General features: G+C 39.5%; 2 protein-coding genes, 1 long non-coding RNA gene and 2 pseudogenes across 5 annotated transcripts; 4 read left to right on the forward strand and 1 right to left on the reverse strand.

The window, feature by feature from the left end:
* The first annotated feature begins 3102 nt into the window (after window positions 1-3102).
* LOC117658471 (acetylserotonin O-methyltransferase-like) lies at window positions 3103-18636 on the forward strand. Of its 2 annotated transcripts, XM_034406600.3 has the most exons (9): window positions 3103-3208; window positions 4231-4375; window positions 5632-5806; window positions 6528-6657; window positions 7646-7714; window positions 13821-13939; window positions 15259-15399; window positions 15984-16106; window positions 18356-18636. In XM_034406600.3, exons 2-9 carry the CDS (start codon window positions 4268-4270, stop codon window positions 18562-18564), a joined length of 1074 nt encoding a protein of 357 aa, XP_034262491.2. In that variant the 5' UTR covers window positions 3103-3208; window positions 4231-4267; the 3' UTR covers window positions 18565-18636. The 2 variants fall into 2 exon arrangements, with proteins under 2 accessions (XP_034262491.2, XP_034262492.2); XM_034406601.3 differs by lacking the exon at window positions 7646-7714.
* Window positions 18637-27959: 9323 nt separating this feature from the next.
* LOC148113531 (acetylserotonin O-methyltransferase-like) lies at window positions 27960-51871 on the forward strand (annotated as a pseudogene).
* A 5704-nt stretch (window positions 51872-57575) lies between these two features.
* Window positions 57576-88471, forward strand: LOC117656671 (acetylserotonin O-methyltransferase-like). Of its 2 annotated transcripts, none has more exons than XM_060686625.2 (9): window positions 57576-58046; window positions 63208-63293; window positions 66139-66313; window positions 67789-67918; window positions 69560-69628; window positions 80440-80528; window positions 82187-82327; window positions 82468-82590; window positions 87779-88471. In XM_060686625.2, the coding sequence occupies exons 2-9, from the start codon at window positions 63222-63224 to the stop codon at window positions 87985-87987; spliced, it is 1008 nt and encodes a 335-aa protein (XP_060542608.1). In that variant the 5' UTR covers window positions 57576-58046; window positions 63208-63221; the 3' UTR covers window positions 87988-88471. The 2 variants fall into 2 exon arrangements, with proteins under 2 accessions (XP_060542608.1, XP_060542607.1); XM_060686624.2 differs by having other exon boundaries at window positions 57578-58046; window positions 80410-80528.
* A 14960-nt stretch (window positions 88472-103431) lies between these two features.
* Window positions 103432-126964, forward strand: LOC132710386 (acetylserotonin O-methyltransferase-like; annotated as a pseudogene).
* Window positions 126965-132910: 5946 nt separating this feature from the next.
* On the reverse strand, window positions 132911-140834 carry LOC148113532 (uncharacterized). Its single transcript, XR_015734536.1, has 6 exons — window positions 140725-140834; window positions 140402-140487; window positions 138544-138612; window positions 134977-135095; window positions 133170-133310; window positions 132911-133029 (listed from the first exon to the last, which is right to left on the reverse strand). It is a non-coding gene; the product is annotated as an uncharacterized LOC148113532 (long non-coding RNA).
* Window positions 140835-142022: the final 1188 nt, after the last annotated feature.

Raw genomic sequence — 142022 nt, forward strand, 5'->3', positions numbered from 1 at the left:
TTTAACAGCAAAAAAGGGCATACGATATACTTTGTCCTGACTTGCAGTCTTTATACACAACTAAAATTATATTTATGATATAATCACTAGCTCAATCTATTTGCCTATAACCCTGATACGCCATAGTAAGAATAAAAAAATAATTTCAATTTATATTGTATCACAAAAAAAATGTGTGAAAACAAATAAATTTGATTTTATTTTTTCAACATAATTTTCAAGGTTGTTTCGGTGCCTTTAAATCCAAACAAAATAAAGCATGGCATTGGTACACAAAAAGAATAATAACCACTAACCACTGGAATATCCAGTCCCTCTGGATATTCCAGAGAAGATGCTGCTAATGGAAAGAAACTTCAGTAAACAATGCAAGTGCTTCTAAAGCAAATATCCTTTTTCTCCCTCAACAGCAGCATTGGACATTGGACCTTGATTTCATTTCACTTTGTCTCTTGCTTCTTGTTCAGATTAGGGTACATGACCTGGCAAAGTATTAAAAGGTGACAGGACAGTTTAAATCTTGGTGTAACAGGAAGAAATGAGAATGGAGTATGCTAGCTCCATGGTGTCTTTTCAATGGGTTTCTGACAAGCTGAAGGGTCATGATGCAGCATTTTTTAATCTACACTCAAAAATAATCTCTCCCTCAGTAATATCTCCTTAGAAATCTTCACATTGTAGAATTTACTTTATTGATTACTGGGTAGGCACTGGTGCAAATATAAACAGCATCCCCATTTCTTTCCTTTTGTTTTCTGATCAAGCATTGCAAGAGTTGTTGACCATTGGAAAATCCTTGGGCTAGATCAAGAAGTACTAACAATGTGTGATTCACATTGGGGCTCATTCTCTCTGTTGGGAACAAGATCTGGCCACCTACATAACCCTGACAAATTCAACAATCATTTCTGGAATGGGATAGCCATGGTCAATGTACCCATCCCATATCCATCTCACACCCCATTAGTCAGTCACAGAAAGAAACATCAGTTCTAGGACCATAGAAATGAAATAGCCAGTGACTGGACTGAATGAATAACTGTGGAAAGTGAAAACATCTTGTTTACCCAGTCAAATAAGCCGAATTAAATAAGCAGATACAATTGGTGCTGATGATACAGAGCTATAAGAAGGAATATGAAACAAAATATAATTGATACAGGTTAAAAGGCCAGACAGTTCCTAGAAGAAAGCCAACTTAGAAGCATGAAAGGTAACTTATCCTACAAAAAAATATCCTAAGAATTTATATAAGAAAGCAATATTGTGCAATGCTGCTTCTTTTTAAATTGAAAACAAAACATTTCTCAAGGGTGTAATGTTTACTCATGCCACCTCTAAATCTGAAAGAAGAGGATTAGAACTGTTCTGGCAGATTGATTAGGTAACATTTGGGGGACACACCTATGCTCTGCAAATATATATCCCCTCTCTGACTTTTTTGGGAGTTGTGTACAGATGAGATTTAACCTGAGCATCTCACAAAATTATCATTGAAAGACCGGCTTGTAACCGCTTCTACTCGGCTATCATGTGGAGAAGACTTCAATCACTAAAGTAAGAAGTAGCTGTGAAGAACTATCTGCATTACCTATAAGAAGCTACTAATTTACTATCCAGTTTTTCTGGACTTTTTCTTTGTTGCATATTAGATCAGTTTTCTCACGGGCTTCAGAGAAATTTATAGTAATTGTCACTTTGAAATAAGAAAGTTAGAACTTTACCTTTTTAATGTGCAAAATAAAACATCAAAGGAGGTTGGCATGGTTCACCTTTAGAAATCCAACTGGGAATGAAACTGAGTGACTTTATCCAACAGATGCCACACAAATTCATCCATACAACCCTGAAAGAGAGTCTCTGAGTCCTCCCAGGAGGGTCCATAACAGGGCTACGAGGTGGCCTTCTGCAGACACAAATAAAGGTGGAGAAGTGCTGATACTCTGCTGACATTACAGCCACAATGTAGACCTTAATAGCATCTCTCACACATGTTCAGTAGAGTTTGCTCCTTGTTGACTACCAGGAACTCTCTAGATGTTTCCACTTGTATTTCATCTCTATCAGCTCCTCTATAAATCACGGGGAAGGATGGGAGATGTGAAAAGGGACAGGTCTCATGGCTGCAATCTGATCCAAGAATCAGGTGGTACTGTCATGTATGAATGCCTCATTCTTGAATGAAAGAAACACATATTCATAGAGTGTCAAGAGTTAACTCATTCTCTCCTTTCTAATGTATTGCTAATTGGACCAGACCTGATATTGCTCTACCCCTTAATTTATTGTCTAGATATGTCAGTAAACTCTAATTTACCATTGGGAAGCAGTTAAGAGAGTATTGAGATATTTGAAACACAGTTTAGATTTCTGTCTATTATTAGAACCAAACAATGTTAAAGAGCCTATCCTCACTTGTTACGCTGATGCTGACTGGGCGGGTAACACTAAGAGTAGGAAGAGCACTTCCGGTTATGTATTCTTCCTTAACAACTGCCCAGTCTACTGGTATACTGGAAAACAGAATTTGGTAGCTACTTCAACCACTGAAACAGAGTATATTTGTCTCTCAAAAGCATCTAATAACCTCATCTGGTTCAATGATTTATTGACTAATGTTTGGAAGAGTCCATCACAACCCTTCACTATATATGAAGATAATAAAGCCGCAACAGAAATATCAAGAGCAGACGCTATTGGCCAAAGGTCTAGGCATATAGATATCAAATACAAACATGTAAGACAATTATCTGTAAATGGGTTCATTAAAGCTATTCATTGTGACACTACAGAACAGATAGCTGATATATTGACTAAACCTTTACAATCCAAACAACATAAATATTTAACTTCAAAATTGTGTGTTCTATATTATCGTAATTCTGAATGTAATTATTGTTGCGTGTCGAATCGGCATTTAGAGGGGGATTTGTCATGTATAAATGCCTCATTCTTGAATGAAAGAAACACATATTCATAGTGTGTCAAGAGTTAACTCATTCTCTCCTTTCTAATGTATTCCTCACTAACCACTCCCCACTTCTAATCCCGCCTCCGTGGTATAAAAGATGATGCACACTCATTCTCCTTGCTTCTTTCTGCAATCACTCTGTGAATAAAGAATGCCTTCTGTAAATAAACTATCTTCTGTTTGAATATAAGAAGTCTGAATTTATTATTGAGTCTGATCCTCGAATTACTGCAACAGGTACATGTGGTATAATTGGAATCGATGAGCATGGATGAATTCTTCATTTATGGTTATGCAATATATTTTGGAGGATCTCTGAAAACGGATAGGGGTTGAGCAGCTACCTATTCCTTCTTTTCCCCCTTAACAGTTTTTTTAAATAGTAAGGACAAAGCTGAAGCAGAGTTAGGAAATCATGGAAGGAAGCACAGTGTTGTCTAAATGCTTGCAAAATATTATTTTCAGTGATAATTGCACAATATTGTGACTAGGAGGAGAACATGGATGTCCATGAAGTTTAGAGGGAGTCAAGGTCAAGTTCACACTGACTTCTTCCTGGTTAATCATTGTATTAGTTTTTTTTTTCTTTGCTACATTAAACTACTAAGGATCTAGTAAGAAGGAAAAAGGTTACAGCTGGCCTTGCAAACTGGAGATATTTGATTTCATTTGAAACAACTACTGTATTTTAAATAGTTCAATAATTTCTTTTATTTTTTCCTTTTAATTGGCTTAAAAAAGTTTTCTCACAAAAAATAAATCTTTATTTTTTATTTGGGAAAAAAATCTGCAGTCCATTTGTAAAACAATGTTGCTAGAATCATATTATAATTAAACTGCTTTTGATCTGCAAAATCAGTTTCATACTTCAGAGTTTCAGATCCTTTAGGATCTTTTAAAAGCATATTCTTGCTATAATTATCAAGCCGTTCTCTCCTCCCCATTAAAATTTGCATTCTAATCTCTCTCTAAAAGAAGAAAATGAGCTTTTCCTAAATTTTTATATTGAAAGTTCTTCCAATTTTAAGATATATGTGATTCAGTTCCTTTTTGAGAATATTTGATTTTTAAGAAAATTCTTAGAATGAATGAGAATATTCCAAATATATTTCCTGTACGTGCGTTTCTGTGAATGAGCAATTTTCATCATGATATTGTATATTTAATGAAATTTCCCTACTCTCTTTTCCTTTCTGATGTTATTTGAAACAATTCTTTTAAGTCTTAATTTATTTTTTCTGACTTCCTGATTCTGGTAGCAAACCAGAAACATCTGAAGTGCTGGGACCATTTGATATGCAAAGGACTGCTGTAGAACTTCCTAAGGACACAATGAGTTCACCTGAAGCAACTGAAAATATTAAAATGTTATTTCACTACCAGCATTCATTTGTAATTTCAAAGGTAAGATATGTAATATTTATAAATTATCAGGTATTAAAACTTACAAAAACAATCTATTCCATGTCTTTCAAAAATTTCAAAGGATATAAAGTGTTAATTTTACAAACTTTTTTCAGAATTATATACAGTTAATCCTCACCGTATGGCTGTAATTGAGCCCTAAATTACGGTTGTAAATCGTTGCGCCTTTAAGTCAAGAACCTGCCTGATCAGAAGTAATTTTCTACACCTCTGTATCTCTATTATGGCCAAAAGACTAATATGCAGCATTGGAAAGATAAATGCATGGCCCCATTTATTCAATTGATTGAAGATCTGATAGTACTTGCCGCTTATGAGAAGGTTAAACGTAGGCATAGACTTTATATAGACAAGTATAATGAGCTATGGGACTCAATTATACAAAATACTGTAGCTTAACATAAAAATCATATAAATGTATTAAAATATATGCATTTTTTGTTGTTGTAAGAAATGCTCTTTTTCCCTTTTGTTTGACAAAGTATATATCTCCATCATTATTATCTTTTGTCTCTTGCTCCTTTTCTTTCTTATTTTTGTTTATCAATTAAAAAACAATGAATAAAAAATAAACATGCTTCCACAGTCCTCAATCCCTGCATGTTTTTTTTCCCAATGCAAGTGTGGCTCCTTCCTGCTGTTTCCTCACAAATAAGCTAAAGAAACAAAGCACTCAAAAGGGAAATAATCTTACAAACTGCCATTGTCCCAAAGGTGCTTTTCCAGGAGGCAACTGGATTTTCTTGTTTTTTCTTTGAAGACTTTTCGCTTCTCATCTAAGAAGCTTCTTCAGCTCTGACAGGATAGTGGGAAATGGAAAGATTTATATTCCTTGCAGACAGCACCTTTGGGACAACCATGACCTGGATGACTGAGAATCTTTACAGACTACAAACTGCCATTGTGTTGCTGAACTTAATTTTTATTTACATATTTATAAAATTTATATGCCATCCATCTTATTGTCGAGAGACTGAGCTATTAATGATTCCAGACTGAGTGGATGTCCTTGTCTAAAGGAGTGGCTTTAGTAGACCATTTTTTCTCTTGCTCATAAGCAATAGGTACAGTGGGCAAGTTTGGTTGCGATACATAATCATGCTTAGTTCCTATAGCATATCATTCTCTGGAGTGTGAGTATGGTTCTCTCTATGATCTGAAATCCTCAAATAATTAAATCTATACTTACACCTTCTCCTTTGTGCACCTCTGCCCATTTCTTTATATTTTTCCAGATGGTATTTACTGCCAGTCAGTTGGGCGTCTTTGATCTGCTGAGAGAGTCAGGGGAACTGATGTCCTCTGCAACTGTGGCAGAACGCTTGAAGACCAGTCTCACTGGGATGCAGATGCTGCTGGGGGCCTGTGTGGAGATAAAGGTCCTGAAAGTGGAATGGAAGGATGGAAAAGGTGATTTTGTTAGCAGGAGGAAGCAGTTGTTTTAAAATGACCATATGCTAATCTTTTTATGGAGTTAGCAGTTTGTGGTCATTTGTTCTTCAGTTTTTTAAAAATTTATTGACAGTAAAGTAGGTACACAAAGTTTTCAGTTTTGCTTATTTATTTGTTATGTTATAAATCAGGGGTGAAATGCTACCGGTTCGCTCCAGTTTGGGCAAACTGGTAGTGATAAAAACTACAGGTTCAGGCAAATAGGTAGTAAAAAAATGCTTTAAAAAAGTTTTAAAAAGGTTCCGACGATCGTGTGGTACAGCTGTGATCATCGGAACCTTTTTTTTTTACTTGTTTAAAGCATTTTTTTACTACCGGTTCGAGTGAATAGGGAGTAAAAAAATGCTTTAAAAAGTAAAAAAAAAAAAAAAGTTGGTCCACCCACTCAGTCACATGACCCCCACCAAGCCACGCCACCAAGTCACACCCACAGAACCAGTAGCAAAAAAATTTGCATTTCACCACTGTTATAAATCTTATGTCCAGAGAACTCAGCCACTTTGCTTCAAGATTGTCAGGAACTCTTTTTGGAATGGCAAATCAAATATGAAATATTTCACCAAACTGAAATAAATTGAAATGTTTACGATGAACCTTATGCTTTGCCCTTTTCAGATATATATGACATTTAGCAATCGTGTTTTGAAGGAATTGTCTTATAATATGCTTTCATTTTTAGATCTTTATGGAAACACAGAGTTTGCCGATCTCTTTCTGGCTAAATCAAGTCCAAAGACTCAGTATTATACCATGAAATTTCTTTCAGAAAACATATATGGATCACTGCAATACTTGCCTGAAGCTATAAGGTAAGAATGGAGCATTGGTGAAGTAAAAAATCTTTTCACCAAGAGTATGTTAGAGACCAGGATTTTTTGTAGGCTTCCTTTCCCACACAAGTAACAAGAATTTGAGTTGTCACTTGGAAGTTACTGCATCATTTTTATGATTATGCACTAAATTATTCTAAAATCATCATTATTCAATACAGTTTGCCCATTTTCTCAGCTGTCTCCCCTGAGATCAAATAACTAATAATCTTTGAAGCTGTGGATTTGTTTAAGCATCATTCTGTGTTGCTTATTACAGGTGGAGTTGCAACAGATGCAGTGATTATGAACTGATTACACACACATTTCCTTTTGGACTTTCCAGTGGTGTATATTACTTATTCACTTCATCAAAATTTAATTCTTATTCAACGTCTTTGGAAAAGATGCCTGTACACATACATACATACAAAGCTAACTTGCAAAAAGAGGGGTTAAGGTTTTTAATCTGATTAAAAACTTTTTTTTTAAAATTAGATTTATATGCCGCCCTTCTCCGGAGACTCAGGGTGGCTTACAATGCGTTAAGCAATAGCCTTCATACTTTTGTATATTTTATACAAAGTCAGCTTATTGCCCCCACAACTGGGTCCTCAACTTTAAATTGTGTTAGCATTTTAATTTAGAAAGACATTTTGACAATTGAAGCAAAACTCAATATCAGAATTCAAAGAGCTTAATATTCAAAGTAAAAAAAAATCCTAGATAAAGGAATTTGTTTGGTGTTCCTACTATTTAATAATTAAAAACATAGTGAAGCAAGATGGGTATAAAGATTTCAATTTAATTCACTCACTCCACATGTTTCTATTACTGTTTAGAGCCTGCAGTATCTTTAGAATAACCTTTGCAAGTAATACAATTCACTATTTGAATGCTGGGGATGAAGAAGAATATAATACTAATGGTATTTTTGTTCATTTCATTTTTTTTTTTTTGAAAAAACAAACGAACAAATCTGCTTCAGGGATGGAAAACCTCAGATTCTATCAATATATGGCATTTCTTCAAATGAGTTATATGGAGCACTGTACAGGTAAAAGTAGTTTTTATAACTTTCTTTTCTAAAGATTGGGCAGTAAATAGCTCTTTGGCTTTTATTTTTCTTATCACATCTCACTTTTGAGAATCTGCAAATATTTTCATGGAAGTTTTTAAATTAGACTAGATAAGCAACATTAGCTACCAACACTGATTTTGGCCAATCTGCCACAAACCGAAGCAAAGCCCAGTTTTGTTCTCACAATGCGTATACTATTCCATCCAATGTATAATCACAAATTTGGAGATTAGATTGTAAACCAGTCCATCAACCTATTTACCACCTCTTTATGGAAATAGCAATAGCACTTAAAGTAATATACTCCTCCATAGTGCTTTACAGCACTCTCTGAATGGTTTACAGTGTCAGCATATTGACCCAACAATGTGGGTTTTCATTTTACTGATCTTGGAAGTATGGTAGGCTGTGTCAGCCTTGAACCCCATCAGGATGAAATTCCAGAATGTGGGCAAGTTAGCCTGCAATACTGCATTCTAACCACTGCGCCACCCAGAGTATTCTTGTGAAAGAATGGATGATTTGCAAGGAGAAGAAGAAGGCATGGGGAGATGTGCTAAATAATGCTGATGCAATCTTGGCATGGTCTTTTTTCCCATTTATTTTCTGCTTCCCAACTTATCTGTTCACTATTTCTTAGGCTTTGCATAACGTTTCTAACCCTGAAAGGAATAGTATGAAAAATAGCTATTTTTGGATCTTAGTGAAGTATGAATAAGATATGCTGCCACTGACGACCTCCCATCGACCCGTGCGCTCCCACAGAGAGGGCCTCCTCGGGGTGCCATCAGCCAAACAATGCAGGCTGGTGACCCCCAGGGGGAGGGCCTTCTCTGTGGGGGCTCCCACCCTCTGGAATCAGTTGCCCCCTGAGATAAGGATAATCCATGACCTCAGTGCCTTCCGCCGTGCCCTTAAAACCTTCCTTTTCCAACAAGCCGGGCTGGCCTAATTCTTTTTACATGTTTTTTAATTGTTTGGTTTATTGTTTTAATTAATGGGGCCAAATTTATATATATATTTTTAACTGTATTTTAATATTTGTATTTGATGTTTTTATTTGGCTGTTCACCGCCCTGAGTCCTCAGGGAGAAGGGCGGTATACAAATTTAAAAATAAATAAAATAAATAAATAAATAAATATTTATTGCCCATGTCCTTTCTGTCTTATGATGGTCTTCAATCTCTTTTTGCTGGGACTATTCTTACAACCTGTCTCACTGACGAAGAATTAATTTTCAAAAGGCAGAACTGGAATCTATAGATAGAACTAGATCAACTACATCTCAATTGCTAGAATCTGCAGGGTAGTCCATTATAGGAACAAAGATACGTTCATTAATTGCCCAGAGATTCTCCCAAATTCTTATCATGTATTTTGTCATGTCACATATGGAGCAGTGGTGGGTTTCAAATTTTTTTACTACCGGTTCTGTGGGTGTGGCTTGGTGGGCATGGCATGGCTTGGTGGGTGTGGCTTGGTGGGCATGGCAGGGGAAGGTTACTGCAAAATCCCTATTTCCTCCCTATCAGCTGGGACTTGGGAGGCAGAGAATAGATGGGGGTGGGGCCAGTCAGAATTTTTACTACCAGTTCTCTGAACAACTCAAAATTTCCACTACCAGTTCTCCAGAACTGGTCAGAACCTGCTGAAACACAACTCTGATATGGAGTGACTGGTTGCAATTCCACTGCATTTGCATAGTGCCAAAAATTGTTGGGATGACCAGCTTATGGCGACTTTAAGACAACTGAGACTGGGTCCAGAGGAGCAAGATAGCAGCCTACATGCCTAACGTGCAGACAACTTTGTCTTCGAAAAGGTGGAGAAGGGAACTAGGGGATCAGCCATATTGGACTGAATTCTCACTAGCAGAGATGAAATGAGAGAAAGCGTTGCAGTTAGAGGAACATTGAGGGGGAGGACAAATGAAACTGATTGCATTCTTTGACAAAGTGACAAAATTAGTGGACCAGCAAAATGCTGTGGATATAATTTACTTGGACTTCAATAAGGCACTTGACAAGTAGACCACAACCTACTACTTGATAAGATAGAAAAATGTGGGTTAGATAACATCACCACCAGATAGATTCATAACTGGCTGCCCAGCCACCCTCAATGTGTAGTCCTTAATGGGACTGTGTCTACATGGAGCGAAGTATGCAGTGGGATATCCCAAGGCTCCGTCTTAGGCCCAGCACTCTTCAATATCTTAATCAATTATTTAGAAGAGGAGATAGAAGCGGAACTATCAAAATCACAGATGACACCAAACTGTCAGGAATAGCCAACTCTCCAGAAGATAGCCTCAAGATACAGAATGATCTTGACAGACTTGAATTTTGTTAGCCCTAGCTAACAAAATGAAATTCAGTGGTGAGAAGAGAAAGGTTCTACATTAAGGCAAGAAAAACCAACTGCACAGGTGTAGAATAGATGATATCTGGCTCAATAGTAGTAACTATTATATAGTAAAAACTATTATGGTAAAAGTCCCTTCCAACTCTGTTATTCTGTTATTTTTGTATGTTTCTCAAATGCCAGTCCACAAAAAAGTTGGACTATTTTTGAGATTTTTCAAAGACAGTTGAGCCTGAGGCATATATAGGCATATTCAGCAGTTCTGGCCAGAAACTTTTCTGGTTGGAATTGGATTTTTTTTCATCCAGCTCCCAAATGGACAACTAATGCCATTTATCTTCATGGCAGATATTAAGCAACCTGCTCTTTAAAATCGAGTAGTGACACAAAAGACTTTCAGAAAGCAACTCATTATGAAGAGTATAGTTCTACAGTCAGATGTGGTTGTTGTTGTTAGTTGCAAAGTCATGTTTGACCCAATGCGACCCCATGGACAATGTCCTCCAGGCCTTCCTGTCCTCTACCATTCTCTGGAGTCCATTTAAGCTCACATCTATTGCTTCAGTGACTCCATCCACCCACCTCATTCTCTATCGTCCCTTCTTCTTTTGCCCTCAATCTTTCCCAGGATTAGGCTCTTCTCCAGTGAGTCCTTCCTGTTCCTTAGGTAGCCAAAGTATTTGAGTTTCATCTTCAGGATCTGACCTTCTAGAGAGCAGTCAGGGTTGATCTTCTCTAGGACTGACCAGTTTGATCGCCTTGCAGTCCAAGGGACTCACAGGAGTCGTCTCCAGCACCATAGTTCAAAGGCCTCAATTCTTTGGTGCTCAGCCTTTCTTATGGTCCAACTTTCACAGCCATACATTGCAACTGGGAAAACCATAGCCTTGACTATATGCACTTTTGTTGGCAGGATGATGTCTCTGCTTTTTAGTATGCTTTCTAGATTTGCCATAGCTTTTCTCTCCAGGAGCAAGCATCTTTTAATTTCTTGGCTGCAGTCCCCATCTGCGATGATCTTGGAACCCACCCAGGAAAATAAAATCTGTCACTGCCTCCATTTCTTCCTCATCTATTTGCCAGGAATTGAGAGGGTTGGATGCCATGATCTTAGTTTTCTTAATGTTGAGTTTCAAGCCAACTTTTGCAGTCTCCTTCTTCACCCGCATAAAGAGGGTCTTTAGTTCCTTTTCACTTTATGCCATTAGAGTGGTATCATCTGCATATCTGAGGTTGTTGATATTTCTCCCAGCAATATTAATTCCAACTTTTGATTCATCTAGCCCTGTCTTTCTCATGATGTGCTCTGCATATAAGTTAAATAGGCAGGGCGACAGTATACAGCTTTGCCGGACTCCTTTCCCAATTTTAAACCAATCAGTGGTTCCGTGTTCAGTTCTCACTGTTGCTTCTTGACCTGCCTATAGATTTCTCAAGAGACAAATAAGATGGTCTGGAAATCCCATCTCTTTAAGTACTTGCCACAATTTGTTGTGATCCACACAATCAAAGGCTTTAGCATAGTCAATGAAGCAGAAGTAGATGTTTTTCTGGAACTCCCTAGCTTTCTCCATGATTCAGCGTATGTTGGCAATTTGATCTCTAGTTCCTCTGCCTCTTTGAAATCCTGCCTGTACTTCTGGTAGTTCTCGATCCACATACTGTAGAGCCTAGCTTGTAGGATTTTAAGCATAACTTTCCTAGCATGTGAAATGAGTGCAATGGTGCGATAGTTTGAACATTCTTTGGCATTGCCTTTCTTTGGAATTGGAATGTAAACTGACCTTTTCCAATCCTGTTGAGTTTTCCAAATTTTCTGGCAAATTGAGTGTAACATTTTTACTGTATCGTCTTTTAAGATTTTGAATAGCTGAGTTGGAATACTGTCTCCTCCACTAGCTTTGTTGTTGCTCAGATTTCCTAAGGCCCATTTGACTTCACATTCTAGGATGTCTGGCTCGAGGTCAGTGACCACCCCATCGTGGTTATCAGGGATGTTAAGCTCGTTGTTGTATAATTCTTCTGTGTAATTTTGCCACCTCTTCTTAATCTCTTCTGTCTCTGTTAGATCCCTGCCATTTTGGTCCTTTATCATGCCCATCTTTGTATGAAACGTTCCCTTCATATCTCCAATTTTCTTGAAGAGATCTCTGGTCCTCCCTACTCTATTGTTTTCTTCTATTTCTTTGCCCTGTTCATTTAATAATGCATTCTTATCTCTTCTAGCTATTCTCTGGAATTCTGCATTCAACTGGGTGTATTTCTCCCTTGCCTTTCGCTTCCCTTCTTTCCTCAGCTATTTGCAAAGCTTCCTCAGACAGCCATTCTGCTTTCTTGAATTTCTTTTTCTTTGGGTTGGTTTTAGTTGCTACCTCTTGTACAATGTTGTGAATCTCCATCCATAGTTCTCCAGGAACTCTGTCTATCAGATCTAATTCCTTAAATCTATTTGTCACCTCTACTGTATATTCATCAGGGATATGATTTAGTTCATACCTGAGTGGCCTAGTGCTTTTCCCTACTTTCTTCAATTTAAGCCTAAATGTTGCAATGAGAAGCTCATGATCTGAGCCACAGTCAGCTCCTGGTCTTGTTTTTACTGACTGTATAGAGCTTCTCCACCTTTGGCTGCAGAGCATATAGTCAATCTGAATTCTTTGTTGACTGTCTGGTGATGTCCATGTGTAGAATCGTCTCTTGGGTTGTTGAAAAAGAGTGTTTGCTCTTACCATCGTATTCTCTTGACAAAATTCTATCAGCCTGTGCCCTGCTTCATTTTATACTCCAAGGCCAAACTTGCCTGTTATTCCGGTTATCTTTTGGCTTCCTACTTTAGCATTCAAATTCCCCATGATGATAAGGACATCATTTTTTGGTGTTAATTCTATAAGGTGCTGTAGAACCGGTCATAGAACCGGTCAATTTCTTTCTCTTCAGCACCAGTGATTGGGGCATAGACTTGGATTACTGTGATACTGAATGGTTTGCTTTGGATTCAAACTAAGATCATTCTGTCATTTTGGGGATTGTATCCCAGTATTGCTTTTCCTACTTGTTTATTGATTATGAAGGCTAGTCCATTTCTTCTGAGGGATTCTTGCCCACAGTAGTATACCTGATGGTCATCTGAATTAAATTCACCCATTCCTGTCCATTTTGGTTTGCTGATTCCTAAGATGTCGATGTTCAGTCTTGTCATCTCTTGTTTGACCACGTCCAGCTTGCCTTGATTCATGGATCTTACATTCCAGGTTCCTATGGAGAAAAAATCTTTACAGCATCGGACTTTCCTTTCACCATCAGATGCATCCACAGCTGAGCGTCCTTTCGGTTTTGGCCCAGTTTCTTTCTGGTGCTACTAGTACTAACCCTCTGTTCTTCCCCAGTAGCATATTGGACACCTTCCGACCTGAGGGGCTTGTCTTCCAACGTCATATCTTTTTTCCTTTTGGTACTGTCCATGGGGTTTTTATGGCAAAGATACTGGAGTGGGTTGCCATTTCCTTCTCCAGTGGATCACGTTTTTTTAGAACTCTCTGCTATGACCTGTCCATCTTGGGTGGTCCTACACGGCATAGTTGATAGCTTCATTGAGCTGTGCAAGCCCCTTCGCACGACAAGGCAGTAGTCCATGAAGTGGAGTCAGATGCTAATCATATTGTATTTCATGTACTTGTATTTCTGTTGATTACCTGCCAGTGCAATTTTCAATTCTAGATCAAATGAAGGTGTTCAAAACTTTTTGAGGTACATGGATGAGGCTTGGAGTCTCTATGGAAAAGAAGTGGTCTCTGCCTTTGATCTTTCTGGTTTTCAGCTGATTTATGATCTGGGTGGTAAGTACCTGATGTTCTTCATCATGCCCCTTACTAGCCATTCAATATTATATGATAGTTTAGAGAAATTGGACTGAAAGACTTTTCAGGTTCTGTTAAGACCTTGTAATTCCCTGAATCGCAAAAGTAGAGTTGAAAGATTATACCCTGTAAATACCAAATTTTATAATCACTTAGCTTATCAGAATTACTGGACGTCTCACAGTAACTAGCAACATTCCTGAGACACCAGGACACTAACACCAATGGGGACGGTTGGAGCCTTGGGATAGATGATGGTAGCAGCTGGTCCTGCCACCCCATCTCCAGCATTGTAGCAAACAGTCCAGATGGTTCCAGTGGCAGCTGGAGCCCTTGCACCATTGCCAGTTGTAGTGGCTGGGTTGCCACCAGAGTATGTCCTGGTGTGGGAAGAACAGTCACCACCCACTTTTGTGATCTGCTTTGATGGAAGCCCAGATAACCTGGCCCATTTCCTGGTTTATAGTTTGGTACTATATGGAGCACTACGGAGTGATGTACCCAGATGATGCAACCCAAGTTCACGCCATCACGTCCAACTTAGAAGGCAGTGCTTCAGGATGGTTGCTAAAGCAAAGCAATCAAGGAAAAATTGATACAAAGAATCACTGTGTCAACCGTCCCATTTGGCACATTCAACAAAAGAAATTCTCAGCTCTTTAGATTAACCAAGAGTGTAGTTTTATTGAAAAATCCATCTAGGTACAGCAGAAACAAAGTCATTTTTAAGATTTTTCCTGCGAAAATCCACATAGGTATCTCCTTTTTTCCCCTCTGTTCTACCCTCAGTTCACCAATTGAGTTCAGTTTTTTTGTTTTGGAAAACCTGTCTGATTTGATCAAAACATTTTTTCATTCCTTGGCCTTGTTGCATATCGTAACCCAAGCAACAGATGGTTCACTTGCATTCCACCCTTAAGAATTTGCCACCCTTCCACTGTCACTGTTTGGCAAAGCTGGGAGAAGGCAACTGTACAGATTCGAGTCAGGTTTGATACACTGGATGGGAATGGATTGAGAAAAACTATCCAGTAGGATAGATGTTAAAATAAATAAATGAATTTCTGAGCATAGTAAAAGGATAGTGGTAAAATGAAATGAATCACATGATATATTTTAATGAATATATTTGTTTAAATCACAATATTATATCACTGCTTAGTCCAGTTAGATGAAAAATAAAACAATGAGGTAAGTTTAAAAAGACATAATAAATATTCTAGTAAACTATTAAAAATGTTGACATGCAGGATATTTTTTCTTACATAGTTTCTTTCTTTTTTTGTTCTTTTTTCAAGGAAGTAGCGGTGGCTTAGCTAAGGAATTTATTTCAAAGTACCCAAATTGTACTGTGACACTTTTTGACCTTCCTGAAGTTATGGAAATATCTAAAAAATATAATGCATTTTCAGATGGATCCCAGATCACTTTCCATGAAGGTAATATTTGTTCAGCCATTTACGCAAAATGAAAATGAATATATATCATCCTAGGCTTTGCAGCATATTTTTCTGTGGGTAGAGAAGTAAATCCATAATGTTGACAGTAGTATTTCCATTCAGTTGCTTTCAAAAGTATGTTTTATAGCCTATTTTAAATCTTTGCCATCTGGTGTTAAAGAAGCCCACGGTTTTTGTTTTCTAATATTAATGGATGTTGCTAAGCTCTTTCTTACTGGTAAAGCTCATTACAGACCAGTCAGTGAAATGATTAAGATCCTTCTTTAGACTGGGAAAAGTCGAATTTAGGAAGTGTACAGTGATTCAGTTTTAACTTATTTTTGAAAAAGCTTTTGAGAAATATTTTGAGTTTCCAAATAAAATATTAATGAATGGGAAGACAGAAATTCATATTACCAATGAAGGTAATACTTGTTTAGAAACAATATCTCTTACATTTAAAAAAGCACCACTGAAGGAAGCTAGTAGCATTCTAGAGCCAAATCTTTAAAGGGGAGAATAAATTCTGTTTTCCAAGGTGATAATAGATTCCTACCTTATTAAAGGATTTATTCTTTTTGCAGGGGATTTTTTTAAAGATCCAATTCCTGAAGCAGATCTTTACATCTTGTCAAGAGTCTTGGTTAACTGGAATGATGAAAAGTGTATCCAACTACTAACAAAAGTATTTACAGCCTGTAAACCAGGTACGCATATTCACATTGCTAGAAAGAGAAAAACTGCCATTGTGAATGGGAAGTCAAGCAAGCCAAACAGGGTCCACCATGGCTTTTTTATGTATTTGCAACAACCTTTGACAATATACAGATAGTGCTTGATGTATGACCTAAAATGGGCTCAGAATTTTGATTGTAAGTCGTTGCAGTCATTAAGAGAGTGACCACATGACCTCTTCACTTTGCTCACTGACCACACTCCTTACTCTCCCAGTTGAGCTTGTTAAGCAGCTGTGTGAATCAGTAAATAGCCAGAATGAAAACTGGATGCCAAAAGAGGACAGGCAGTTCCTCCCCATACATGGAAGGGAACCTTTGCACTGGGATACAGAAAAGAATCTTGAAAGGTCTGATATATGTTGGAATGTAGTAGGGCACTACATTCCACTTCCTAGGAAGGAGGAGGCATATTCCAGAAGAGTAAAAGACAACTCAATTTAGATAGTTTGTGGGAGAGAAAAAGAGTGAAGCCAGTCACTCCCCAATAGTTCCCAGAATACATGGTTCATGTAGGCAGTGTCCTGCTTCAATTTGGCAAGATTCTGTCTATACATGTAGAACAATAAACAAATAAGTTTAGAAGAATCACTATGTGTGTTTTATTGTTTTTGGAGCCTTGCAGATCTTGGTTTTTCTGGCCCATAGTAGGGCTTCACCTAACATCCATGTTCAAAAGGACAGAGAAAGGGAACTCAGATCTTTGGAATCCAAGTTTCTTTTCTACAACCGACTGCAAAGGATTATTTCTTCTCCATCTTGTATGGCTTCCTTTCTTTGGCCCAACAATAGGAGTTCCCCTCTGCTCCATGTAAGAAGAGAACCACTGTGGTTGGCCAGAGAAAGGAACTTTTGGTCTTCAGATCCCGATTCCTTTCTCCACCCACACTGGAGATCCCCTCTGCTCCATGTGGTAGCATTTCTATCCTTCAGAAACAGCTGTTTGCTAGCTGTTTGGCTTTTCCTCATATTGGCTTGGCTCATCTGTCAGCAGTTGCACAAAAAGACAAATGTAGTAGACCAGGGCATAGGGGGCAGGAAGAAAGCTGGGGACTTCTGCATGGGTGGAGCTACATGGGCATGGAGCAGACTCTAAGGCCATGGCAATTTTGTGTGTGCTGGAAGGCTAGTTGGACAACTGATATGTGAGGAAGAGATTGGTGGGTGGGATATGGTAGTAGCACCTGAGGTGTAAGTACTGGTGTGTGCTACCAAGTAGCAAAATTTTAATCATATGACTGCGGGGGCAATGCAAAGCCATAACTTTGCCCAGAGTTGCCCAGAATTGCCTCTAGATCAGATGGATGGCGCTATTTATTTATTTATTTATTTATTTATTTATTTATTTATTCAATAAATAAACAAACAACTAACTTGCTAATTTGAGGCAGAGGTCATAACTCTTTTTGTTTAACATGATCATAATTTTGAATAGTCACTGAATGAATGGTCATAAATCAAGGACTACCTGTAGAAGAAATCAGTTGTATTAGTGCTAATCCAAAACTGTATTGCCGAAATGAATAGTAGCAGATTTAGAAAGAGAAAAGTGCCACTTTTCTACTTAATAAAATTAATAAAATTAGCATAGGATCCATTCATAAGCAGAGGCTATAGCTCTCCTGGAGGTAAACGTGACAGTTATTAAAGCTCATACAAAAATTATTAGTTATTAAATCTGAATTTGCAGAAGAAATAGGGTCATTACACTTTGAGTCACACTGAACTTTGGGAAGAAATTGGATGATTACTCTTGGGCTGCACTCCCTAAATAATATTGAACCATTGCTATTTCTATAATAGGAATCTATTTCCTCCTATAAGTACCTATGAAAGCTATGTTATGAAACCTGTTTGTTTGTTCACTGTCCAAGACAGAAAATTGCCATTTTTGATGAATTTAGGCAAAGTCTGATTGAGGAAAGATTGCTTAGAAGTTCCATGTTTCTTCAGTCATGAAATATAGGCAGAGCGTGGGAAGCAATCCTGTAGTAAACGGGCTAAAATAACATGTGTAATGAGTTATTCAATGCTGAAGGTGCTGGGACGTGGCATAGTATTTCAATATCTTTTATGATACTAAAATGGCTTTAGCCTAGGAAAAATGAGTCTAAAACAATATTTTAATGAGGGGGAAAGTAGTAGAATGAAAATGAGATGCATGGATATGTTTTCTTTTCTAGGCAATTTATTTTTGAGTTAACAAATTACTTTTGCAACAGGTGGGGGAGTCTTAGTAGTGGAACCAACTGTTGATGAAGAAATATTTGGGTCTTTTCCTGCCCATATGTACGCCATGATATCATTGCTTCTGACTAGAGGAAAACTACGGAAACCATCAGAGCTTTGTGTGTTCTTCAACATAACTGGCTTTAAAGATATTCAGTTCAAGAAAGGAAATGTCTTTGATGTCATTCTGGCCAGAAAATAGTATTCAACATGCTCCATTCCTATTTAGTATTTTTAAAAATACAATAATAAAATTGCTTTACTATTCCATTGATTCTAACCTCTGTGTCTATTTATGTATGTATTTATTTACTATACTAATCCTATTATCATCTACTGACCCTACTTGGATGTATCCCTCAACTGTAATATCCACGCTGGAAGAAAATAATTTAGATTGAAAAGAGTCTTGAGAGTTTGAAATTCTTCAGGGGTTTATTTGTTGCCCAAGACAGGTTATATCACAAGATCAATATGTATATTGTGGAGCATCTGATCAGTCTGAGTTAGAGTGCCTACTGGCCTCAGTTGTAAGAAACAGTAAAATACTGGGGAAGGTGAGAATTTCATAGTGTATGGCCTTTAGTAGTCAGAATTACAAGGTAGACCAGACCAGACAGCCAATTCCATTGGAACACAAGAAATAATTTTCATCATAATAACAGTATATTGCCAAGTCTCTTTACGTTTTACCTTCTCTCTCCAATGCCCCTTTTCATCAAAGAGGAGTCAGACCAAGTCTCGTTGCCCAGGGCTGAAGTGATGCTTCTGATCTTGTTTCTGTAACAGCTTCTGAATGTTCAGAATACAGAAGCTGCTGTACAGGATTAAAGCTCCTGACACTGAAGTGGAAGGAAAGAAAAGTAATCCCATGAGATGCAGGAAGCAACTGGAATAGCCAACGATTATTCTATAACATGGCTGCACCTGATAAGCTGATAAGCTTGACGGAGTCCAAGAAGAGGGGGAGTTTCCAGACATGCCAGGCCAGAAAGTTGATGTGGTAGTAAAACATGTCTCTCTGCATGTGTTTTTGTGTGTTGAGTCCATTATCACTCTGTGATTTTGGGTTGGCCTGCCTCACAGAATCTATTTCCTCTTCTCAATGTTTTATATTTGTATATTTGTATATTGTATTTATAAATTTATTTAATATACAAAATAATTTATATTAAGTCAGACAAACCAGAAGAGGAAAAATAAAACAAAACTACAGGGTGGAGCTGATTACCAAATTGAAATAATATTCAAATCCAAACTGTAATGAAAGAATGGTCATTATAGTCAGCCAAATAGTTTGCACAAATCTAAGGCAGGATCCTCTTCAGGTCCAGCTAACCACCTCATAAATGTGTCATAACAGGGGAGAAGTGGACATGTGGTGTCCCCCCCCCCTTGACTGCCTTTTTTTTTTTATCTTCCTCTCTTCACTATTCCAGTTTGGAAAAAAAGTGGTCCCTCTTGAAATAACTTCTTGAGGTTGCTCTCCCCACTTCTCCTGCCAGTCCCTAAAATGTGTGGCAAACATGATAGTAACACAGTGTGATACCAGGAAAATGTTCATAATGTCAGAGTTCTACTTAGCCCATCATCATAACCATAATCTTTTCTGATGGCACTGGAATATTCTTGTGACATATCTAATTGACCAGGCACTTTTTTATAATGTATAAAGCACAAATCTGCAATTAGATTGACTACATCACACTTTGTTTCAAGAATATTGTAACCGAAATGACAGGACTGTTTCATGTGTCACAGATTCTTCCAAATCCTGATCATTTAAATGATGCTGCAAAAAATTCAGATATGAACAAAATTTAAGAACAATAGCAACAACAGAAATCACAATCTACAATCTCATTTTACTGACCATGGAAAGTTCCAAGGCTGAGTCAACCTTGAACCAGCCAGAATCAGACTCTAGCAGTACTGCATTCTAACCACTGTGCTAACAGGATATATAAAGGATATTTGGAATTGAGCAGCAAAAGGCAGAATTTGGCACTGAATTATGTACATACAGTGAGCATGTAATAGCCAAATGTATAGATTCCTTGGTCAGCAAAAATGAGTAACAAGCAGAGGTGGTATTCAGCCGGTTTGGACCAGTTCAGGCGAACCGATAGGAGAAATGTTAACTGGTTCACCAAACCAGCGAACTGCCCCCATCCACCCGGTCGCCCGGTTGCCACTCATCCCGCCCACCCATTCGCCACTCGCCTCACCCCAGCTGCTTGCTCTGCCCACCCCTCCCACCCCTGCCCCACCCTGCCCTATATATGTTGCCTTCACCACGTGGCCCGGCTAATTGCCTTGGGACTTCTTCAGGCTGTAGTTTTCAGTAATTTTCGGCACAAGAAGCCTGCAGCCACAACCTCTTTTTCAGCAGGAGAAGCCTCTAGCTGCCGCTGCCGGCTCAGTTCTGGCTGCCTTACAATTTCTAGTGTACCCTAATACAATTACCGAGTTTAAGTGATCTTGGCATGGTGGCAATTTCATTGTCCACTGCATGCCTATATGCCATTGTGTGTGCTGCTACCTCTTCCCTGTCCTTCTTACACATGCTATTCATGGGTGAAGCCATTGGAGACAATTAATTTATTTCACTAGTCTTAACCTTCAGGTGTTTCTGGAATTTTATTTAGCTTATCCCTTATACTTTTAAGTAGTTTTTCAATGGGTTAATGGAGTAAATTGACAGGTATGTATGCTACCTTTTTATATAGAAAGAAACAAATAAGTAAATATGTTGCTGTCTGAACTTGAAGGAAGCACTTAACTGTATCATAGTATTGGAAATCCTGCCATTTTGAATCGCTGCCTTCCAAAACTCAATACAACTATGCTACAACTATGATAATTGCAGAATACTGTGTCTAAGAAGGCGAGATGGATTTCAACGGAGTCAGATGGAATAAAGGTTATCTCAATAAAGAATTCCTTTGTAGTGTGGACATGTAGGATTCTATAAGGATGAAAGGCTAGAGCTCCCAAATAGCAGTTTGGATTGCTCCAGTCTGGTGTCACCTCTTGCATTGGGATAGTGGTTTGATAGTTCTTTCTGACACTATCTAACATCCAGAGGGCATCTGATCTGGTGTTCTAACACTTGTATGCAAGGGAGATATGTCTACCACATTCCATGTTTTCTCTCTGATGACTAATAAGTCACTATATTTCCCTCTTTATGAAATGTAGAACAGAACATAAAATGCCAGAGGGGTCCTAGGAAGAAGCCAATGAAAGTTAACTTGCAAAAGAATAGCCTACAGAGCTTAGCTAACAAAGCAATATTATGCCATGCTTCTTTTTATTATATCAAGAACAAAGAAACATTAAGAACAAAACATTTCCTAAGGGTAGTAAACTTGAACCCATGCCATCTCTGAATCTGAAATAACAAATAACAAGAACAGAACTTGTCCGGCAGATTGGTTAGGTAACATTTGGGGACACACCTGTACTCTGAAAATATATATCCACTCTGACTTTTTTGGGAGTTGTGTACAGCTAAGATTTAGCCAGAACATCTCACAAAACTATTATTGAAAGACTGAGTTTTCTTCTCAACTATTATTTGGATAAGACTTCAACCACTTAACTAAGAAATATCTATGAAGAACTGCCTGCATTACCTGTAAGAAGCTTCTAATTTACTATCCAGTTTTTCTGGGCTTTTTCTTTGTAAAGTATTAGACCAGTTTTTTCCCCAAGGGCTTGAGAGAAATTTATAGTGAGTCTTTACCTTTTTAAAGTACCCAAGAAAAGAGCTTCCAAAATCTATGATGATTGGATCTGCATAAGAGAAAAGCTATAGATAATTAAGTGGTGGTAGTTTTCAACTGCAAAGAAAGAAAGGAAAGAATAACAGTAAAATTAAATAAGCTAAATAATAACTGCAGGGGCCAAAATGCCAAAGTTAAATTCCTGTGAAGACTATTGTCTCAAAACCCATTAAAGTTATCTTCAGAGCTCTTCAGAATTTCCTAGTCAGAACTTCATCTTTTCTTCTTTCTTCTGCTCACTTCCTAAAAGCCTGGAGAAATGTCTTTAGTAAAGGTTACTTCTGGGATTTCTGGAGCTGGAATGCACCTAAGATGACTGCGGTGATCCCATGAGGTTAGACTGTCAGGTTTGCACTGCTGTGCCTTTCCACCTTGGAGAGGGAGTCTTTTTTCAGTTGCAGTTTGAGATACACCCAATATCTACTTGCAATTGGTTATATGGTATAGTAGTCTGAGGTAGCCTGGTTCTGATCATAGTGACTCATCCTTAGGTTTGATGCTGCTCCTATTGAAAAGACTTTAGAGCACATAACTTAGTTGATCATGAGTCAGAATCAACACCTTCTGGAATTAGGATTAATTCAAAGTCTGCAGCAGTGGTGGGTTTCACTTACCTCTGCTACTGGTTCGCTCACACGCTTTTGCGCATGCGCAGAGCATATTTGATGACATACGGGTGGGCGGAGCCTCCTCCTGCTGTTACTGGTTCGCCGAACTGGGGTGAACTGGTAGCAACCCACCACTGGTCTGCAAGCCTTGATTGCCCATATACAATTTTATAGGGAGGTATTTTTAATTTCTTTAAAGGTGATATTTTGACATCCAGGAGTGCCATGGGAAATACAGGGGCAAGTCAGCAAAGTTGATTTGTAAATTCAAACACGGTACTTCATTCTAGGCAGTCAGGAGGAATGTGGCTTCAGCCCTCTTCCCTTAGCAAACTGCAAACTTGCCAGTTATCTCCTATGCCTCTGTATGAATTCCTTTGCCTGTCCAATTTTTCTTAAACTTCTGGGCTAATGTTTCTCTTCCTTTTTTTTTTTATTTGATTTATATGCCGCCCTTCTCCGGAGACTCAGGGTGGCTTACAATGTGTTAAGCAATAGCCTTCATACTTTTGTATATTTTTACAAAGTCAGCTTATTGCCCCCACAAACTGGGTCCTCAATTTACCTACATTAGAATAATAATAATAATAATAATAATAATAATAATAATAATAATAATAATAATAATAATAATAATAATAATAATAATAATAATAATAATAATAATAATTTTATTTCTATACCGCCCTTCTCCCGAAGGACTCGGAGCGGTGTACAGCCAATTTAAAAACACAAGACACAACAATGATTAAAATTTAAAATAATTAAATAGATTTGGCTGGTTTAAAACCCCCAAAATTTAAAATACCCCAATTTAAAATCATTATGTTGATAGCCTGGCGGAACAACAGGGTCTTCAATGCGCAACGAAATACCCAGAGGTTGGAGATCTTACGTATTTCCGGGGGCAGTTCATTCCATAGGGCTGGGGCTCCCACAGAGAAGGCCCTCCCCCTGGGTGTCGCCAGCCGACATAACTTGGCCGATGGCACCCTGAGGAGACCCTCTCTGTGGGAGCCAACTGGCCGGTGGGAGGCTATTGGTGGCAGAAGTCGGTCTCGAAGATACCTGGGTCCTATGCCATGGAGCGCTTTAAAGGTGGTAACCAGCACCTTGAATCGCACCCAGAAGACCACTGGCAGCCAGTGCAGCTCGCGCAGGAGGGGTGTCACATGGGCACAACGAGTTGTGCCCATAACCACCCGCGCGGCCACATTCTGGACCAGTTGGAGCCTCCAAGTGCTCTTCAAGGGGAGCCCCATGTAGAGAGCATTACAATAGTCCAGCCGGGAGGTGACAAGGGCATGAGTGACCGTGCGCAAGGCATCCCGGTCCAGAAAGGGCTGCAACTGGCGGATCAGGCGAACCTGATAAAAGGCCCCCCTGGCCACGGCCGTCATATGCTCTTCTAAAGACAGCCGTGCATTCAGGAGGACACCCAGATTGCGAGCCCTCTCTGTGGAGGGCAAAGATTCACCCCCAATAGTCAGCGATGGCACCTGCTGACTATATCGGGACGCCGGCAGCCACAGCCACTCGGTCTTGGACGGGTTGAGTCTGAGCCTGTTCCTCCCCATCCAGACCCGCACGGCCTCCAGGCAGCGAGACATCACATCAAGGGCATCGTTGGGGTGGTCTGGGGTGGACATGTACAGCTGAGTGTCGTCAGCATACAGATGACACTTCACCCCAAAACCACGGATGATCTCACCCAGCGGCTTCACATAAATGTTGAACAGAAGGGGCGAGAGGACCGACCCTTGTGGCACTCCCCATGCGAGACACCTCGAGGTCGACCTCTGCCCCCCTGCCAACACGAACTGCGAGCGGTCGGAGAGGAAGGAGGAGAACCACCGCAGAATGGTGCCCCCTATTCCTAACCCTCTCAACCGCTGCAGCATGATACCATGGTCGATGGTATCAAAAGCCGCTGAGAGATCTAATAGGACTAGGACAGAGGAGCAACCCCTGTCCCGAGCCCTCCAGAGATCATCCACCAACATGACCAATGCCGTTTCTGTGCTGTGCCCCCGCCTGAAGCCCGACTGGCACGGGTCTAGATACATAGCTTCATCCAGGTGCCGGGGAAGTTGTCGTGCCACCACACTCTCAACAACCTTTGCCACAAAACGAAGGTTGGAGACCGGACAGTAGTTAGCTAATTCAGCCAGGTCCAGGGAGGGCTTCTTGAGGAGGGGTCTCACCACCGCCTCTTTCAAGGTGGCAGGAAAGGCACCCTCACTCAGAGAAGCAGTTATAATCCCCTGGAGCCAGCCTCGTGTAACCTCCCGGGAGGCCAGTACCAACCAGGAGGGACACAGGTCCAATAAACATGTGGCGGAACTAATCCTACCCAGAACCCTGTCCACAGAAAGGATGGAAGGCTGAGTCAACCTTGAGCCTGGCGAGATTCAAACTTACTAATTGCAGACAGCTGGAGTTAAATTACAATGCATTAGTCTGCTGAGCTATCCAGGCTTCCTTCATGACTTCCTTCAGGCTTCCTTCATGACTTTAGTTGTGTACTTCTGCTAGTTGGATTGAAATTGGGGCACGACCCCAGCTTGTATCATAGAGCGTTCTGTTTTATGATGACTGTATTTTCTTCCTTGCATCATGCACTCCATCCCCCCATGATGAAACCAGTATCACAGTAAAATTTAAATATGCAATAAAACTGGGTGTAACTTTTAGATCCTCCCTTAGCTTTATTACTGCTATTGTGAAAAACAGGGAATCTTGATATTCTGCCATGGGAGGCAGGGGCCAGCTTATATGATAGAGCATGTGCTCTCCTCCCCTCTCCTGATGAAAGTAGTATTTTTACAGTAAAATTTAAAGTACACATTAAAACTGGGTGTATCTTTTAAATCCTCGCTTAAGTTTATTGCTGCCATTATGAAAAACAAGCAGTCTTGAAGTTCTGCCATGGGAGGCAGGAAAAATTTATTGGATTTTTAAAAGGAGCTTTGGAAATTGTTACACTTAGATTCTGCAGACATTGCATATCATACCGAGGCCAACTTGCTGCAGGAGAACTCACAGCGGGACAATATCATGGCAGTTACACTAATATTGAAGAAATCGTGGAATAGAATCATTAAAGAAAGGATTCAAAAGGAGGGAGAAAATGAAATGTGAATGACAAAAATTAAAATAATTTTTAATTGTTTTAAATAATTAAATTGAATTGTTAAATTGTCCAGGAGTGAGTTGGCCATGGCAAGTTAGTTAGTTAGTTAGTTTATTTATCAACAGGTACAAGGAAACAAGTAACATAGACATGGACACATGAAAAAAAATTGGCACAAATAAAAGGATATAACTAGGCAAAACATAACCATAAACACATAGAATGATTACATACAAATGGGGACAGTAGGACAGGGATGGTAGGCACGCTGGTGCGCTTATTCACGCCCCCTTAGGTACCTCTTAAGAAACATGAAAGGTCCACGGTAGATAGTTTAAGGTAAAAGGTATGAGGATTAGCGAGACTAACAGCAGCATCAGATAGAGTGTTCCAGACATTTACTACTCTATTGCAGAAGTCATATTTCCTATAATCAAGATTAGAACAAATTACATTGGGTTTGAATCTATTGAAATTAAAGTACTCATTTACAGGTAGGACTTTTTGGTAAATAATTTTATGAACTAAGCATAGGTTGGAACGTAGACTGTGTAGTTCAAGGCTATCCAGACTTAAAATTTCAAGCCTGGTGGTATAGGGAATTTTATTTCGAGCAGACATTTTGAGTATTCTTCTATAAAAATATCTCTGGACCTTCTCTAATGTATTGATGTCAGAAATACAGTGAGGATTCCAGGCAGGTGAACAGTATTCAAGTATAGATCTGGCAAAGGTTATTCCATTCTGTACACAAATTTCTTCATACACCCCTGAAAGAGATTCTCTGAGTCCTCTTGAGCTAGGAGGATCCACATCATGCAAAATAGGGCTATGGGGTGGCATTCTGCAGGTACAATAATGGTAGAGAAGTACTGACAGTCTGCTTCCCCTCCTATTTCATCTCTGTCAACAATGCTGTAAACCATGGGGAGTGATGGGATACCCTAAAGGGGAAAGGTTGTAATCTTGCAATCCAATGCAAGGATCACATTGTTGTTGTTAGTTGCGAAGTTGTGTCCAGCCCATCACGACCCCATGGACAACGTTCCTCCAGGCCTTCCTGTCCTCTACCATCCCCCAGAGTCCACTTAAGCTCATGACTACTGATTCAGTGACTCCATCCAGCCACCTCATTCTCTGTCGTCCCATTCTTCTTTTCCCCTCAATTTTCCCAGCGGTGTAATTAGGGTCAGATAAATGTAGATGGGGTGAACTCTTCATTTATGATTATAAAATATATTTTGGAGGATTTCTGAATAAAACACTCCAGTCTAGAGAGCATAAATGGATAGAGGTTCAGCAACTACTCTATTCTTTCTTTTCCCCCTTAACAGATTTTTTTTCCTAGTAAGGGCAAAGCTGAAACAGAGTTAGGAAATCATGGGAGGAAGTGCGGTGTTGTCTAAATGCTTGAAAAATATTGTTTTCAGTGGTAATTACACAACATTGTGTCCATGGAGTCAGAAGCAGTCAAGGTCAAGTTTACACTGACTTCTTCCTGATTAATAATTGTATTAGACATTTCTTTACTACATTAACCATTGAAATCTAGGAATCTAGGAAAGGGAAAAAGCAACAGGGTTTGAAAACGGAGGATATTCAATTTTGTCTGAAAAGTCTGCTTAATTTCAAATAGTTCAACAATTTAAAATGTCTTTTATTTTTCCTTTTAATTGGTTGAAATAAGTGCTCTCACAAAAAAATAGATCTAGATTTTTTTAAATGGAAAAAAATCCATAGTCAATTTGGAAAATAATATTGCTATATTATCACATTATAAATAATCTGTTTTAATCTGAAAAATCATTTTCACCCTACTTCAGAGTTTCAGACTTCACCCTCTAACATCTTTTAAAAGCATGTTTTTGCTGTCATTATCAAGCCACTCTCTCCTAGCCAATATAATCTGCATTCTAATTACATTCTAAAGGAAGAAAGTGAGCTTTTCCTACTTTGTATGATTAAAGTTCTTCTAATTTTCGGCCTTCGTAAGATATTTTACAAACTTTATTCAGAAAGCCTCATTTTATTACAGTAATTGAGCCCTGAATTACGGTTGTAAGTTACTATGCTGGTAAGTAAATTTTCAGACTTTTTAACAGCAATTAAGCAAATACCATAGTTATTAAGTCAATATCACAGTTATTAAATGGATGCCCAATTTATTAAGCAAATACATTCATTTGAATGGGTCCTTTTGCTAGAAACTGGCAAAAAGCATCATGAAGCACAGTTATGTGACTTCATAATGTTGCAGGAGATAGAAACATCTGACCCTTTCAGCATGCATTCATGTGACTACAGTGCAACCATTTATGATGCCTGGCATTGCTCTACAGGCTTTAAAGCACCAATTCTGTAGTAATTGTCAACTCAAATGGTTATAAACCAACCAGTCATTAAGCCAGGACTACCTGTATTAAACCAGACAATGTATTAAAAAATGATATAAAAGCCTTTTAAAATAAAATAATTTCCCCATGTTTAGATGATACAGAAAAGCAATTGTTATTCAGTCCTCCATCTCAGGTAGAATTAAATATATAATAAAAAAAAAACTGTAAGTGGTAAAGTATCAGAATAAGATGGGTTCCCTCTTGAGCGGCATAAAAAAAAGTATAGATCTTTTGGTGCCAAACCTTTATCAAATGTATGAAGAGATATTTGATTAGGGAAGTTTATCACTAGCATTTAATCTGGTTTATATTACATTTATATCAAATGCATGTAAAGATCACACTCAGTGTGCTAATCATTGTCCAAATTCATTGATAATGGTGACACAAAGATTTTAACATCAGTGTTGGCAAATAGATTACAGCAAGAGATATTGTTTGTTATTAAGAATAGTCAAGCAGAGTTTGTAAAAACTAGGCTTCTGCTATTAAGTAATATTGAAAGATCTACAAGTATAGTTCATAATTCAGTTGAACACAAATTGGTTTTATCTGAAGACAACATTCTTTTGTTTATTTTTAAACCACATACAACTACCTCAGTATTGACGCAATAGATAGAAGCCTTTAGCAAAATGCTATATTAAATGCTCCAAATTGTAATCAATGTCAATCGGTGAAAATTTGGCAAATCCTCCATTTAAGCAATATCAATTCTGTATTTGTACCAAATCATTAGATTTGGTGTACCAAAAGATATAACTCATTTAGTAACTTTTAATATAAATAAAATGTGGAGAGAGGTTTCTTCAGATAATGATTAATGAGAATTATTAAACCTTACCATTTGTGGAAAGGTGAACACTTGAAAAAATGAATATTACCCCAGATGTATTCTGAGGGAATGCAGTTTGTATTTGGAATATTTTCATAAAATAATTTATTTAGGAATTTCTGTGGGGTTCTTTGATTCTGAGAATTTCTTTACAAAAATGCATCAATTAATGAGGGAGGATTTTGTTTTCTGAATCTGGAGTCATATCACCTATTGTATGAAATATTGGAAACCAACAATTGGTGTTAATTTTCTAATTTACAATTTGATAGTTAATTCTCAATTCTAATTTAAGCAACTTTGGGATAGACAGATATAGATGACAGACAGATAGATGGATAATGGATAGATAGATAGATAGATAGATAGATAGATAGATAGATAGATAGATAGATAGATAGTGGACAGACAGACAGACAGACAGACAGACAGATGATAGAGCACCTTTAGTGGAAATAAATGTTACAGAATGCATCTAATAAAAAAGATTCAGTCCTTTTTCCCTTACTAATTTTACTTTATCAGGAAACCCAACTATAAAAAGTTGGGGAAAAGATTGTCAGAAACAGATGTAATAGATGTTGCAGATGTAATTAAAAATATAATGCTTCTTTATAAAATATGTTTTACAGTTCTACATTTACCAAGTTTTGGGAAAAGGTAGTGAATTATATAAATATGATTGTACAACAAAAGCTAACATTTTCAGAGAATAATATTATCTTGAATCACATATCTAATACGTGGAATTAGTTAAAAGGAAATGGATTCCTTGTACCTCTGTTATGTCCAAAAGACTAATTTGGAGCATTGGAAAGCCCCGTTTATTCAATAGATTGAAGATCTGCTAGTACTTGCTACTTATGAGAAGACTGAATATAGACATGGACTTGTACGTATAAGTATAATGAAATATGGGACTCATTTATACAAAATACAATAAGTTAAAAATGATAGTTATATATGTATTAAAATTTATGCATAAGTAAATAATATTGGCATTAGATCATTAGAAATAGAACTGTAACATTTACAGTTACAATGAATTATGTTATTTTTTTGGTTGTATTTATTTCACAAATAAATTTTCATTTCCCCCTCTTTTTTGGCAAACTATATATCTCCATCATAATTATCTTTCTCTTTTGCATTTCTTCTTTCTTTTTTCGATCAATTAAAAAAATGTAAATTAAAAATTAAAAACATGCTCCCACAATCCTTAACCACTGAGTGTTTTCTTCCAGTGTACATGTGTCTCTTTCCAGCTGTTTCCCCATGCATTAGCTCAACAAGCCAAGCAGTGAAAAGGGAAGTAATCTTAGAGCTGCCATTTTGTTGCTACACTTAATTTTTATTTATATATTTATAAAAATTGATATGCCATCCATCTTGCTATTGAGACACTGGGCTGTTAATCATTCCAGACTGAGTGGATATGGTTATTCAAAGGTGTGTCTCTACAAGCCCATTTTTTTCTCTTGCTCATCAACAAGAGGTATACATAATCATGCCTTGTTCCTAGAGAATATCATTCTCTGGAGTGCGAGTATGATTCTTTGTGTGATCTGGAACCTTCAAACGTTTACTTTGCTGTAGCAATAGCAATAGCACTTAAACTTATATACTTTATAGTGCTTTACAGCCCTCTCTAAGCAGTTTCCAGAGTCAGTATATGGCTGATTGACCCAAATTGTTGGTTGACCCAACAATTTGGGTCAACCTTGAGCCTGGTGAGATTTGAACTGCCAAATTGCAGGCAGCCGGCAGGCAGCAGAAGTAACCTGCAGTATTGCAATCTAACCACTGCACACTGAGGCTCAGTGTACTCACACCTTCTCCTTTTTGTACATCTGCTCATTTTTTCCCCAGATTATATTTACTACCAGTCAATTGGGCATTTTCAATCTGCTGAGAGAGTCAGGGGAACTGCTATCCTGTAAGACAGTGGCAGAGCACTTGAAGACAAGTCTCACCGGAATGCAGATGCTGCTGGGGGCCTCTGTGGAGTTAAAGGTCCTGCAAGTGGAATGGAAAGATGGCAAAGGTGATCCCATTAGCAGAAGGAAGCAATTACATTTGTTTTAAAATGAATATAGCTTTCTGATTCAGTTCATTGTGCCTGTTCATACTTGCAGGTGGATAATCAGCTTTTTGACAGATAGGAAACAAGTGAAGCTAGGAAAAATTATATCTACTATCCAGCAATTAACAGAGGTTCCCATGAGGGCTGTGTGCTCTCTTCATCGCTCTTCTCTCTAGATACCAATGATTGCACCTCAAGGGAATCCTCTGTTAAAGTATTAAAGTTTGCAGATGGTTCAACAGTCATTAGCCTCATTCAAGATCGTGATGAGTCTTCATATAGACAGGAGGTTGAACAACTGGTCCTGTGGGTGCAGCCATAATAATCTGGAGCTGAATATGCTTAAAAATGTAGAGTGTATTTTAGTGCAGCTCTTCTATTCTACCATCTCTTACCATATTCATTTGTGCATTTGTTCTTAAGACTTGGTCTTGTGCAGCCAGAATTAGTCCTTCAGTCTCTTTCTTCAACTTTCCTGCTCTTAGTCATTGCCAGGCCTTGTTATTATCTGCATTCCCTAGCCATGTAGTGCTTTGTCTTCCCATATTTCCATTCTCTTCTTCATTTGGTCTTTCTTGTATGTCAGTTTGGCTCTCCAATAGTCAGTAAGCTGTCCTGGTATACTAACTTCAGTGCATCTTCTTCATTATCCTTAGGATATTCTCCCAAAGCCCTTTTTTTCTTCTTCAACTATCTGATGTACTTGCAACATTCCACACTCATCTATTGGCCTTGGTAAGTAAGGTCTGTTAATGTTGTTGCGGGGATAAAGGGCATGATTCATTGTCATTATTTTTCTAATCTTCATATCCATTGCTTTTATTCTGCTTGAATCCAGTCCACTATTCCACCTGTGTACCTAATTATTGAAATTGCCAAGATGTTGATTGCCTTAATGGTATTTTCTCCATTGAGTTTGGACTTTAAGATCTTCTTCACTCTCTTGATGTATTCACCTCTAATCTTTTTCTTGACTTCAGTATGCTTGATGTTGTCAGTTTGAAGGATACCAGGTATTTGTAGTAATCATCTTCATCCAGTCTCTTGATGTTATTTTTGTAGGGTATTTTGATTCCTTTAGTTTTCACTATTTTTCCCCGCTTCATGGTGAGTATGGCATATTTGTCCAGTCCAAGCTCCATTGAAATATCTTGACTGCATATACGAACAGTGCTGAGCAGCAATTTTCTTTTAGAAATATTCCTCTTTGATACTAATCTCTCCCAGTTTCTCACCATTGACCTGCAGGGGTGTCTTCGTTGTGCCATCGATTTTTGCCCAAAGTTTCTGATGATTCCTACTGACTCCTGTTGTATTGTGACTCCAACCTCTGAGCCCGTCTTATCAGAGAGAGAAGACTCTGAAAGTGAAGGAGAGGAATTTGCAAGGCCTCCTTCTCCAGGACCTTCCTCTCTGGCAATGCCTCAGGTGTCTTCTGAAGGAGAAGAGATAGGCCAGGAGCCAGGCATTTCCGAGCAGCCACAGTTAGATAGCGACGGAGATAAGTCTTGCCTGGATCCCCGACAGCGTCAGAAAGACAAGCACATGCAGCAGAGAAGGAGGCATGCCAGAGATTAAGCTGAGTCATTGGGCCACACCCCACAGGAGATAAAAGGTGGTGTGGTGGCCATTCAGGCTTTGTGACGGACAAAACTGAAAGCTAGCAAGTCATTCTGCATTTCTGGAACTTTGTTATATGCTCTGCTTGGACTGATTTTTTGGACTGGACTTGACTATTCTTTGACTTTTGTGGACTTTGATGTTTTCGGTCGGAGGAGATAACCTCCCTTTGTAAGTAAAGACTGTTAAATATACAAAAGGATGAAGGCTATTGCTTAATGCATTGTAAGCCGCCCTGAGTCTCCCGAGAAAGGCGGCATATAAATCAAATTAAAAAAAAAAACTCTTGTTATTTGTTTGTTGTTATTCAGTTTGCTTATTAATTTATTATATTATAAATTTGTTATGTTATGTCCAGAGATCTTAGCCACTTTGTTTCAAGATTATCAGGAACTATTTTTGGAATGCCAAGTCATGTTAGTTCATGACTGAAATAAACTGAATATTATATGAATAAAATAAACTGAAATGTAATCATTTATGATGAATCTTATGCTTTGCTCATTAAATGTATGTGGAATTCAACAATGGTGTTTTGAAGTAACTGTCTTATAATATGCTTTCATTTTCAGAACTTTATGGAAAAACAGAGTTTGCAAATCTCTTTCTGGCTAAATCAAGCCCAAAGACTCAGTATTATACCATGAAGTTCCTTTCAGAAAATATATATGAATCACTGTAATACTTGCCTGAAGCTGTAAGGTAAGAAGGGAACACTGGTGAAGTAAGAATCTTTTCACCAAGAACATGTTAGAGACCAGGATTCTTTGTGGGTTGCCTTTCTCACACAAGTAACAGAGATTTGCTCCCTCACTTGGAAGTTGCTGTATCATTTTTACGATTATGCACTAAATTATTCTAAAGTTATCATCATTCTTTTTTTAAAAAAAAAAACCGTTTTATTGGGTTTTTTTCTTTTCTCCTCACCCACCTTCACCCACATCTTTCTTTCTTTTTTTTTTTTAAACAGAGTGTTGGTCGTTTCTTATCTTATACAATTAATCAAATTCAAATACATTTTACTCAATTACAATTTTTGTCAATATTGTCTTCCCCCCTTTCCTTTATTTTGAATATACCTCAGTATTTCTATACTTGCATACATAAACACCTTCTTCATTTATCCCTAAATTCTAACTACCGTATTTTCCGGAGTATAAGATGACTGTGCGTATAAGACGACCCCCTACTTTTCCTGTTAAAATATAGGGTTTGGGCTATGCTCGCCGTATAAGACTACCCCTCTTCCAACGCACACCAAATAAAAATTAAAAAACATCAGATTTGATTTCAATATGGTAATTTTAATTCAAATGCTTATGACATGCAGGTACTTAGCAGGAAAACTGTCACTTATAAACATAAGGCTGTTTGTCATCAAACATGTAAACATAAAACAGTGCAATTGGATTAAACTTTTCCTAATTCACTCTAAAGCTGAAAGGAAGAATAAGACAATAAACCCATGGGAGCTGCCATGCTGTTTGTTTTCTAAGCTGTCAACCAAACTGGAACTGATGATGATAGGAGGAAGATAACAAACAATAGAGAGCCAGTGCCGGGCAAGTCCCTGGCGAGTCAGCAACCCCCATCATAACTGCAAGCTATTTTTACAGGTTTTGCTGGCGTGACAGTTTCCCTTTAAAAGCCTTCAAAATCCTCCTGTTCGTCATCTGATCTCATAAGTACATCAATGACATCTTGTGATACATTTGTAAGGCAGTCATCATATGGATCTAATTCCATATCAGATGGTGTGGTCTCAGCTTCGGCTTCCTCTTCATCTTGCCACAAGTAGTCGTCCTCCATACCATCTAATGAATTTGATATGCCACACTTCTTAAAAGACTTGATTACTGTTTCTGCATCAATATCATTCCAGGATTTTATGACAACCTTGCACAAAACATCCAGCTGTGGAGCACGCATGTTTCCTCCTTTTGTGAATGGACGTTGGTCTTACCTGATACGTCCGTTCTCGTTCAGGAAGGAAAGTCAGTCAGACTTGGGAAGGACTTCCTCTATGCAGCATTGATCGAGTCTTGCTAATCAGAATAACTCTGCCCTCATGGCCCAGTGTTTCGATGAGGGCGTAGGCGTAGACTGACGTGTCTTCCTGAAATGAGAAAGAATTAAAAGCACCCTCCCCCAACCGACCGAGAGGGCCGGACCCAAGGGTGGGGCTGACTAACTTCCCTTCCTGAACGAGAACGGATGTATCAGGTAAGACCAACGTCCATTCTCCAAAGGAAGGGAAGGCAGTCAGACTGGGGACATACCAAAGCTGCATGTCCACCAGGGCGGGAACAACTGGCCCGAAGACTTCAGGAGGGAAGAACGGACTGCAGGATTTGGCGACCAAAGGCAGCATCCGCAGATGCGAAGGAATCCACGCGGTAGTGGCCAATGAATGGAGAAATAGAAGTCCACGTGGCAGCCCTGCAGACCTCTTCCAGAGGTGCTTGAGTGGACCAAGCGGCGGAAGTTGCTGTGCTCCTGGTTGAATGGGCCATGATGTTTCGCGGGATGGGCAGCTTCAATTGTTGGTAGGCAGAGGCGATAGTAGCCTTGATCCATCGTCCTAAGGTAGTACTAGAGACGCGGGTCCCCACAGTATCTGGTTGAAAGGAAACGAACAATGCTTCTGTTTTGCGAAAAGGAGCAGTCCGGGCCAGGTAGATCCGCAGAGCCCTGCGGACATCCAGTCGATGCCACGAGCATTCCAAACGATGCGTAGGGTGAGGGCAAAAATTCGGGAACACAATCTCTTGTGCCCTATGGAATAACGTGTTAACTTTAGGCAAAAAAACTGGGGCAAGGCGCAGGACCACCCTGTCCCTGTGAAAGATACAAAGGTCACTGCAGGTGGACAGGGCAGCTAGCTCCGAGATCCTGCGCGCCGAAGTAATAGCGACGAGGAACGAAACTTTAAACGATAGGAAATGGAGAGAAACCTGATGAAGTGGTTCGAAGGGAGACGAGATGAGTGCTGTGAGAACTTTGTTCAGATCCCAAATAGGGAAACGATGCACAGGAGGAGGGCGGAGATTGGTAGCTCCGCGGAGGAAATTGCGGATGAAGGGGTGATGGGACAAGGAGTCTGGAGAACCGCAGGAAAGGACTGAAGCCAGAGCTGCCACCTGACGATGGAGGGTGTTAGGAGCTAATCCTGCTTCGAAGCCAGCTTGGAGGAAGGAAAGGACTTGGAGGACGGAAGCCGAAAGAGGATCGGATAAGTGAGACGGCCCTGGGTCAGCGTCACTAAGGAGTTCGGTATGCGCCAGTGAGGTGCTACAGAGAGGGACAGCAGATCCGCGTACCAAGGGCGATGTGGCCAGTGCAGGGCGACGAGAATTAGATCCGCCTTCTCCGCCAACATCTTCCTGAGTACACAAGGGATGAGGGGAAGGGGAGGGAATGCGTATAGAAGACCGGCAGAGGAGGGCATCGGAATCCTCTGCCTGAGGGTCCGGGAACCGTGAGAAGTACCTTGGAAGGAGGTGATTCGTCGCCGAGGCAAACAAGTCGACAACCGGGGTCCCGTATCGACGGACAATCTCCCGGAAGAGGAATGGAGAGAGGCTCCACTCCCCGTGATCCAAGGGAGAGCGGCTGAGGGCGTCCGCTTGTAGATTTGCCGTCCCAGAAATGTGGTCCGCCCAGATGGATGACAGATGGGATTCGGCCCAGCGGCCCAGCAGAATGGTCTCCGTAAGCAGAGCCTTGGAATGAGTGCCCCCCATCTTGTTTATGTGCGTTTTGGTTGCCATGTTGTCGGTAAGGACTAGAATGTCCTGGCCCTCCACCAGAGATCGAAAGGTGAGAAGGGATAAGTGCATGGCCCGCAATTCCAGGTAGTTGATGTCAGGCGTCAGATACAGAGGAGACCCATTGGGGATAGAAATAGGACAAGCGACCCCCTATAGGAATATCATTGCGGGACCTATCTGCCTCACCTGGCGAAGCGTCCCCGCCCTCCCCGAAAGGACCGGTGTGGCAGGTTACTACACCCCTATCTAACCTGGGAATCAAGATGTTGGCTTCGAGGAGGGGCAGGATGGTGGTAGCGTGGCTGGAACAAGGTGGAGTCAGGACCACGAAAGGACTGGGACCGTGGATACGGAGTGTAGCGTGAAGCCGACCGCCGAAGTTGAGAAGGGAGAATCTTGCGCTTGTCCCGAGTTTTGATCAGGAGAGGTTCCAGCGGGGGTCCAAAGAGAGAACCTGCGGAATAGGGGGCGGAGGCGAGCAGCCACTTACTACGCATATCCGCCTGCCAGCCCCTGAGCCAGAAAGGGGGCGTGAAGTGATGGAAGAGCCAAGGGCCCTGGCTGCGAATCTCGTAGCATTGAGGGTGGCATCCGCTGAATATTCCAGGGCTGCGGTAATCTTATTGAGATCTTGATGAGCCCTGAGGTCCGCACGGGGCAAGCGGTCTTGCAGCTGCTTCAACCAGAGAAGGGCCGCACGGTTGAAAAAGGACGCCAAGGATGAGGCCCGGATGGACCAAGCAGCCGTGAGGTGTCCCTTGATGAGCGTCTTCTCTGCTCTTTTGTCCTCTGGATGAAGGGAAACTTCGGGCGGGCCCGTGGGATGGACTGGATTAGTCAAGGCGACGATGGGAGAGTCAACGATCGGAGGTTGGAGAAGGTCGGCCAAGGCCAAAGCAGAATTGTAGAGTCGTTTGTCTAAGTTGTTAGGGCTGGGGCCCACGCCCGGAAGGGACCATTGGTGTTGGAGCACGTCGAGAAAAAGCTTTGGTGCCGGGATGGTTTCCGGTGCCACAGTTGGTTCCGCAAAGAGAGCAGAAGCGGGGTCCAAGGGTGTGGGAGCAGAGACAGCCGATGGGATCTCACCCAAGCGGGTGGTGGCAATGGCCTTAAACAGTAGGGATCTAAACATCTGTGGGTTAAAAAGACCAATAAACAGTGACTGATCCAGGATCAATCCTTCATCGTCAGAAAGGGCTGCATCTGGGGCCTCCTCATGATCCGAGGTCAAAGCTAAGTCCCCCGCATAGTCATAGTCATCCTGTTCCAGGTCAAGGGACTGGTCATCGAAACTACGATGTTGGCATTGGGGTTGAGGAGGGGGTGCAGAAGGCAACCCCACTTGCTGTAAGCATTGGGCGAAGCCGTCTCGGATGACTCTGGTTAGCATTGCCTCAATGGCTTCGGGCACCTGAGGAGGAGCAGCGGGTGCAGGTGGGTCCACAGGTGGAGCTGGAGAAGAGCCCCTAGAGGAGACTGCCTCAGGCAGTGTCTGGAACAAAGGTTCCTTTCCTGGGGGAGGAGGTGGCCCAGCCGAAGGAGGGCGGTCCGGAGAGAGCTCCCTGGAATTGTGGGTATCTGCCATGACCAGGGAGGTTGAGGCAGGAGGGGTCTGGTAGGCCGGTTGGGGGGCAGGAGCCCGAGATTGATGGGCCGCCTTAGAGAAAGCCTTCTCCATTGCACGATAGCGGCGTTGTTCCTCTTTGGTGGCCGCAGGGATAGCAGGTGCCGCGGCCTTGGAAGCCCTGGACCGCTTGGCTGGAGGGGGCTGGGTCGAGGGACCTTCCAGCGGGTCATTGGCAGTAGCAGCAGGGCGCCTTGAAGGGCTGAAGCTGTGGTCTTGGATCTATCCCCCATGACAGAGATCTCCGTTGAACAAAATGCCCGCTGGCAAAATCGCGCCAAAATTAACCGCCCAAGCTCACTGATGCAGCAATTCAATTAGGCTCCCCACAGGCAAAAGTCAATCCAGTAAATAGGCAGGCAGAAGAATCGCTAGCTCAAGGCTATTAGTGTGATATGAGTTGTGTCGAGGCAAGCTCCAGCTGAGGGAAACGCTGCTAGGCTAAATGCCTTTGAAGCGCAGCGGCGGCTCGTTAAGGAGATCGGAGAAGATAAGGCTGCAGAGAAAAAGCCTGTCCGTTAGGATCCTGTCAGGCTCACAGCAGCAAAGTTAAGGCGATCAGAGTCTCAAGCCGGGAGGAACGCTGCTGGGCAACAGCCTTTGAAGCGCAGCAGGAGCTAATTAACACGATCGGAGAGATAAGGCTGCTGAGGGGGAGAACTGACAGCCGTCAGGCTCCCAGCACGATTGGAGAGATAAGGTTGTTGAGGGGGAGAACTGACAGCCGTCAGCTCCTAGTCGGATCCCCGGCAACAACTGAGGTTTTAACTCACAAGCAGACTCTAGCCGAGGAAGGGTGAGCAGGAAAACTTAATTAAAACAAAATGAAATAAAGTCCAAAGGCGAAGTAATCTAGCAGTTAATAGGAGATAGTGGAAGACTCGTCTATCCAGCATAGATCAAGTCGAAACACTAGGCCATGAGGGCGGAGTTATTCTGATTGGCAAGACTCGATCAATGCTGCATAGAGGAAGTCCTTCTCCAGTCTGACTGCCTTCCCTTCCTTCGGAGAATGACTTTTCACCGCTAACCATCCACTCATTCCACTGTTCTTGAATGCGATCTTTAAATGGCTTGTTTAGGCACACATCCAGTGGCTGTACCAACGATGTCAATCCTGCAGGAATAACTGCCACATCTGTGTTTATTCTTGCAAGCCTTTGCTTGGTGCTGGGAGTTAAATGAGCCCTGAACATATCCCACACCAGTGGACTACATTTTTGAATAAGTCCACCTGGTCGCCTGTTCCATACATTATCAAGCCATAGCTTTACCCCTTCTTCATCCATCCAGCCTTTTTCATTCATATGTACAAAACAACCAACAGGGAACTTGAGTTTCGGCATTGTTTTTCTTTTAAAAATAATCATTGGTCTCAGTTTGGAGCCATCAGCTGTGCATGCTAGTACCACTGTAAAACTGGACTTCTCATGTCTTGTTGTTTTAATTAAAATTGTTTTTTCACCTTTTGGATGGACAGTTTTATTTCCAATCATATCAAAATTCATTGGCGTTTCATCCATATTTCCGATACTACTTAACGCATAGCCATGTTTATTGCGCTGTTGTGTTACGTATCGATGGAAATTATTTACTTTGGCATCAAGATCTGCAGGTAATTTTTGTGCAATTTTTGTCTTTTGCCTCAGTACCAAATTATGCCTTTCCAAGACTCTAGTACACCAGGATACAGTGGCCTTAAATCTGCTGCTGTGATCTGGGTTAGATTTGACCCACTGAAGTGCAAACAAACGTATTTTATTTCATGTCACTACATAACTGTTTTGGTGATGCTCATTCACCATGTCTGCTACATGTTTTTCGAGTTCTGGCCAATGTGGGGTGCCTCTTCTTAATGCACACTTATCCCTTGGCATACTTTTTAATGCTTTTACATTTGCTTTCCAGTCCCGAACCATCTTTTCTGTTACTCCATATTGTCTTGCAGCAGTACAGTTATTATGTTCCATGGAAAAGTTTACAACTTTAAGTTTAAAACTGGCTTCATATTTCTTTCTTCTTGCTGGTGGAGCCATGATGGGGTCTTGACTGTTAGCTATTTGTATACTGTACTGTATGTACTGTTGCTGTACTGTATGTACTGTTGCTGTACTGTATGTACTGTTGCTGTACTGTAGAGATACCTATGAGCCAGGCTGCACATCTGCCTGTCAAGGTAATGGGCTACGCTACGTGTAGTGGCAAGAGGGCTATTTTGTACCAGGTTTTTTTCCTGTCACCCATGCAGTCTTGACGAGATCGGCACAGCTTCATGAATCTGAGTTGCTGGCGCTGACCGATGATGCTACGGGAGCGCCGACAACATTGACAGGAAGCTGTGCCGATCTCGTCAAGGCTGCATGCCGCTCAATGCTGGAGCCAGCTGGTTGCTGTGCGGAGCTTCCCCCACCATTCCAGGCATCCAGGTGGGTATTACCGACGCTCCGACTTCCCCAGCTGACCCCCAGTGATGGCGAGCCCCACCTGTCTGGGGAAGTCGGAGCGTCGGTAATATCCCCCTGGATGCCTGGGTGAAGCTCCGCGCAGCAACCAGCTGGCTCCATCATTGAACGGCATGCAGCCTTGACGAGATCTGAGTTGAATCTGAATCTTCCCGAATCTGAGTTGCTGGCACTGACTGATGACACTACGGGAGTGCTGATAACATTGACGGAAAGCTGTGCCGATCTAGTCAAGGCTGCCTGCTGCTGAATGCTGGACCCAGCTGGTTGCTGAACAGAGCTTCACCCAGGCATCCAGGGGGATATTACTGATGCTCCGACTTCCCCAGCTGACCCCCAGTGATGGCGAGCCCCACCTGTCTGGGGAAGTCGGAGGGTCGGTAATATCCCCCTGGATGCCTGGGTGAAGCTCCGCGCAGCAACCAGCTGGGTCCAGCATTGAGCAGCATGCAGCCTTGACGAGATCGGCACAGCTTCCTGTCAATGTTGCCGGCGCTCCCGTAGCGTCATCAGTCAGCGCCAGCAACTCAGATTTGGGAAGCTGTGCCGATCTCGTCAAGGCTGCATGCCGCTGAATGCTGGACCCAGCTGGTTGCTGCGCGGAACTTCCCCCAGGCATCCAGGGGGATATTACCGACGCTCTGACTTCCCCATACAGGTGGGGCTCGCCATCACTGGGGGTCAGCTGGGGAAGTCGGAGCGTTGGTAATATCCCCCTGGATGCCTGGGGGAAGCTCCGCGTAGCAACCAGCTGGGTCCAGCATTCAGCAGCATGCAGCCTTGACGAGATCGGCACAGCTTCCCCTCAATGTTGTCAGTGCTCCCATAGCACCATTGGTCAGTGCCAGCAACTCAGATTCAGGTACCCAGCGTATAAGACGACCCCCGACTTTTGAGATGATTTTCCTGTGTTAAAAAGTCGTCTTATACGCCGGAAAATACGGTACTATTTATACATATATTTAGAATTTTCTTTTTATTGTCTGTGGGTTAGCCGATCACTCATCCAACACCAGCACTCTGTCCAAATCTTCCCTCCTGCATATTGCTTGCTTCAGAGGCTCCAGATTCATGGCAATTCACTCTGATCGCCGCCCCCCGTCACCGGCTCGGAGAGAATTTCTCAGGCTATCTAAGAGACTTGCCTGCCCCTCTTAGACACTGAGCTGCCTCTCTTTCTTTGCTGTCCCTACAGGACAGCTTTGGTCTGAAGACCCCCTGGTGTTGGTTTGTCTGGCTGGTTTTTGCTGAGCTCGTCGGAGCCTGGCATTTTCCCAGCCAGTCCCGCCGTACCGGATTCTCCCTAAAGTTATCATCATTCAATACAGTTTTTGTCAGCTGTCTCCCCTGAGATCAAAGAACTAATAATCTTTGAAGCTGGGGATTTGTTTAACCATCATTCTGTGTTGCTTGCAAAAGGTGGAATTTCAACAGATGCGTTGAACTGATTACACACCCATTTCCTTTTGGCCTTTCCAGTGGTGCATGTTACTTATCCACTTAATCAAAATTTTATTCTTGCTCAATGTCTTCAGAAAAGATGCCTATACACATAGAGACATAGAAAGCTGATTTGTAAAAAGATAAATTAAACTTTTTAATCTGATTAAACATTTAGGAAAACACTTTGATGATTGAAACAAAACTCAGTTGATCATATATCAGAATTCAGAGAGCCTAATATTGAAAGTAAAAAAAAAATCCCACAAAAGATTAGTTAAAGCAATTTGTTTGGTGATCATACTATTTAGTAATAATAATAAAAAAACCATAGTGAAACAAGATTGACCTTTCAATTTAATTCACTCACTTCACATGTTTTCACATTACATTACTTTTTAGCACCTGTAATAGTTTTAGAGTAATGATTGGCTATTTGAATATATATTTGATTCTGGAGATTTAAAAGAATATAATCACTAATGGTATTTTTTTTTGAAAAGTTTTTTATTTTTTTAAACATAAAACATAAAATACACCTTTTTAGAGCAAGGATTTGATCCAGTATAAAGTAAATACAATTACTCACATTCCCTCAACCAATTTTGTTCCAAATTTTATCCATTTACATCTTTAAAAAGGAAAATAAAAATAAAAATCTTATTCTAAACATTTATCATTCTATTATGTCACCCTAAATTCTAGACAATTATTTCCAAATAGACATCATTCCAAATCTTTGTCATTTTAACAATCAATATTTCATATATATTCCTCATTTCTAAGACCCATTACATCGAATCTATATTGTACCTCTCTTAAATGGCAGCTAATATCCATAATCTTGACAAAGAATATTTTCCTCCTCTCTTAATCGTTTCTAAATCAATCAACATTTCCATCTCATAATTTGTCACTCCCAAAATACTTTAATTTGAAGTCTAATATTTAACTGGTTCATAATTTAAATAGCTATTTCCCAACAGTGTTTCCCGCCACTTCTATCTCTATTTATTTAACTGGTTCACAGTTTGGCTTAACTATTTTCCAGTATTATCTCCTCCACTTCCTCCTAGGTTTATTTTTTGGTTGGTTCACATCTTAATCAGTTGCTTTCCAGCGATGCTTTCCTCCACTCCTAACCTTACTTATTTTGGCTGGTTCACAGTATAATTTTAACTGCATACCAACATTATCTCCTTCACTCCTCCTAAATCTATTATGAAACTGGTTCGCAGCTCAAAAAGTTGCTTTCCAGCAATTCTTTCCTCCGCTCCAACCTCTATTTTTGACTGGTTCACAACTGTATTTCAGTTGCTCTCCAGGTATATTTTCCTCCACTCTTAACTTTTTATTTTTTGGCTAGTTCACAGTTTTGCTTTAACTGTTACCCAGCGTATGCTTTCCTCCACTCCTAACTCTATTGACTGGTTCACAGCTTTACTTTAGCTGTTTTCCAGCACATGCTTTCCTCCACTTCTAACTCTTATTTTTATTTTTGACTGGTTCCCAGTTTTGCTTTAACTGTTCTCCAGTATGATGCTTTCCTCCACTAATGGTATTTTTGTTGCTTTCAATTTTTTTAAAATAAAACAAAAAATCTGTTACAGGAATGGGAAACCTCAAATTCTATCAATATATGGCATTTCTTCAAAGGAAGTTTTTGGCGCACTGTATAGGTAAAAGTTTTTATTACTTTCTTTTGTAAAAATCACCTGTTCATTATTTCCCGGGCTTTGAATAAAGTTGCTTACCCTGAAAAAGAATAACATGAAAACTAGCTATGTGTGGATCTTAATGAAGCATGAATAAGATACATAGTGCCCGTATCTTTTCTGTCTCGTGATGTTTTTCTTTTAGTCTTCAGTATCTCTTTGCTGGAATATATTTACAACCTGTCTCATTGACCAAGAATTAATTTTCAAAAGGCAGAACTCAAATCTATAGCTAGAGCTAGAGCTACATCTGAATTGCTAGAATCTGCAGGATAGTCCATTATAGGAACCAAGATACTTTTGTTGATTATACAAAGATTCTCCCAAATTCTTTTCATGTATTTTATGTTGCTCATATGCCAGTTCATAAAAACGTTGGGCTATTTTTGAGATTCTTCAAAGCCAGCTGAGCCAGGAATGTCCCTGGTTAGAACTGCAAATAATTCATACAGCCCCAGACAAATGCCATTTATCTTCAGGCCAGATATTAGGCAACCTGCTCTTTAAAATCAAAGTATTATCACAAAAATCTGCAGAAATCCTACCTCATAATGAAGGGTATAGTTTTACGGTCAGACGTATCATATTATTTTTCATGTAGTTGTATTTCTGTTTATTACCTGCCAATGCATTTTTCAATTGTAGATCAAAGGAAGGCATTGAAATCTTTTTCAGGTACATGGATGAGGCTTGGAGTCTGCATGGAAAAGAAGTGGTCTCTGCCTTTGATTTTTCTGGTTTTCAGCTGATTTATGATCTATTGGTAAGTACCTGAAGGTCTTCATCATGGCCCTTACCAGCAATTTAATGCTATGTGACACTTTGAAGATAAGATCTTCCCTTTCCTGGAGTTTTAAATGTTATTTGTAAATTTTAAAAGTATTACTGGATGTCTCACAGTAACTAACAAGAGAGGTGATGGCATTTTTGAAGATGAAAGCACTCTTTTTCTTTATTTTTCCTTCCCTTCCCTGGGGTTCATATTGCCATGATGCATGGTATGAAAGAGAGACAGCTTTGTGCAGTAGTTAAGGCATCAGGCTAGAAACTGGGAGACTGTGAGTTCTAGTCCTGCATTAGACATAAAGCCAGCTGGGTGACCTTGGACCAGTCACTCTCTCTCAGCCCTAGGAAGTGGGCAATGGCAAACCAGTTCTGAATCTTGCCAAAAATCTGTGGGAACTTTTCCAGGCAGTCATCAGGAGTCAAGATTTAGGTGAAGGTATATAAAGAGAAAAAATGTATGAAAAGCATTACAGAATGCACCACAAATCTACATTTAATGTCATGGAGTTTTTAAACTTGCTTGAAAAAAATATTTGATGTGTAACCAATGGGTTTTAGGTTCTCTTTTATACATGCAATGCTTTGCTCTGCTTATCCTGTATCTTAGTATGTCAGTGCAGCACTCCTATCAATCTGCAGTGAACATTGGTTAAAAGTCAGCTGCTTGGAAAGAAATGTGTGAAAAATTCTCACAATTGGATCTTGGGATGACCATAACAATATGGAAATCATAGAACAACCTTTCTCAACATCATGCTCTGAGATTAGAATTAGATTAGAATTATTATTATTAATTTTATCAAGAAACAGTTATCCATTTTACATAGCTGGTATATAGTTTGGAAAATGGTTTCATAGCCTAACAGGAAGGAAAAACTGATAAATTGATCTAAAACAGATATTTTTGCATGGAACTGTAAACAATGGTGGAAGAAAGATTGGATTAATTTCTGCTCAGATTTCACTACAGCTACTTAGAATAAAAGGGAGCTCATTAATTTCGATAAGGCAAAGAAATCAAAGATGTTATGCAAAGAATCATTGGGGAGGAGTGGAATGATGAATAATACTAGTATCATAGATTTTAAAATAAATGAAGCATTACTGAAAGTAAAAAGACAATGATTAAAAATATAAAGATGTTGGAGAACAAATCCATCCTTTCTAAGGTAGGTAAATTGAGGACCCAGTTTGTGGGGGCAATAAGCTGACTTTGTATAAATATACAAAAGTATGAAGGCTATTGCTTAACGCATTGTAAGCCGCCCTGAGTCTCCGGAGAAGGGCGGCTTATAAATCAATTTTTTTTAAAAAAATATTCTAGTAAATTGTTAAAAATGACAGGCAGGATCTTTTTTCCTTACATATATCTATGATTCTCAGTTATCCATGTCATGGTTGTCCCAAAGGTCCTTTTTCAAAAGGCACCTGGACTTTTGAAGAGGACAATGAATCAGACAACATGTTTTAAGGAATATATTTATTTAAATCACAATATTATATGCCTGATTAGCCCAGATGGATGAAAAATAAATCAATGAGCTAAGTTTTTTTAAAAAATAATCATAAATATTCTAGTAAATTGTTAAAAAAACAATTGAGATACAGGATATTTTTTTCTTACGTAGTTCCTTTTTTTGGATTTTTTTTCTTTTTTCAAGGAAGTAGCAGTGGCTTAGCTAAAGAATTGATTTCAAAATACCCAAATTGTACTGTGACTTTTTGACCTTCCTGAAGTTGTGGAAATATCTAAAAAATATAATGCATTTTCAGATGACTCACAGATCACTTTCCGTGAAGGTAATGTATGTTTGGAATCAATATCTCTGCCATTTCAAAAAACACTATTGAAAGTGGCATTGTTGAGCCAAGCTTTGTGAAAGGGAGAATAAATTCTGTTTCCAAGATGATAATAGACTTAGATTCCTACCTTATCAAAGGAATTTTTCTTTTTGCAGGGGATTTCTTTAAAGATCCAATTCCTGAAGCAGATCTTTATATCTTATCAAGAGTCTTGTTTAATTGAATGATGAAAAGTGTATCCAGCTATTAACAAAAGTATTTACAGCTTGTAAACCAGGTAGGCATATTCACATTGCTAGAAAGAGTAAAATTGCGATTTGTGAATGGGAAGAGAAGCAGGCCAATCAGGGCCTTCCATGGCTTTCTTATGTTCTTGTGTTTTTAAAAAATATTTTTTTCTTAAACATTTTCAACATTAAAAAACAAAACACAATTTTTCACTCATTACAGCATTTCCAGTATCAATATCATCCATAACATTCATATTTACATAAGTTCTATTTCTATGGTTCACTATCCTATATTATACAGATGTTTGAATTATAATAATATTTACACATATATATGATATAATCATATTGTCATCAATATTATATAATTCTTATACAGTAATTTTACTCCTATTCTCTAGCCAGGTATACCATCTACTCAGGGGTGGGTTCTAAATTTTTTTACTACCGGTTCTGTAGGCGTGGCTTATTTTATGGGTGTGGCTTGGAGGTCATGTGACTAGGTGGGCATGGCTAGCTGGTCAGAGTCATTTCTGGAAGGTCCTCGCACTTACGACCAGTCCTCGCACTTATGACCCGACTCGTTTGTTTGCTTTTAACACTGATCAGCTGTAGGACGGCCCTTTGAAGCCCCGCGCCAAGAGTTTAAACAGTTTTTTTCCCTCTAGTTATCAGCTGGGACTCAGGAGGCAGCAATAGATTGGGGGTGGGACCAAATAAAAGGTAAGAATAATGTGGGTGGGTGGGGGGGTGGGAGGGCGGTGGGGAGGGGAGAACCGGTTCGGTGACGTCATATCATCACCGCTACCGGTTCGGCCGAACCGGACCGAACTGGGAGGAACCCACCACTGCATCTACTCCAAACTTGGTAGTACTCTGATTCTTCTCTCTCTTTCAATTCCACAGTCAACCTATGTACTTTCTATGGCTTTCTTATGTACCTGTAACAACCTTTGACAATATACAGATAGTGCTTGACTTATGACCTAAAATAGGCTCAGAATTTTGGTTGCAGGTCATTGCATCATTAAGAGAGTTACTATATGACTGCTTCATTCAATGGTTGCAATCCCAGCTCTCCCAGTTGGGGTCATTAAGAAGCTGTGTGGATTGTTAAGTGGACTGCACTGGACTGCAGAAAGGAAGCTTGAATCCCAAAGGTCTCATATGCAATGAAATGTGGTGGGATACAATACAAGGAATGAGGGGGCATATTCCAGAGGAGTAAAAGACAACTGAGCTCAGATAATTTTTGTAAGAACAACAGGGTGAAGTTAGCTCTTCCCTAATAATTCCCAGAATATACAGTCTGCTTTAGTTTGGCAAGATTGTGTCTCTACATGTAGAACAATTAAGAATGGAAGAATCACCACATATCTTTCTTGGAGACTGAGCTTCAACCTCAACAATACATGGGCAAACAATAGATACAAACTCAAGGTAAACTGCTCGATTGCAGAAAATACAACTTCAGCAACAGAGTGGTCAATGCCTGGGATGCTCTCCCTGACTCCGTTGTTACAGCCTCAAACCCACACAGCTTCAACCTTAAACTGTCTACCATGGACCTCACCCCATTCCTAAAATGTCCGTAAAGGGGGAGTGCAAAAGCGCAAAAGCGCACCAGCATGCCTACCATCCCTGTCCTAAGACAGGTCTGCATGCATACTGGTATAAGATGTATGCAACAATAGCAAAAAAGAATTGAAGCGATTATAAAGAGTAAACCTAAAAATATTTCCTTAAGCCATCTCCAGCCAGGCAGCCACTCTGTGAGCCAAGCAAATATCCCTGAGAACAGTGCTGGGAGGTCTTTCTACCCAATTGCCCAGTTGTACAATAGATGCATAATTAATTCCTATCTCAGACAAGGGAAGAGTTTGACCAATCGTGGTTCCAGTATCATCTGTTTTATAGTTGACACGATTCTCCTGAACTAAATCGTGCACCAAGATGTGCTTATTTCAGATCTGGTGGTTCCACTCTTTCTGGTATATTATTTGAACAGAGGAAATAATCATGCCCACTATGCAAATTCCAAACCAGAAAGGTGGTAAATATTTATAAGGAACTCTACTGCATAATGACCACCAATTGGGGTATGATCTACCAACAGCAGTATGAACTGTTCAGTAGGCTGTGGTCCACAGTATTTAAATTTTCATATGCAATCACTTCCATAGTACTAAATAAATTTCATAAAATAGAAGGGCAGGGATCCACATTTCCCCCAAACGCTTTATAACATTTTATCCAGTTGAACCAATAAGTAGTAATATTGTCCAGGGGTCCCCAAAGTTTTTTACCCATGCTTTTACATTCTCAATATGCATATTGGCAATCAGTGATGACACCAAGTATTGGTTGCCCCTTTTGACGATAGTCATATTACTATAGGTGAACCTGGGATCAATATGTCTAGGTGGGGCTTCATCATTTTTGCTTCTGGGCCTCATGGGGCTTTTGAAGCATCATCTCCTCATTCATCTCTTTATTCTCTTGGGTTCCAGGGTCCACAGTGAGGGTTAGAGAATCCTGAATATCCTTAAAGATCTTAACCACCTTAATGAAGAGAAATTATCAGCCAGAGAGTGAACATATTGCCAAAGAACATGATCTCTGAAAGCAGGAAGAGAAGCAGACACCTACCACCCATCCAGAGAAGGCATTGACTAAGACCAGCAAGCACATTCTTTCCATGATAGTTCAGTAAAATCTCTTTACCAAAAACTACCCAGAGCATAACCGTTCCTAAATTTACCCAACTGGCACTTGTGAAGTTCTCCTTTCTTTCGACAAACAACACATTGCCTTATCACTGAGAGAATTTTGTCAAAAAGATCTCTCAGTGGTCAGGGCAACATAATTCGGCCATGGTCTTGGAACCCTAATGTATACTTGCATGCAATTCCCTTAAGAGGGCCCATAACCTATGAACTGGGAGAAGTGTCTTACCAGTGGTGGGTTGCTACCGATTCTCCCTGGTTTGGGTGATCCGGTAGTGGAGATGATGAGTTGACAGTGAACCGGTTCACTGTGACTGTCAGCTGGGCCCTCCCGCCCACCCCTGCGCTATACCTACCTATATTTGTTCGTTTTTAACCCAGCTGATAGGCGCGGCAGAGTAGATTGCTGTGCCTCAGCTGTTCTGATAATTAATGCACTTGCGCGAAGCAAATCGCATGAAGCGAACTGGTGGTAACACCAGTTGAAACCCATCACTGGGTCTTACCATCATATTCTCACCAATCCCCCTGTAATACAGCACCTAATTCATGAGCTCTGTGCCTATCCCAAGCAGTACATGAAGGGTAGGGCACAGGAAACTGAAAAGGAATGAGTGCACATGCATACCAACAGGAAAGGACACTGAAGCAACAGATTTTGCAATGTGGTCAGTGAAAGCATTATCTCTGCCAAGTTACTGTCATCCTGTATGTGGAAACAAGCAAGGTCAGGAAGAACCAAGGACTCCACTTTCTTTCAATCATCTGGCTCAGAGACAGACTTTACAACATAAAACAAATTATGTTGTACACAGAGGTGCAGGCTGCTGGGAATGAGTCTGTGTTGTCTGCATCTGTGTTGTCTCCATATCTTCCTTTTGAAAAGCACCTTTGGCACAATCATGACCTGGATGTCTGAAAATCTCCATAGACATTTAGCTATGCACTTTGGGATGAACACACTTTGAATGGTGTGGGAGTGTGAACGGATTTCCGGAAAAATTGCGGACTACAGGAAACATTTGCACTTCAGTTTGAGATGCAGACAACACAGACTCATCCCCAATAGCCTGCACCTGTGTTCAATAGTGAAAGGACACAGGGTAGAAAACACATCTCCAATGTCTCAATGATGTCTTCAAGCAAAAACAAAGAAAATCTCGTTGCTTTTTGAAAAAACACCTTTGGGATGCAATCCTCATATCCCCAAAAGAAAACTCTGTGGGGATAGAATGTATGTACCTATTTATTTATTCATGCACCCATGCGCATATACACACATACATGGAAGTCCACCACATTGTAACTGGTAATTTTGATCCTTAGGCTTAAAAACAATAAAGCAGAACTAAAAGTAAAAAAAAGTGAATATAAAAATCTTACCAAGATTTTCGTGCAGCAATATACCAATTTATCAGTTCACCTCACACACATAATGGCACATATTTTGAGTGCTAAATGATTGATAAAACACATGAGAGAGCAGAAGAAACACAGCCATGAAAGGAAGCATTAACCCAGATCTAGAACTTAGAGGGTGATGATGGTGGTGGCAGACCCCCCGCACCAGCTCTCAAAAAGGAACAGCCAACAACTAGGGAATGGCATGAGATTAAAAAAGAAACAGTATTTTACAACTTCTGATAATACAGTGCTATCAGGGGAAAGAAGAAACCAAACCTAAATTGATAAAAGAGAAAATGCAAGGCAGATTCTAGATGAAAGACAGCATAGAATCCAGAAAGCTAACTAATAAAAATAGAAAAGAAAACCTGTAAGTATCATTTAAATAGCAACCTAATATCATGCCATGGTTCTTTTTGTAGTGTAAACAAATTTTCTTCAAGGGGAAAATCCCTGTGGTCTGCAAATATGTAGCTGCTCTTTGACATCTCTTCCTTTGCCTGAAACTGATATTTTTCTTGAGCATGTCATGAAATTATCACTTGAAAGATTGACTTGGAATTCCATCTGCCCAACTATCAGGTGGATAACATTTCAGCCACTAAACTCAGCATTTCTTATCTGTGAACCATGGCCTATAAAATGCTACAAATCTCAGATGTTCTATCCATATTTTCTTGGCTTTTCCTTTGTACAGAATTACACCTGCTTTGCCAAAGAAATCAAGTGTAATTTCAAATTCACCATCTAGCTTTTCTGAATCTTGAACTGGCATCTAATTAACTGGGATATGTTCAAAATATTGTGCAATGTTCATTTGGATGTTGAAATAAGTAGTAGCATTTTCTCACCTCTAAATCATTGAAATATATTTTGAAACAAGTGGTGGTGACTTAATAGTGGGAGTTCTTCTTAATGAAGACAGATGAGGGGCTTTAAAAACTCACACCCACTCCTTGTTAATATTGCTGTTACCAGAAGCAATGATCAGCAACTGAGTTTAATGTGTTCTTCTGTAAAGCTGATTTCCAAGAAGTTGAGTTAAAGAAAGGAAACCTTTTTGATATTATTGTAGGAAGAAAATAGCATTGCTCCTGATTCCTTCATATTCAATGTTGAGGAGGAAGTCCTGCAACCAATATCTTGATGTGTTGATTACAAGTATATTCCATTGGATGGGAGTGGAATGAGAAATAATACCTAGTAGGATAGATCTTAAAATAAATGAAAGAATTTCTGAACATAGTAAAAGGAAAATGATAAAAATATGACCATATAACCTTTGTTCTGGGATTTAGAAAGGAAGCTTGGATCCCAAAGGTCTGATAAAAGATGGAACATAATGTGGCAGATTACTAGGAAGGAGGGAACACATTCCAGGGGAATAAAAGGTAACTCAGTTCAGATAGTTTGTGGGAGAGAAAAAGAGTGAAGCCAGCCCTTTCCTAATAGTTCCCAGAATATATAATTCATGTAGGCAGTAGTCTCCTTCAGTTTGGCAAGATTCTGTCTCTACATGTAGAATAATAAATAAATCTGTTTGGAAGATCTTTCTTGGAGACTGATAAATTTTGTGTTTCTCTGGCCCACTGCAGGCCTTCCCCTGCACTCCCTGTGTGGAAGGGAATCACTGTGCTAGGCCTGAAAAAGGAAGCTCAGATATTTGGGATCCAAATTTCCTTTCTCCAACGTACTGCAAAAGTTCCCTTCCTCTCCACCTTGTATGGCCTTGTCTGCACAGGCCTGGAGAAACCCCTTTAGGATCCGAACTGCCTTCATCTGGCCCAATATAGGAGTTTCCTTCTGCTGTATGTACAGATAGAAACCACAGTGCTTGGCTAGAGAAAGGAAGTTTGGATCTTCAGGATCTCAGTTTCTTTTCTCCAGTCCACACAGGAATTCCCTGTACTCCATGTGGTAGATTTTTTTTTGAATTTTTTTTTTATTTTTAAACATAACACCATCATTCAATACAATCACAGAAAGTGTGTCAATTGGTTAAGATTCTTTTGTGCATAATCCCATATCCAAAATTACAAATTATTTAATTTCTCTTATTTGACAACTTTATATATCCCTTTATATTATTATTCTCATTTAACAATTATTTAATAAAGGCTTAACTCCCATAAGAAAACATTTCATATATTTTATCATTACCTTAATTTCATATTTCATACTTCATCTCCATGCTTTATTATCTAGCCATCAGTAAAACAAATCCCATATCGAATAGTATTGTTTGTCTTCCTGTTCTCTAATTTCAAATGTCAATTTACTCATTTCAGCACATTCCGTAATTTTCTTAATAACTTCATCATCAGTAGGTATCTTCTCTCCTTTCCAATTTTTAGCAAATACAATTCTAGCCGCTGTTAAAACATTCACAATTAAATATCTCAGTTCTCTATTGTACGTTTCTGGTAAAATCCCTAATAAAAATATCTCTGGTTTAAAGTCTATGTGTTTCTTTGTCATTTTTTCCAACCATGTGTGGATTTTAGTCCAATATATTTTAGCTTCTGCACATGTCCACCACATATGGTAATATGATCCTGGAGACTGATGACATTTCCAACATTTCTCCGATTTGTTCTTGAATATTCTGGCTATTCTTGTCGGGGGTAGATGCCACCTGTAAAACATCTTATACAAATTCTCCTTATATGCTGTAGACATTGTCATTTTATAATTGTGCAACCACAATTTTTGCCATTTCTCTAAATCAATCCCATGGTCCAAATTTTCCCCCATGCTATCATTGTTTAATTTGTTCTTCTTCCAATTTTATCCCTAGTAAATAACCATACAATTTTTTAATTAAATAATCATCAGAACCCATTAAAATCTTACCTAAATTAGTCAAGATATGTTTGTTTAGAATCTTCTTCATATCTAGAACGTATTTGCAAATAAGAAAACCGATCCATTTTAAAACCTTGTTCTTCTAGTTCTTGCTTTATTTAAGTTCACTCTTTCCATCCATTAATTCACTATATCTAACAATTTGTTCCCTTCTAAATACTACTGAATATGAAAATGCTTTAATTGTTGATACCCAAACTGGAATTTTCAAATAGTGTTGTTTTTTAATCTTCTCCCAATTTAATAACAAAGCCTCACGTATATGATGTCTTCTAAAATACCCTATATTTTTGTTCTTTTATACCATAAAAAAGCATGCCACCCCATCAACAAATCATGACCTTCTAGATTCAATAATCTAGTATTTCTTAACGTTATCCATTCTTTAATCCACATCAAACTTGTCGCTTGGTAATAGAGTTACCAGTTAGGTAACCCAAACCCCCCGTTCATTCTAGCATCTTGTAACAACTTTAATTTTATCCTCGCCTTCTTTCCCTGCCAAATGTATTTTAACACTATTTTATTCAATTCTTCAAAAATATCTTTCCCCAACCTAATTGGAATTGTCTGGAACAAATATAAAATTCTAGGCAAAATATATATTTTTTTTTAATTTGATTTATATGCCGCCCTTCTCCGAAGACTCAGGGCGGCTTACAATGTGCTCAGCAATAGCCTTCCTCCTTTTGTATATTTATACAAAGTCAGCTTATTGCCCCCACAAACTGGGTCCTTATTTCACCTACCTTAGAAAGGATGGAAGGCTGAGTCAACCTTGAGCCTTGGCGAGATTCGAACCCTGCAGTAATTGCAGGCAGCTGGTCTTAATAAGCTTAATAACAGGGTACCTTAAACCCCTGTACTACCAAGGCTGTCAAAATATTCATCTTAATAGTTGCAATCCTTCCAATCAAAGAAAGCTATAAATTTTCTCATTTTGCCAAATCTGTCCCTATCTGTTGTTTGTTTATTATAATTATTTTCTTTAAGCGTGCTAGATCTTGCTGTCAAGTGTATCCCCATATATTTGACTTTATTTGTGACCTGCATCTTTGATATATCCACCAATTCTTCTTTTTGCTTTACCAACATATTTTTAGTCAAAATCTTCATTTTGTCTTTATTGATTTTCAAACCAGCAATTCTATCTATCAATGTAGTTATTGATGTTAATGGAACTTCAAGAATAAAGACCAGGTCATCTGCAAATGCTTGTAATTTGTATTCTTCTTTTCGAATTTTCATTCCCTTTACGTCTTTTTCTTCTCTGATATTTCTGTTTAGCACTTCTAATGTTAATATAAACAACAGAGGGGACAACAATGGACATCCTTGTCTGCTACCTTTTTTTATCTCAATAGAGTGTGTCAATTCTCCATTTATCATTACTTTTGCCCTTTATTTATAATATATAGCTTCTATTGCTTGAATGAATTTTCTGCCAAAACCCATCTGTTCCATTTAAAGCAACATAAATCACCAATTTTACATTGTCAAAAACTTTCTGTGCGTCTAAAAATATCAACGCCATTTGCTTTTCAGGATGGGCTTCATAGTATTCCAAAGTGTCCCGAATCATTCTCATATTATCTCTTATTTGTCTTTTTGGCAGAAACCCATTTTGATCTGAATGTATAAAATTATTTAAGTATCTTTTAAGTCTTTCTGCCAATATTGAAGCAAATATTTTACAATCTAATCTTATAATTTAGCAGGGATATAGGCCTATAGTTTTTTGATTTGTTGTGGGTCTGTATCCTCTTTAGGAATCAATGTAATATATGCCTCAGACCATGACTTGAGTATTTCCTTCTTTATCATCACTTCATTCATAATGTTCAAAAATGGGAGACTTAAAGATTCCTGCAATGTCCTATAATATTCCGCTGGCAAACCATCTGGCCCTGGTGCCTTCCCATTCTTTTGTTTCTTAATTGCTTCAGTTAATTCCATCATTGTTATATTTCCCTCTAACATCTCCTCAATATCTGTAGGAATCTAAGGTAAATGTGCATTTTGAAGATATCTTGTCACATTTTCCTCCTCTATCTTTTCTTTCTCATACAATTGTCAATCCAATTTTCTTTCGTTTTGCTCCGCCTTGGCCTCTACAATTTTTATTTTTTGTTCGTTCTTCTGGATTGCTTCTTGTATTACATTCATTTTGCTATCTAGGTTCTGGATATCAACTTCCATTTCACTATGATTACTAGACATCGTTTCCTGCATTTTAACCATTGGCCCTTGTTTTAATGTTTGCGCGGCTTCCATTGTTTGCATCGTTGGGACTATGGTGGATTTTTCCATCTTTAATGACCCTTCGGTTGATCTTTGATTTGAGGGAGACACCATTGTTATTGCTGGGTTCGATGCAGTTTTCTTCCCTGCTTTTAGAGTAGTAGTAGTGAGACTAGTCATTTCTTTCAGTATTTTACTTTGCTGTCCCAAGATCTTATAAATATTTTTCCACACTATCATCCACTGTTAATTGCCTATTTTTTCTTGTTATTATTATTTCTCGTGGTTATTTTTAATATCACAAAAAGGAAGTACCAATATAATACAAAATAGGTATCTGTAATCTATATATTCTATATTAATATATTCTATACTAAATTAAACAAGATATCTTAAGTCACTAAGCAGATCTGTCTGTGTCTCAAACTCAAAACTAACAATTAATGTTGAAATACCTATTAACAATCACGTAAATCTATATCTCAAATTAAATCAATCATCTAGGTCTCAATATTATAATAAATCCAATAATTAACAATTAACAATCTTTATTATCTAGTTTTTGTGCCTGATTATTATTACCTACTATAAAATTATTTATCCTCTTAATTGCTTCTTAATTACTTCACAATTAATTACTTAATCACTTAGTTGCTAAGGCATTAAAAAAGAAAACACAAAGTATATTAAGATTCAAACAGCCATTTATTAGAGGTGTAAATCATGTGTCTTCTCCCAAGCCTTCTTTCAGATGCAACTCTTAACTCCTCCCAAGTCTCTTATATCTATCAATGTGGACAGTGTAATATAAAAAATATAATAGTATTTTTAATAGTAATATAAAAAAAGAAAAAAAGAAAAAAAGAATATATAATTCCTTAGATCGATGTTCTCCTTCTATACACTTTAGTTTCACCTCAATGTTCTTTAAATCCTCTGTTCAAAAAAATCAATTCAATTAAAGCAAAGAAGTCCTTCCCCTTCCTTTCCAGTTCAAAGGATCCTCCTATCTGCTTCTCTCGCTGTTAAGTCATGGCAATGTCAATCCTCACTTCTTCTCCTCCTTTCAGTCCTGTTCCTATCCCCTTCTGTCTCTCTGCAGCATCGACTCTCTCACCTTCTTCTTCTTTGATTTCTTTTTAATTCTCAGTTCTCAGCAGCTTTTGGTAACCGTGCCTCCACTTCGCAAAATCCACTCTTTCTCCTAATTGCCATCTTAGCAGTTAAGTCTATTATGCTGATTCATTCTCCATCCGCCAAATCACCGCTTATTCTCTCACTGGAAATCTTCTTCTAACTTGAAAAGACTGGACTCAAGTCTTTAAAGCAATCTTTGATCCTGCAACGTTCCAAATAAACACTTACGACGGCGATGCCTGCTTCAAAAATCTTCTCTTCCCTATACTTATTGGCTCATTGCAGCCTAGAGTCTGCCATTACAAGCTGTCAGACATATTCGTGTTGGATCGACAAAAGTGTCCGTTTATGCTGCAAGTGATCGTCCTTCACTTTGCCGCACTCTGGACTCCCTCTCTAGTCCGCAATGTCCTCCAGGCTTTTTGCTCCCCGAAAGGTCCCCAAAACACAAAAAATCTGGGTTTGAAGAAGAGAGACGGTTCTCCTTCCCCCGCCATGCTGCGAATTCGGGAAGATTTTCTCATCATGGTTCATGCCTCAAAGACTTGCCAAGAATTAATTTACAGCTTTGGGCCTGGAAGCTCTCGGTCTGGCAATTATCCAAGGATTGATAAGATCTGTTATTGCAATTAACCTTTGGAAGGATTATTGCCTGGAGTTTTCTGTGTGTGAATGTCATGAATTCACAGAAGCTAAATAAAGAGGGGGTTTTCAGGACAAGGAGTCTGTTTCTTGGTTCTGCTAAGGCTGGGTCAGAACACAACCTAATATGCCATAATTCTTTTTTTCTAATGAAAACAGATATTTATTGCCACCACCCATGCTGACATCTTTAATGAAGAGCTGCCAGGATAAGAATTGGCTTGGCAGGTCAATTAAGCAATTCCTGGAAAGACACTAGTGCTCCGCAGATATATACACCTTTTTCTGACTTCTTTTCCTTTGCTTGAAACTGAGGTTTATCCTGAGCATCTCATGAAAGACTGATTTGTAATCTCCCCTGCTCAGCTGTCCTGTGGTAAGACTTCATCCACTAAACTCAGCACTTCATTTCTGTAATATATGGACTGTAGTATCTGTAAGAGGCTACTAAACCTCAGATTTTCTATCCAGATTTTTAAGGCTTTTTCTTTGTATGGAATTACCCCAGCTTTGCCAAAGTCAAAGAATTTCCTTTCCAATTTTATAGGGCCTGTCTGGAATAGATATAATAATTTTGGCAATATATTCATTTTAATCACTGCTATCCTTCCTAGTAGTGATAGCTGTAATTTTCCCCAAATCTCTAAATCTTTTTTCATTTGTTGTATCAGTTTTTTATAATTATCATCTTTTATTGAAGAACACCTTAGAGTGAGCCAAATTCCTAAATATGTAATCTTTTTTCAATTTGCAATCCCAAATCTTTTTCTAATTCTTTCTTTTCTTTTTCAGTTAATTTTTTTAAACTAACATTTTAGTATTTTCTCTATTAATTTTCAATCCTGCCACTGTCCCAAATTATTCATTAAGATGTTTCCTATATCTAGCAGCTCTTCTATGAAGAACACTAGGTCATCCGCAAATGCCTGTATGTTATATTCTTCTTCTTCTTTTTTTTTTTTTTTACCTTTAGTCCTTTTATCTCTCCATTGTATCTAATTTGGGTTAGCAGCACTTCTAATGTCAAGATGGAAAGCAGAGGTGATATTGGCATCCCTGTCTTACTCCTTTCAAATTTTGAATGTCTCTGTGTTATCCCCAGTAATTATCACTCTAGCTTTTTGTGTCCTGTATATCATCTTTATTGTTTTCTCGAACTTCCCTCCAAATCTCATATCTTTGATATGTTGGAACAAAAATTGCCGATTAAGATAATCGAATGCTTTCTGGGCATCTAAAAATACTAGTGCCACCTGTTTTTCAGGATGTGCTTCATAGTACTCTAAAACATAATCCCAGATCTTCGCACTTTCCGATGTGCCCTGAAGACCTTTCTGTTTCAACAAGCAGGGCTAGCATAAACATCTAAATTCTATGCCAAGGTCTTAGCAGATACACTAAGTTGACTCAATTTATTATTTACTTTATATATATATATATATCTCACATTGCTCCTGGAAGCACGAAGCTGAGAACACCAGCCTGAAGATGACGAATGAGACTTCGTCGAAACGTCGCCAAGACACTTCCAATTTTACGTGGGAGAAAACCCGAATAACCAAAGACCTACATATATATATATATATATATATATATATGTATGTTCACCGCCCTGAGTCCTTCGGGAGAAGGGCGGTATAGAAATTCAATTAATAATAATAATAATAATAATAATAATAATAATAATAATAATAATAATAATAATAATTTAACACTGTTCTTATATTGTTCCTAATTTGCCTTGTAGTTATAAAAACCATTTTGGTCTGAATGTATTATTTCATTTAATATTAATTTCAATCTTTCCGCAATTATAGCAGTAAAAATTTTGTAATCTGTGTTCAACAGCGAGATTGGCCTGTAATTTTTTATTTGTTTGAGGTCTGTACCTTCTTTTAGAATGAGAGATATATAAGCTTCAGTCCAGGAGTCTGATAATCTGGCCTTCTCCAATATATCATTATACACTTCCAGTAGTATCATTTCGAAATCCTCATACAAACTCTTATATACCTCCCCTGGAAGTTCGTCTGGCCCCGGGGTTTTATTACTTTTTTGTTTTTGCACTGCTCTTCTTAATTCTGTGGCTGTTATCTCTTTATTTAATATTTCCCTCTGCTCTTCTTTCAGTTCCGGCAAACCATTAACCTTTAAGTATTGTTTTATGTTCTCGTTTATTTCTTCTTTTTTATATAGCACCTCAAAGTAATTCTGAGATTTTTTTCCTTTTTTTCCATTTGTAACGTAACTCTCCATTTTCATCCTTTAATTCCTGAACCAATCTTTTTTTCCCTATCCTTTTTTAATTTATAGTCTAGCCACCTCCCGGGCTTGTTTGCATGTTCAAAAAAAAAATTGTTTTGCCGCTTTCAATTCCCTTGCCCTTTCCTCTTGCTCCACTATATTTAGTTTATGTTTAACCAGAATCATTTTCCCTTTAAATTTTTTCATCCTGGGGCTCCCTTTGTAATTTAGATTCTCTCCTCCTGCAGTGTATTTTGAGTGTATCCAACTCAGCTTGGATTGTCAGAGGCATTTAAAAGGAAAAAAAAAGGTTTTTTTTCTTTTAAAAGCCTTTGACGAACAAAGCTGACCTGCACGATCATCAGAGGCTTTTTTTTTTTGTACTGTTAAAAGCATTTTTTGGCCGAAGAGGTTGTAGAAAAAAATGCTTTTAAAAGTAAAAAAAAAGCCTCTGATGATTGTGCGGCTCAGCTGGGCATGGGGGTGGGGGGCAGGGATTTTTGCTACCGGTTCTCCAAACCATCTGCCTCCATCGCTACCGGATCGGGTGATCTGGTTCGAACCGGCAGCATTTCACTCCTGGGCAGGGATCTCCAACTTTGGCAGTTTTAATATTTGTGCACTTCAACTCCCAGAGTTCCTCAGCCAGCTTTGCTTTGCTTTGTCCACAAGTCTAAAAGTTGCCAAGGTTGGAGACCTCTGCCCTAGACCACTTTAGGAGCAAAATGGTGGGTTCTGCTGGCGTTTAAGGAGGAAAGGAAAGGAGAGAGAAAAGAGAGATAAAGAAAGAGAGAGAGAGAGAGAGAGAGAGAGAGAGAGAGAGAGAGAGAGGAAAGAAAGAAAGAAAGAAAGAAAGAAAGAAAGAAAGAAAGAAAGAAAGAAAGAAAGAAAGAAAGAGGAAGGGAGGGAGGGAGGAAGAGGGAGAGAGAAAGAAGAGGAAGGAAGGACCACAAACCCTGGCACTAGATGTGGCTTCAGAAGACGCTTTGAAACAGGATAGCAATCTAGGGCTGGAAGGGACCTTGGAGGCCATCTAGCCCAACCCCCTGGTCCAGGAGGAAACCTTATACCGTCTAGATTGTTTTGGTGCCTCTAACAGAGAGGAAAATTGCCAGAAAGGAAAAGGAGTTTACTAGGACAAGGCTGCCATGCAGAGGAAGGCAGAAATAGTCCTTGACTTATGACCACAATTGAGCCCAAAATTTTGGTTGCTAAGCAAGAGCGTTGTTAAGTGAGTTTCACCACATTTTACTCAATCCATGAGCTCTCCTGGCTCTAATAGTCATGTGCAAGCTAGGTAGGGAAGAATATCTGAAGGTGTGTGTAATGTTCTAAATGTATAGAAGTTATAGTTAAATGTGTGGCAGAAAGTGGATTCTGGGTGTGTTTTTCCAAATGTAGTAAGTGAGGTTGAATGTGTATAGTTTTAAAAGAGCTCTTTGTGTGTGTACATACACATACAGTATATATAGTAGATAATGTACCTTTTTGTGTGCCTATATACACTCTATACTATGTAAAATATATGTATACATATGGCATATATACATAGGATTAAATAGTATATTTTGGATGTTCAGTAGTAGTAAATAAATAGACAGGGAAATTGTATCTCATTGAAGCCTTTGAGGTGAGGAGAGGCCAGGCACCATAACCCTAACCCTTGACATGAATGTCAAGTTGGCCACGCCCACCCAGTCACCTGACCACCAAACCACGCTCACCCAATCACATGATCACCAAACCATGCCCACCCAGTCACATGACCACCAAGCCACGGCCACCAAACAAGCCACGCCCACAGAACTGGTAGTAAAAAAAAATTGGAACCCACCCCTGGTTTGTTCCAAGGTTGTGACTATCAGAAATCAAGTGCAATTTAGGCCTCTAGAACTACACATTGGCATTAGGGATTTCTGCTGCCTTATGATTTCCAGCTGCACTCCGATACAGCTACAGGGCTTAATTGATCTTGGCATCCTGGCAATTTCATAGAATCATCCACTGCATGGCAATGCCATCCTGTATGCTACTATGTAAACTCTACTCTTCTTATACATGCTATGCGTGGATGACTATCGATGCCATTGGAGATAATTAATTTCTACAATTTCTTTCACTAGTCTTCACCTTCAGGAGTTCCTGGAATTGTATTTAGGAGTTTAGGAATTTTTCAGTTGGTTGTTATGGACCAAATTGACTGCCATGTATGTCAGTTTAAACAAAGAAATAAATATGTCAATGTCTGTGCTTGGAAGAAGCAATTCACTGTATTATAATATTGGAAATCTTGTTTATCCACTTTCCATTAGTGCATGAAAATGTTTCTCCTGCATCCCACAGCAAGATAGGTGGCAAATAAATTTAACAAATAACAAACAAACAAATCTTTGTAAGTGACTTTCCAACATAGCAGTCTTAGCTCCACATCTGAGATCACATTTAATGTGGCTGAGGATCTGGACAATGGGAGGTCTTTCTTATTTATTTGTTTGTTTAATACATTTATTTGTTTAACAATTTGTTAAATTGTTTACTGTCCATCTCACCTTGGGGCAGCTCTTAGATGGGCTGTTAATTGGTGGCAATCCCCCTACCTCTATCAATCACATGAGAACACAAGTCTGCAAGTCTTATTCATTTTTGCCCTTTTGCCTAAATTCAGACAACCTGATTTATCCACCTCAAAATCAGAACTGAAAAGGGTCTATGGAAAATAGTAGTGTACTGGCATGGTTCTTGTAGTTGATTGCCTTGGTCATTAGTATGTTGTAATGGAACTGTTACTGGTGAGATTCATATTCAGTGAAGAAAGTTCACTGGGTGACTTTGATTAATCTCCCTTTATTCACCAAAAGCTTACTGCATAGGGTGCTTCTGAGCAAAATCATTAGAGGGAGTGCTACTTCAGTAAAACCTGTCACAGGTTGGGATGTTGAAGGTGCTCTCCCTATGTGAAATGTGGGGTTGTGGGGCAGGAAGAGCCAGGAGCCAATGATTTTCTGTTATGTCTCCACTCTCCATACCTGTGGAACAGATTCCCCTGGATATCTAGGTGGGGCTTCCCCTGCTGGTTTTTAAGAAGGTGGTCCAAATGGGCTGAAAAGTTGGAAGTTTAGTAGATAAACATTGTCAGATTATTTAGCTATTGCATAACTAGAGACACTGAAATGGGTTGATGAATTTATTATGTATTTTTTTTGTGTTTGATACTGTAATCAATGGGAATTTCTTTAGATTGCAATGGTATAGAAATATGAGTGAATGAAATAATTTTCTTGTGTGTTTGACAGAGAAGTGAAGAACAATGGCTTCACCAGAGGAAAAAGAAAATATTAAAATATTATTTCAGCATCAACATTCATTTATGGTTACAAAGGTAGGGTGAAAACAGTAAATATGGCATTAAAATGTACAACTTTATTTCTTCAGAGTCTTATGGATATGAAAAAAACTCCAAATCGTGCGGCTTATGCTCCACTAAAACTACTGTATTTTACTTAAAGTACAAAAGCCTTTGCTGAACTTTCTGTATCAGTTTTCTCATCAAAAGATCATTCGTTTTTCTCATTCTGCTTTGGAAAGCTTTTTGTTTATTATTTATTTATTATTTATTAGAGCAGTTTATAAGGCTACCCAATTTGCAGTTGAAGGAAATCAGATTGGAACGTGACAAATAAAGAGATTATGTTACATTTATTATAAAATCTCACAGTACTTTACCACAGATTGTGTTTTAAAATTTGATGGTAAAAACTTTAATTTTGGGCAATGGCTTTTCTATTTTTTTGAACAAAAGAAATCTGTTCAGAACCTGCAATAAACATTTTTCCTCTATCTTTTCTTTTTGGTGACCCACTACACCGTTAGATTTAGTCCATAAATGATTTTTTAAAGAAAGAAACATAGCTGCTAGATGAAAAAAGATGCTGTACCTGCCCTTTTACCAATTGCTCAACAGCTACAAATAAAGCTGGTTGCCATAAATTATCATGGTTTCTAGAACATATCAGGGACTGAAGGATTAGGGAGCAATGGGCACCCATGGATGAAAGGTATGTCAAATCTAATCAGCACTCAGTAATTTAATTATTAATCAAATAGAGCAATGGTGTCTTCTGACCACAATTCTGTCAGTAGCTTCTATCACAACACATTTTGTAGCTCTCTTTAGGGATTAATTTTAAGAGGTCAAAGAATTGAGCTGTTTATTCCCTCTACTCTCTGCATTCACCTGTGAAGTCAAAAGGAATGGTGTCCTAATATTTTCTTGAACATGAATGCAGTTCTCCGTGTGATCTGGCACTAAAAAAAAATACAGGTAATCCTGTAATGGAGCTTGACAATTACATTTGTAACCCGAGAATTCTTTGGAGTGAATCACGTCAAATGAACATGATCACTCCCTGCTTTCACCCACACATTTGCTAATTGACATGCAGGTCGTTAAGTGTACAAGAGGTATTTCAGGATGGGAAGGCCATGGAGGTCCTAGCGATGGAACAGGCTACATGCTTCAGACCACCAAGGCCTCCCCCTCATGCTCCCTCTCTGGGGTCCACACAATTGCTCCCACCCCATCCTGCTGCACTGGGTCACTTACTTTGTGAAGATCTAGTGAGCTGTCTCTTCTCCAGCCTCTTTGTTGTAGTTTCTTTGCCCGCTTGCAGTCTCAGCAAAAAAAACATTTGCAAGCCAACAAGACTTTGGAACAACAAAATCGCATTGCTTCAAGCCTCCCATCGTGTGATGACTGGGAGCACGGCATAGAGATAACACAAGCAGCTGGCAGTTCAAACCGCCCCTTTATTGCTCCAAATTTCCCCAAACACTCCCACATTTCTGGCAAGTCCCAGAGAAAAGATGACAAACCCCCACACATACCTCAAGCAACCTCTGGCTACAAATATTCCAGCCCAGAGCTGTGTACACTAAGGCTGCATAGCAATAAATCCAGCAGGGCAAATCAAGGAGTTCAGGAAGCAAAGGATCCAGGTAATTAGTCCAGAAAGCCAGAAAGAATGCAAGTACTCTTGGAAAGTTCAAACATTGGCACTCAACACTTCAGGGACTCAGAGTTTGTTCCTGACAATGCCTACAGCATCTCATTTTAAGCCTCATTCCCCAGGTGTGCCTTGTGAAGATGGGCAGGGCACTTTTCTCCTGAGTAGCCTGTTCAATCTGTGCTGTTCTTGCCTTCTCTCCACTCTCTGTGCTCTTGGATCAGGAGGGGTAGTCTGACTGGTCCTGCCTTTCCCCATTTTCCTTTGCAGCCAGCGAAGCCGCCCTTCAATCTCCGTTGGCTCATGGTCGAGCTCATCTTCTCCCACAGGTTCAGGCTCCAATGGGGGCATGACACATCAGCTTGCAAATGCTTTTTGTGCCAAGACTGGAAGCTTCTGGGGGCTGTGGTGTGAGATCATGGCCCCAAGAAGATTTTGCTGCCAAAAGCTATTGATCTCACGTGAACTTGCACTACAGTACTTTAGGCCTCTGTTCTGTACGAATGGAGCACTGGACAAGATCTGCAGCCAAAAGCTTTGCAAATGAAGGGAAGACCTGGAGATCAGTAGCATGAGATCTTGCATTACTGCTCTTGTGTGATCTCATACTACTTTAGGCCTCTGTTCTCCATGAATGCACTGAAGCAGGCAAAGGAACTGATGGCTCACTAGATCGTTGCAAGGTAAGTGAGTCTCCAGAGGCCCAGTTCCTGTGAAGGCCCAGCCCGAGGGGGAGGAGGAATAAGCAGGGCAAACATTGCTTATAAGTGTAAACAACTGCCATAGTACTGCAACATTCATAACTTTGGGACTGTGTCGTAAGTATTTTGTGGGGGTGAGTTTATGACATAACTTTGGTCACTAACTATGGTAACTTGAGGATTACCTGTATCGCAAATTATATATAGGAAGCTGCACTTATATTCAAGAGAGTCAGACTTCTTCTTGCAGACCTCCTAGATGAGCAAGCGGACATTACGAAGGGACAGGACTGGAAAAAGGCATGCATTCTCTATCCTGAAGAGGGCTTCTAGCTAACAAAAAACATATCTAATTAAAACAGTCTCTCTTCCTTTGTAAATGTTTTATAATTATTGACTTTCATTCATCCTTATTCATAAGTTATTCAGATATTTTGGAGGAGACAAAATTAAATAATTAAAGGAAGATCATCCTTTCTCAAACTTTCTGCTGTTGGTACATCTCTCCATTTCTTTTCAGATAATATTTACTTCCTGTGAATTTGGAATATTTGACTTGCTGAGAGAGTCAGGTAAATCTCTCTCCTCAGCGATTATTGCTGAACGTTTAAATGCCAGTCTCACTGGAATGGAGATGCTGCTGAACTGTTGTGTAACTTTAAATCTTCTGAAAATGGAACGAAAGGACAACAGAGGTAACTAAGTTGGAATCAAAAGTGCCCCAAATTCTTTATAACTATTACATATTAATCTATACCACAGATGGCAAATCCTTTGGGGTTGATGTGTCACACGCCCACTCCCAAACAAAAGAGAAACAATTCTCTCTCCCCACCTCTCGGCTGTCAATCTATGTCACTCTGAAGAGCAGCACTAGATGTCAGCCCCAAGGCTGGGCCTGAAATTGAGGCCCAGGCCAAGAGCTCGACTTCAGTCCTTAGCCTCATTGCTACTCAAAATTCTGTTCCCCAGGATGCGCAAGCCTGATGCTTCTTATCCTCAGGCTTACTTTCCAGCAGGGTTTTTTTGTTTGTTTGGTTTTTTTTTGGTTTTTTTGCAGACAGGCTGCTGCGGGTTGCACAAGATCTTCATTTGTGAAGCAGCTTTGGTCACTGCATGTGCATGGCCTGTTCAACCTCCAAACACCACAGAAAATCACATCCTGTTCTCACATAGGTTTTGGAGGGTTTGGATGCCTTGCGAAAACATGGGCCTCCTGTGCAATTTCTAGACACTGAGCAAAAGCACACTCCATTTGCATGCAGATTTCACAGCTAGGGCATGCTTTCAAGAATACATGTTGCCAGGTGAATGCAGGCATGTCACATAAAATGTTGTAACCTGTCACTTTTACACATGTGGTTTACTATAACCAGTCTATAGCATTTAATTCATATCCATACTATTCCGAACTGTATTTCAAGCACTTTATTTCCTCCAATGGTTATTTTGGATAGAAGTTTTGGGTTAGTTTTTTTCAGCCTTCATTAAATTATTCTAAATGTGCTTCATTGTTTCTACATAGCGATTCGGTTTTGTCCACAAATTTATTCTGCTACATGTAGTTTACAAGTCCCAATAATCCATTTGTACTAGTTAAGAATGACTTGGCCTTCATGACGTCCTATTAATTGTTTTTTAAAAGTGTGGTACTTTAAGATATTTTTGAGATTTTATGATAGAAAGCATGATTAAAGTCATTTGAAACATTTTGGGTGATTGATTTACATGTCATAAATCATTGAAGACCACAAACATAGATTTTCTTCAGGGAGAAAATCTGCAAATTTTCCAATGCCCATTACCCATTGCCATTGTAACTGAGTCCATCCACCTTCCTGCTGGCCATCTTCTCTTTCCTTCCACCTTTCCCAGCATTAGAGTCTTCTAATAATGTGCCCAAAGTAGTAAAATTTAAGCCTGATCACTCGATTGAAAATTCTGGGTTGGTTTGTTCAATGATAAATTTGTTTTCTTGGCTGTCTATAACATTCTCAGATGTATTCGCCAACACCAACATTCAGAAGCATTAACAATCATGTTTAATAACCCGTTGTATTTGTTTTTTTTCAAAATATAAGAAATAGTATATTGAGTAATATAGTTTTAAATTTTCTTTTTTGTGTTAGCAATAATCTTAATACTTCTTTCTGTTTCCCTTCATTTTAAGGTCTTTATGAAAATACAGAATTTGCCAATCTCTACCTGGCAAAATCAAGTCCAAAATCTCAATATTATGCCCTGAAGTTTTTCTCTGATTTTATCTACCCAGGAATGAAATACTTGCCTGATGCAGTGAGGTAGGAAGATTAATTAGTTTTTTAAAAAACAAATATCACACAAAAGCATATAGATAAAAACAATTTGCTCTTTTTCAAAATCAATTTTTTCTCTCGCCATACTAGAAGACTTAATGTGTCATTGTCATATTTTATTCACTTAGTTGTTACAATATGTAGAGACATCATTGTCATTCAGCATAATTCAGCACTACGTCTTTTCTATTGTTCTTTGCAAATTAAAGAAATCCATCTTTAGAAAATGAAACAATGAAACTCCTCTCATCATTCATCTCCACCTCAGTCTTCATGTTCTTCCAGTTTTGCATTGGACAATTTTAAAAGAATTGTCCAATTACTTTAATCATATTCGAACACAACCACAAAATAGCATTTTTCATTATCCTGCTTTCTCAAGATGACTTTTAAAAGATTTAAGACTTTTAAGACTTAAGACATAAACTGAAATAAATAAAAAGGAGGTTAAGAGAATATGAAAATGCAATAAAATTTCCAAGCAAAAAGAATGAAGAAATAAAATTATTTGTAAGTACCCATGTATATAGCATATTTGCTAAAATATTAACTTATTCATTTATTCATGTGTTATACTATTGCTTATCCTTCAATTCAGTGTCGCAACTTTTAGTGAAACTATATATATATACTATATCTATAGTGTATATATATATGAGTTGTTTACTGTAGAAAAAGTCAGTCATACAAAGAAAGAAACAGACAGAAGTAGGGATGTGATTATTAGGGTTGATCCAGTTGAAATCACACTTCTTCTGAAAATTGATCTGAGGGTCTAGGACAACTTATTGCTGCCAACTCACCATAGCGAACTTGCCATGGTACAACTCACCATGGGAAAATTCAACACTGTATTAATCGTTTCATTCAGTTATTTTTATTATTAGTGACAAGTTTTTTGTCAAAACTATTGTAACTCTTGTATTTCTGGATTGACTTTTCTTATTTTATTATTATTGGCCACGGTTGCATCAAAATTAATGTAACTTTTGTATTTGTTGGATTGCCCCACAGTGAGTTGCCTGCGGCCACTTGGCCATGACGAATTGTCCCATTCTGTGGTTTGATGCAGTTTGGCTTTCTAAATTAATGTGAAAAAGCACATCTTTACATATCTAAAAAACTGATTAAAATTGTCTGAAATCATTTGAGTTTTTCAATTTGTTTTGATGCGGAGATTCACCGAGGCTCATTCTAGTTAAACTCTGAATCAGAGTTTTTCAGGGAGAGCACCTCCCTGGGGGAGGAGCCTTGTGAAGCCCTTGTGTGTCAATCTAAACTTTTAGATCAGAGATTGGCTCTATTGAATAAAATATTTTTTCCATTTTGAATGTTATATAGGTATAGGTACTTTTTTAAAAAAAATAAATGAAACTGATTTCTGATTAGATGTTTATAGGATTGTACTGCACAACAAAAGTAATTTCTGTTTAGCTGTTTATAGGATTGCATTGCAAAATATTTCAGCTTCAAGTGATCATTTAGAGACTAAGCCATTTGAAATGACTTTTGAAAATAATATAGGGACTTGCATAATATACTCAGTATTTGATGTCGGGGGGAAAAGAATGTGATAGTTACTTAATTTGTGCTACCTACCCATTTGCTTCTAAAATATCTTTTCAGGGAAGGAAAGAATCAGATTTCATCAATAACTGGAGTTTCCTCAAACAATTTATTTGAGGCTTTTTACCGGTAAATCTAATATTTCTCAATGTTTTATTTTCCAAAGAATGGGTAATAAATACATATGTCTATCAAATCTTCCTTGTCCAACTTTGTGAAAAATGATTAACACTACCAATGATTTCTCTTTGTTTTCTTCTTCTCTCTTCAACCTCTTTGTGATGTCACCTGGGTACTATTACTGTCTAAGAATTCCTTTGTAGTGTGGACATGTGGGATCTGAAGCTAGACATACATATAAGTATGAAAGCATAGAAGCCCCAAGAAGCTGTCTGATTTTTCCAGTTTGGTGTCACCTCTTGCCTTAGGATAGTGGTTTGGTAGTTCTTGCTGGCACTATCTGACTTCCAAAGGGTTTCTTACTGATGTTCTAATGCCTGTATGCAAGAGAGATATGTCTGCCACGTTTCATGTTTTCTCTCTGATGACTTACAAGTTAAAATTATTTATTTATTGAATTTATATTGCTGCCTATTCACACATGGTGACTCAAGGTGGCTTACAGAATATAAAACATTCAAAATAATGAAATGAATAAAAAAGTAAAATAAACTTATAATATGATATGATATATGATATGATATGATATACGATACGATACGATACGATACGATACGATACGATACGATACGATACGATACAATACAATACAATACAATACAATACAATACAATACAATAATAACCCACTACCCCCTGGTCTAGCAACAGCACATCACTCCATCCCGCTTTGGGTTCCCCTTGCCTGTTGGCAGAACCAAGTCTTCAGTGCCTTCCAGAAGAGTGTTAGAGTGGGGGCCATTTTAATCTCTGGGGGAATGATGTTCCAGAGAGAGGGAGCCGCCATGGAGAAGGCCCTTCTTCTGGGTCCCACCAAGTGTATCTCCCTAGGGGATGGGACCCGCAACATTCCCTGCCTTCCCACTCTGATGGGTGATTGGCAAGAGACAGTCCCTCAGATAACCTGATCCCAAGCCATGAAGGGCTCTAAAGATGACAACCAGCACCTTGAATTGCACCTGGAAGCAAATCGGCAGCCAATGCAGCTCCCGCAGGAGAGGAGATACATATGCACACCAAAACCATGTGGGCTGCTGCATTTTGCACCAACTGGAGCTTCCAGATGCTCTTCAAGGGCAGCCCCATGTAGAGCACATTGCAATAGTCAAGACGGGAAGTGACTAGGGCATGAGCGATTGTTAATAGAATAGAATAGAATAGAATAGAATAGAATAGGATAGGATAGGATAGGATAGGATAGGATAGAATAGAATAGAATAGAATAGAATTCTTTATTGGCCAAGTGTGATTGGACACACAAGGAATTTGTCTTGGTGCATATGCTCTCAGTGTACATAAAAGAAAAGATACATTCATCAAGAATCATATGGTACAACACTTAATGATAGTCATTAAGTGTTGATTTCTTGATTGTTTACAAATAAACAATCAGGAAACAATATCAATATAAATCGTAAGGATACAAATAACAAAATTACAGTCATACAGTCATAAGTGGAAGGAGATGGGTGGAGGGAACGATAAGAAGATTAATAGTAGTTGAGATTTAGTAACTAGTTTGACAGTGTTGAGAGAATTATTTGTTTAGCAGAGTGATGGCATTCGGGAAAAACTGTTCTTGTGTCTAGTTGTTCTGCTGTGCAGTGCTCTATAGTGCTGTTTGGAGGGTAGGAGCTGAAACAGTTTATGTCCAGGATGTGAGGGGTCTGTAAATATTTTCACAGCCCTCTTTTTGACTCGTGCAGTATACAGGTCCTCAATGGAAGTCAGGTTGGTATTAATTGTTTTTTTCTGCAGTTCTAATTATCCGTTGAAGTCTGTGTCTGTCTTGTTTGATTGCAGAGCCAAACCAGACAGTTATAGAGGTGCAGATGACAGACTCAATAATTCTTCTGTAGAACTGTATCAGCAGCTGCTTGGGCAGTTTGAGCTTCCTGAGTTGGCACAGAAAGAACATTCTTTGTTGTGCTTTTTTGATATATTTGTTTTTTTTTAAAACAAGTTTTATTGGTTTTTTCTCCTCTCCCACATTCGCCCACATCTTTCTTTTTTTTTGAACAGAGTGTTGACTGGTTCTTATCTTATACAATTAATCAAATTCAAATACATTTTACTCAATTACATTTTTTCCCAAAATCGTTTCCCCTCCCTTTCTTTTCTTTATTTTTTTTAAACATATCTCAATATTTCTATACTTGCATACATAAACACCATCTTCATTTGTCCCTAGATTCTAACTTTACTATTTATTCATATTTATTCTTAAACAGTTCATTCTTTATCTTAATATATTTATATTTGTTTGTTCGGAGTTGCCTTTCTTCCACTTCATCTTTTTTATTGCACAGCAGTCTTTCTCCTCAAACCTACCCTCTCCCTCTTCCCTATCTCTTCCTACTTTCTTTCCCCACCTCCTTCTTCTCTTCTTTACTTCCCCTTCCCTTCTCCTTCTCCTCCTCTCTTCCCCCCTGTCTTACCTTTTCTCCTACTCTATTTCCCTTCCCTTCCTTTCTCCCTACTCTTCCATCCCTCTCTCTCCTTCCTCTTCCCTTCCAACTCTCTTCCCCTCCTTCATCTCTCTTTATTGCTGTATTCATTTTCAATTTAATATTTTCCAGGCAGCCCCGATCCCTTGTCCTTTTAATTATTAACAGTACATTTCATCTTATTCCTCTTTTTCTTTCAAATCTTTACTCAAACAATTTTATACTTTACTTCTTGCAATTTAAATCAGACCACCCAGACCACCCCAACAATGTATGTCTCGCTGCCTGGAGGCCGTGCGGGTCTGGATGGGGAGAAATAGGCTCAGACTCAACCCCTCCAAGACTGAGTGGCTGTGGTTCCCGGCGTCGCGATATAGTCAGCTGGTGCCATCGCTGATTATTGGGGGTGAGTCTTTACCCCCCACAGAGAGAGCTTGCAATCTGGGCATCCTCCTGGATGCACGGCTGTCTTTAGAAGAACATATGACGGCCGTGGCCAGGAGGACTTTTTATCAGGTTCGCCTGATTCGCCAGTTGCAGCCCTTTCTGGATCACGACACCTTGCGCAGTCACTCATGCCCTTGTCACCTCCCGACTGGACTACTGTAATGCTCTCTATATGGGGCTCCCCTTGAAAAGCATCCAGAGGCTCCAACTGGTCCAGAATGCGGCCGCGTGGGTGGTTATGGGTGCAACTCATTGTGCCCACGTGACACCCCTCCTGCTGAGCTGCACTGGCTCCCAGTGGTCTTCCGGGTGCGATTCAAGGTGTTGGTTACCACCTTTAAAGTGCTCCATGGCATTGGACCTGGGTACCTTCGAGACCGTCTTCTGCCACCAGTAGCCTCCCACCGGCCAGTCCGCTCTCACAGAGAGGGTCTCCTCAGGGAGCCATCGGCCAAATTATGTTGGCTGGCGACACCCAGGGGAAGGGCCTTCTCTGTGGGAGCTCCTGCCCTTTGGAATGAACTGCCCCCAGGATTGCGTAAGATCTCTGATCTCCGTGTATTTCGCTGTGCCCTCAAAACCTTGTTGTTCCGCCAGGCCAGGCTATCAATGTAAAGATTTTAATTGGTTTTAAAAATGGGATTTTAAATTTGGCGGTTTTATAATTGAGCCAATTATTTAATAATTTTAATTATTTTAAAATTTTGTTTGTCTTTGTGCTTTTAATCAGGCTGTACACCGCCCTGAGTCCTTCGGGAGAAGGGTGGTATAGAAATAAAATTAATAAATAATAAATAAAATAAATAACATTTAAATCATTTTTATCGTTTCAATTTCATTCAATTTTACATTCAGTTTCAATTATTGAATATATTTCTCAAAATATCTTAACAATATATTTCCACTTATTCAAATATGTATTTATAAAGCTCATCTTACTCATTTCTCATTTTACCTAATCCAATTAGTTCTTAAAATATTCTTCGTTTGCCTTCTTTTCTCTTTTTGGTTATGTTTCAGATATGTAGTTTGAAATATTCCAATTATTACATTTTCCCCAACAAATTTGTTCATATTATCAAACCTATCATTCTATAGACCGCCAATATTATTAAGCATATAACATTTATTACAGTTTCTCCAGTTTTTGGTAGAGCATATTTAAAATTTTAAATATAGAGTATCAGTCTTATTCCCTTTATTTCATATCGCTCTATACTCCTCTTATTTTAAAGTCACTTAATTAATATCACTATTTTCTCTTTTTTTCTGACATTAAACTCACCAATTAAATTTTACAGTTCTGAATATATTTCCATTTCTTTCTATCTTTGTCTTTCTCCTTTTCTGCCCTATATTTCCCCTTGGTTCTACTTTTCCTTTCCTTTTTCGTATCTTTTCATTGTTGATCCCAATATACTTATTTTGTGTTTTAAAATCATGAAATCTTTTATTTTGTCCTTTATTTCTTATTATTTTCCATCTCTTTCCCCTCTTTCTTATATTTCCACTGTAAATCCCAATGTAATCATTTAAATTTTTTATATTTTTCCTATTCCATCCTCTTTTCCTTCTTTGTTTCTTTTCTTTTTGTCCATACTTAATATTACAATTGTTTAATTTTCCATAGTCAGTCTCTTTTGCCTTCTTCATCATTGCCTTCTTCTTGAGGACGGGTTTTGGAGCCCCAAGAGGTGGTTTGCAAAAAACCGACGGCTTTGGGGTTTTTTAGATAAATCTTTAAGTTCTATTTTAAGGGGTTCTGGGAGGGATTGTGGGAATGGATCTGGGGGGATCCATAAATCCACTGAAAGGGGTAATGGGTCTGATGATCATGGTGGGGAGGATGGGGACAGAAATCTGACAAGGATGCAGGGGGATGAAGCGATGGGCATTAGTATAGTAAGTGGGAGGGGCAGATATGACGGCTGCAGGGGGCCATATTATGTTTCGGGAGTACGCACTCAATGTTTACGAGCGATTGCCCACTCCGACCCCCAAAGCACTGCTCGTTTCCCGGGTTGTTCAGAGTCTCAGACCTTGGGTCTACGGCTGATGTTATGTAATGCCAGGTCAGTGGTAAATAAAGCCCCTCTCATTCATGATCTTATTTCAGAGGGGGGTGCTGACCTGGCAGGGATTACGGAGACCTGGTTAGGCCAGGAGGGAGGAGTTCCCCTTGTGGAAATGTGCCCGCCAGGTTTCCGTGCATTCCATCAGCCAAGGACTCAGGGAAGGGGTGGGGGAGTGACAGCAATCATTAGAGAAAGTCTTTGCCCGAGGGAGGCCACTGTTCTTCAGATAGCCGGATGTGAGTCCCTCCTTGTGAAGTGGGGTCGGGGGATTCAGATGGGCCTACTGATTGTGCACCTGGCTCCCTGCCACGTAACAGCGTTCCTGCCTGAACTGCTCGACATTATAGCCGGGGTGGTGGTGAAAACCCCCAGACTTATTGTTATGGGGGATTTTAACCTGCCATCCGCTGGTGAGATGTCGGAGAAGGCTCGGGAGTTCATGGCTTCCATGACGGCCATGGACCTGACCCAGGTACTTCAAGGCCCCATCCACTTGGGGAATCACACTCTGGACTTGATTTTTGTCTCTGATCAGTGGCTGAATGATCTAAGAATAGGGGATATAGACATCAAGCCCTTGTCATGGTCTGATCATTCTCTCCTTCACATGGACTTTCAAGTCACTTCCACCCACCGCAGGGAGATGGAACCAACCAAATGGTTCCATCCCAGGCGCCTGATGGACCCCGAAAGGTTCTTGATGGAGCTTGGGCCATTTCCTGAGACTCTGGCTCACGACTCGACTGAGGACCTGGTGGTCGCCTGGGACAGGGCGGCTACTGGGGCCTTGGACCACGTCGTGCCTTTGTGGCCTCTGACCCGATGCCGATCTCGTCTAGCTCCTTGGTTTTCCGAGGAGCTGAGAGAGATGAAGCGTCGGAAAAGACTCCTGGAGAGCAATTGGAGGACAAGCCGATCTGAATCTGACCGAACACAGGTGGGATCTTATATTAAGACCTACCTAGTGGCGACAAGAGCGGCAAAGTCTAGCTACTTCTCCGCTCTTATTGCATCTGCAGAGAACCGCCCCGCCGCGCTGTTAAGGGTGACCAACTCCCTACTTCAGGTGGGGGTACAGGAAGATCCCTTAGAAGGTCGAGCTGAGGATTTTGTACAATTCCTGCATGATAAAGTCGCTCAGATTCGGGAAGGCCTGGACTCCGATTGGGTAGATCCAGGGGAGGAGACGGGGGCAGGTCTTGAGAGCGTTATCTGGGAAGAGTTTGACTCTGTGACTCCTGTGGACAGGATTCTGGGCAAGCTTAATGCTGCCACATGTTTATTGGACCCGTGTCCCTCCTGGTTGGTACTGGCCTCCAGGGAGGTTACACGAGGCTAGCTCCAGGGGATTATAAATGCTTCTCTGAGTGAGGGTGTCTTTCCCGCCACCTTGAAAGAGGCGGTTGTGAAGCCCCTCCTCAAGTAGCCTTCCCTGGACCCGGCTATATTATCAAATTATCGTCCAATCTCCAATCTTCGCTTTATTGCGAAGGTTGTTGAGAGTGTGGTGGCGCGACAACTACCCCGATACCTGGATGAAGTTGTCTATCTGGATCCATTCCAGTCAGGCTTCAGGTCATGATACAGCACGGAAACGGCATTGGTCGCGTTGGTGGATGATCTCTGGACAGCTCGGGACAGAGGTTGCTCCTCTTTCCTGGTCCTATTAGATCTCTCGGCGGCTTTTGATACCATCAACCATGGTATCTTACTGCACCGGCTGGAGGTGTTAGGAAAAGGGGGCACCGTGCTTTAGTGGTTCTCCTCCTTCCTCTCTGACCGTTCGCAGTTTGTGTTGGCAGGGGGGCAGAGGTCGACCTCAAGGCACCTTATTTGTGGGGTGCCGCAAGGGCCAGTCCTCTCACCCCTTCTGTTCAACATTTATGTAAAACCGCTAGGCGAGATCATCCGTGGTTTCAGGGTGAGTGTTCATCAGTATGCTGATGACACATAGCTATACATCTCCACCCCAGACCACCCCAATGATGCCCTTGCTGTGATGTCCCATTGCCTGGAGGCCGTGCGGATCTGGATGGGGAGAAACAAGCTCAGACTCAACCCCTCCAAGACCGAATGGCTGTGGCTTCCGGCGTCCCGATATAGTTAGCTGGTACCATCACTGACAATAGGGGATGAGATCTTGCTCCCCACAGAGAGGGCCCGCAACTTGGGTGTCCTCCTGGATTCACGGCTATCTTTAGAAGATCATTTGATGGCCGTGGCCAGGGGTGCCTTTTATCAGGTTCGCCTGATCCACCAGTTGCGTCCCTTTCTGGATCGGGACGCCTTGCACATGGTCACTCATGCCCTAGTTACCTCCCGTATGAACTACTGTAATGCTCTCTACATGGGGCTCCCCTTGAAAAGCACCCGGAGGCTCCAACTGGTCCAGAACATAGCCGCGCGGGTGATTATGGGCGCAGCTCGTTACGCCCATGTAACACCTCTCCTACGCGAGTTGCACTGGCTCCCGGTGGTCTTCCGTGTGCGATTCAAGGTGTTAGTTATCACATTTAAACTGGCGACTGGCAACTCCCAGGGGGAGGGCCTTCTCTGTGAGGGCTCCAATCCTTTGGAATGAACTGCCCCCGGAGATATGGAATATCCCTGATCTCCGTGCTTTCTACCGTGCCCTCAAGTCCCTGATGTTTCAACAGGCGGGGCTAAACATATGAACATGTGAATGATTTTTCTTTTAAATGTTATCTAATTCTGGGTTTTATTCAATTGACCAAACTAAGAAATAATTTTAATTAGCTGTTTTATGATGTTTGTGTGTCTATATTTTTCTTGACTGTACACCGCCTTGAGTCCTACGGGAGAAAGGTGGTATAGAAATATAATAAATAAATAAATAAATAAATAAATAAATAAATAAATAAATAAATAAATAAATAAATAAATAAGTCATCTCCTTTTCATCTTCAGTGCATTCTTGCATCCGGAAGCAGCGCGGCATGACTGGCTGGGAAAATGCCGGGCTCCAACGAGCTTGGCAAAATCCAGCCAGATGAACTGACGCCAGGGATGTGTGTGTGTGTGTGTGTGTGTGTGTGTGTGTGTGTGTGTGTGTTAGGACTGAAACTGTCCTGTAGGGACAGTGAAGAAGGAGAGGTAGCTCGGTGACTAAAGAGGAACAGGCAAGTTCCTTGGATAGCCCGAGAAAATCTCCGAACCGGTGACGGGGGGTGGCGATCAGGGTGAATCGCCATGAAGCTAGAGCCTTTGGAGCAAGCGATGTGCAGGAGGGAAGATTTGGACAAAGTATTGGTGTTGGGTGAGTGATTGGCTAACCCAGAGACAATAAAAAGAAAATTTTAAATATTTTATACTACCAAAATTACCCCGGCGTGGAAATAGTGGCTAAATAGTGACAGGGGGAGATGGCGGATGGAGAGAGAAAGTGAGAATGACAAGCGCGCCATAGAAGAACCCGAGTAAAGAATTAAAAGTGATTGATAAATGGAAATGTAAATTTAGAATTTGTATTTAATTTGGATTGGATTACAAACTGATTGGTTGTATATAAAAGTGAGAGAAGAAGTGAAAAATGGGTTTTTTTCTTTATGGATTTGGTAAAAACAGATGTGGATTACAAATAAAATAGCGATTTGTTAATTAGCTGAGTGGAACAGTGGATTATAGAGAGACATCTATAGGAGAAAGAAGAGCATAACATGGAATTGTCTGTTTTGAACAAACCTTGAACTTTTAAAACGATAACTGGCAAGAACTAAGGATGCTATGTTTTGCCTATAAGAGGATAGACTTTGATGATTTTTAAAAAAGGACTGTAATGTGACTTAAAACTGGAATAATAGCAACTCAGAAAGAATAAAATGGAACAGGAACTTAACGAACTGATGAAGACGATGTGTTTGGAAATAAAGGAAATGATGATAAATTTGCATGGAAAATCGAAATTCGAGGATATATATTTGTTAATCTAATATTAATAATATAGCCTTCTATTTAGAATCTAGAGATTTGGTGAACAGAAGATATAGCATATTATAATTTATTTTATTTATTTATTAAATTTGTATTCCGCCCTTCTCCTTTCGGACTCAGGGCGGTGAACAGCTAAAATGAAAACATTTGTACACAAAAGTTAAAATAATTAATTAAAACTACTTAAATAGAATTTGGCGCATAATTTAAAACATATCAATAAAAATCAATATCAAATGTTAAAACCAACAGGGAATCAGGCCAGCCCAGCTAGCTGAAAAAAGTAAGTTTTTAGGGCCCGACGAAAAGTCAGGAGGTCTGAGATCACTCGTATCTCTGGAGGTAGATCGTTCCAGAGGGTAGGTGCCACCACAGAGAAGGCTCTCCCCTTGGGGGTCGCCAGCCAACATTGTCTGGCTGACAGCACCCTGAGGACGCCCTCTCTGTGGGAGCGAACTGGCCATAATATTACATTATATTATATTTATAATAATGTAACATAACAATGTACGGTATAACAATGTATAACATAACAATGTATGGTATAATATAATGTATAAAATAATGTATAGTATAGTATAGTATAGTATAGTATAGTATAGTATAGTATAGTATAGTATAGTATAGTATACTATAGTAGTTCTGATATTTATGATATTATATCTTCTTCTGTTCACCAAATCTAAATTCTAAACAGAAGGTTGTATTATTAACATTATTTTGACTTGTTAATCATCAGAGAGAAAACATGACAACTTATGTAATATTTATTATATATCATATATCATATCTGTTATGTAATATTTATTATATTAAATGTAATAATATAATTCCATTCATAACTTGTACAAAGAAATTTAAACATAAAACTTATCAAAACCAAAAAAAAAAACATTCTTATCCAAAGTCCTCTGGAGAGGAGTGGCCAATACATTTAAATAAATAAATAATAAAAATAAAACTCTAAACATCTGACTTACTGTGAAACCAATCATAAAACAGAAGTAAAATATTTAGTGCAAATTCCTCCATAGCACAAATTCTATGTGCATAAATAAAGGTTTCCTGAAGCAAATGAACCTGTTTCACTTTCCAGAATTCAGAGACTGCGGGAAATAATAAGTATCGTTTTCCAGCCTCTCTCTGTCCTTCTTTCCCCAATCCCTTTTTAATGAAAACATTTTTTTCTATATCAATATCAGACTGGGCTAATCTGACCCTGTAGGTCAGGGGTCCCCAACCCCTGGTCCATGGACCGACACTTGTCTGTGGCATGACAGCAACCAAGCCATGCAAACAAGCGAAGCCCCATCTGCAGGATGCAGGCAGCATGGAAAACCAAGCCCCCTCCAGTCTGTGGAAAAACATTTCTTCATGGAAGTGGTCCCTGGTGCCCAAAAGGTTGGAGGCCACTGCTGTAGTTGACCGACAGACATCTCTTATTCCCAGGGATGTGGATTAGAAGAAAGTGTGAAATCTGTGTGCAAGCATCATTTCATGACACAGTCTAACTGGTTTTTGATCTGAGCATGTGAAATCTGCAATGAGAGCTAGCATAGAGACTGCTTTTGTTTCTGGTAGTCTAGTGAAATAGAATTGATTTCCCTTATCACATATTACCAAGTTAATATCAAAAAAGTTAATATCAAATATTAATTTTTTGAAGTTGATGTAGAACATCAAGGCTTCATAATCTTTGGATTCTTCTTAGTAAATTACAGATTAAATATGTAAATTACAGTTTACATTGGTATAGTGGTGCTCTTTTCTATAAGTTTTCTATAAGTTTATTGTGTAAATTTCAATTCTAGGTCAGAAGAAAACATTGAAGTCTTTTTCAGGTATATGAATGAGGCTTGGAGTTTGCATGGAAGAGAAGTACTGACTGCATTTGATCTTTCTGAATTTGAATTCATTTATGATATAGGTGGTAAGTATCACAAATTCTTAGACATTTTGCTTGATTATTAATTTGACTTTCTATTTATTATTAATTTGACTTTCTATCATTTGAAGATTTGGAGGGTGGGTGGGTTCTTTGGCCTTTTACATTATTTCACAAACACTATGTCTTCAGAGATTAAAAGTCTACTTTGCCAAATCTGTTTTCAGAGCTTTTCTGTTTTAAAAAGATTTACTAACAATTATTGGCAATTTTAAGTTTTAAAGGGCTTAACTAAGCATTATTCCTGGATGCCCCCCACCTTTTCCCCCTGTTTCTCCCCCCCCCCCCCCGCTTGCCTGGATTGATATTATCAAAGTGTATGAATGTGGAAAAACATAACAAAAATCTGAAGTCTGGAACGAAGTTGGCTAAGGATAGAAAGCAACACAGAATTGCATTTGCACTGGTAATGCCTTGAGGATGCAGAATGCACTGTTTAAAGGCCTGATATTGGACCACTGGACTTTGGGTGCCTATTCACACATATAATGCATTTATGTGCACAGTATGTTAATGTAATATTACTAGACACTGTCAATCACCAGTACATTCGTTGTAAAGATCAAGTGCTTTTGACCCTCATCCTTGGAAACTCAAACGTGAAGCACAGAATTACCATAACTGTATGGGAATTTTTGTATAGTCTTCCCATTACATTGTTTATTCCCATATACTGGACAACAATTGCTAATTTTATCACCAAAAAGTTATTTTTTATTTTAGGTAAGCCAATTTACTTGGGGGGAATGCTAATGTAATTTAAGAGGATAAAAAAAAAGGATTAGCTTTAAGAAAGTTAATCTTGTATGGGGCTGTAAGCAGTGGCAGCAGGATGGATTAATTTTAACCATGCTCAGATTTCATTGGGTCCACTGAAAAAAGACGGTTTAGGTATCTATGAAAAGAAGGCATAGAAAAAAGAAAGAGAAATAATAGCTAATAGGATAGATTTTTGGAAAAATGGAACATCTAGCCCATTGAAAAAAACTGAAGAGAAGCATTTTACAAAAATGAAGGAAAGTATTTAGATAATATATTTATTAGATTATATCTTGTATTTCTGTTTATTGCTGTATGGAACCTAGAAAGCAGACTTTGATGTTTGAAGTAACAGAGGTAGCTGAAGAATTTTAAAACAGTAAAACCAAAAAACTGTTTGAAGTACAGATTTTAAAATTTTATTTTATATACCGTATTTTTCGGAGTAAAAAAGAGGGTGAAAAACTGGCTGCGTCTTATACTCTGAATGTAGCCCCACCCAGCTTCTGAAACGGAGGTTTCAGAAGCTGAAAAAAGCATCAGAAATGAAGCTTCAAAAAAGAAGCCCCCAAACAGAGCTTCAGTAAAAAGCCCCCAAACAGAGCTTCAGAGGCTTTTTTTCTGAAGCTGTTTTGGAGGCTTCAGAAGCAGAAAAAAAGGCAAAAAAAAAAAGAAAAAGAAAAGAAAGCAAGGCATAGAGTTGACAACCAAGGAATCTGTTGCTAAAAATAACTTCTCCGAACTGAGAGGTGATTGGGGGTATTCCGGGAGGCCGATCCACCTGCCAATCATCTTTTTTCTTATTTTCCTTCCCAAAAATTAAGGTGCGTCTTATACTCTGAAAAATACAGTAGTTCCTTTTTTAAATTTTGTCCTTTTTCAAGGAAGCTGTGGTGCCTTATCTAAGGAACTGATTGCAATCTATCCAAATTGTGCTGTGACCCTTTTTGACCTTCCTGAAGTAGTGGAAACATCAAAGAAGTTTCATGGCTTCTCAGAAGCATCGCGGATTACTTTGCATGGAGGTAAACTGGAGTTTATTCTAGGATTTCTGCCAATGTCAGAACATGATGAGCTTATTTTGCTTTAAATGGTAGATAGGGAGACCAAAGCATTCTTCCAGGATGATGATATTTTTAAATGTATCTTAATTATTTCATTTCAGGGGATTTTTTAAAAGATCCAATTCCTGAAGCAGATTTGTACATTTTTGCCAGGATCCTGTTTACTTGGAATGATGAAAAGTGCCTGCAGTTGCTAAACAAAGTGTTTAATGTCTGTAAGCCTGGTATGTACCTATGTTGCTGTATTTATGGAAACTGCAAACTATGGCAGAGGAGCCAATCCTCTATACTTTTGTATAGTATTTTGTATACTTATACTGAGAGAACAAGGGAATTTAGAAATGAACCACTGGCTCATAGGTTAGCGCCACCAAGAGAACTTTGGATTCCTAGACCATAGTTTGCATTACCTTCATGAAGGGCTTCTGGAAGGAATGGGCTGCACTTCACCAAAACTGGGAAGAATGTTTTTGGTAAACAACTGGCTCAACATATCAGGAGAGCTTTAAAGTGAACTACAAATGAGGGGAGGGGATTTTGATCAATCTTTAGGATCTCTAGGACAATCTTTAGGATCTTTGAGACTTAATTCCAAACATAAACCTCAACATAACCAACCACATAATGAAGTAGAGAGTGATGGGAAGGTTACAAGTTACAAAGCGGAGATATAAGAAATGTATGCAAGATCAGCCATAAAGGACTCAAATGCCTATATACTAATGCTCAAAGTTTAGGGAACAAACAAAGTGAACTTGAAGTACTAGTACATAATATTATTAGTACATGCATGTAAAAGTTCATTATATCTCTAACGAAATGTACAAAACCAAGGTTGAAAACCTTCTAGAATGCATATGGGTAAAAGAAAAAAAGAATGACATTGCTATAGGCATATACTACAGGCCACCCAACCAAGCAGAGGAAATAGATGAGCTTTTTACTAACCAATTAAGAAACGTATATAGGAAACACACCACAGGGAGACTTTAACTATACTGATATTAACTGGGAAACAAACTCTGCAGCAAGTGGGAGTTTGAAGAGATTCCTAACCAACCTAGCCAACAACTTTGTGATTCAAAAGATAGAGGAGGGATCTAGGGGAAAAGCTATACTGGACCTAATTCTTACTAATAGAAGAAGTGATGGGGGGGGGGGGTTTGATGTTGCCAGAACTTTGGGCGAGATCGATCAGGTAATATTAGAATTCAATATAAGGCAAAAACAAGCAATAAAACAAAATCCAATCAGTGTCTTAAACTTTAAAAGAGCTAATTTTAACAAACTCAGAGGGAGCCTAGGACAGATTCCCTAATTCAAAATCTTAAAGGGAAAAACAACTCAAGGAATTTGGGAAACTCTGAAAACTATGATCATAAAAGCCCATGTCAGCACAATACCACTGAAAAATAAAAACAAGAAATCCAAGAAGAAGCCAGTATGTTGCACAAATATCTCCCTGATAAACTGAAAGACAAAAAGGATAAGTACAAAAAATGGAAAGAGGGACACATGACTAAGGCAGAATACCAGCACATAGCCTGAATCTACAAAAATGAAGTCAGGAAAGCTAAGGCGCAGAATGAACTAAGACTTGCAACAAATGTCACAGATAATAATAAAAAAAACTTTCTTTCAACATACAAATAATAAGATGATTAAGGGCCTGGAGACCATGGAATTGGGTATGGTTAGTGTAGAAAAAAGAAGAACCAGAAGTGACATGATAACAGTATTCCAGTATTTGAGGGGCTGCCACAAAGAAGAGGGGGTCAAATTATTCTCCAAAGCACTAGAGGGTAGGACAAGAAACAAAGGATGGAAACTAATCAAGGAGAGAAGCAACTTGGAATTAAAGAGAAACTTCCTATCAATGAGAACAATTAATAAGTGGAAGGGCTTGCCTTCAGGTGTTGTAGATACTTCACAGTGGTGGGTTGCTACCAGTTCGCTTTGAAGTTGATGTGTGGTCTGGTTAGCGGAGATATCATGGAGGCTTTTATCTTTGATCAGTTTTCCCTTTGGGATCCTTGATTTTGCACACTAACATCTGTTTATTATGGTTGTGATAGCCATACTTCCAGTCAATTTATATATTTATCAGAGTGACTTATAGTGGTCTGTCATTTTTGGACACACTCACTAGCTTGGCTGAAAGGCACAATGGCTCAATAGGTCTCTTTTTGCCCAGTCCCGATGATTTGAGGAAAGGGAAAGAATAGTAGCTGTACTTCCTTGACAGTGGTGGGTTTCAAATTTTTTTACTACCGGTTCTGTGGGCATGGCTTGGTGGGTGTGGCAGGGGAAGGATCCCATAAAATCTCCATTCCCGCCCTACTCCAGGGGAAGGATACTGTAAAATCTCCATTCCCACCCCACTCCAGGGGAAGGATACTGTAAAATCTCCATTCCCACCCCATTCCAGGGGAAGGTTACTGCAAAATCCTCATTTCCTCCGCTAGGATTCAGGAGGCAGAGAATAGATGGGAGTGGGGCCAGTCAGAGGTGGTATTTACTGGTTCTCCGAACTACTCAAAATTTCCGCTACTGGTTCTCTAGAACTAGTCAGAACCTGCTGAACCCACCTCTGTTCCTTGCATTCTGTAGAGTTGGCAGGAACCTATGATTATACATTTTTCTGCATAGGAGAAGCCATCCTAGGGGAAACCTGATGTGCGAGAAGAAGAAGGAGATCTCTTCACTGTAGTTACAGTGCCAGGGGGCGTCCCAAGTGTGCTGGGGGCTTTTTTCTTTCTGGCAGCCAGCAGGCCCTATGCTGCCCTATGCTGCTTAGTGAGAGACTTATATAGATCTATTTCTGGCTCGTTAGCCATCATCAGTAAGCCACTGAGCCAGAAATGAAAATTTTTTACTATCCTGTTCTGTGGGTGTGGCTTGGTGGGCGTGGCTTGGTGGCCATGACTTGGTAGGCGTGGCAGGAGAAGGATACTGTAAAATCTCCATTCCCACCCCACTCCAGGGGAAGGTTACTGCAAAATCCCCATTTCCTCCCGATCAGCTGGGATTCAATTCAGAGAATTGAGGGGGGCAGGGCCAGTCAGAGGTGGTATTTACCAATTTTCCGAACTACTCAAAATTTCCGCTACCAGTTCTCCAGAACTGGTCAGAACCTGCTGAAACCCACTTCTGTTCCTTCCACTCTGTAGAGTTGGCAGGAACCTATGAGTATACATGTTTTCTGCATAGGAGAAGTCACCCTAGGGGAAACCTGATGTGCGAGAAGGAGAAGGAGATTATTTGTTTTAATTGGTTTTAAATTTTATAAATTCATGTGTTTTAATGTGGCTGTACACCACCCTGAGTCCCCTGGGAGAAGGGCGGTATAGAAATCCAATAAACTCTAAACACACTCTAAACTCTTCACTGTAGTTATAGTGCAAGGGGGTGTCCCAAGTATGCTGGATAGCTTTTCTCCCTGCTAGGCAGAACTCTATGGCATTCATGATTTCTACAATGTCCTGGTTGCATCTCTCTGTTTTTCATCATTCACTTGTTTGTACATTAGAGATAGACCTTTTTTAAAAAAAAAAAAAATATTAATTACATTTCTTAGTGCTTAATAAACATCATGTTGTCTGGGTATTTAATTTGCTTAACAATACAGATTCCATTCTTACTCTCCACCCCTTTTTTCCAACCACTGGTAAAATAAGTTCCATGTTTGATAATATTCTGTGTCTTCTTTCCGTTTGATTTTCAATGTAAGTCTATCCATTTCTGCACAGTCTAGTATCTTCTTAATTATCTCTTTATCTTGCAATGTTTCTTCATCTTTCGAATACTGCGCGAAGATAATCCTTTTGTTGTTGTTTTGTTGCAAAGTCGTGTCCGACCCATCACGACCCCAAGGACTATGTTCCTCCAGGCTTTCCTGTCTTCTACCATCCTCTGGAGTCCATTTAAGATCACGCCTATTGCTTCAGTGACTCCATCCAGCCACCTCATTCTCTGTTGTCCCATTCTTCTTTTGCCTTCAATCTTTCCCAGGATTAGGCTCCTCTACAGTGAGTCCTTCCTTCTCATTAGGTAGCCAATGTATTTGAGTTTCGAAGAAAATCCTTGCTGCTGTTAAAATATGTAATACTAAATATATACTTTTCTTATCAAATTTTTCCAATATCATCTCTAATAAAAATAGTTCAGGTTTAAAATCTACATGTTTCCCTATTATCTTTTCTAGACATGTATTTTTGTCCAAAACTTTTTTTTGTTTTAGCAAAGTCCACCACATATGATGAATGTGCCCATCTTTTGATTACATTTCCAACATTTGCTAGACATATTTTTAAACATTTTAGCTAACCTAGCAGGTGGTAAATGTCATCTATAAAACATTTTATATAAATTTAAATATAAATTTATATATAAAGAGAAATAGTGGGAGAAGCTGTAACCAGCAAAAGATAGTGTAAAATGGGATGAAGAATTAGATCCAGTATCAGGACTCGATGGTATCCACCAATTGACTTGGGAAGATGCCTGATATGAGAGAAATAATGTTAAAAGAAAGAAAAATAAAACTGTTGCAGAATATTTACTTGATATCATTCCCCCCCCCAAAAAAAGTGACAGATTTTTTTTTTTCATGGAAAAGCGTTTTATATTGTATGAAGCAAGAAACCTTTTCTCTCCAACTTGCTTTACATGGAGCAATTTGGCATCTGTGTATTTTAATTCATGATATAATCTGTACCATATCCAGGTATGCCAGAACTTCTCACTGTATTTCCCCTTTTATGAAATGTAGAACATCATCTGTCTTGCTTTCCCTACCTTGAATTTCTTTGGATTAAGAATACTATATACAAGCTGCCTTTTTTTTTCCAGTGAAGGAAATCACAGGATGAAGAAGAGCATCCCAACACATTCATCTATTGAAAAACTTAACTTAGATCTTGAAGAAATTGTCCACGGCTTGTTTTCTAGGGGGGTGTTCTCTTTGAATAGGGAACGCACATGGCAGCTAGACTAGGAGGAGCATCTTCTCAGTCAAAGAAATTGCAAGATAGCTGACAATATGGAAGGGAAGAGAGAAGATTGTGGAGTGGGCAGAGCTTTAGGGGGTGTATATCTTCATAAGTGTCTGCAAAAATGAGGATACACCTACAGTGACTTCATGGCTGCCTTAGGATACTATATAAATCATATCCAGCATGCAAAGTACCTTATAAAGTGGCCTTACTCTATATAACTTAATGCCACTCTGTTAAACTTAGGTCATTTACATGATTGATCTTAGTAGTCAAGTAGTTATGCTGTTGTAATTGTAACATAGTCACATCTGAAGAATTATTATTATTATTATTATTATTATTATTATTATTATTATTATTATTATTATTATTATATTCCTAAACTATATATTATATATTAACTATATCTTGACAGGTGGTGGAGTATTAATTGTGGAACCAACATTAGATAAAGACAAGACTCTGCCTTTTCCTATTGCCATGTACTCCCTCATAGTGCTGCTTAATACTGAAGGAAAAGTACGGACCCCATCAGAGTATCATTCATTCCTCAGCTCAGCTGGCTTCAAAGATATACAGCTAAAGAAAGGAAATCTATTTGATGTCATTTTGGCCAGAAAATAATGTTGCTAAAGTTGCTTCATGCCTGCCAAGTGTTGAAAGAAAATTATTTCAATGTACTGTACAGTATCTACTGACTTTGATTATATAGTGATATGACTGTATAATCTCACCTTGCCTGAAGTTATCAAAGTACAATTGGAGATCCCTGTCTTAGATGATATATCTGGAAATTCATATATATCTCTATCTCTATCTCTATCTCTATCTCTATCTCTATCTCTATCTATCTATCTATCTATCTATCTATCTATCTATCTATCTATCTATCTATCTATCTATGATTACTAAGTATATACTTAACAAAGTTTTGTTAGAATTTGGATTTGGAAAAAGAACAGCAAAAAAAGGCTATGCACTCTATTATTATCTTAATTTCCAAGTTTTTAGAGACAGCTAAAACTGAATTTATGGTACAAATGCTGGCTAAAACTATTTGTGTCTAACCATGAAATACCATAATAAGAATAAAAAATAAGTCAATTTATATTGTACCACAAAGAATGTGTGAGTGTATATTATTTTTTCAAAACAAGTTTCAAGATTGTTTTAGTGCCTTTAAATTAAAACAAAGTAAAGCATGGTGTTGGTACACAAAAGAATAATAACCACTCTTTTGTAGTCCCTCTGGATCTTCCAGAGAAGATGCTGCTAATGGAAAGGAGCTTCAGTAACCAACGGAAGTGCTTCTAAAGTAAATATCCCTTTTATCCATATCAGCACCTGACATTGGATCTTGATTTCATGTCACTTTGTCTTTTGCTTCTTGTTCAGGTTAGGGTCTGATATCTGCAGCTCCTTTGAAAAAATATTAAAAGGTGACAGGACAGTTTGAATCTTGGTGTAACCAAAAGAAATGAGAATGGAGTATGCTAGCTCCACTGTGTCCTTTCAATGGGTTTCTGACAAATTGAAGGGTCATGATGCAGCATTTTTTTCTTTTCCTCTATAACTCTCTTAATCTACACTCAATAATAACCTCTCTCTCAGTAAAATTTCCTTAGGAATTTATGGCCTTCAAACTGGAGAATTTACTGTATTGACTACTGGCTGGGCATTGGTGCAAATATAAATAACATCCCCATTTCTTTCCTTTCATTTTCTGATCAAGCATTGCTCAGGCCATAGGAAAGTCCTTGGACTAGATCAAGGAAAAGTTTTAACAATTTGTGATTCACCAAGTTCAATTGGGGTTCATTCTGTCTGTTGGGGATAAGATCTGGTCACCAACTCAGCCCTGGAGAATTCAGCAACCATCCCCAAAATGGGACATTCATCGGCAATGTACCAATCTCACATCCACCTCATACCCCATTAGTCAGTCAGAAACATCAGTTCTAGGACCCTAGAAGTGAAATAGCCAGAGACTGGGAAATGAATGAATGAATGAATGAATGAATGAATGAATGAATGAATGAATGAAGTGAATTGAAAGCATCTTGTCTACACAGTCAAATCAGCCAAATTAAATAAGCAGACATAAGAGATGCTGGTGATAGAATAGAATAGAATAGAATAGAATAGAATAGAATAGAATAGAATAGAATAGAATAGAATAGAATAGAATTCTTTATTGGCCAAGTGTGATTGGACACACAAGGAATTTGTCTTTGGTGCATATGCTCTCAGTGTACATAAAAAGACAAGACACATTCGTCAAGAATCATAAGGTAGAACACTTAATGATAGTCAGGGTACAAATAAGCAATTAAATCATACTAGGAAACAATCAATATTAAAAAGAATATGAAACAAAACATAATTGATAGAGGATAAAATGCCAGGCAATTGCTAGAAGGAAGCCATTAAAGTTAACTTGTAAAAAATAGCCTGCAGAACTCTGGAAACAAAGCAATATTTTGCAATGCTTTTTTTTTTAACTAAAAGCATTTCCCAAGGGGGATTAGTGTAATTTGAAGTCATGCCATTCCTGAATCTGTGATTACAATATGAGAGGATCAGAACTGTTCTGGCAAGTTGATTAGGTAACATTTGGGGGACACACACCTATGCTCTGCAAATATATACCCACTCTCTGACTTTTTTGGTTTCATGTTTGCACAATTAGAATATATGGACTTTGGAGAGAAATTTACTAATATGATCAAAACACTATATCATAGACATACAGCAAAGGTGATTATGAATGGTGACATGACTGAGAATTTTAACATAACAAAAGGCACAAGGCAAGGTTGTCCCTTATCCCCACTGTTATTCATATTGACTGTAGAGGTATTAGCCAGAAATGTCCAACAAGATAATGAAATAAAAGGTATGAAAATTAAAAAGAAGGCGTATAGAGGCTTTTTGCCGATAACTTGGTGTTTATTTTAGATAAACAGGACCTAAATTAATTACAAAGATAGAAAAATATGAGGCGGTTGCAGGTTTGAAAATAAACAAAGAGAAAACAAAAATATTTGTTAAAAATGTTACAGATAAACAAAAGAGAGAATTTACAAGAATAATGAATATGCCAATTGTAAAAAAAGTTAAATACTTAGGGATCCAATTGACAGCAAGATGTGTAACTCTCAAAGAAGACAATTATGACAAATTGAAAGCATAAATTAAAATGGATTTGGAAAACTGGCAAAACTTGCAACTGTTCCTATTGGGGAGAATAGCTATGATTAAGATGAACATCCTGCCAAGATTATACCTGTTTCAGATGATTCCAATAAAATTGGGGGAAAATATTTTGAAAACCTAAATAAGTTGCTATTAAAATTTTTACGGCAAGAGAAAAAGGCGAGAATAAAATTAAAACTGTTACAAGATCTTAAATAGAGGAGATTTTGGTCTTCTGGATTGGGAGTTATATTACCAAGCATCGGCACTTTCATGGTGAAAGAGTGGGTCAATCTGAGGAATATAAAACTATTAACATTGGAAGGTCATGATCTGCAACTGGGATGCCTTCTTATGGTATGAGAAGGGCAAGATACACAGCTACTTCCAGGGGCATCACATTAGAAATTCACTTCTTCACTACTGCTAGCATGGACCAAAATTAAACCACAACACTATTTGAAAGTGCCAGTTTGGCTCTCAGGGCCTGCAGGAAGGCTTGCTAAGACCAAAATGGGGCATGGGGGGTGCCTAGCAAGACTCCCTGCAGCCCCCTGGAAGCAAAAACGGGCTGCGTGGGGGGGGGCTTCAAGGGAGAAAGAAACAAAGGAATCCTCACTTTTTAGGGTAGGGGTCCTCAAACTATGGCCCGCAGGCCGGGTACGGCCCACTGATACAATGTATCCAGCCCGCGCAGTGGTGGAATTCAGCCCTGCCCCCTGCCCTGCCCCTCTTCCCACCACTCCCACCCTCTCCTTGCATGGCTGGCTTCTCCTGGCTGACAGGAGCCCGGGGAAGAGGTGCCTCACCGCTGCAGCTGCCAGAGGGCCTGGGGGACAGCCAGGGACTGCAAGGTCCCTGTCTGGCAGCAGGGACTCTGCAGCTGGCCCTCCAAGAAACAGGCAAGGTGGTGGCAGCACTTGCATCGGCAGCAGGCAGAGGGGTGGGGGCTGGTAAGGCACGTGATATGGATCACACGCCTGCTCCATCCCATGTGGCTGGGACAAGGCCAGGGGTGAAATACTCCCGGTAGTGATGACGGGTGGTTTGGAGAACTGGTAGCAAAAATCCCTGCCCACCCCCATGCCCAGCTGAGCTGCCCGATCATCAGAGGCTTTTTTTTTCTCTTTTAAAAGCATTTTTTCTACAACCTCTTCAGCTGAAAAAATACTTTTAAAAGTAAAAAAAAAAAGCCTCTGATGATGGTGCGGCTCAGCTGAGATCATCAGAGGCTTCTAAAAGAATTTTTTATTGCAACCTCTTAAGGTTGCATAGGTCCATTAGGCTGCGGCCACCACGAGTGGAGAAAGCCGGGATTGCATTCCTCCTCCCCACCCCCATCTCTGTTGGACCTGAAGAGCCAAGGCTCTGATGGGGATCTGGCTTTCCCCACTCGTGGTGGCCTTAGCCTAATGGACCTGCACAAGCTGCTGACAGCCTCAGTGATGCGCAAGAGGAACGCGCCTTTCTAACTGGTGTCTTCGCCTCCTTCAGGCTGCATGGGTCTGCCGAGTGGCGGCGGAGTTGCCACCCAGAGGCTGCCAGGGGTAGAGACCCCCGATGATGTGTCTCCTTCACTGGGGCTGTTCGGCAGGGAGAGGAGTGCCTCCCCCCGTCCTATGAGGCAGCAGCTCCACAGCATTTTTGGGTGCTATCCAAGTGATACAGCTCCTTCAGATGGAGCCCTGAAGCTGCAGTCCCTTTGCTGGTCTTAAGGCAGTTTTCTGTCTTGCAGCCCCACCCCCACCTTGCTGAATATCCGTTCGCCTGTTGACAAAGTGGGACTGCTGAGACGTGAGCGAGCTACGGAGTGGACGCAGCAACAGCCGCTGCCTTCTCCCCTCCGCCACTTGGCTGCCCTTCTTTCTCCTGCTCGGCTGACTGAAGGAGGACAGCCATCTCCGTCACTGGACTGGGGGGAGGGAAGGGCTGGCTGGCCAGCAGATCAGCGCTGCTGAGCTCTCGTCTTGGGGCTTCCTTGCTATATCCACTCCAAGCGATCCCTGCCTGGTCCGATTCTGCCTGCCAGATGTGCAGAGCTCTTGCCCGAGCCTGTTGCGCAGGTTCGAAAGGTATAGAGGAAGGTCCGACCAGCGAGATCCCAAAAGCAGATTGAGACTGCTGCGATGCGAATGGAAAGGGATTCAGCAAAGTTTCTCTTCCTCACTCCCCTTTGCTCTTGTAGGAGCTGTCTCTTTCCTGACAGAGAGATGGGAGGGAGAGAGCAAATGGAATGGAATGAAATAAGGTTTCTTTTTCCCACCCCCATTTGCTCTTCTAGGAGAGAGAGGGAGGGAGGGAGGGAGAGGGAGAGGGAGAGAGAGAGATGGATGAATGTCGATTATAACCACCTTGGGGCTGAGAAGAATTGCTGTAAAACTGAGTTTTCTGAAGTGGACCACTAGATTCGTAAACAACTTAAAAAATGATCTAGTAAAAAAAAGTCAAACAAAAGCAAATAAAACACTCCCAGGAGGAAAACAAATTAAAGTTTCATTTGTGTGTATTATTTAATGGACTGCTAAATTGGCAAAATGGACTGCTAAATTGGCAAAATGGACTGCTAAATTGGCCGCGCCCACCAGCCACACCCACCCAGTCACATGGCCACCAAGTCACGCCCACCCAGTCACATGGGTGCCCCAGCCACACCCACCTAGCCAATCCGCCCCCCCAACAGTCTGAGTGACCCTGAAGTGGCCCCCTGTTCAAAAAGTTTGAGGACCCCTATCTTACAGCTTCAGGCAAGTATTTCAGTGTTTCATGTACTCATTCTGAAAGAAATTTCATGGTATAATATTGAGACTTTGGGCTTGATTTAGACAAAAAGAGATTGGCAAAATCTGTGTTTCCATAAAGATCTGAAAATGAAAGCATATTATAAGACAATTACTTCAAAACAACACTGCTGAATTCCATATACACGTGATAAAAGCAAAGCATGAAGTTCATTATAAATATTTACATTACAGTTTATTTCAGTCATGAAACCCAAAACATTTGATTTGACATTCCAAAAAGAGTTCCTGAGAATGTTGAAATAAAGTGGCTGAGTTCTCTGGACGTAGGATTCATAACATAACAAATTAATAAGCAAAACTGAATAACAACAAAAAAATAACAGTTGGATGGGACATTGAAGGTTTTGTAGTTCAACCCCCTGCTCAAGCAGGAAACTTAATAACAGTTCAGACAAATGTTTTTTCAGCAAATGGTTCTTAAAAACCTCCATTGTTGGAATACCTACAACTTCTAGAGGCAAGTCATTCCATTGATTAATTGTTCTCACTGTCAGGAAATTTCTCCTTAGTTCTAAGTTGCTTCTCTCCTTGATTACTTTCTACTCATTGCTTCTTGTCCTGCCCTCAGGTGCTTTAGAGAATAGATTGAGCCCCTCTTTTTGTGGCAGTCCTTCAAATATTGGAACACTGCTAACATGTTACCCCTAGTCCTTCTTTTCATTAAATTAGACATATCCAATTCCTGTAACAATTCTTTGTATTTTTTTAGCCTTCAGTCCCTAATTATCTTTGTTGATTTTCTCTGCACTCTTTCTAGTCTCAACATCCTTTTTATACCTTTGCAAGAAAACTGGATGCAATATTCTGAGTGTGGTCTCACTCATTAACACTTCACATGATCTTGATTCTATCACTGTGCAGTTTGTTCTGCCCCAGCTATGGACCCCAAAGAACGCAGCACACACAAAGTCCGTACAAACGTTAGTTTACTAATTAAGGACTACTAATGAGCTTTTTTAGTAGTTTTTCGAATACAAGTACAGTTTAAATCAGTCTTTTCTGAACAAGGGCTGTTAATTTAACTTTATTAACAGCCGACAAGAATCCCAAGAATAATAACTCAATTCTGAGGCACAGTATTTCAGATAACCGTAATCTTACTGTGGTTGGCAGAATGCCTAGAAGCAATTTGCAGGAAAACTGACAAGAGAGAAACAAGAGCCGAATCAAACGTTTCTGGAATCACTCCTGCCTTTTAACAGCTTTGCAAGCCTGTTCATCAAGAAAAGGTTCCTCCTCTTCTTCCTCTTCACTTATGGGAGCTTCTGGAGGTTCTGAAGGCCCTGGCTGAATCCCCGCCTCTGGTACCACATCTTCTCCAGCCTCCTCATTGTCTGACTCGAGCGCCAGCTGCACAGGCTGCTGGTACAGTACCACATCAGCGTCCTCGCTGTCGGAATCAGCTACTAACTGCACAGGCTGCTGACGGGCCACAACAAGTTTAGGACAGCATTGCAGTGGTGGGTTGCCCCCAGTCTTTTTAAAGTCAATTTCATGTCCTGTGGCTCTAATGCAAACCTCTACATGGAACACTTTGAAACCCAAGCTCTAGAAAAATCTGATCACAAACCCAAACTCTGGCTCAGATACATAGATGACACCTTCATAATCTGGCCACACGGGAAAGAAAAACTGGACAACTTCCTCACACACCTCAACAGCCTACACCCCAAAATACAGTTCACCATGGAAACAGAAGCTAACAACCAACTTCCCTTCCTGGATGTCTTAGTCTACAAGAAATCCAATGGCTCCCTAGGACACACCATCTACCAGAAGAAAACACACACAAACCGCTATCTGCATGCACTATCACACCACCACCCAGCACAGATCAACTCTGTAGCTAAGACACTCATCTCCAGAACAAAACGCTTAGTTGACAAACAACACCTAAAAACCGAACTACACACTCTCACTAATGTACTAACATCCAATGAATTCCAAAGAAATAAGATTACCAACCTAATCCAAAAAGAAACGCCCACTAAATTCCAAGACAGAGAACAAGAAAACGGCAAAGCCCTCCTCCCATACATAAAAGGCACCACAGACAGAATCAGCAAGATCCTCCACAAAACACAACATCAAGACAGCATTCTGCACAAACCGAAAAATATCCACCATCCTAAGAAACCCCAAAGACAAAACTGAGTTAGAAAATCAAGGAGTATATGAAATCCCATGCACCGCCTGCCCACCACATACATCGGACAAACCAACAGAAGAATAAGTGCACGCATTGAAGAACACAAGAACTCAGTCAGAAAAGAAGAACCAACTTCTTCCCTGGTCCAGCACTTTAGAGCCACAGGACATAAAATTGACTTTAAAAAGACCAGAACTATTGCCAAAACTGAACACTTTAACAACAGAATAATCAGAGAAGCCATTGAGATAGAAAAACGCCCACACAGCATGACTAAATGAGATGATACCTCCCGCCTACCAGCCATTTGGAAACCCGCCCTTATTGACAAATGAGTCTCTATCACTAAGAATGACACAAGACCCACACTCACAAAAACCACACAGGATGTCACCACCACACATCCACGCAAAAAACAAACCCAAATCCACACCGATGAGGCACGACCACAAACCAGAAGCCAGACCACAGCTGCATCATTAGCCACTTTAAATCCCTCCAATCCATACATGAAGCAAACTGACACCCACCATGAAGATGTGGCACGACCATGAACGCGAAGCCAAACAACAGCAACGGAGCTAACCAGCTCAAATCCCCCTGCAACTCAGACTAACACGAGCACAACCAAGCCCCCACCTAAACAGAACACACCCCCAGCCAATCAAAGCACAGCCAAACCCCCAACCAATCAGAACACACCTCCACCCAATCAGAACATAGCCAAGCTCCCACCCAATCAGTTCACACCCACTGGCAATTAAAAGGAAGAAACAGCTACGATCACACATTGCTCCTAGAAGCATGAGGCCGAAGACACCAGCCTGAAGATGACAAATGAGACTTCGTTGAAACGTCGCTTCCAATTCTACGTGGGAGAAAACCCGAATAACCAAAGACCTACATACAAACACCCGTGATATATATATATTTTCTCAGGTTTTCGCGGGTGTTTGTATGTAGGTCTTTGGTTATTCGGGTCTTCTCCCACATAAAATTGGAAGTGTCTTGGCGACGTTTTGACGAAGTCTCATTCGTCATCTTCAGGCTGGTGTTCTCAGCTTCGTGCTTCCAGGAGCAATGTGAGATCGCAGCTAGCGATCTCTAGCAGTTAAAAGGAAAAAAACCCCACTAGCAGTTAAAAGGAAGAGACAGCTGCGATCTCACATTGCTCCTGGAAGCACAAAGCCGAGAACACCAGCCTGAAGATGACGAATGAGACTTCGTCAAAACGTCGCCAAGACACTTCCAATTTTACTTGGGAGAAGACCCATATATTTGTTTATGTAAGTTTTCACGGGTATGTATGTGTGTATATTTAATATTTCGGGTTTCTTCCCGTGTAATTGTGGATATATCCCTAAAAGGGTAGAAGCGACGTTTCGACAGAATCCCATCTGCCATCATCAGGCTTACGTCAGCAGTCTTTTGCAGTAACTGCCGTTGCTATTTCAAATCTGGTGCTGGTATTCTGGGATGGCTCCACCTTTTCATTCTGATTGGTTGGGAGTCCCAGTATGTGTTTATTGGCTTGGCTTCGGGTGTATGGTCGGTTTTTCTCCACTAGGTGGCAGGGCTTCATCTTTGTGGCTGGTTTGAATATGATTTGGTTGGGATTTGTTTTTTGATTAATGTTTGGTCTATGTTTTATATTTGGTGTTAAGATTCGTCTATCTATGAGAGCAGGTTTCCAAAAACAAGAACACACATCATAATTAGTTCAACACATAAATACAACAGGACACAATATTAATTTTAATAACACAAAAACAGTTGCAAAAATAGAACATCTCAATGGCAGAATAATCAGAGAAGCAATTGAAATAGAAAAAAGACCATATTGCATGAATAAACGGGATGACACTTCACGTCTGCCTACTATTTGGAAACCTGCTCTCATAGATAGATGAATCTTAACACCAAATATAAAACATAGACCAAACATCAACATAGACCAAAATATTGTATATGTTGTTTGTAATGTTAGTAATTTAAAATAAAAAATGCTAAAAAGAAAAAAAAATTAAATACACCCGAAATCAGAATGAAAAGGTGGAGCCATCCCAGAATACCAGCACCAGATTTGAAATAGCAACGGCAGTTACTGCAAAAGACTGCTGACATAAGCCTGATGATGGCAGATGGGATTCTGTCGAAACGTCGCTTCTACCCTTTTAGGGATATATCCACAATTACACGGGAAGAAACCCGAAATATTAAATACACACACACACACACACACACACACAAAACCTGAGAAAACAAATATATATATATATATATATATATATATATATATATATATATATATATATATATATATATATATATATATATATATATATATATATATATATATATATATATATATATATATATATAAAATTGTTAAAAACAGTTGACATGCAGGATGTCTTTTTTTACTTTTTTGCATTTTGTTATTTTTTTTTTCAAGGAGGTAGTGGTGGCTTAGCTAAGGAATTGATTTTGAAATATCCAAATTGCACCATGAAACTTTTTGACCTTCCTGAAGTTGTGGAAATATCTAAAAAATATAACACATTTTCAGATGGATCCCAGATCACTTTCCATGAAGGTAATATTTGTTTTGAAACAATATCTCTACCCTTTCAGAAAGCACTACTGAAGGAAGCTAGAATTTTGGAAATTTTGGAATTTTGGAAACTTAGAGCCAATTCTGCCTCCATAATGATAATGGACTTTGATTTCTACCTTATTAAAGGAATTATTCTTATTGCAGGGGATTTTTTTAAAGAGCCAATTCCTGAAGCAGATCTTTACATCTTATCAAGAGTCCTGTTTAATTGGAATAATGAAAAGTGTATCCAGCTACTAACAAAAGTATTTACAGCCTGTAAGCCAGGTAGACATATTTGCATTGCCAGAAAGAATAAACTGCCATTTGTGAATGGGAAGAGAAGCAAGCCAATCAGGTCCCATGGCTTTTTTATGTACTTGCAATAACCTTTGAACAATATACAGATTGTGCTCAATTTATGGCCTAAAATGGGCTCAGAATTTTGGTTGTAGTTCATTGCAGTCATTAAGAGAGGGACCATGTCACCACTTTGTTTAATGCAGTGGTGAAATGTAAAATTTGTTACTACCAGTTCTGTGGGCGTGGATCAGTGGTGGGGATAACATGACTGAGTGGACGTGGCCAACTTTTTTTTTCTTTTAAAATCATTTTTTCTACAAAAAATGTTTTAAAAAAATGCTTTTAAAGCCTCTGACGATCCCAGATGACTTGCCTGATCGGCAGAGGCTTTCTTTTCTTTTTAAACCTCTGATGATCCCAGCTGACTTGCCTGATCCTACCTGACCTACCAAGTCAGCCGCATTGAGTGAATGGCATCGAGCTGGCCACATTGAGCTGGCTGCGACGACCCAGCCATGCCTATCCAGCCACATCCACCTGGCTGCTGTGAGTCATCCCATTCCGATGGCTTAAAGTAGAAGAAAATATGTTCAGACTAAACATCAGAAGGAAGGTCATGGGTGTAAACAGCTGCCCGTCAGTGGGATAAGCTGCCATATGAAATTATAAATACTCTTTTTATTGCAGTTTTCAAATAAAGACTGGATTCTATAGGTAGCTGGATTATAGTGCATGTACCAGCAAAATTTGTTACTCTCAGAATACTTTCTACATTTTGCTTACATGCAAGACTGCCTGGGAAGAAATAAGAGACATTATTAAGTTCTTTCTTTTTTGTATTCTAAATCTCTTTCCAATCAACCTCCCTAGGTGATCCTTGATTTTAATGTTCTAAGCAGAGAGAACATGATCTCCCTGCAGATCATTGAAATATTCTGTCTTATATCCAGGCCTGAATTTCGATTAAAGGTATCTAGATAGTTCTTTTCACTCAGGATCCTCTGGAAGTGCAGCACATCCACTGTCTCAATAAGTCTTTCACTAAAAAGGGAGCTTGGAGACAGGAGAAAAATTATCCATCTGGGTGGGATTTAGTGATGGCCTCTCAAGAGGGGGGTAAACTATCACCTTCGTAAAAAACTGAGCTACAGAGTCAAACTGTTCCCATATATCTGAGCAAAGACTTACCGTGGGCATATACACATTGAAATCTAACACTGAACAAATCAGAATAACTGTCAGAAAAACCAGTGAATTCCTCAGCATACCTCTGATGAACCTTGGAATCCTCCTTGCCCAAGAGGAATCAGGTGTCCCTAAAAAGGGTCTCTGGGTGATTAACTGCAGGTGCAATTTGTGCAGAGAAGTATATCTGTTTTTTCCCATGAATTGCCACAATGCAGCCTTTTACAACAGCTCTTACTCTTGTTTGGTCAAGTTCATTCTCCATCTTTTGCTTGTTGGATTCTAGATGTTTCTTGAACTACTTCATCTGTCTCATTTCCTCTATAAACTATGAGGAACAATGAGAACAATGGCATTCGGGTGCCATTTTAGCCAGGACCTCAGTTCCTCTATAAACCATGGGGAACAATGAGATTCATGGCTTTAGAAAAGGCATTCGGGTGCCATTTTAGCCAGGACCTCATTCCAGGTGATGACTAAGTAGGACTACACACAAATCCTCAGTTCTAAGCCTAGTTCTCTGTAGTAAACCCACCTTCCCAGTAAAAGAAGAAAAGAAAACCAGCTTTACCATTTAAATAATAAAGTAATATTGTGCCATTATTCTTTTTGTTTTGGAAAAAAAAACGTTTTCCAAAGTAAAAATTGCCTGACAGGATCAGCCAAACTACCTTGTTTGGCAGGTCAATTAAACAACTCCTGGAGACACGCCTATGTTCAGCAGATATATACAGTACTCATTTTCGGCTTCTTTTCCTTTGCCTGAAACTGCGGCTTCTCCTGAGCATCTCATGAAACTATCACTTGAAAAACTGACTTGAATCTTCTCTGATCAGGGGTCGTGTGGATAAGATTTCAGCCACTAAATTCAGAACTTCTGTCTGTGAGCACGGACTGAATTATCTGTAAGAGGTTACTAATATCAAATATTCTATTCAGTTTTTCTCAGCTTTTCCTTTGTACAGAATTACACTAGCTTTGCCAATGTCTTAAGAGAAATATACATATCTACAATTTTAAAACTAGATCCTGTAAAGAATCGGGAAAAAGGAGGCTGGAAAAAAACAGTTGACAAAACCATTCTCTTTACCCAACTTAATGCTTTCTACTTTTTCCTCTCTGGATTGATGTAACTACGTCAATATTTAAATACAAAAAATAAGTCTGATTTTTTTAAAAAAAATATACTCAGTAACATTTTTTTTGTGTTGTATGCATATATTAATTATCCCAATAATAGAATTTTAGGGTTATTTTAATATATTAAGACTTAGGTACAACATCTTTTAAATCTGTCTTTAAATCTTAAGGTTCAATTTTTAAAAATTTGTTCTAAAACTATGTAGTTTTATGCCCTTCTCAACCTCTTCCCCATCTTTCTATTTCCTAATATCTCTCTAAATGCAGATATTAACATTTTTTAATTCTCTGAAATTCACTATCCCATATCTTTCTCAAAGAAACTTTTCTTTTACAATCTATTCCCCAAATTTCTATATTCTAAAATACGTTTCTCTTTAGTTTTCCTCTTGTTCTTAACACTCATTCCTCCATATTTTCCTGAAAAGAATAGGTTTCTAACATTCCCCCCCCCCATTTTCTTGCAATTTCCCATTTTGTCATATAATTTAAATGGACATTTTCTGAATAGGGTTGCCAGGTGTCCACTATTTGAGCGGACAGTCCAATTTTTTCACATTATGTTCACTATTTTTTTTCACAAAATAGTGGACATTTTTTTTATTCAAAAGCTTTATGATGAAATGGTACATAATCTAAAGCTGTATAGTCTAAGAGAATAAGGATAGGAGAATCACGTTTTGTCTTTTTTTTCATAAGTTAGAATGAGACAAAGATCGAATGCTCATTGCAATAATCACATTTTACACAACAGCGCAAAAAATGCATTAAAGCAGTTATCTTTTGATATCGAAAATGTTTAAAGTTTGTTTAAAGCGGTCGAAAGACTTCTTTTAAATTGGATACCTCTAAAATCGTATTTTATTTCTCTTGGATCTGATGAGTACTATAAGGTTATCTGGAACCTTATTTCGGATCAGGAAAATGAACTTGCAAAGGACGATGAACCAACAATTTCAGAATTGTATTTATATTTCAGGCACTTCTTCATGTCAATAATGCAAGACACCCTACTGAAGCTGGAAAGCAAGAAAATTCTTGCATGTGATCTTCACATTATCATGTGTAAGCTGTGAGATTCTTTGCAAAAAAAAATACGATGAGCAGTTTTTTGGAATGAAAGTTTTATTTGCCTTACGTAAAAAACATTTGCCTGAGAATGCCATGTAAAAGTTCAAGAAAGAAGCCATCAACGTGTATCAAAGAGCCATTGCGTACCTAGAAAAGTGGTATAATTTCACCGATTCAGTATATGAGACGCTAAGTTGTTTCAATCTAATTGATCACAATAATCCTCCAGCTTTAGAAGAAATGACGAACATCTGGTTATTATTACCATGGCGAGAAGAACTTCCACCCAACACTCTCTTCGATGAAATTTCTGCCTTAGAAGAAGTTTATGTTCATCTGCAGGGCGATTCATTCCTTGGTAAGTAGACATACTTTTTCAAGAAAGAGCCAGCTCTGAGTTTACTGAAACTGTTCCAGTATTGTGCATCAATTCTGGTATCAAATGCAAACGTTGAACGAATTTTCAGCGTCATGGGAAATTTGTGGACTGACAAACGTAACCGACCGCTTGTATCAGTTCGAAGTGAACTTTGTATATTTTTTAATATTTCTCAACGTTGTACTGAAATTAAAGAATTATTCCTTAAACACAAAGAATTGATCACAGCTGCGCAGTCAAATAAAAAATACACACGACAGCAAAGTAAAATGTAATTTAATATTTTACATATTATTATAATATATTTGCTGTTTTGAATTTTAAGTAAAGTTTTGAAGTGATTATTTTAATACATGTTAAAATGTTTGTAAGAAAATATATAATTTAATTGTAATTTTTTTTTATTTTTTTACTACTTAACCCCCCCCCCCCCCCCGCTTGTCCTCTATTTTTTGGAAGCAAACCTGGCAACCCTATTTTCTTTTTCAAAAAGCCTTTTTGAAAAAGACCTATATTTTCATCAACATCAGTGAACATTTTTTAAAAGAATAAAACACCAGATTGTCATCATTCTACTGGTGAACATAACAGAGAAATAAAAAAATTGTGCACAATAAATAATGTGGAAAACGTAAATAATTTCAAGCTCATAAAATGAAATTAATCAGTGGAGGGATGTACTTCTTCACTTTAGTACTGAAGTGCACAATGCCTATGAGCAGTTGTTCTAACAGCAGCCAGAGTGAGGCTTAAAATGGCCACTGAAATTGAATCTTGTTCATGTCCTCTTAGTCAGAGAAAGTGTGCCTTAAATGCTTCTTAGAAGGCTACTTGAATATATAAACACCAATACTTAATGATAGCAGAGAGAATCCAGGTTTGAGTGTAATGGTTATGGAGATTCTCAATCATCCAGGTCACAGATGCCCCAAAGATACTTTTTCTAAAAGGCAACAGGTCTTTCTTCCCCCCACCACCCCTTTGAAAATGTTTTGTTTTGCTTCTCAGCCAAGAAGCCTCTTCAGTTCTGAACTGTCTTCCAAAGCCACAACAGCTAAGTTTAATCAATAGTCTTTGCTGAGGGATTTTTCAAAACCTTCTATGTGACTCTTTGTTTTCTCTTTAATAATGCTTTCTACCTTTTACTCTGGAACAATATGTTGCTGAAATTTTGCAATTGTTACACCCAGGAATAACAAGCAATTTCACAAAAGAAGTGTCTTCTTGGGTTTGAGAAAAACCAAGAACAATGAGTGCAATAGAGGAAACTGAAAATATTCAAACATTGTTTGGATACCAGCATTCATTTATAACTTTCAAAGTAAGGTGGATAATGTTTTTTTTTTTAATTTGATTTATATGCCGCACTTCTCCGGAGACTCAGGGCGGCTTACAATGCGTTAAGCAATAGCCTTCATACTTTTGTATATTTATACAAAGTCAGCTTATTGCCCCCACAAACTGGGTCCTCATTTAACCTACCTTAGAAAGGATGGAAGGCTGAGTCAACCTTGAGCCTGGTAAAATTCGAACCTGCAGAAATTGCAGGCAGCTGTGTTAATTACAGGGTGCATTAAACCACTGTACTACCAAGGCTCTTTTAGATTGGCACAGGGAAAAGAGACGTGACTCAGCTATAGTCCAATCAGCACTTTATTTCAATAGGAAAGCGAACTGCCTGCTGAGCTGTCGAGCCTCCTTTTATGCGGCTCCAGCAAGCCAGCCGGCCAATGACAGCTATTTAAAGTTCCTGTGGGTGGAATCAGCCAATCCCCCAGTGGATGTCCTTATAAGGATATAACACCCCTCCCCTCCTAGTTCTTAGTCAGTCAATCCATGGCCGACGTAGGTCACATAATCACGCAGGTAGGCGGGGCAGCTAATAGTCCTACCTGACCTGCGAGGTTCAGTTCTTTCATCAAAGCTGCTCCAGACGAGTTGGGCTCCTTCTCTCTCCCGTCCCTGTGGCGGAATATCCCGGGACTCGGCCGTTGAGTGTGCGGGGCCTTGTTGGGCGGTCGGTGAGGTCCCTCTTCCCAGCCAGGATGATGGATGCTTGGTTCCTGGCGTTTGCCTCTGGCTCGGACTGGACAGCTGAATCACGGTAGGACCCTCGGTTCTTTTCCCTTTTCTTTGCCTCTCGTTCTGGGTCTCTCGCCATCGGCAGTGGCAGAACAGCCCCATGGATGTGCTCCCGCTTGTAGCTGTGGTTGTTGCCGGCCGGTTCCGCCTAGGTGGTGCTGGCCTACCTTGTCGGGGTCGGGTAGGCCTTCCCTGATGGGGTGGTGTAGGTCTCCCATGCTGGGGTGGCGGATGCCTACCCTGCCGGGTCGGTGTAGGCTTGCCGGGTTGGGTTGTCGCCGGTCTATCCCGTCGTGGTGGTGGGAGTCCCTTCCACTGGGGAATCGCCGGTCAGCATTGTTGGCGAGATGACTGCCCGTCGCGCTGGGTTGGTGCCGGTCTACCTCGTCTGCTTCACTGGGGTGGACGCGGCCACCATGTTGGTGCCAGCCTACCGTTGGGGTGGGGCAGGCCTACCTCCTTGGGGTGTTGTAGGCCTACCTTGTCGGGGTGTTGCAGGCCTACCTCATCGGGGTATTGGAGGTCTACCCCGTCAGGGTGTTGTAGGCCTACCTCATCGGGGTGGCGCAGGCCTACCTTGTCAGGGTGGTTTTCCTTGACTTCCCTCCACCTTTTCCGGAGCTGGTCTATGTGCCGTCTGCAGGTTCGTCCGTCGTCCAGCTCCACTTCGTACAACCTCCGACTGGTCACTTTTCCGATTTGACCTTTCATCCACTTCGGCGGGCCCTGGAACTTGAGCGGAAAGACCAGGTCTCTGCTTACGAAACTCCGCGGTGGCTATGAGTTGTTCAGTTTGTTTTGTGGATTGTATTGGGGGTGAAGCCGATCTAGCAGTGATCGCAGCCATCTCCCCATCAGGAGTTCTGCCAGGCTTTTCTTGGTGGTCAAGTGTGGAGTAATGTGTTGGGTGAACAGGAACTTGTCAATTTTTTCCTGCCAGTCCCCTGCACCCATTTTGGTGAGCATATCTTTGGTGAGTCTCACCATTTTTTCCGCTTGCCCGTTTCCAGCTGGTCTGTATGGGGCAATGAGGGTGTGCTTGATGCCCTGTTCCGCCAAGAAGGCTTCCATGGTCTTGATGTGAATTGCGGGCCGTTGTCCGACACCAGGACGTCCGGCAGGCCGTGCGTCGTGAACAGCCGGGGTAGTGCCTTGATGGTGGCTTCTGTCGTGGTGGTTGGCATCGCTATTACCTCCAGCCACTTCGAGAATGCATCCACCATGATGAGGAGGAACTTTCCATCCACTGGCCCCGTGAAATCGATATGGATTCTTGACCATGGGCTGCTGGGAGATTCCCACTCCATCGGTTGGGCTTGCGGGGGCGCCGGTCTCGTCGCTTGGCACGGGTCACATCTGGCGATCCAAGCCTCAATATCCTTGTCCAGCATTGGCCACCAGACATAGCTCCGTGCCAGTGCCTTCATCCTGTCTATGCCCGGATGGCCACTGTGCAGGGTCTCCAATGACTTTTTCTGCAGGGTGTGGGGAATCACCACCCTGTCACCTCAGAGGAGGCAGCCTTTCATGGTGGACAGTTCTTGTTGCCTTCACGCGAATGGGCTGAATTCTTCGCCCACTCTCCCCGTAGGCCAGCCCCTCAAGATCTAGGACAGAACTTGCCTGAGGGTTTTGTCCCTCTGGGTGTGATTTGCCACTGTGTGGATGACACTGGGCACAGCTGGTTGTCATCGATGTGGTACAGCCCAAGAGTGGGTGCCGGGTCTACCACTGGTTCTTGTACGGGACATCTGCTGAGGGCATCGGCGTTGCAGATGTTCTTGCCGGGTCTGTGGATTATCTTGTAGGAATACCCGGAGAGGAAGATGGCCCATCGTGTCATCCTGGTGACATGTAGGTGGGAGTTTGCTTGTCTCCAGCAAGGAGTCCCAGCAGCAGCTTGTGATCTGTGACAATTGTGAAAGCTCTTCCATAAAGGTACTCGTGGAATCGCTTAATGCCAGCTACGATGGCTAGGGCTTCTTTGTCCAGCTGGCTATAATTGTGGTCCGCCGAGGACATTGTCTTGGAGAAAAAGGTGATGGGGGCTTCTGCTCCGTTGGGCAGCTAGTGGCTCAGGACAGCCCCGACTCCGTATGGCGAGGCATCGCAGGTTAGAAACAGGGGGAGTGTCTCAGGGTATTGCATGAGGATGCTGTCTGAAGAGAGGAGTCTTTTGATCTTTCGGAAAGCTGACTCTTCTTCCTCTCCCCATTTCCAAGGGACCGCCTTCCCCAAGAGTCGATGGAGTGGTTCAGCAATGGTGGCTTTCTGTTTCAAGAAGACACTGTAAAAATTCAGTAGTCCCAAGAAAGCTTGAAGCTCCGTTTTATTTATGGGGGCTGGAGCTTTGTGGATAGCCTTTATTTTGCTTTTGGTGGGGTGGATGCCTGTGCTATCAATTAGGTAGCCCAGGAACTCAACCTCCTGGACCCTGATGATGCACTTGTCCCTCCTGACTCTTAGACCCTTTGCCTGAAACCGCTGCAGGGCAAGCCTGAGCCATTCCATTAGTTGGGTTTCGGAGTGGCCGGAGACCAAGATGTCATCGAAGTATGGCACCACCCCTAGAATGCCTTGTAGAAGGTGTTCCATCATCGATTGAAAGATGCCCGGGCAGCGCTGACTCCAAATTTGAGACAGTTGCATTTAAATGCGCCCCTGTGAGTGATAATGATCTGTGCCTCCACAGTTTTTTCATCGACTGGCAGTTGCTGGTAAGCCTGGGCCAGGTCCAGTTTTGCGAATATTGTCCTGCTACCAAGTGAATGCAACAGATGTTGCACCACTGGTACGAGGTATGCGCTCTGCTGTAGTGCCCTGTTAATGGTACACTTATAGTCAGCGCAGATGTGCACAGATACATCATGCTTCATTGGGGTCACAATGGGGGGTCTCCCATGCAGCATGATCAATCGGTTCCAGAATGCCCTGGGCGATTAATTTGTCTAGCTGGGCATCAACTTTAGGCCGGAGGGCGAAAGGAACTCTGCGGGGCTTAAGCCTAATCGGAGTGATTGTTGGGTCTAAATTGAAAGATATGGGTTTCCCCTGAAATTTACCTAGGCTCCCGTCGAAGACGTCCTTGAAGTCATCTAGGAGCTGGTCGAGTGCATTCTGCTGGATCTGATTAATGCCGCCAATGGTGAGCTCTAGGGGCTTGAACCACTCCACTCCTAGAAGGGTCAGTCGGGTCTCCTTCACGACAGCAATGGGTAGGTCCCCTGCAAAGTCTTTGAATTGTACTTTGATCATGGTCCTCCCCAAGATTCCTATGGAATGGCCCCCAAAATCCACCAGTCTTGCTTGCAGCGGCTCGAGGTGCCTTTTGGATAGCTGCGGCTTGAGTTTCTTCAGCTGCCCCCAGTCTATGATCGAGTAAGGCGATCCTGAGTCAATTTCCATGGGGCCTGGTGTCCCTTCCACGTGGACAGTAACGTGGAACTTGTCGGATCCCTTGGCAGGGGCGTGCGCTATAGTGGTCTGATGGATCCCTCTGCTCTATGCGTGGCTCTCTCCATCTCGCCGGGGGTATTGGGACTGTTTGGATGACCTCTGGTATTCGCAGTCCGTGGTCCCGGGAGCCTCTAAAACTGGTTCTGCCGCTTTGCATGCCTCAGCGATGTGGCCCTTTCTCCTACAGCGCCTGCAGGTCGAATCCCACCAGCGACATCTGGTGCATGGATGGTCCCCGTTGCAGCTGGCGCAGCATTCCTCCCGGCTGCCATCTTGAGGCTTTTCCCGCCTTTGGGGTCTTGTGACCTTATGGACGGCCATTTCAAATTCAGATTCAGACTCAGTGGTGGTCTCGTCTGAAGATTGTTGGGGATCCCTGTGGATCTTGTGGATCCCCTTGGATCTCCGCATTGTGGCTGCTGCTCTGTCGGACGATTCGGTGGCTGTGGCTTCTTCAATCACGTCTTTTAAGGACACTTTCTTCCGGCTGAGGAGTTTCTTTTGGACTGTGCTGTCCCTCATCCCAAAGACGATTTGGTCCCTCAGCTGGATGTCCACATTCTCGAACTCGCAGCTCGCTGTGATTTTCCGGAGTGCCAATACGAAGTCCTTGACTGATTCACTGTCATGCTGGTTCCGCTGATGGAAGTTGAACCGGTTGGCTAATGGGGTGCTCGATGGGGCGTAATGTTCCTGAAGGACTTCTTGTAGCTCAGACCATGGCATCAGCTCGATGTCTCTCGGTGCCACGAGGTCCATGGCCATTTCCAGGACCCCGGAGCCACAGTGAGCCAGGAAGAGGGCTCTCTTACTGTTGTCGTCCAGGTCGGTGAATCCGCTGCCTGCCAGGAATTGTCTGAATCGGACCATGAAAGACTTCCATTTCTCCTGGTTCGGATCGAACGGAGCCAGCGAGATCTGTGGTCCGGACATGGTTCTGTGACTCAGCTTTGGCGATTCCGCTTCAGTGATTCAGCTCTTTCTGGGTGGTGGTGGCGATCGTGCCCGCTGATCTGCTGTCGGTTCTTTCCTCGTCCTTCATCACCAGTGTTAGATCGGCACAGGGAAAAGAGACGCAACTCAGCTATAATCCGATCAGCACTTTATTTCTATTGCTGAGCACATTGTAAGCCACCCTGAGTCTTCGGAGAAGGGCGGCATATAAATCAAATTAAAAAAAAATATAAAAAAATAGGAAAGCGAACTGCCGGCTGAGCTGCCGAGCCTCCTTTTATACGGCTCCGGCAAGCCCACCAGCCAATGACAGCTATTTAAAGTTCCCGCCAGTGGAATCAGCCAATCCCCCAGCAGATGCCCTTATAAGGACATAACAGGTAATACTTGCAAATATTTAATTTTAACTTTGAAACTACAAAGGACCCTCAACTTTGCAGCTTCTTAATGGTTCTAAAAACAATACCAACATTTATATTGTAATGAAAGAGTCAGCTATTAAGTGGCTGAAAAATTCTTTGTTGTATCTTCTGAGCAGACTTGCTTTATTGGACATTGGTAAGTTACTTCCCTTGTTCAAATATCTTCTTCTTGTATCAATCAGAAATTAAAATGGGTGAGATTGCATCAGACAAAATTTTATTTAACCATACTTTAGAAGTAGATTAACTCATATTCATTGTATTGCAGATCTTGTATGAATATATATATATATATATATATATATATATATATATATATATATATATATATATATATATATATATATATATATATATATATATATATATACACATATATATATATATATATTTGTTTTCTCAGGTTTTCGCGGGTGTTTGTATGTAGGTCTTTGGTTATTCGGGTCTTCTCCCACGTAAAATTGGAAGTGTCTTGGCAACGTTTCGACGAAGTCTCATTCGTCATCTTCAGGCTGGTGTTCTCGGCTTCGTGCTTCCAGGAGCAATGTGAGATCGCAGCTGTCTCTTCCTTTTAACTGCTAGTGGGGGTGTGAGCTGATTGGGTGGGAACTTGGCTGTGTTCTGATTGGGTGGAGGTGTATTCTGATTGGTTAGGGGCTTGGCTGTGCTCTGATTGGCTGGGGGGTTGGTTGTGCTCTGATTGGCTGGGGGTGTGTTCTGTTTGGGTGGGGGCTTGGATGTGCTCAGCTTAGTCTGAGTTGCAGGGGGATTTGAGCTGGTGAGCTGCGTTGTTGTTGTTTGGCTTCGTGTTTGTGGCTCTTCGTGGTGGGTGTCAGTCTGCTTCATGTATGGATTGGAGGGGTTTAAAGTGGCTAATGATGCAGCTGCAGTCTGGCTTCTGGTCCTTGGTCGTGGCTCATTATCAGTGTGGGTTTGAGTCTGCTTTCTGCGTGGATGTGTGGTGGTGACATCCTGTTCTCGTGAGTGTGGGTCTGGTGTCATTCGTCATGTTAGGGACTCGTTTATCAATAAGGGCAGGTTTCCAAATGGCTGGTAGGCAGGAGGTATCGTCTCGTTTGTTCATGCTGTGTGGGCGTTTTTCTATCTCGATGGCTTCTCTGATTATTCTGTTGTTAAAGTGTTCAGTTTTGGCGATAGTTCTGGTCTTTTTACTATAGCAGAAGGCAGCTTCTATTCTTCTTCTGTTGATTTAATGATTTTAAATAAATTTTAAATAAAACACTAGCTAAGGGTTTTCCTAAAGAATTATTGTCTTCTTTGTGAGATAAAAGTTTGGTACCACGATGGATTGCTCCTGTATTATATGTATTGTTTCTCAGCCACTTAGGATCTGACATTCCTTTTGTTGAGCCGCGTACGCCGCTCAACACACGAGCCGCAGATGAAAGCCGAGAATGCAGAAGTGAGGGAAACCCGGGTGGGCAGCAAACAGACCTGATGCAACGAAATGCAGCGAGGGGACATGGGAGGGCTATGGGTCAGCAAAAACTGAAGACAGTTTTTGGTCTTCAGGGTGATCTATCGGATTGGGCCAGGCTGGGATCCAGGCACTGTCAGATGACATTGGGAAGAGCAAGGAACGATGAGCAGACGGCTCATTTGATCCAGACCACAGAACAGCTGAGAAAGCCGACGCCGGGCTCCTAGGCGATTGTAGGGGTGTGGCATTGCTTTGAAAATGGGTGCTGAGAGGCATAAGCTCTCAGCACCAACTTTGAATTTGTAAAGCTCAGCTTGACTTGTAGCCAGCTTGTAGCGAGAATAAACCCACATCTGGCAAACATTCAACGAGTTTCAAGTTATTCGTGAGGGCTCAGCACAAGTGTGGCCAAGCAGTTGAGACCTTTCTTTAGTGGAAATTTCCCTCCCCTGGATATCTCTTAACGGTAGTGGTATAAAAACAATAGTGTGATGCGGTACTTGTTGTTCTGTCCCCCTTTCTACTCCACCAAGGATATTACTCTTTCTGACTTCCCTTCTCAATGGCTAAACCTCTCACCAAACGTGGCCCCTGTAGCCCTCAAAACTGAAAGGTTCCTTCTAGAAAGTGGAGCCCAGGATGAATAAATCTGGTCGCCTCAAATTGTGGAAAGCATTCAATGTGTCTATCTGTTTGTATGTGTGTGTAAATTTTGCCTGAAACTCTACAAATAAGTTGAACCAAGTGCAGAACTTAAGAAGAGGGGAATATTAGTTGTTTTATGGGTGTTATTACAACCACATTCAACACAGAGTAAATTGTTATCTACATATGCCCTTTCCCCTCTTGCTCCCACAGCTGGTGGGGATGGAAACTGAAAGGAATGCCATGAATTTTGACCCTAGCCTCTTGCTTCTTCCTAGGTCATTTCAACTGCCTGTGAGCTGGGTGTCTTTGATCTCCTGAGAGAATCGAGGGAACAACTGTCTTCAGGGCCGGATTTTCCTATAGGCTAACTAGGCTTCAGCCTAGGGCCTCAAGATCAAGAGGGGCCTACATTCAAATTGTTAGCAAAATTAAAATTACACTTTCACTATAGGTGAAAGGGCCTCATAAGTGGAATAGCCTAGGGCCTCTTTTCATCTAAATCCGGCCCTGACTGTCTTCCACAACTGTTGCTGAATGTTTGAGCACCAGCCCCATCGGGATGCAGAGACTGCTGGAGGCCTGTGTGGGGTTAAAGCTCCTGACACTGGAGTGGAAGGATGGCAAAGGTAATCCTGTAAGAAGCAGGAAGCAACTGGAATGGTTAACCATTATTATCTATTATCTTTATTATAAAGTTAAAGTAACAGAAAACACTTTCCATCTCCCTTTTCAGAAATCAAGTAAGGGTCCCTTCTGAAGCCCTTTCTTTACCCCCTCCCTCTTTTGGACTCAGACTTCTCAGACCTTTGCCTAGGTGGGGCTCTTCCTCCTGTCTCCCAAGATTATTTTCATTGTCCATGACACACTGCAGCAAAGTGATATAGAATAGAATTATTTATTGGCCAAGTGTGATTGGACATACAAGGAATTTTTCTCTGGTGCATAAGCTTTCAGTGTACATATAAACAGCAAAGTGATAGGTCATAAATCATAAACTATGATCATAGTTATAATAATTAATCATAAAATACAAGTGATAAATCATAAGATACCTATATGAAAAGATGGTAGGAAAGATGAAAAGATGAGAAATGAGAAGACGAGAAGGATAATAGCAATGCAGCCTACTACATGGGTAAATATCTTTAGTCCTAAGACAGTGCTGTGGGAATTAGGTGTTCAGCAGAGTGATAACATGGAGGGAAAAAAACTATCTTTGTGTCTAGTTGCTTTGGCATGCAATACCCTATAGCGGCATCCTGAGGGGACAAGTTGAAACGGTTTATGTCCAGGATGAGAGAGGTCTGTAGATATTTTCTCAGCCACCTTTCTGATTCATGAAGTCTATAGATCCTCAATGGAAGGCAGGCTGGTTGCAATTATTTCTTATGTAGTTCTAACTATCCATTGAAGTCTGTACCTGTCCTGTTTGGTTGCTGTGACAAACCAGACAGTTATTGAGGTACAAATGACAGACTCAATAATGTATCTGCTGTATCAGCAGATCCTTGGGCAATTTGAGCTTTCTGAATTGACACAGGCAGATCATTCTTCATTGTGTGTTTTTAATGATTGTTCTAATGTTAGATGTTCTAATGTTCAAGTCCTGGGAGAGAATAAAACTCAGAAACCTGAAGATTTCTATTATTGATACTGAATTTAGAATAAAATTTTATTACGGTCATCAACCAGCAATAGACATACAATAAATTAAAAATAATACTAACATTAATCGTAAATAATAACATCTCTGTTATGAAAATACCTGATCTTAAACCTAATTTACATGCATGTAGAGCCAATAAGTATGTGAGTAACTATTGATACTGTGTTATCTAATATTAAATACTAAATAATCACCAGAGTTTCTTGCCCGTCACCTCTTCCTTCAACCAGCAGAAGTTGCACAGACTTTCAGCTTCTGTCAGCCAACTGTAGATCAATTTTTGGAGGCAATGTATGTGTTGGGGGTGCTTTCTTAAACATGAGAGAAGAACAGCCTGTCCTGGTTCACTAGACAATCCTTTTGGCCAGGATTGACAGATGCCAAAACCAAAAAGTTTAGTCAGGATTCAATTGTCCAGCTGCAACTGCATCCCATTGCCATTGTGGGGTGGTGGAGGGTATCGGGTTCCTCCCTGGAGGGAAATTTCTAAAGTATTCCATAAGAACAGTGCAAACTCAGGTGTATTCACAGAGCTTGTTGCTGAGCACCAATACACTCTATTGTGATGGGATGCCAAGGATGCCGACATATCTTTGTGCCACCTCAGTGACTGTAGGAACACAGCTATGAAGAAGAGCTCAGAAACAGCTCACAGAGCTTTGGATATAGCTCTGCAATCATGCAAAAAATCATGCAATATAATAATTAGATCAGTTATAGACAGGGGTTGTTCCTCTGTCCTGGTCCTATTAGACCTCTCAGCAGCTTTTGATACCATCGATCATGGTATCATGCTGCACTGGTTGGAAAAGTTGGTGGTGGGGGGAACTGTGTTGCAGTGGTTCTTCTCTTTTCTCTCCGACCAGTTGCAGTCTGTGTTGGCAGGGGGGCAGAGGTCAACCCCGAGACGCCTTATATGTTGGGTGCCACAAGGGTCGGCCCTGTCACCGCTTCTGTTCAACATTTATGTGAAGCCACTGGGTGAGATCATCCATGGTTTGGGGGTGAAGTACCATCAGTACGCTGATGATACTCAGCTGTACATCTCCACCCTGGACCACCCCAATGATGCCCTTGATGTGATGTTCCGGTGCCTAGAGGCTGTGCGGATCTGAATGGGGAGGAACAAGCTCAGACTCAACCCTTCCAAGACCGAGTGGCTGTGGTTTCTGGCATCCCGATATAGTAAGCTGACTCCATCGCTGACTATTGGGGGTGAGATCTTGTCCCCGTCAGAGAGGGTTCGCAACTTGGGTGTTCTCCTGGATGCATGGCTGTCCTTGGAAGATCATATGATGGCCGTGGCCAGGGGAGCTTTTTCTCAGGTTCGCCTGATACATCAGTTGCATCCCTTTCTGGATCGGGATGCCCTGTGCACGGTCATTCATGCCCTCGTCACGTCTCACCTGGACTACTGTAACACTCTCTACATGGGGCTCCCCTTGAAGAGCGCTCGGAGGCTCCAACTGGTCCAGAATGCGGCTGCACGGGTAGTTATGCAGGCGACTCAGCGCACCCATGTAACACCCCTCCTGCACGAGCTGCACTGGCTCCCGGTGGTCTTCCGAGTGGGATTTATTTATTTATTTATTATTTATTATTCGAATTTCTATACCGCCCTTCTCCTTTCGGACTCAGGGCGGTGAACAGCCAAAATAAAAACATTTATACATAAATACGATTAAAAATAGATTTAAAATAATTAAATTTGGCCCATAGTTTAAAATTTATCAATTTAAAATCCATATCAAAATTTAAAACCAACCATAAAATCATAAAATCAAGAGAGACCGGCTAACTGAAAGAGATGAGTTTTTAGGGCCCGACGAAAGGTCCGGAGGTCGGAGATCACTCGTATTTCTGGGGGTAGATTGTTCCAAAGGGTAGGTGCCACCACAGAGAAGGCTCTCCTCCTGGGGGTTGCCAGCCAGCATTGTCTAGCCGACGGCACCCTGAGGAGGCCCTCTCTGTGGGAGCGAACTGGCCGGTGGGAGGCTATTGGTGGCAGAAGGCGGTCCTGTAAGTACCCTGGCCCTAAGCCATGGAGCGCTTTAAAGGTGATCACCAACACCTTGAAGCGCACCCGGAAGTCCACCGGAAGCCAATGCAGCTCGATTCAAGGTGTTGGTCATCACCTTTAAAGCGCTCCATGGCTTAGGACCAGGGTATATACGAGACCTCCTGCTGCCAACAACAGCCTCCCACCGGCCAATACGCTCCCACAGAGAGGGGCTCCTCAGGGTGCCGTTGACCAGACAATGCCGACTGGCGACACCCAGGGGGAGAACCTTCTCTGTGGGGGCACCAGCCCTCTGGAATGAGCTGCCCCTTGAGATTCGTCTCATCCCCGACCTGCGTACCTTTCGCCGCGCTTTGAAGACCCTTTTGTTCCAACAAGCTGGCCTGGCCTAATACAAATTTTAGAATGGGTGTAGGTGTGTTTTAATCTATGGGCCAAATTTTTATATATTCAATTTTAAGTTGTTTTAAATTTTGTATATTTATATGTGTTTATATATGGTTCTACACCGCCCTGAATCTTTCGGGAGAAGGGCGGTATAGAAATCTAATAAATCAAATCAAATCAAATATAAATACACATTTGTCAAGAAAAACATTGTAATTTACAAATGCATTGACTGTATTTTATTGGGTAACAGGTGATTTTGAAAAATATTGATTTAACAATGCAATAGATATATAGAAAGTCATGTTTTGGAATTTCTTGTTTGCTTCAGGGACTCATCAGAAATAATTTTCCCCTAAAAATCAGGACTGTTTGCACTTGAACAGAATGTTGTTGTTATTCCTTGCAGTTTTCTTGGCAAGAATTTTTAGAAGTGGTTTGTTATTTGTTTGGCCTTATTCCTAGGGTGAGACACAGTGACTGGCCCAAGGAAACCCAGCTGGCTAAGATAGGAGTAGAACTCACATTCTCTTGGTTTCTAGCCTGATGCTTTAGCAACTATATCAATCTGGTTTTAATTATGATGCACTTGAGAGAAATACAGCATAATTTTCTTTTAGTTTAAAAAATCTCATGTATGAGGGAATTGAAAGATACTAATTTTATTTTGCTTTTTTTTTTTTTAGATCTTTATGGAAACACAGACTTTGCCAATCTTTAGCTTGGCAAATCGAGCCCAAAATCTCAGTTTAATTCTATCAAATTCATCTCTGAAGTCTTCTATCCATCAATGCAATATTTGCCACATGCAGTGAGGTAAAGAAGCCCAGCTAGGACTTGTAAAGTAAAGACAAGACATTAAAGGGCATCTTAATAGCAAGCTTCTAGTTCAGGAGTGTCAAACTCAATTTCATTGAGGGCCACATCAAGATTGTGTTCGACCTTGGGGGGGGCAGAATGGGCATGGCCAGTTCAACATCACTTGTGCCAGGGGCGCCTGTGGTGGCCCGAGCACTCTGCCAGAGAAAACGGGCTCCTGAGCTCCGTTTTTGGCTGCAACAGCCTCCTGCAACCCTCTGTCAATGAAAACGGAGCTAGGGAAGGCCACATGCAGCCCTCCTGAGTTCCGTTTTCACTGGCAGAGGCACTGTGGGACAGTCCTTCATTGTTTCCAGGACGGCCCTGAGGGCCAGATCTAAGCACCCTGCGGGCTGGATTCGGCCCCCGGGCCTTGAGTTTGATACACCTGTTCTAGTCTCCCCCCCCAAAATGCATGTATTTCTCACTCTGGATGTTGATGATGTCATTGTCTGTCAGAGTTTGTTGCAGCACACAATCAGACACAATTAAATGAATTTCAGCAGGATTCAAATTATATAAGAAACTTCTTTATATACAATACCATACAGGAGAATTCAGCATACAATATCAGGAACACAGAAGCCATGTTCATAGAAACAATTCATTACAGAGTATAGCAATACAGAGGCTAATATATTGTACAAGGCATCCAATAGAGGCCAAACCAACTCTTACATACAGTTCAGCAAGTCTAAGCCACTCCCAGACTCCAAACTGTCTCTTATGGGCCCATACGAACTAATACTGTTTCAACTTCCAAACAGTTCCCATTGGTTGAGTTGTTACCAGGTCTATTCCAGCTATGAATATTCATACTCTGACATTGTCACATTTATTTGCTTGAATATATTGCTGTTGAAGCATCATCACTGAATATTCTTTTAAGATTTCTATTATTTGTTTTCAGATGAAATGATTTCTTCTTATTCCTCTTTTAGGAGAGTAAAGCAGTAGCACCAATACAGATTATTTTAGGGTCTCTTTTCAAAACATGAGATTTACACCACTGGTGTCAGTCTTATATAAGGCACATATAGTACAACTGTCTCATAGCTTTAACCAAATCTCAATTAATTGATGATAATTATTAAATTTGTATTAAATGTTTTTCTTAGGTAAAACAAAGTCCAATTGCCTTTTGAAAATGACGTTTTGATTCACTAACACATGTTAATTTACACCTTTATATACCAGCAATGGCAGAATCAGTTCACCTTGGCTGATTGCCTAAAAGTGAGAGGAGTACATTAGTAACAGCCATTGTGTGACTCAATAGTCTCCCTCCATTTTAACTAACTCCACCAATAAAAATCAGAGAGCAGTTGCAATAACTTTGTAATTTGTTCAGAGAAACAGGAATAGAAAATAAACAAAAACCTGAACCCAAACAACAGTAACAATGATTATATAACAAAAGAAAACTTATAGCTATCCTCTGGAATCATTTCATAAGATAAAGAAAACAATTAAGTTTATTACTTTTTAGTATTTTTTTGTAAACAGGAATGCTTATAGTGCAGTTATAACAGATTTGTTAGCGAATGTAATCATATGTAGCTGTTTTTTCAAAGATATAAGATAAAAATATTGAACTATTTTAATAATCTGTTTTTATTAATTAAAAAAAAAACTATTTGGTGATTACCCAGATTGTTTATTGTGTAGGCTAGACAAAGTCAATGACATTTATATTTATGATTTATGTCAAAAGTATAAAACTTTACCTTTCTAGTACATAAAAATTATTATTTAAATATGTATATGCTTGGCAGACCAGCAGGGAGAAGAGAGAGGGAATGGTTCCATGTAAGTGGCAGATACATGTGTGAGTACACGCAACTCCATTTGAACAACTGCAAGTACTTATCCACCACTCACGTGACCCAGTTCCAAACTAGGGATAGAGGATTCCTGCCCTAGATCATTACTGGCATATTTCAGTTAAAGTAAATGTCAGATGTAAATGCCTTATTCTATAATGTGTAAATAGTATATGAATGGGATATCAGGGGTTAACTTATCCTTCTATTCTTAATGTATTCATATTTCACCACTCCCTCATATAGCTCCACCCACTGTATATATAAGGAGCCACCCTCACCCTTTTCCGAGCTTCTATCTGTGAATATTCAGTGAATATAGAATGCCTATTGTAAATAAAAGGAAGTATATTTAATCCTTTAACTCTTACTATTATTATTGAGTCTGATCCTAAAAATATTGCAACAAACTGGTAGCAGAGGATGGTTAATTGACTCAATAAAAAACTTAAAAATGTCTAAGAAAGATAGGCCCAACACCAGGGCCTACAGCAAAGAAATAGAAACAGAACAAAAAATAATCAACGAATCCACAAACGCAATTTCGAGAGAATCCGAAGAATACATCACTGAAGACGAAGAAATAAGAGATGAAAATGATGACCAGGAAGAAATCGAAATAGAGAATAACGAACTCAGGTCAGAAATATTAAAACTATTAAAAAGCCAGAAGAATGATGAAAGCCTCATCGCGAACCTCCAAGAAATGCTAAAGAACAGCGGAGCAGCGAGAGAGAAAAACATCACTAATGAGAAATTTAAAGACACAAAAATAGTGAGTAATACGACTGCAGAGAAAGTCATTACGAAGAAGAAAAAATGTGCTCCGGCGCGAAATTTTGAATGGCAGCCATCTTGGTTTCAACAGACCTCCGAGATGAGCGAAGCAGAGCCAATCAAAATGCTCAGTTCAAAATTTCTGGCGCGAAAAACGTTATCAGACAACGAAAATGAAAAAGAGGATTCAAACTCATCGGAAGAGTCAGAAACAGAAAGTGAAGATGACCCAACAAGATCCCAAGTAAAGTCAGCAATGAAAACGCTTTTTGCTGCATTTGGGCCAAAACTAAAAATTACCAAAGAGCCACCGAAGAAGCGAGCGAGCAAGCCGACACCTCAAGACCTGCCCGCTCCCATCCTGACGTCGAGAGCGACGACGCCCGAGCCCAGAGAGCCTTGTCGATTCCGTCCTACACCACAGACTGAAGCAAATGCCTACGCCCCCAAAAGAAAAAGAAGAGCAGCCGCCGTCGTCAGAACTCCCAAGGCCGAACCAGAGACCGACTCGTCTGAAGAGGAGCGGAGCGGACGAGCCGCAATGGAGAGAACCTTCCACGACGACGCCGAAGAAGAAATGAACAACGCGCATGCGCGAAACTATGCAGACGGTCCGGGAAGACATGAACTGGCGAGAGAACCGCGCAGACTCGTTGCGAGCATCCCCATGCCGTTTTGTAATTTTCTACACTTGCGAGACCACGGACTACCTCAGGTTGTAAGTAATGGACAAAATAATGTGGGAAACTTACCCAGCGACTTCCCAAAACTAAGGGTTGATGGCATTAATTTGCAAGAATGGTATCAACAGCTCCAGGTTATATTTATGAAAGAAAATTTACTATTCTTTATCACTAGTCCCCCAAAAAGACCTTGGACTTTAAAAATAGATTGTTTACACCATAGGGCATTTTTCTTAATAATATCTAGTGTGTCTCCTGCAATGTATCATAGCATCAAACCGAACCTAACTGTTTCAGAAATTATTCAATGCATGTTTAATTTATTTCACAGCGACAGTGTAGCCACCACCACAAGAATGTCTAAGGATTTCTTTTCATCTAGGGTGAAACCAGGGGTTTCTATAAGTGAGCATTTGATATCTTTAAACAAAATAAGAGCTGAACTGCATTTGAGGGGGGAGGTGATTTCAGACCAAACAATGAAAAGTGTTATTATCAATTCACTTGATTCATCATGGGATAGTTTTATGTCACATTTAGACACCATCAATCTAGGATATTTATCCATAGAAAGTCTATCCAACAAATTGATAGCAGAAGACAATTCAAGAAAAAATCGTACTAGCAATCACACAGAGCACAAACCTTTTAGGAAAGTAGCTTTCCAAGACAAATATAATGAAACACTTAAATGTCACAATTGTGGATCCAGGGAACACAATAGAAGAGATTGTCCCAAAATTTCAAAGGAAAGACATAGGTCAGAATATAGGAACAAATACAATTATAGACAGTCTTCCATAGATAAACATAGATATAGAAGCCCACCAAATTACAGAGAAAATAGAGGGGGCAGAGAAAATTCAAAGGATAGAAAATCTGGTTCACTGAATGGACTAAATAAACAAGACAACACTAAAATACAACAAAATGAGAACAACAATTGGCTTATTGATTCTGGAGCAACTAATCACACCACTAATAACAAAAATATATTGTCTTCATTTACAGAAGATAAATTTGTAATAAAGGTAGCTAACCAAGAAAAGGTTCAAGTATTAGGCAGAGGGAACGTAACCTTGCCTGGTCTAGGAAAAATAGAGGGGGTATTATTAATACCTGAAATACCTCATAACATACTAAGTGCCATAAAACTAAGTAGAGACTCTGACATTAATATAGTTTTCTCAAAGGGAAAAGCGACTTTAGAGAAGAATAAAATAAATGTAGGCACTGTGATGATTAAAGGAGGCCTACCTTATCTGATAACAAAGGAAGAATGGTTACATAACATTGATTCAAATATAGAAGATTGTATTGAAGCAGATGATGAAAATATTAGCAACAGTGACAATGATGAATGTAAAATATCTCATGATCATGCAGATGCACACAAAGAAAAAAAACCAAAAATAGGTAAGCCAATTCATGATGAGTGTGCTCACATCTTACATAGGAAGTTAGGACATGCCAGTTTTCCTGTAGTGCAAAAAATGATTGAACACGCAGAAGGTGTCAAAATAAAAAATTGTGAAAATTATTTGGAATGCTCAGTATGTAAATCTACAAAACTAAAAACTAGTCCCAGGCCAAGAAAATCTACTAGAACAACTAACAAAATTTTTGACTTAGTACACATGGACCTAGTTGGCCCATTAACTCCATCAATCACTTATAGAAAACGTTACTTCCTGACAATAGTAGACGATTATAGCCGCTATGGGTTTGTTTACACATTAAAACACAAAGATGAAACCTTTCAAAAATTTAAGGAATTTTACAAACGCATAGAAACACAACACAATATCAGAATAAAACAAATTATGACAGATAGGGGATGTGAATTCATGTCCAAAGAATTCTCCCAATGGTTAAAGGATAGAGGAATGCTACACTACACGTCCAGTCCATTTTCTGCATTCCAGAACGGGATTGCAGAGAGGAAAAATTCCACTTTACAAACCATGATTAGATGCACATTGGAGGATGCTGGCTTAAGCAAACAATTTTGGTCAGAAGCCTTACATTATTCAAATTACACACAAAATAGAACCTGGTCCAGTATTGTAAATAAGACACCATATGAAGTAATGTATAATAGGAAACCAAAATTAGCACACATGCACATATTTGGAGTCACTGCAGACGTACACATACCTAAACAGTTGAGAAGGAAGGGAGAAAACGTATCCAGAAGACTCAGATTTATGGGATATGAAACTGGTACCAAAGGGTACAGATTCATTGATAATAATAACAAATTTATAGTTTCCAGAACAGCTGTGTTCCATGAACAGGCCAACTGGTCTAAATTACATCTTAATGAAATATTTCCAAATAAATGCAAAGATACAAAATCTCATGAGGAAGGGACCATAGAAAAACAAAATATCAACAAATATAAAAGCAAAACCAAAACTTGGACAAATAGCCAACACAAAATAAAGACAGACACACTAACAAAAAAGGAAGCAAGATATTTGCATGATAACAATAGCAAACCTGAGAGAGCCATTAGGAACAACAGAAATCAAACACCAAATAAATACAGAGATTACATAATGCATATGGATGGTGAACCGATAACACCTAATACATATGAGGATGTGTTAAAACTTCCTCATGAAGAAAAAGAAAAATGGGAACTTGCTATGAAGAAAGAGATGGAAAGTTTACAAGGATTAAATGTATTCACACCTGCAATTGCACCTAAAGATAAAACAATTATTGGTACCAGGTGGATATATAAAATTAAGAACTTAGAAGGAGGCAATACTCTATACAAAGCTAGATTAGTTGCACAAGGTTATGCACAGAAATATCCGGAGGACTATACTGAAACGTATTCCCCCACAGTAAGAACTGAGAGTGTTAAAACAGCTCTAGTGGTAGCATCAGCACTCAACCTTGATGTATTTCAATATGACATACAGACTGCGTATCTACACGCGAAACTAGATAAGGAAATATATGTAAGAGCACCTCACAGTCAGTACACCAACAAAAATGAAATTTGGCTGTTAAACAAAAGTTTATACGGATTAAAACAATCAGGTAAAAGATGGTATGATTGTTTAGTAAAAGTACTTAAGACCATGGATTTCAATGCTACCACTGCTGATAACTGTTTCTTTGTCAAAAAGGGTGATGATTACACTGAATTTGTGTTGATTTATGTAGATGACATTTTGTATATAGGAAAACACAAAGAGAGAAGAGAAACTTTTGTAAATAAGTTAAATGAACATTTCTCATTGAAATCTCTAGGCAAAGTGAACAAATATCTTGGTGTCCAAATTAATAAGACTAGAAAGGGATTCAAACTTACTCAGAGAGATAAGATTATAGAACTTTTAAATAAATGCAATTTAAACAATGCCAAACCTTGTGATACTCCTATGCAAACTGATTTTCTTAGAAATACTGATGAATCTTCTCCTGAATTCAAAGATAACACATTTTATAGATCAATCATAGGTTCACTTCTTTATATATCTAATTGGACTAGACCAGATATCGCCTTACCACTCAATTTATTATCCAGACATGTCAGCAAACCAACAATGTATCACTGGGAAGCTGTTAAAAGGATTTTAAGATATCTGAAATGTACACTAGATTTTTGCTTAGTATTAGAACCTAGTGATAATAAAGAACCAAAGCTTGCATGTTACGCAGATGCGGACTGGGCTGGCGACACATCATGCAGAAAAAGTACATCTGGTTATATTTTTCTCTTGAATGACTGTCCAGTTTACTGGTATACTGGTAAACAAGAATTAGTAGCCACTTCAACGACAGAAGCGGAATATGTTTGTTTATCCAAAGCTGCAAATAACCTTGTATGGTTTAATGATTTAATTTCAGATGTTTGGAAAAAACCTGCTTTGCCTTTTGTTATGCATGAAGACAATAAAGCAGCCATTGAAATATCTAGATCCGACGCCATTGGACAAAGGTCCAGGCATATAGATATAAAATTTAAACATGTGAGACAATTATCTCAGGATGGATTTATTAAAGCAGTGCATTGTGATACTTCAGAACAATTAGCTGACATATTGACAAAGCCTTTACCTTCTAAACAGCACAAATATTTAACTTCTAAATTGTATGTATTGTATTGTCCTGAATCTGAATGTAATTGGTGTTGCATAACGAATCGGCATTTAGAGGGGGATTTGTCAGATGTAAATGCCTTATTCTATAATGTGTAAATAGTATATGAATGGGATATCAGGGGTTAACTTATCCTTCTATTCTTAATGTATTCATATTTCACCACTCCCTCATATAGCTCCACCCACTGTATATATAAGGAGCCATCCTCACCCTTTTCCCAGCTTCTATCTGTGAATATTCAGTGAATATAGAATGCCTATTGTAAATAAAAGGAAGTATATTTAATCCTTTAACTCTTACTATTATTATTGAGTCTGATCCTAAAAATATTGCAACAGTAAAATTAAAAGCAGGAACTGGGAAATCAAAACCCAAAGAATAATTTCTAAGCCATAAAGAGTAAAAGAGCAGAAATCAGGCTGAACAGAAAACTTCTTTGTGGTGTTAAAGAGTTTTAAAATGTTAAAATATTAACATATTCCTTAATAATATCACTTCAGTCTTCGTCCTCCATCTTGTTTGCCAGCTACTAGACTAGCGGCAACAGCTCAAACAAACTCTGCAATGAGGTCAATTGAAGCTTGATTTAGGAACAGCTCTATTGTATTTGAGTTACTCAGGTCCAGTATAAACCTTAAGACAAAAAACATTGGGGGGATTTTTTTTTTGTAACAAATTCATCAACAGTGAAATCATAATCATGTTTCTGTTACCCGGAATATTCCTTTAACCCGGTGCAGTGGTAAAAAATAAATAAAAGAAAATAGGTAATTTCATGTCAATGGCAATAGTGTAGAAGTGGGTCAGTGGTGGGTTTCAAAATTTTTACTACCGGTTCTGTGGGTGTGGCTTAATGGATGTGTCATAACTTGGTGGGCGTGGCTTGGTGGGCGTAGCAGGGGAAAGATACTGTAAAATCTCCATTCCCTCCCTAATTCAGGGGAAGGTTACTGCAAAATCCCCATTTCCTCCCTATCAGCTAGGATTCAGGAGGCAGAGAATAGATCGGGGCAGGGCCAGACAGAATTTTTACTACCGTTCTCTGAACTACTCAAAATTTCCGCTACCGGTTCTCCAGAATTGGTCAGAATCTGCTGAAACCCACCTCTGAAGTGGGTATACTTCTATATCGGATGGATACTGCCTTCATCTGGAGACTTTTTTTTTAACCAAGTTGTTTGCAGAAGAAAGTCCCAGAATTATTATCCTTGTTTCTTTATAGTTTTCTTTTTTTTAATTGTCTTTTAGGGAAGGAAAAAACCAGATTTTATCAATGCTTGGAAACACCTCAAGCAATTTTTTTGAGGTGATTAACAGGTAAAACTAACATCCTTCATTGTAATTGTGGTGAGTACACATTAAATATAATAATTATGTGGGGGTTCCAAGTAACACCCCAATGAAAAAACACTCTGAGGCTTGAAGTTCCTCAAAGTTCCATTTTATTAGAGGCCTAAAGATCCAATGAAAAAGATTGTCTGACAAATTACTTCTCAGGGAACTAATAGATATATAGAAACTAATATTTATGCTGTCAGTGTTTTCTCTTGATTCATTTTTACCACCATATTCAACCTCTCTTTCATGCTACTGGAACATTGGTATGACACATCTAATTGATCAGGCATTCCCTTTTAATGTACAAAACACAGGCCTGCAATTACAGAGATTATACAAGGCTGATATGTTTCGAGAACATTATAATATTGTCCATTGAAATTGCAGGATTATTTTCATATATCACATCCAGATTTTCCCAAATCCTGGCTTGAATCATTGAATGATATTGCAAATACAATTTCCCATGATTCAAATATGAACATATATATAAAAACGTGAGCAGCAACAGCAGAATTCATATTCTATTAAAGTTATTTTCTAGTGTTTATTTGAATTCTAGATTAAAGGAAGAGTTACAAACCTTCTGAAATTTTATGAATGAAATTTGACCTTGGCTAGGAAGAGAAGTGCTTGATCTATAAAGTTGTGTTTAGAGATCTTAATTTGCTAGTGTTAATTCAAATTCTAGCTCAAAGGAAAGGATGCAAGAGTTTTCCTATTACCTGAAGGCTCTTTGGCCTGTGGTAGGAAGAGAAGTGCTTTTTGCCTTTGACCTGTCCCAGTTCCCACTCATTTGCGATCTGGGTGGTAAGTACCACAAGTGTTTTGCCATCTTCTTCACGTGTTGGACAAAGGGGCTGGATGGGTTCTTAGCTTCTCTTACAAATCCATTCAACTGCAATTGGCAAAGGAAAAGTCCTTATATCAAAGCCACTGTGGGATGTCAATAACCAAACTTTGACAAATGCCTCTGTCTTAAACTGGATTAACTGATCATTTTGACCTGATATTAAAATCAGCGGAGAAATTGGCACAACTGTTAGAAAAGGGAAGACAATTTTGAAAATAAAACAGTCATCTCCTGTCTTTTTTCATTGTTAGTAGGAGATCTGAAAAAACAAGTCATCAGAAAACAGTAGGCTGAGGAAAAAGAGATCCTAAAACTGGATTTGCCTGGGAAGCCTTTTAGGGATGCAAGAAACTGTTCTCTTTCTCCAACAGTACTGTAATTGTTTTCCATTATATGAAGAGCATAGCAAATTTGAAAGGACTTATTGGATTCCAATTAATCTGAGGTGCAGCTGTAGAAAAACAATAGGCTGAAGCTTTGGGAGGAAAGCTGGACAATGTTTTGTTTTGCAGTTATTTAATTAGGTTTTTGTTCTTCTTTAAGGAAACACTGGTGGCTTAGTTAAGGAATTGATTTCGCTCTATCCAAAATGCACTGTGACCATTTTTGATCTCCCCGAAGTAGTGGAAGCATCCGAGAGACACTGTTTCCTTCAGAAGAGTCCCTTCAGAAGAGTCACTTTCCATGCAGGTAAAGATGTGCTGCAACCTTCCACGTGGGTTGAATTCATGTCTTGCTAAGCACAAGAAGCTCTACCAGGTGGAAGGGCAGACTGGATTAGGAAGCTCTGATTTTGAATGCGAGAATTGGATGATATGGTGCTTAATGAGATTTTACTTTTTTTTTGTAGGTGATTTTTTTAAAGATCCCATTCCTGAAGCAGACCTGTACATTTTGACCAGGACTTTGTGTGACTGGACAGATGATAGATGTTTGCAGCTGTTAAGCAAAGTGTACAAGGTCTGCAAACCTGGTAGGTATTCTTTAATCAGTGAAAGACAAAGTTCAGATTTACCAGCCCAGTGGCTGGCAAATTTTTTTCTTAATTAATCTATTTTCAAGCAAACATATATAAAATAAAATTGTACAATTCACTACATAGAAGGAAAAGAGAAAAACATTCAAAAGACCAAAAAATCTTTAATTACAAATATATTCCAAGTTCACTTAAAAGAAATTCACTTTAAGATGTAACCTTTGGTCTTTGATTTTTTTGTTGTTTTTAATGCTTTTCATTTTTCCTTCAGTGTAGTGAATTGTACAGTTTTATTTTACACATGTTTGCTTGAAAATAGATTAATTAAAAAACTTGGGTAACTAAGCTTTCAATGTTCACCAAGCTTGTCCACTCATTTTTTTCAAAGATGTGATATTGTGACATATTCTGATTGACATAATGTATAATTTTCTCAAAAATGATTATACATCTCTAATATACAGTCCTTTATACCTGGAGTTCCTATTCCCTAGAATAGGGTTGGCTCCGCAGCGCCATTGACGGTCTTTTTAGACCGCCGCCCCCGCGATCCCGTTGAGCCATTCTGACAGCGTTAATCAGCTGTCAAATGGCTTGAAAATCTCCCCTTCGGGAAAAGAAGGGGAGGAGAGCAGGTGGGTGAGGGTAGAGCTCCCCGAAAACCCCTGGATTAATTCCAGGGGTTAGGAGAGCGAGAGCTCCCCGTTCAGCCCACTGAAGCTCCGGATCCGGGGGGACTCTGTTTTTTTTACAGAGCTAGGCGTTGCGTCCAATTTCTGCTGTCAAACAGAAGATTAAATAATTTCAAAAAAGCAGGCGGAACAGAAGCAGGAGGACAAGCTTTTTGCAAGTATAATACTTAACTCCGGGGATACAATGTTTCTAATTGGATTTTCTGAGCAGGAAGTAAAGATGGCGTTTCTTTGTTGCGATTTTAAAAGTGAAAGTTAGAAAGGAAAGTCTTCGCTAATAGACTCGTGCTCAGAGACTGGCTTTAAGTTGCTGGAATAGATTTTGAAGAGCTGTTTGGGAAAAGATTATTTCGTTTGGTGATCTATAAAGAAATTGCTGAAAGCTGCTCAAAAGGATGGCTCTGACTTTATGATTTTATGGTTGTGGGAAGAAAGAAAATCTTTTTAAAATAAAATGGCTTCTAAGAAAGAAGATCCTGAAAGTGCTGGAAGCTATTTGGAGGTGTCAGAAATGGAACAGTTGTCTGATTTACAGAGCTATAAGGATTTTGATGCAGAATTTACAGAATTTATAAAAGAAGCCATGAATAATCATACTGCAGCTATAAGTAATCAAATAGCAATTCTTAAAGGGATAACAACAGAAATGACTGAGGAGACAAAAACAAGTACGGAGCATGATGACAATTCAGGAGATATTCTGATTGCAGCAGAGAAGGTGGAAGAATCTTCTCAAGAATTTTCGAGCTTATTCTCTGCTCTTTTTGAAAAAATTGATAGAATCTTTCAAAATTACGACTTGGTTTGGAAAAAAGCAGTAAATGACCAGACTTTCGAAGTTTCAGAAGATGAAGGAGATTTGCCAGTGGCATTTATACATTTAATAGAAAAGAAACAACTGAACTTTTTTTCACAAACTCTTGACAAACTTTGGTCCTACAGACGAAGGAATGAACTGATTTATATAAGCAAGAAGAGGCGATTTGGGGGCTCTAAGTCAGAGGAAATTTTCTTTAAAAGGGGACAATCTTTGCAGTTACATCAACCTCAAATTAAAATGAAAAACCTCCTCAAAATAGAAGTAGGAGGGATGCAGAAAGACTGGAAAAAATATAAAAAGAAAGCAAGAATGGAAGATTAACCTTTTCTTTTGGCTTTGCAGTTGTTCTACTCATGGTTAAAAATGATTATGTTTTAGGTGTTATAACTACTGAGGGGGGAAAAGCATAAAGTTAAATATTGATTTTTAAATATGATGCATTAATGATTGAATGTAAGATTAATCCTTTTTGGTTTTCTAGTTTATGTATTAATGGTTAATTATGTTGATGATTATCTTTTAAAATTCTAAAAGTTGGAGGGAGGAATAATGAAGGGGGAAAATTTAGGAACTTAAAAAATGTAGAAATTTAACTACTGAATATCTAAGGCTTATTTTTTGTTATGAGATTTTAAAATATCTGAACTTTGAGAAAAGTAGGAGGGGGAAAAATGTTTTTGCAAATGAATTGAATACTTTACTGATATATTAAGAGAATTTTTAAGGTTTGAATTTTGCAGTTGTTCTACTCATGGTTAAAAATGATTATGTTTTAGGTGTTATAACTACTGAGGGGGAAAAAGCATAAAGTTAAATATTGATTTTTAAATATGATGCATTAATGATTGAATGTAAGATTAATCCTTTTTGGTTTTCTAGTTTATGTATTAATGGTTAATTATGTGGATGATTATCTTTTAAAATTCTAAAAGTTGGAGGGAGGAATAATGAAGGGGGAAAATTTAGGAACTTAAAAAATGTAGAAATTTAACTACTGAATATCTAAGGTTTATTTTTTGTTATGAGATTTTAAAATATCTGAACTTTGAGAAAAGTAGGAGGGGGAAAAATGTTTTTGCAAATGAATTGAATACTTTACTGATATATTAAGAGAATTTTTAAGGTTTGAATGTTTAATATTTGTTAATGGCTTTAAAACTCTTAGAGTTATTGGATTATACGCTACTTTGAATCTATAAAAAGGGAGGTTGATGAAATTGTAAAAGGGGAGTTAAGGGGTCTTGGGAGTTATTAAATCTTGCAGTTAGCTAGTTTATTTTAGCGAATGTTTGGTGAAACCTATGCCCTGTTTTCTGTTCTGGGAAGTCGGGGGTGGGGGGTGGTGAGGAGGGGTTGAAGATTGAGTTTACCAAGGATTGATTTTTTTTCTTTTTCTTGATGATAGTTTGAATGATTGTTTATATTGTATACTTGTTTGATCAGAAAATAAAAACTTTTTATTAAAAAAAAAAATCAAAACATGTTCAAAACATGTTAAATTCCAAGTAGTTGGTACTACTTAGTCCTGGTTTACTGACTATTCATTCAGCAACTGTTCATAGTTGTCCGCAAAGTTCCAGCTGTTGCAGCCAGGGGGGGGGGCACATGTTGCAAACTCCACCTAGTTTCCTATGCTTCTGTGGTATTCTTTTCTACTTGGCTTTCCTTCACTCATATTGTGCCAGACTATCTGTCCTCAGATCTATTTCTGGCACAGTGGCTTACTGATGATGGCTAACGAGCCAGAAATAGATCTATATAAGTCTCTCACTAAGCAGCATAGGGCAGCATAGGGCAGCATAGGGCCTGCTGGCTGCCAGAAAGAAAAAAGCCCAGAATCGAGTGGATGTGACTCCACTGAGCTAGGGCTGTAGAAAAATCTTGGTTACGTAAGAAAAACCTGCCTAAATAAAAACATACATAAAACCTACGAAAAGTAAAATAGATATTGTACCTTTACAGGGAGGATACATGAGATGTGGGTGTGGCTTACTGATGATAGCTAATGAGCCAGAAATAGATCTATATAAGTCTCTCACTAAGCAGCATAGGGCCTGCTGGCTGCCAGAAAGAAAAAAGCCCAGAATCGAGTGGATGTGACTCCACTGAGCTAGGGCTGTAGAAAAATCTTCGTTACATAGGAAAAACTTGGCTAAAAGAGTATCATGAAAAACAGAGAGATGCAACCAGGACATCGTAGAAATCATGAATGCCACAGAGTTCTACCTGGCAGGGAGAAAAGCTATCCAGCACACTTGGGACACCCCCTTGCACTATAACTACAGTGAAGAGATCTCCTCCTTCTTCTCGCACATCAGGTTTCCCCTAGGGTGGCTTCTCCTATGCAGAAAAATGTATACTCATAGGTTCCTGCCAACTCTACAGAATGCAAGGAACAGAGGTGGGTTCAGCAGGTTCTGACTAGTTCTAGAGAACTGGTAGCGGAAATTTTGAGTAGTTCGGAGAACCAGTAAATACCACCTCTGACTGGCCCCACTCCCATCTATTCTCTGCCTCCCGAATACTAGCTGATTGGGAGGAAATGAGGATTTTGCAGTAACCTTCCCCTGGAATGGGGTGGGAATGGAGATTTTATGGTATCCTTGCCCTGCCACACCCACCAAGCCATGCCCACCAAGCCACGCCCACAGAACCGGTAGTAAAAAAATTTGAAACCCACCACTGTCAAGGAAGTACAGCTACTATTCTTTCCCTTTCCTCAAATCATCGGGACTGGGAAAAAGGGACCTATTGAGCCATTGTGCCTTTCATCCAAGCTAGTGAGTGTGTCCAAAAATGACAGACCACTATAAGTCACCCTGATAAATATATAAATTGACTGGAAGTATGGCTATCACAACCATAATAAACAGATGTTAGTGTGCAAAATCAAGGATTCCAAAGGGAAAACTGATCAAAGATAAAAGCCTCCATGATATCTCCGCTAACCAGACCACACATCAACTTCAAAGTGAACCGGGGCGAACCGGTGGCAACCCACCACTGGGAAGTATCTACAATACCTGAAGGCAAGCTGTTCCACTTATTAATTGTTCTCATTGATAGGAAGTTTCTCATTAATTCCAAGTTGCTTCTCTCCTTGATTAGTTTCCATCCTTTGTTTCTTGTCTTGCCTTCTGGTCCTTTGAAAAATAAGTTGACACCCTCTTCTTTGTGGCAGCCCCTCAAATACTGGAATACTGCTATCATGTCACTTCTGGTTCTTCTTTTTTCTACACTAACCATACCCAATTCCATGGTCTCCAGGCCCTTAATCAACTTATTATTTGTATGTTGAAAGAAAGTTTTTTTTATTATTATCTGTGACATTTGTTGCAAGTCTTAGTTCATTCTGCGCCTTAGCTTTCCTGACTTCATTTTTATAGATTCAGGCTATGTGCTGGTATTCTGCCTTAGTCATGTGTCCCTCTTTCCATTTTTTGTACTTATCCTTTTTGTCTTTCAGTTTATCAGGGAGATATTTGTGCAACATACTGGCTTCTTGGATTTCTTGTTTTTATTTTTCAGTAGTTTTGTGCTGACATGGGCTTTTATGATCATAGTTTTCAGAGTTTCCCAAGTTCCTTGAGTTGTTTTTCCCTTTAAGATTTTGATCTAGGGAATCTGTCCTAGGCTCCCTCTGAGTTTGTTAAAATTAGCTCTTTTAAAGTTTAAGACACTGATTGGATTTTGTTTTATTGCTTGTTTTTGCCTTATATTGAATTCTAATATTACCTGGTCGATCTCGCCCAAAGTTCTGGCAACATCAACCCCCCCCCCATCACTTCTTCTGTTAGTAAGAATTAGGTCCAGTATAGCTTTTCCCCTAGATCCCTCCTCTATCTTTTGAATCACAAAGTTGTTGGCTAGGTTGGTTAGGAATCTCTTCAAACTCCCACTTGCTGCAGAGTTTGTTTCCCAGTTAATATCAGTATAGTTAAAGTCTCCCTGTGGTGTGTTTCCTATATACGTTTCTTAATTGGTTACTAAAAAGCTCATCTATTTCCTCTGCTTGGTTTGGTGGCCTGTAGTATATGCCTATAGCAATGTCATTCTTTTTTCCTTTTACCCATATGCATTCTAGAAGGTTTTCATCCTTGGTTTTGTATATTTCATTAGAGATATAATGAACTTTTACATGCATGTACTAATAATATCATGTACTAGAACTTCAAGTTCACTCTGCTTGTTCCCTAAACTTTGAGCATTAGTATATAGGCATTTGAGTCCTTTATGGCTGATCTTGCATACATTTCTTATATCTCCTGCTTTGTAACTTGTAACCTTCCCATCACTCTCTACTTCATTATGTGGTTGGTTATGTTGAGGTTTATGTTTGGAATTAAGTCTCAAAGATCCTAAAGATTGTCCTAGAGATCCTAAAGATTGATCAAAATCCCCTCCCCTCATTTGTAGTTTAGTTTAAAGCTCTCCTGATATGTTGAGCCAGTTGTTTACCAAAAACATTCTTCCCAGTTTTTGTGAAGTGCAGCCCATCCCTTCCAAAGCCCTTCATGAAGGTAATGCAAACTATGGTCTAGAAATCCAAAGTTCTCTTGGTGTCACTAACCCTTGAGCCAGTGGTTCATTTCTAAATTCCCTTGTTCTCTCAGTATAAGTATACAAAATAGTATACAAAAGTATAGAGGATTGGCTCCTCTGCCATAGTTTGCAGTTTCCATAAATACAGCAACATAGGTACATACCAGGTTTACAGACATTAAACACTTTATTTAGCAACTGCAGACACTTTTCATCATTCCAGTCAAACAGGATCCTGGCAAAAATGTACAAATCTGCTTCAGGAATTAGATCTTTTAAAAAATCCCCTGAAATGAAATAATTAAGATACATTTAAAAATATCATCATCCTGGAAGAATACTTTGGTCTCCCTATCTACCATTTAAAGTAAAATAAGCTCATAATGTTCTGACATTGGCAGAAATCCTAGAATAAACTCCAGTTTACCTCCATGCAAAGTAATCCGCGATGCTTCTGAGGAGCCATGATAATTCTTTGATGTTTCCACTACTTCAGGGAGGTCAAAAAGTGTTACAGTACAATTTGGATAGATTGCAATCAGTTCCTTAGATAAGGCACCACAGCTTCCTTGAAAAAGGACAAAATTTTTTAAAAAAGAACTACTGTATTTTTCGGAGTATAAGACGCACTGGAGTATAAGATGCACCTTAGTTTTTGGGAAGGAAAATAAAAAAAAAGCTGGTTGGGAGGTGGATCACCTGGAATACCCCCAATCAGCTGTTTGCAGAGATGAATTTTAGCAACAGGTTCCTTGGTTGTGAGCTCTGTGCCTTGCTTTTTTTTTTTTTTTTTTTTTTTTTGCTTTTTTTGCTGCCTCTGAAAGCCTCCAAAACAGCTTCAGAAAAAAAGCCTCTGAATCTCTGTTTGGGGGCTTTTTTCTGAATCTCTGTTTGGGGGCTTCTTTTTTGAAGCTTTTTTTCTGATGCTTTTTTTCAGCCTCTGAAACCTCCGTTTGAGAAGCTGGGTGGGGCTACATCTGGAGTATAAAATGCACCCAAATTTTCACCCTCTTTTTTATTCCAAAAAATACGGTATATAAAATAAAATTTTAAAATCTATACTTCAAACATATTTTGGTTTTACTGTTTTAAAATTCTTCAGCTACCTCTGTTACTTCAAACATCAAAGTCTGCTTTCTAGTTTCCATAGAGCAATAAACAGAAATACAAGATATAATCTAATAAATATATTATCTAAATACTTTCTCTCCTTCATTTTTGTAAAATGCTTCTCTTTAGTTTTTTTAATGGGCTAGATATTCCATTTTTCCAAAAATCTATGCTATCAGCTATTATTTCTCATTCCTTTTCCTATGCCTTCTTTTCATAGATACCTAAACCATCTTTTTTCAGTGGACCCAATGAAATCTGAGCACGGTTAAAATTAATCCATCCTGCTGCCACTGCTTGCAGCCCCATACAAGATTAACTTTCTTAAAGCTAATCCTCTTTTTTGATCCTCTTAAATTACATTAGCATTCCCCCAAGCAAAGTGGCTTACCTAAAATAAAAAATAACTTTTTGATGATAAAATCAGCAATTGTTGTTCAGTATATGGGAATAAATAATGTAATGGGAAGGCTATACAAAAACTCCCATACAGTTATGGTAATTCTGTGCTTCAAGTTTTAGTCTCCAAGGATGAGGGTCAAAAGCACTTGATCTTTACAACGAATGTACTGGCGATTGACAGTATCTAGTAATATTACATTAACATACTGTGCACATAAATGCATTGTATGTGTGAATAGGCACCCAAAGTCCAGTGAGGCAATATCAGGCCTTTAAACAGTGCATTCTGCATCCTCAAGGCATTACCAGTGCAAGTGCAATTCTGTGTTGCTTTCTCTCCTTAGCAAACTTTGTTCCAGACTTCAGATTTTTGTTATGTTTTTCCACATTCATACACTTTGATAATATCAATCCAGGCAAGAGGTGGGGAAAGCAGGGGGGAAAAGGTGGGGGGCATCCAGGAATGATGCATAGTTAAGCCCTTTAAAACTTAAAGTTGCCAATGATTGTTAGTAAATCTTTTTAAGACAGAGAAGCTCTGAAAACAGATTTGGCAAAGTAGACTTTTAATCTCTGAAGGAGTTCTGCTCTTTCAATCCTGAAGACATAGTGTTTGTGAAATAATATAAAAGGCCAAAGAACCCACCCACCCTCCAAATCTTCAAATGATAGAAAGTCAAATTAATAATCAAGCAAAATGTCTAAGAATTTGTGATACTTACCACCCATATCATAAATGAATTCAAATTCAGAAAGATCAAATGCAGTCAGTACATCTCTTCCATACAAACTCCAAGCCTCATTCATATACCTGAAGAAGGCTTCGATGTTTTCTTCTGACCTAGAATTGAAATTTACACAATAAACTTATTTTTTTACATAGAAAAGAGCACCTCTATACCAATGTAATCTGTAATTTACTAAGAAGAATCCAAAGATTATGGAGCCTTGATGTTCTACATCAACTTCAAAAAGTTAATATTTGATATTAACTTTTTTGATATTAACTTGGTAATATGTGATAAGGGAAATCAATTCTATTTGACTAGACTACCAGAAACAAAAGCAGTCTCTATGCTAGCTCTCATTGCAGATTTCACATGCTCAGATCAAAAACCAGTTAGACTGTGTCATGAAATGTTGCTTGCACACAGATTTCACACTTTCTTCTAATCCACATCCCTGGGAGTAAGAGATGTCTGTCGGTCAACTACAGCAGTGGCCTCCAACCTTTTGGGCACCAGGGACCACTTCCATGAAGAAATGTTTTTCCACAGACTGGAGGGGGCTTGGTTTTCCATCCTGCCTGCATCCTGCAGATGGGGCTTCGCTTGTTTGCATGGCTTGGTTGCTGGCTTGGCTGCTGGCATAGTTGCTGGCATGTCGGTCCATGGACTGGGGGTTGGGGACCCTGACCTACAGGGTCAGATTAGCCCAGTCTCATATTGATTTAGAAAAAAATGTTTTCATTAAAAAGGGATTGGGGAAAGAAGAAGAGAGAGAGACTGGAAAACAATACTTAATTATTTCCAGCAGTCTCTGAATTCTGGAAATCTCCAAGAAGCTGGAAACATCCAGGAAAGTGAAACAGGTTCATTTGCTTCAGGAAACCTTTATTTATGCACATAGAATTTGTGCTATGGAGGAATTTGCACTAAATATTTTACTTCTGTTTTATGATTGGTTGCACAGTAAGCCAGATGTTTAGCATTTTATTGTTATTATTTATTTATTTAAATGTATTGGGCACTCCTCTCCAGAGGACATTGGGTAGCAAGAATAATGTTTATTTTTTTTCTTTTGATAAGTCTTATATTTAAATTTCTTTGTACAAGTTATGAACGGAGTTATATTATTACATATAATATAATAAATATTACATAACAGATAGGATATATGATATATAATAAATATTACGTAACATACATAAAATATAATATGTATACAAGAGAGAAATGTCTGCCACATGTCATGTTTTCTCTCTGATGATTAACAAGTCAAAATAAGGTTAATAATACAACCTTCTGTTTAGAATCTAGATTTGGTGAACAAAAGAAGATATAATATCAGAACTACTATACTATACTATACATTATATTATACAATACATTATATTATACTATACATTGTTATGTTATGTTACATTATTATAAATATAATATAATGTAATATAATATATTTATTATATTGCAATATATTATATCTTCTGTTCACCAAATCTCTAGATTCTAAACAGAAGGCTATATTATTAACGTTATATTAACAAATATATCAAAAAAGCACAACAAAGAATGTTCTTTCTGCGCCAACTCAGAAACCTCAAACTGTCCAAGCAGTTGCTGATACAGAGGAATTATTGAGTCTGTCATCTGCACCTCTATAACTGTCTGGTTTGGCTCTGCAACCAAACAAGACAGACACAGACTTCAGAGGATAATTAGAACTGCAGAAAAAACAATTACTACCAACCTGACTTCCATTGTGGAGCTGTATACTGCACGAGTCAAAAAGAGGGCTGTGAAATATTTACAGACCCCTTGTATCCTGGACATAAACTGTTTCAATTCCTACCCTTCAAACAGCGCTATAGAGCACTGCACAGCAGAACAACTAGACACAAGAACAGTTTTTCTCGAATGCCATCACTCTGCTAAACAAATAATTTCCTCAACACTGTCAAACTAGTTACTAAATCTGCACTACTATTAATCTTCTCATCGATCCTACCACCCATCTTCTTCCACTTATGATTGTATGTTTGTAATTTTGTTGCTTATATCCTTATGATTTATATTGATTTCCTGATAGTTTATTTGTACCCTATGACTATCATTAAGTGTTGTACCTTATGATTCTTGATGAATGTATCTTTTACGTACACTGAGAGCATATGCACCAAGACAAATTCCTTGTGTATTCAATCACATTTGGCCAATAAAAAATTCTATTCTATTCTATTCTATTCTATTCTATTCTATTCTATTCTATTCTATTCTATTCTATTCTATTCTATTCACTCATGCCCTAGTCACTTCCTGTCTTGACTACTGCAATGCACTCTACATGGGGCTGCCCTTGAAGAGCATCTGGAAACTCCAGTTGGTGCAAAATGCAGCGGCTCACATGGTTTTGTGCAGACCCTGGTGTGCACATGTATCCCCTTTCCTGCAGGAGCTGCATTGGCTGCCGATTTGCTTCCAGGTGCAATTCAAGGTGCTGGTTGTCACCTTTAGAGCCCTTCATGGCTTGGGACCAGGTTATCTGAGGGACTGTCTCTTGCTGGTTACATCTACCCAATCCATCAGAGCGGGAAGGCAGGGAATGTTGCGGGTCCCATCCCCTAGGGGGAGATATACTTGGTGGGACCCAGAAGAAGGGCTTTCTCCGTGGTGGCTCCCTCTCTCTGGAACATCATTCCCCCAGAGATTAAAATGGCCCCCACTCTAACACTCTTCTGGAAGGCACTGAAGACCTGGTTCTGCCAGCGGGCATGGGGAACCCAAAGCGGGATGGATTAAATGGCTCATGTGATGTGCTGTCGCTAGGCTGGGGGATATTATATTATTATTATATTATTATTATATTATATTATATTATATTATATTATATTATATTATATTATATTATATTATATTATATTATATTATATTATATTATATTATATTATATTATATTATATTATATTATATTATATTATATTATATATATCATATCATATCATATTATATTATAAATTTATTTTACTGTTTTTATTCATTTCATTGTTTTGAATGAGGTTTTATATTCTGTAAACCACCTTGAGTCGCCATGTGCGAATAGGCAGCAATATAAATTCAATAAATAAATAAATAAATTATTTTAACTTGTTAGTCATCAGAGAGAAAACATGAAACGTGGCAGACATATCTCTCTTGCATACAGGCATTAGAACATCAGTAAGAAACCCTTTGGAAGTCAGATAGTGCCAGCAAGAACTACCAAACCACTATCCTAAGGCAAGAGGTGACACCAAACTGGAAAAATCAGACAGCTTCTTGGGGCTTCTATGCTTTCATACTTATATGTATGTCTAGCTTCAGATCCCACATGTCCACACTACAAAGGAATTCTTAGACAGTAATAGTACCCAGGTGACATCACAAAGAGGTTGAAGAGAGAAGAAGAAAACAAAGAGAAATCATTGGTAGTGTTAATCATTTTTCACAAAGTTGGACAAGGAAGATTTGATAGACATATGTATTTATTACCCATTCTTTGGAAAATAAAACATTGAGAAATATTAGATTTACCGGTAAAAAGCCTCAAATAAATTGTTTGAGGAAACTCCAGTTATTGATGAAATCTGATTCTTTCCTTCCCTGAAAAGATATTTTAGAAGCAAATGGTTAGGTAGCACAAATTAAGTAACTATCACATTCTTTTCCCCCCGACATCAAATACTGAGTATATTATGCAGGTCCCTATATTATTTTCAAAAGTCATTTCAAATGGCTTAGTCTCTAAATGATCACTTGAAGCTGAAATATTTTGCAATGCAATCCTATAAACAGCTAAACAGAAATTACTTTTGTTGTGCAGTACAATCCTATACACATCTAATCAGAAATCAGTTTCATGTATTTTTTTAAAAAAAGTACCTATACCTATATAACATTCAAAATGGAAAAAATATTTTATTCAAGACAGCATTCTTTTTTTATTCTTTATCCTTATTGTTTTATCTTTCAGTGAATAATATATTTCAAAGGATTATTTCTACTAAATTGATTTAAAAGTTTGTTCAAGAGAAAAAAAGGTACTCTTATTTTCACTGTTTACTGTTTCTTGAAATAAAGCCAATCTCTGATCTAAAAGTTTAGATTGGTACACAAGGGCTTCACAAGGCTCTTCCCCCAGGGAGGTACTCTCCCTGAGGAACTCTGATTCAGAGTTTAACTGAATCTCTGCATCAAAACAAATTGAAAAACTCAAATGATTTCTGACAATTTTAATCAGCTTTTTAGATATGTAAAGATGTGCTTTTTCACATTCATTTAGAAAGCCAAACTGCATCAAACCACAGAATGGGACAATTCGCCATGGCCAACTCACTGCAGCCAAGTGGCCGCAGGCAACTCGCTGTGGGGCAATTCAACAAATACAAAAATTGTCAGGCTCCATTACATTCATAACTCAAGGATTACCTGTATTTTTTTTTAGTGCCTGTTCACAAGGAGAACTGCATTCATGTTCAAGAAAATATTAGGACACCATTCCTTTTGACTTCCCAGGTGAATGCAGAGAGTAGAGGGAATAAACAGCTCAATTCTTTGACCTCTTAAAATTCCTCACAAGTAATCCCTAAAGAGAGCTACAAGATCTGTTGTGATAGAAGCTACTGACAGAATTGTGGTCAGAAGACACCATTGCTCTATTTGATTAATAATTGAATTACTGATTGCTGATTAGATTTGACATACCTTTCATCCATGGGTGCCCATTGCTCCCTAATCCTTCAGTCCCTGATACGTTCTAGGAACCATGATAATTTATGGCAACCAGCTTTATTTGTAGCTGTTGAGCAATTGGTAAAAGGGCAGGTACAGCATCTTTTTTCATCTAGCAGCTATGTTTCTTTCTTTAAAAAATCATAACTGAGTTTTTATGGACTAAATCTAATGGTATAGTGGGTCACCAAAAAGAAAAGATAGAGGAAAAATGTTTATTGCAGGTTCTGAACAGATTTCTTTTGTTCAAAAAATAGAAAAGCCATTGCCCAAAATTAAAGTTTTTACCATCAAATTTTAAAACACAATCTGTGGTAAAGTACTGTGAGATTTTATAATAAATGTAACATAATCTCTTTATTTGTCACGTTCCAATCTGATTTCCTTCAACTGCAAATTGGGTAGCCTTATAAACTGCTCTAATAAATAATAAATAAATAATAATAAACAAAAAGCTTTCCAAAGCAGAATGAGAAAAACGAATGATCTTTTGATGAGAAAACTGATACAGAAAGTTCAGTAAAGGCTTTTGTACTTTAAGTAAAATACAGTAGTTTTAGTGGAGCATAAGCTGCATGATTTGGAGTTTTTTTCATATCCATAAGACTCTGAAGAAATAAAGTTGTACATTTTAATGCCATATTTATTGTTTTCACCCTACCTTTGTAACCATAAATGAATGTTGATGCTGAAATAATATTTTAATATTTTCTTTTTCCTCTGGTGAAGCCATTGTTCTTCACTTCTCTGTCAAACACACAAGAAAATTATTTCATCCACTCATATTTCTATACCATTGCAATCTAAAGAAATTCCCATTGGTTACAGTATCAAAGATAAAAAAGTACATAATAAATTCATCAACCCATTTCAGTGTCTCTAGTTATACAATAGATAAATAATCAGACAATGTTTACCTACTAAACTTCCAACTTTTCAGCCCATTTGGACCACCTTCTTAAAAACCAGCAGGGGAAGCCCCACCTAGATATCCAGGGGAATCTGTTCCACAGGTATGGAGAGTGGAGACATAACAGAAAATCATTGGCTCCTGGCTCTTCCTGCCCCACAACCCCACATTTCACATAGGGAGAGCACCTTCAACATCCCAACCTGTGACAGGTTTTAATGAAGTAGCACTCCCTCTAATGATTTTGCTCAGAAGCACCCTATGCAGTAAGCTTTTGGTGAATAAAGGGAGATTAATCAAAGTCACCCAGTGAACTTTCTTCACTGAATATGAATCTCACCAGTAACAGTTCCATTACAACATATTAACGACCAAGCCCCTCAACTACATGAACCATGCCAGTACACTACTATTTTCCATAGACCCTTTTCAGTTCTGCCTGCTCCACTTAGCATATTGTCACCGTACTGATTTATCATACCTTTCTCTTCTGTCTTTCAAATTCCAGGGAAGAATTGGGAGTTTCTTCCTAGAGACATGCTTTTGTAGTCTCTGTTGCTTGTTAAACTGTGGTTAAAATATGCACACTCCCTACCTTCAGAAGTGGATGGGATGCATTTTTTAAATGATTTTGAGGCAAGGGACAAAAACAATTTACTACATTTTCCCCCCTTGAGATGGGGAAATGGGAAGTGAAAAGAGGAGATAGCAATCTTCTCAGTTTCTCCTTGAAAGAGTTTATGACTTTGATACATAGCTTATACAGATAACACACAAAAACCATTTTCTTTGGAGTGATTTGTTATTGCACAATGAACTCTATACATGAGAAAGCAGACCTTTACCTTCCTTTGCTAATATGTCACTCCAACTCAAGGTCTAAGAGCAGCCAGGTAGATACCCTTCTTATGATGCATCATTTCTGATATTCTTTCTATTGTTCATTTGAAGGAAATAATTTCCAGCCTTTGTTGGTTGAATTTTTTTGGTAATGACTCTTTCTTCTCTTGTGAACATAAGCACAAAGCTTATGTGGCATAACATAGAATATGTCACTCCAACTCAAGGTCTAAGAGCAGCCAGGTAGATACCCTTCTTGTGACGCATCATTTCTGATGTTCTTTCTATTGTTCATTTGAAGGAAATAATTTCCAGCCTTTGTTGGTTGATTTTTTTGGTATTGACTCTTTCTTCTCTTGTGAACATAAGCACAAAGCTTATGTGGCATAACATAGAATATGTCACTCCAACTCAAGATCTAAGAGCAGCCAGGTAGATACCCATCTTGTGACGCATCATTTCTGATGTTCTTTCTATTGTTCATTTGAAGGAAATAATTTCCAGCCTTTGTTGGTTGATTTTTTTGGTAATG

Source organism: Pantherophis guttatus, chromosome 5, assembly GCF_059756535.1.
Source record: "Pantherophis guttatus breed Tessera chromosome 5, ASM5975653v1, whole genome shotgun sequence".
NCBI lineage: Eukaryota > Metazoa > Chordata > Lepidosauria > Squamata > Colubridae > Pantherophis > Pantherophis guttatus.

Bases quoted from the DNA above. Each gene is read 5' to 3' on its own strand.
- LOC117658471 (XM_034406600.3), top strand. From the start codon at position 4,268: ATGCAAAGGACTGCTGTAGAACTTCCTAAGGACACAATGAGTTCACCT. The intron at 6,658-7,645 runs GTAAGAATGGAG...AATCTGCTTCAG, and splicing joins TACTTGCCTGAAGCTATAAG to GGATGGAAAACCTCAGATTC. The intron at 16,107-18,355 runs GTACGCATATTC...CTTTTGCAACAG, and splicing joins ATTTACAGCCTGTAAACCAG to GTGGGGGAGTCTTAGTAGTG.
- LOC117656671 (XM_060686624.2), top strand. From the start codon at position 63,222: ATGGCTTCACCAGAGGAAAAAGAAAATATTAAAATATTATTTCAGCAT. The intron at 63,294-66,138 runs GTAGGGTGAAAA...ATTTCTTTTCAG, and splicing joins ATTCATTTATGGTTACAAAG to ATAATATTTACTTCCTGTGA. The intron at 80,529-82,186 runs GTAAGTATCACA...TCCTTTTTCAAG, and splicing joins ATTCATTTATGATATAGGTG to GAAGCTGTGGTGCCTTATCT.